Source organism: Centroberyx affinis, unplaced genomic scaffold, assembly GCF_046629955.1.
Source record: "Centroberyx affinis isolate AG114_WGS23_722 - 3 ecotype Tasmania unplaced genomic scaffold, CSIRO-AGI_Caff_v1 ptg005062l_1, whole genome shotgun sequence".
Lineage (NCBI taxonomy): Eukaryota > Metazoa > Chordata > Actinopteri > Beryciformes > Berycidae > Centroberyx > Centroberyx affinis.
The window spans coordinates 1-112,023 of NW_027282497.1; the positions used below are offsets into that span (position 1 = coordinate 1).

General features: G+C 40.2%; 13 protein-coding genes across 17 annotated transcripts; 5 read left to right on the forward strand and 8 right to left on the reverse strand.

The window, feature by feature from the left end:
- The first annotated feature begins 208 nt into the window (after positions 1–208).
- On the forward strand, positions 209–1,123 carry LOC139666566 (LETM1 domain-containing protein 1-like). Its single transcript, XM_071545835.1, has 4 exons — positions 209–309; positions 491–643; positions 790–886; positions 1,014–1,123. The coding sequence occupies exons 1-4, from the start codon at positions 292–294 to the stop codon at positions 1,088–1,090; spliced, it is 345 nt and encodes a 114-aa protein (XP_071401936.1). The 5' UTR covers positions 209–291; the 3' UTR covers positions 1,091–1,123.
- Positions 1,124–2,759: 1,636 nt separating this feature from the next.
- Positions 2,760–8,538, reverse strand: LOC139666567 (CD63 antigen-like). Its single transcript, XM_071545837.1, has 8 exons — positions 8,382–8,538; positions 7,470–7,555; positions 4,403–4,591; positions 4,192–4,266; positions 3,976–4,074; positions 3,586–3,729; positions 3,336–3,419; positions 2,760–3,204 (listed from the first exon to the last, which is right to left on the reverse strand). Exons 2-8 carry the CDS (start codon positions 7,533–7,535, stop codon positions 3,139–3,141), a joined length of 723 nt encoding a protein of 240 aa, XP_071401938.1. The 5' UTR covers positions 7,536–7,555; positions 8,382–8,538; the 3' UTR covers positions 2,760–3,138.
- Positions 8,539–11,879: 3,341 nt separating this feature from the next.
- nemp1 (nuclear envelope integral membrane protein 1) lies at positions 11,880–17,318 on the forward strand. Its single transcript, XM_071545888.1, has 9 exons — positions 11,880–12,000; positions 12,579–12,697; positions 13,128–13,347; positions 13,438–13,510; positions 13,600–13,693; positions 13,823–13,937; positions 14,939–15,164; positions 15,582–15,758; positions 16,591–17,318. The coding sequence occupies exons 1-9, from the start codon at positions 11,892–11,894 to the stop codon at positions 16,748–16,750; spliced, it is 1,293 nt and encodes a 430-aa protein (XP_071401989.1). The 5' UTR covers positions 11,880–11,891; the 3' UTR covers positions 16,751–17,318.
- A 2,357-nt stretch (positions 17,319–19,675) lies between these two features.
- ormdl2 (ORMDL sphingolipid biosynthesis regulator 2) lies at positions 19,676–23,743 on the reverse strand. Of its 2 annotated transcripts, none has more exons than XM_071545860.1 (4): positions 23,608–23,743; positions 22,222–22,395; positions 21,803–21,954; positions 19,676–20,594 (listed from the first exon to the last, which is right to left on the reverse strand). In XM_071545860.1, the coding sequence occupies exons 2-4, from the start codon at positions 22,393–22,395 to the stop codon at positions 20,459–20,461; spliced, it is 462 nt and encodes a 153-aa protein (XP_071401961.1). In that variant the 5' UTR covers positions 23,608–23,743; the 3' UTR covers positions 19,676–20,458. The 2 variants fall into 2 exon arrangements, with proteins under 2 accessions (XP_071401961.1, XP_071401962.1); XM_071545861.1 differs by lacking the exon at positions 23,608–23,743 and adding an exon at positions 23,492–23,511.
- Positions 23,744–26,528: 2,785 nt separating this feature from the next.
- Positions 26,529–28,050, reverse strand: LOC139666611 (interleukin-23 subunit alpha-like). The gene is made up of 4 exons (XM_071545899.1): positions 27,898–28,050; positions 27,192–27,293; positions 26,850–27,020; positions 26,529–26,714 (listed from the first exon to the last, which is right to left on the reverse strand). Exons 1-4 carry the CDS (start codon positions 28,048–28,050, stop codon positions 26,529–26,531), a joined length of 612 nt encoding a protein of 203 aa, XP_071402000.1.
- Positions 28,051–29,920: 1,870 nt separating this feature from the next.
- On the forward strand, positions 29,921–40,499 carry pan2 (poly(A) specific ribonuclease subunit PAN2). Of its 2 annotated transcripts, none has more exons than XM_071545826.1 (26): positions 29,921–29,977; positions 30,459–30,764; positions 30,876–31,045; positions 31,191–31,311; positions 31,498–31,575; positions 31,676–31,946; positions 32,204–32,549; positions 32,926–33,022; positions 33,314–33,433; positions 34,570–34,689; positions 34,814–34,942; positions 35,103–35,302; positions 35,574–35,722; positions 35,849–35,955; positions 36,316–36,414; positions 36,569–36,657; positions 36,792–36,936; positions 37,090–37,227; positions 37,375–37,434; positions 37,553–37,643; positions 37,732–37,889; positions 38,100–38,243; positions 39,120–39,299; positions 39,542–39,635; positions 39,837–40,040; positions 40,166–40,499. In XM_071545826.1, exons 2-26 carry the CDS (start codon positions 30,477–30,479, stop codon positions 40,198–40,200), a joined length of 3,633 nt encoding a protein of 1,210 aa, XP_071401927.1. In that variant the 5' UTR covers positions 29,921–29,977; positions 30,459–30,476; the 3' UTR covers positions 40,201–40,499. The 2 variants fall into 2 exon arrangements, with proteins under 2 accessions (XP_071401927.1, XP_071401928.1); XM_071545827.1 differs by having other exon boundaries at positions 39,837–40,028.
- A 3,591-nt stretch (positions 40,500–44,090) lies between these two features.
- spats2 (spermatogenesis associated serine rich 2) lies at positions 44,091–60,869 on the reverse strand. Of its 2 annotated transcripts, none has more exons than XM_071545865.1 (13): positions 60,765–60,869; positions 57,423–57,728; positions 56,083–56,162; positions 54,829–54,937; positions 52,781–52,830; positions 52,200–52,422; positions 51,827–52,012; positions 51,470–51,605; positions 50,281–50,339; positions 47,661–47,770; positions 47,189–47,291; positions 46,264–46,409; positions 44,091–46,115 (listed from the first exon to the last, which is right to left on the reverse strand). In XM_071545865.1, the coding sequence occupies exons 2-13, from the start codon at positions 57,445–57,447 to the stop codon at positions 45,846–45,848; spliced, it is 1,497 nt and encodes a 498-aa protein (XP_071401966.1). In that variant the 5' UTR covers positions 57,448–57,728; positions 60,765–60,869; the 3' UTR covers positions 44,091–45,845. The 2 variants fall into 2 exon arrangements, with proteins under 2 accessions (XP_071401966.1, XP_071401967.1); XM_071545866.1 differs by having other exon boundaries at positions 60,812–60,835.
- A 947-nt stretch (positions 60,870–61,816) lies between these two features.
- On the forward strand, positions 61,817–65,181 carry pym1 (PYM homolog 1, exon junction complex associated factor). Of its 2 annotated transcripts, none has more exons than XM_071545880.1 (3): positions 61,817–62,113; positions 63,328–63,421; positions 63,621–65,181. In XM_071545880.1, the coding sequence occupies exons 1-3, from the start codon at positions 62,074–62,076 to the stop codon at positions 64,120–64,122; spliced, it is 636 nt and encodes a 211-aa protein (XP_071401981.1). In that variant the 5' UTR covers positions 61,817–62,073; the 3' UTR covers positions 64,123–65,181. The 2 variants fall into 2 exon arrangements, with proteins under 2 accessions (XP_071401981.1, XP_071401979.1); XM_071545878.1 differs by having other exon boundaries at positions 61,817–62,104; positions 63,621–65,180.
- Positions 65,182–66,071: 890 nt separating this feature from the next.
- LOC139666607 (matrix metalloproteinase-19-like) lies at positions 66,072–69,293 on the forward strand. Its single transcript, XM_071545896.1, has 9 exons — positions 66,072–66,164; positions 66,902–66,990; positions 67,164–67,294; positions 67,428–67,640; positions 67,925–68,170; positions 68,259–68,360; positions 68,485–68,649; positions 68,830–68,957; positions 69,054–69,293. The coding sequence occupies exons 1-9, from the start codon at positions 66,072–66,074 to the stop codon at positions 69,291–69,293; spliced, it is 1,407 nt and encodes a 468-aa protein (XP_071401997.1).
- A 1,020-nt stretch (positions 69,294–70,313) lies between these two features.
- Positions 70,314–73,421, reverse strand: LOC139666605 (transmembrane protein 198-like). The gene is made up of 4 exons (XM_071545894.1): positions 73,268–73,421; positions 71,054–71,629; positions 70,697–70,827; positions 70,314–70,463 (listed from the first exon to the last, which is right to left on the reverse strand). Exons 1-4 carry the CDS (start codon positions 73,419–73,421, stop codon positions 70,314–70,316), a joined length of 1,011 nt encoding a protein of 336 aa, XP_071401995.1.
- Positions 73,422–88,439: 15,018 nt separating this feature from the next.
- Positions 88,440–90,099, reverse strand: LOC139666586 (thyrotropin-releasing hormone receptor-like). The gene is made up of 2 exons (XM_071545869.1): positions 89,320–90,099; positions 88,440–88,835 (listed from the first exon to the last, which is right to left on the reverse strand). Exons 1-2 carry the CDS (start codon positions 90,097–90,099, stop codon positions 88,440–88,442), a joined length of 1,176 nt encoding a protein of 391 aa, XP_071401970.1.
- Positions 90,100–91,621: 1,522 nt separating this feature from the next.
- Positions 91,622–95,000, reverse strand: ocstamp (osteoclast stimulatory transmembrane protein). The gene is made up of 3 exons (XM_071545828.1): positions 94,963–95,000; positions 93,340–94,369; positions 91,622–93,171 (listed from the first exon to the last, which is right to left on the reverse strand). Exons 1-3 carry the CDS (start codon positions 94,998–95,000, stop codon positions 92,821–92,823), a joined length of 1,419 nt encoding a protein of 472 aa, XP_071401929.1. The 3' UTR covers positions 91,622–92,820.
- A 2,357-nt stretch (positions 95,001–97,357) lies between these two features.
- slc13a3 (solute carrier family 13 member 3) lies at positions 97,358–108,435 on the reverse strand. The gene is made up of 13 exons (XM_071545807.1): positions 108,328–108,435; positions 106,246–106,511; positions 105,935–106,113; positions 105,312–105,372; positions 104,882–105,061; positions 104,629–104,754; positions 104,016–104,108; positions 103,806–103,910; positions 103,563–103,660; positions 102,063–102,175; positions 101,606–101,767; positions 97,647–97,784; positions 97,358–97,540 (listed from the first exon to the last, which is right to left on the reverse strand). The coding sequence occupies exons 1-13, from the start codon at positions 108,433–108,435 to the stop codon at positions 97,358–97,360; spliced, it is 1,812 nt and encodes a 603-aa protein (XP_071401908.1).
- Between the last annotated feature and the right edge of the window lie 3,588 nt (positions 108,436–112,023).

The window sequence follows — 112,023 nt, forward strand, 5'->3', positions numbered from 1 at the left end:
GTCACCTGCAGAGTTGCCTTAAGGACCTGTGCACTAAAGTAAGTGAATGTATCAAAACCTCTTGGTGAAAGGAGCGCACTGTGTATTTTGGTGAGGAGACGATGTTTGTCAGTATTGTTTTCCATATGCAAAATATGTTAATTCATGCAGGATGGATGCAGATGTTAATGACATCTTCCGTTAAGCTGTGTTGCTGCACATTTTCAGGTGCAAAGTGGAACACACCCTCAAGTGTCTGAAATTCATGCTGTTCGAGGCCTATTTTCTGGACCCCCGCTGGGTATAAAGAGGATGCATGTGGAACAAATGGTCAGTGAACCAACAGTGTCCCTCCTCACTCTACTCTACTCTACTAAGATCCTATATTAACAGAAGCAAACTTCTAGGACAAAATTCTGGTCATTTGTTTTCATGTTAAGTGCAAAAGCCATAGGGACTCTGGACAGCTGTAGAACATCACATCACTTTCTCTGTCCCGTCTTCCAACCAGAGACACATCTGCCCCCTGCTCTTCCTAACGCCTCGCCTCCCGGGTTTCCTGATCGGCAGCCGGCTCAGCAGCCACGCCCTGGAGCTGCTCCATCTGGACCGCGCCCTCAGCAGACTGGGTCCCCATCAGCTCAATGACTCCGAACTCAGACAGGTCAGTGACTCGGTACACGACTCGACCAATTTCATAGCCGCAGGACAAACCTGATTCATATCAGGCATCGTCTCTGTTCCTTGGCCAAGTAGTAAGCTGTGTGATTAATAACCGATTATCACTAAATTTGATTTTACACTCCTTAGGCTTGTTATATCAGAGGTCTCAACTCTGATAGTCTTGGCGTTAACCAGTGCCGTGAGTGGTTGTCCCAGTGGCTTCAGGTGTCCTCCTCATTGAAAGGTATCTTGAATTTGATTCATTTGTCTTCCTCCTTAACATAACTACTCTACACTGACTACACTGATAACACGCCTGTTTTGTCTCATACCTGCTGTTTTTATACCTCCTTTTATTTTTTTTTTTGCAGAATCAGAGGTGTCTCTGCTTTTGCACAGCATGGTATTGCTCTCCGCCAACTACCCCAAAGGTCCCAACCGCCACTGACAGGAAGCCTGCAGCGTTCTGCCACTTCCATTCACTGCCCCCCCCCCCCCCCCCCCCCCCTCTGCTGCGCTGAGTAACATAACTTCCTGAGAGTTGTCAACATCCCCTTTCTACCAAGAGAAAAACATTTTAAAGCCGCGCTGGGCAAGATATTTATGTAAAAATACACCCATCTTATCAGCCTAAAACTCCTGCAGTAGGGAAGAGCGTCTCATCCCCTCTAATTGTGGTGCCATAGATTTGCCTAATTTAAATTCTGACGTTGGGTATGGACACATAGTGGAAAATCTTCTCCACCGACATTAAGTGATTCATGGAAATGCAACAATACCAAGAAATCGGTTAACGTGACGTCAGTAAACTGCACACTCAATTCCTCCCTTCCTGTGGGTGAAGAAGTGACCATACCCAACACCAGAATCTAGTGCTAGACCTCAGTACGGAGGACTTGCATTGATTATGTGATGCACTGGACTATATTTATTGGTGATGCTGAGGGAATTCCATAGGCACCTGTTATATCTCAAGCTAGTCACTACTTTAAGGCACAGACTTGTGATCTGTTTATTTCTAAGCTAACACCTCATTACACAGACAAACGGGGAATATAAAATAGACTATTGTTTAAACAAGAGCTCAACAGCGCTTTCATGGTCTGTGAATGTTTACCTTGTGGAGTGATAAATATGAAAATTAGTTTGGCCCGAGACATTCCAATCTAAAAATACAGATGAGATGGCTTTTATTTGGGCTTTCTGTTCAACGTTGTTCAAGTCAAACATGACTATTTTGTTACATATTTTCTCATGCCTTTGTACCTCACTTAATGACTCCTGTCCTTCAAGCTCCTCACTAATGGTACTATGGATCTTAAGCAAAAATTGGAGATTGTACACATGCAAAAGGGGAACTTTGAGGAAAACTATCTCAAAGGAAGGACACGATTCTGAAAAGGAACAATCATCAAAAATCAATTGACCGGATAAGAACACCTTTTTAAGAAATGTTGATGGATGCTTAATATTGATAAAAAAAAGCCCAATGATTAGGCTACTAAATTACAAAGACATTCAAGCTTGCCTGTGTGTTCAAAAGCTGAACTTACTGGTGTAGATGAACATTATAGTAATTACTCTCAAAACTCTTTTGGGTGCGGCACAATTACAAGCCCTCTGAAGTACTGTGGACTGTCTGAAAAGAGTTGTGATGGCACTTTATTGGTTCAACTCTATTGTTTACTTGAAGTGTTTTGTTTTGTTTTTTGCTCTGGGGCTTAACATATAGTCCGTTTCTATTGGGCGGAACACACTTCTGCACTGTTCTTTGCCTACTTACAGGTAACGGTACAAAGAGGAACTGCACATCCCTTGTGCTGGTGGTCTGGGGTAGTAAATTATGAAATGGGAAATGTCATTTGTTTCCTGTGCCTTTCTCAAGGACTGGTACAATCCATTTGAAATATGAAGAATTGCAAATAAGTTGTATTCATATTCTGTATATGAAACTTTTTTTTTAAGACAAGTGTATTATTTTCTCAACAACTTTGGAATGTTGTGTTGCTGTGCCAATACTATGTACATTGTAAAGGAACTGCGTGTCTCTGAAATAAATAACTTTATGGTGCTTTTTTTTCCCCCCTGCTCATATTTACAGTTAAGGCAAATCTGGATGTAATTTAAAGAGTCTTTAATAAAAATAGAAACTGGGAACCAGCAAGACAAAAAAAAATCAGCATCAAAACAGATCCAAAGTCTATAACAGCATAAGCTAAGAAAAAGATGTTAGAATTCCTCACAACCAACAAGAAAACACATCACTGACAAAAAGTGGATGTTGATCTCTCCTATAGCTAAATCCATCGTTCTGCAGTCCTAAATACATATATCTAGGTAGTGATGTTGTTGGCTTATGACATTTTTTTTTTATAATCAATACAAAGAAAAATATATTGTTCTGTGAAATATGAGATGTAAATATTAAAAGTTTCTAAATGAAGCTCCCAATCAACATGACCTGAACAGCCAACTCCGACTCAGGTGTGAGAGGGATCACATGACTTCGTAGCCACTGCGAATGCCTCTCATCAGCATGCAGGCAAACACAATGCCCATTATCTGGAATGAAAACAAATGCACACAAAAAGCAATCAACATCAGTATTGTGTATTTGTTCTGAACTGTGAAGTACTTCACTCTGTCTTGTGGGATGTGTGTCGAATGTGCTTGTGTTTATTGATCATTCGTACCTGCAGGAAAGCAATGACGAGAGCTGCGACTATAATCCACTGAACATTCTTCTTCAGTAATGCCTCCAGAGCATTCTGACAGCCCTAAATCACAAACAGAAAAAGTTAGTTTCAACCTGCGCATTGCACTGGTTTAGTTGTCTTTTTATGAGATGTATCACTTAAAGCTAAAACATTTACTTCTTGTTAACAAAATATCTTGTTCATAGATTTCCTTTACAACGCAAACCATCAACCACTGAGAGTTTACCTCCTGGTGCACTTTGCTGGCATCTGTCATGGCCCTGACTCCACAGTCTGTAGTGACATTCACACAGCAGGAGTCCGGCACAGAGATCCCATCGGACTTGAAGTCTTTCCAGTCAGAGGTACCGTTCACACCACAGCATTTCAACTGTAAGGCAAATGGAAAGAGACACAAAACACTTGAAGCATGTAATCCCAGTAAATATAGAGGTGACGGCTGTAAGGTTTGCCAATAGGTATATGACCAATAATGTATGGATACAGCTTATGTCAATAGAGGGTGCAAAGATAAACATTATGTCATGCTATACCTACCGACCAACAGGATGCAGCAATGTTATGTGAAGGTGTAGTCAAACTAAGCAAATAATAAGAGAAGTTACACTATACTTACATCCTCCTGCAGTTTATCCACAGCCTTCATGAATTCATCCGTGCCATTGTTGTACTTGGAAATCATGTCACTGAGACTGTCCTGGACAATAACTGTGAGCTAGATGGAAGAAGACATGGAAAAACACGGAAAACAAATTAAGTCATGCCGGCTGGTTGCTGGTCTGCTGGTTGTTATATGCATATAATAAGCATGCATAAGAAATTTTATACTCACTTTGCCTCTGAAGATGTATCCAGCAATGGCTGCTCCAATCTCAACGATGATAACCAGGGAGAGAAGGATAGAAAACTGCAAGGAAACAGGAAATGAAATGCATTTAAATACATTATATTACATTTAAATACATCACTTTACATTAAGACATACAACTGATTTAACCTTTTTGTGTTTTGCGGCTAAACAGCTACCATGTTATATGAATTACCGTGGTGATCATGCAGTAGTTCTCCTTCCAGGCACCACAGCAGCCAAAGAAGGCAATGAAGAAGATCACGACACCCACTCCAATGATGACAAGCGGAACCGATGAGGCCGATGCATCGTGGATCATGAAGGTGCTGTGGACAGCCATCTGAACCAGGATTCCCACGATAATCAGTGCGAGGCCACATATCTGCAGGAAAGGGAGGGTGTTAGTTTATGGTGCAATTCATGCCTTCACTAAAAAGACAACTCATGTTCTTTTCATGCAATATTCAAATATTTGGCCTGAGTGTACAGAGGAAACGGTGTGGAAACTGTGTGATTATTTGGTCCCTGATAACACCCATAGGATGCATCAGCAAATTTTAGCAACCACTACTGCTAAACAGATGAAAATCATAGGGGAAATTGCAACCATTTTCCAACTGTTTACAATTCAGAGGAAAAATCATCTTTGTTAAGCATAAAACAAAGTGCTGGAGTTATTTTATGTTGATTTAAGATGATAAGAACATCAGTGATATTCATGTGTCACTTTTCTGGGTGGGGAGAGACAGAACAGTCTTTTTAGGTAGGATCCTTTAAGGTAGAGTGGCCAGTCCCCTTTTTAGCATTTTCTATTGTTTATTAAGACAGTAGGAAGGCAGAGAGGGAGACAGAGCGGGGGAGACACATCAAGAACCAAAATTGTACAACAGATAACAGAACATAATTGCATTATAATGTTATGCATTTAGCATCAAATGAGGGTCATGTCATCATAATATCCACATATTTTGGTAAAATAAATATACCTAAGGATTAGGGCTGCAATTAACAATTATTTTCATTGTTGATTAATCTGTAGATTATTTTCTTAATTAATCGATTAGTTGTTTGGTCTATAAAATGTCAGAAAATGGTGAAAAATGTGAATCAGTGTTTCCCGAAGCCCAAGATGACAATCAATTGTCTTGTTTTGTCCACAACCCAAAGATATTAAGTTTACTGTCATAGAGGAGTAAAGAAACCAGAAAATATTCACATTTAAGAAGCGTGAATCAGAGAATTTTGGTAAAAATTACTCAAACTGATTAATCGATTATCAAAATAATAGTTGGCGATTAATTTAATAGTTGACAACTAATCGATTAATCAATTAATCGTTGCAGCTCTATTAAGGATATCATGGAAGATGCTGTGAAAGGTCTGTCTTGAATCTACAGTATATTCTATATTCACTCCAAGCCAATTCACAACAACAGCCCTAAAAATATATGTTTTTCCTTAACATCCCAGCCATAGAATAGCAGTAAGCCGAAGCTGCTGTAAACAAATGAGCAAATGCCCCAGGAACAACAGTTTACCAACCTAACTGGTCTTACTACTCTTACATCCCTTATGTTCAATGGAGACTCACTTATCAAGATAGAGCACACAGTAGCACAAGCACTAGATGCACTGTTGAAATACCATGGAAATACTTTTGAAATAAAAAACAACTTCTGCTTCCTGAATAGTCACACTTGAAACAAGAAGCAAGAGTCTGAAGTATAATTAGTAACACTCTTCTAACCATAGTGAATCATGGGTTTATTGCCAAATCCTAAAAATCATATCCTAAAAAATTCATAGAAAGGCATTAGAGGACAGCAAACTTATTGTGTTATTTTGAAAACATAAGGAAACACTTTCCATCAGTGGAAACATTTGTTTTTTTCTTCCAGCAGTTTCACCACTTGCAGCCTAGAAAAAGGAAGTCTGAAGGAGTCAAACGGTACTCGTACCATCAGATGACCCATTAGCCGCCCTTGTACTTTATCCAACTCAGGACCTTTCCTTGTAGGTAACACCAATGTAAATATTTGAGCTAGAGTCTAATAGGTGGCTAGTGGTTGATGTAGGAAAACATTAAAGGCATAAGCAGGATAGCAAACAGAGCAAAGAGGATCACATAAATCTTTGAACAGAACAGAATAGAATAGAATAGAATAGAACAGAACAGAACAGAACAGAACAGAACAGAATAGAATAGAATAGAATAGAATAGAATAGAACAGAACAGAACAGAACAGAACAGAACAGAACAGAACAGAAACAGAACCAGAACAGAATAGAATATACAACCAGGTTGTGGTTGTAATTTTTTCTTCGGCTTCACCTCAAAATCATTGTAAACTAGCAAGTATTTTTTTCATTCTCCATTTCCTCCTCTGTGGGATGATTACTTGGATTTCACTCAAAGTTCACTGTACAGGCACCAATCTTTCCGGCTTTAATTGGCATTGTATCAGTGAAGGAAGAAGAAAAAACAAAACAAAACAAAGAGCGTTGATCTGGACAAGTCACATGATATCGTTACACTTTGAAATCTGGTCACAAGATTCACATTCCATCATCACCACCTCTCCCTCTTTCTCTCGCTCTCTCGTGTACACACACAGACACACACAGTCACACACACACACAGTGAAATTTAAACCCCCAAAACACTGCAAACAAGTTACATCCAGGAAATGTAAAGGTCATGTAATTTGACAGAGATGTGTGACTCTCTACCATGTTTTAATGTGTTACTTTTACTTTTACTACCTGGATATAAAAAAAAACCTGTGAGCAGTCTAAAACAGGAAGTTCTTATCTGTGAAAGGAGAGGGATGCATGTGGTGTGTGTGCGTGTGCTTATCAGCTGACATGATTACATATGGTAACCTACAGTTGGATTAAAAGAACACAATTCATTTTCAAAGTCACACGGTTGGCATAAAGGAGAAATGTCCCTGACAGCGGTGGATAGCCTATATTTCAGACTATCAAAAAGATAAGCTTATTTGTCTTGAACTCTCCACCATGAACACAAACAGAAAAGAGTAACTCATTAACTTATTATTTTTATGATAACATGCTTTTGCATATATTTGTTCGCACCTTGGCTGCTAAAATGACTTCACTTTCTCATTTTAGCCAACACAAAATGACCTCACCTCACCTCACATTAATAATCTGGTGAAGTAATATCCATATCTGTCATTCCATTGCCTTTTCACATAGAAATCTCAAATTAGGCTAAGTGTTATGCAGCTACTCACCCAGAAAATGAAGTTGAAGAAGAAAAGCAGAAACTTGACACATTTCATTCCCCCTTCTACACCCATGGTTGATGAAGATCGATGTCCTGGATCAGAAATAACCAAGCACAGTGTTTCATTTCAGGATGAACTACACCAGTTATTATTATTACACCAGTTGTAATATGGGCAGCATTTTCAGAAGAAAACTGATTTCAGCATGTGAAAGTCGCGCCTTATAAAAGGCCTCATGCCCCATCGCACTGCCTTGAGAAGTCAGCATCTGTGACAATCTGCACATTTTATTTTCCATTACGTAATTCCGTCATTGAGCAAACAAATATGCCGTTGGTTTACTTAATTTATCGTCCCTACGATCTCTCTTTATATCACTGCTAACTTGAGGGATTAGATAAAGTCATAAAAACCGTTGTCAGAATTTAGGGGACCAGTAACCTGCTGTGAATACTAAATGGGCCTATAAAAACGGGCAGGGTTACTCTCCAAATGAAATGATCACATAAGACCATGTCAAAATGTGTTAAAATCTGGGCCTATTCAACAGGTCAAATGCGCCATTAAGCTATGATCAAATGCGTTGTTTTGGTGAAGGAGAAGGTCCAACACTGCCGGACCGTTAATCACAACCAGGAACAATGCGAGCTTTGTCTCAGGCTAAATTAGATCAACGAGGTCGCTTTCTGTTATTAAATTTGTCACAGATTGACAACTAAGTTAGCCTAAGAAAAACACAACCAGTTACGCCATTTCAACTCAAACCGTTTCCTCAACTGTCTGAAATCCTAAAAATCATCTTTGTTGATATCATTTGTATGTGAAGAAATATAACTAACGTTAGCTAGCTCCAAATACATTCCGTCTCCACAAGGTTAATTAAAAGGTTAGATGTTTTAGCTATTTCTTGAGGCATACCTTTTTGAAGAAAACTCTTATAACTCCTGCTTTACGGGGCGAAGACGAAGACTGTTGAAATTTCAGAACAACTTCACAGTTAGTAGTACCTCCCTCTGCTCCTCTTCTTCCTCCTCCTGCTCAACTTGATGCTAGTTATGAGCGGATGACCAAGCTCAAAAAAACTTCACATCAGTCATGCTGCCTTCAAGGTCTCCTCGGTGACTCATACTTCCCAGTAGTGTCTCTTTTCCGAGGAACGTAGCTATGAGTAGTGATGGGAATTACGGCTCTTTTAAGGGAGCCGGATCTTGTGCTCCGCTCCTTTCCGTTATTTTTTTTAAAAAAAATTTAGGGGGCGGGGGTTACTAGGTTTATCTGCGAAATAATCACTAGGATAATGATAGGGTAAGATTTGGATCAGATTCAAACTTAGACATCCCACCAATATAATTGAATTTCGCATGTGTGGACTAGGTTTAGCACCACTAAATTAGGCTACTCGTATTGCCAGACCTAATGTCAATGATCTGCATTGTAAACATTACACAAGGTGACGCCATATCCCTCTGCTTTGTCAGTGAATTTACTACTTTGACTTTACCCTCTGTATGAAATGTGTTATGAAAAATAAAGTTGCCTTGCCTTGAATGCAATTCATGCAACACATAATATTAGAAAACTTCTATTGGCACTATAAAAAAACAAGTATCTAATGCATTTTTGTGCAAAACAGATTTTAGTTCAAATCAGATAGATACTCTGGCACGTCAGGTTAAGTGGATTTAGGGCAGGCAGTGAAGTTTGGGCACAACGATAAAAAGAACGGCTCTCATCTACGACTCGGTTCCCTTCGTTCGTGCCAAAGAGCCGTTGAAAAGAATCGGATCGTTCGCGAATGTAACATCACTAAGAGGAGCCGAAGCAGAAGTTAACCAAGACCGCCCGCTGGTTTACTAGCAGCTAGGATTTCCCATAGACACATCTTTTATCAAGTAACAATGCAGTAAATTGTGTCGAAATTCATTTTTGCGGCACCAACACTTACATAAGCGATTGAGAGACAAACACATTTTTGTAACTTTTGAGGGAAAAGGCTTGGGTACAATACCATGTGCTTATAAGTGCAGTTACAGAACTACATTTCTCATGAAATGGCCTCTCTTCACCATAAGGAATACCAAAATTATTGCTCCCTTTTTCTAGTGGTTGAGTATACACTAGTCAAACACCATATATTTGGCGGCCCATGGTGCTAATTGCCCCATGCAGCTTTAAACAAAGAGTAAAAATCAATAGGCTATTACCATCAATTACTGACATAGCTTAACGTCACAGCCCTAAACGTCACACCTCAGCAATATGGGCATAGAAAACTCCCACTTTCCCACCCATATTTCGGCTTTGTTGGGTTGTTCACATGCGCTCACTTGTAATTGCGATATTTCCAACAGCACTTGAAGGCAGCATAAAGCCTTGACCATATGACTCAAAAGTGTCACTCCCAATTCCCAAACAGACTTCTCCAATCTCTTACAACAGAACATTTTTCAATGAGCATGCAAATTCCATCAAATTCCCATGGATAATAAATGACATCACATCAATTGTTTCAGTAGCTGGCTTTTACTACAAGAAAACAATTTCCGCAAATATTTCCTCTTTCATACTCTGAGTCACTTCCCTCTGACCTTTTTTTGAGGAAGCATATAACCCATTTGGCAATATTTTCGAAAAATTCAAATGACCCTCTGACTACTCAGTTTCATATCTATATGCTACTACTGGAAATGTATTTGTCAATATTTCAAAAGCAAAGATGCTTTAAAAACATAGCTATTATAGCTCTATAACATAGCTATAAGCTGAGGTTTCAAGATAAATCATGATTTTAATTCTACAATGTGCTTTACTGTCATGCCAGCAATCATTTTGCAAAAGCACTGTGTGCACTTGTGGTCGTGGTTATGGTCATGGTGACAGTCACAAGTGTCTGTGAATGTTATAGATGTAAACATTCAATACTCAAAGCTCACACTGTCTTGTGTTTTATGGTGTGAACAATTCTGACATAGTTACAGACTCAATGATCGTCTGAGACTGAAAGACTGAAAGTGTATATGATAAGAATTTTCTGTTTCTAATATCTAGGTTATAAGCAGTGCGTTTCCCTCCCTGTGCATTTTCATTATAGATGATGTGGCCTGTGATATCAGAGGAGCTATACCTCTGACTCACATTACGGCTGCTGAGGGAGGAAGTGGATAAAATCATTGGCATCCATTGGTCTCATTGTAATCCGTAATATTAACATTCAACATGCATATCAAAAAACAAACGGCCACATCACTTAGCAGACCACGGGCCGCTGATAACATCGGGTTGACCCAGTTTATTGGTGAATTTGGCTTTGCAATCCAAACCATGTACAGGTCATGCAGGAACTGTGGCTGGCCCTCATAGAAGTAAGGGTATAAGATTTCCATTATCCTAGTTTGGTCAGCGGTGGAGGAGATGTTGTGGTGAGTGTAGCCTTGGCTGCTGAGTATACTTTGCCTCCTCCATTTTATAATATAGGCCCATGTATTTGGAAGAAAGACCCAGTTAAGGAGGTGGATAGGTTACTTTGTATGCCTGTATAATCTAAATAGTAGCTTACCTTTGACTACATTACTGGTACAAACTTTTCCTCAGATGTTTAAAAGATTTTACCTTCTGTAAGCAGGCAGAAAGGCCTTTTCATGTAGTTCAACCTATGGCCGGAGTAAGTATGTAGGCCTGTGTGTCAGGGGACTGTTTGAAAGGGAGGAAATGAGGTGAGAGTGCTATTTTGATGAAATAAGCCATTGTCCATGTCATTCAGACTGCATGAGAATGAGTCAATAAGTGGGTGTGTGACACTTAAGACTCTTCAGACTTTTATTTCAATCACAGCAGGTTTGGTCATCAAACTGCAGTGTATCACCTTCTGGATTTTTTTTTGTTTGAGCTCCACCCTCTACAGCATGGCTGCAAAATTTAGGGTCTGCAGACCAAATATGGAGACCCACAGAATTAATTTTGGCCCTCCGAATTGGATCCAAAGAATAACAAGATATTCCATCTATTTGTGTTTGGTCTATTTTGATGCAACATAATTATATTTTGAGTGATTTTGAAATAACTTGCTTATTAAGACGTAAGAGCTGGAACAAAGCTATAAGCTGCAACAAACAAACTTGATGCCTACTTGTTACATTTCTCAATAATCAATAATCAAACAGTGTCCAATCACATTTCATGCACCATCCTGCCATTTTTGGACCCATGTCAAAAAGCTTCTACACTTCATTGAAGAGTACTGAACGCTAGGGGCGCTACCAAGTAAGTATTTTAAAACATTTGACAACCTTTTAGTGATATTGAACGTACACCGACGGTGACGGCATCCCATGTGGTTTCGTGATTGGCTGGATAGTCTGCAACTCAACTCAGCAGACGAGGGAGGAAAGGCGGGACGAAACGTTAGGGGCGGGATCAGGTGCTATCATCATGGCGGGATGCATGAAAACGATAAGCGGCTTCATTGCCGAAAGTACAAAATTAACGGTTTCGCTGGTATTGCTTTTTTGTTTACTTCAACCCTCATGCCAAGCCACGGGTAAGATGCAACGTCATGCTGCAATAACGAAGATATGAGTTTATATGAGACGTATTTTAAACAAGTCAGTTACAGTATCATTAGGCTAACTCACGTTAGCTAATAATGTTGTTTGGCTCAGCTTAGATATTCGCTGCAGTGAAACTCAGCTGTTTTGAATATGGAGATAAGTAATGTTAACATAGTCGTAGTACTGCTTTCTGTGTCCTCATAACCCAGATAACCTACGCTTTCTTTCTTTGTATGAGACATAATTTATCAAGGTTGTCTTTAGAAATTATTTAACCGCTGCGAGTAACTTATGTTATGGCCAGAGCAACGTGTGCATTAAGTTGTAAAGTGAAAGGACCCCAGTGTGGCCCGAGGTGCTTTCTAACAGTATGTCTCAGGTCAGTTATGCTAACAGTTTGGCTCCTAGTTACTAGCATAATAGCAAAATAGCTGCAGTAAATGCCATTTCCTCTGACACTGGTCCTCAGTCGGTTCACTTCTCCAGTAAATAGACAGCCTCTACAGTATTGCGTGATATTACAGTCTTGATACCAGATGCATGTCCATGTTTCGGCTGTCACACCCAGGTTCCAAGCAAGTCATCAATCTGCAGGACGGGAAGGACTATGCAGAGTCAGGGTCCAAACACTTCTGCTACATCAACTCTGTTGTGCCTGGCTGGAGGCAAACCTGGACACGAATTCAGGTAGATCCGTGGTTCCTGTCCAGAAACCCACAGCAGGGGTCTTTCTGGGGGTTACAGGGGTCCCCAACCAAATGAGGAATAGTTCAATTGTATCAGCACAATGAGAGAATGTTTAAGGACTATTGTTTTCATCACAGGTTTCTGTCTCTTTACTGCTGTTATCTCTATTGAATCTAACAAAAACATTTTTCCTAGACTGTGTTTCTTGGGCCAAATCTTATCAAATGTGGGTCTGTGGTCTAAAATTTTGGAGCCTTTGAGTTGAATCTTTCAGGGAATATGCCATCAGTAGTTTTTTGTCCAGTATGTCCAATGACACTTTATTCCAACACTGCCATATAGCCAAACTCAGTTGTTTTTAACACTATATTATATTAAACTCTGTTGTGAAATATGGTTCAGGTCAATAATGATCAAGGATTTTTGATAGGTCAGAGTGTGGAGTTCAAAACAGCTCAAGGTGGAAATTGCAGAAGATGAGGAGAGGCTGCAGGAGCTGGAGCGCTTCAGTTTCTGGAGCCTGATCCAGGGTTTCATACGTGAGCGGTACAATGAAACCACTGTCAGCATCGGCCTATTCACCAAGAAGACGTGCTTCAAGATCGACCCCGCTGACGACAAAACTCAGTACACTGTGAAGCCCAGTCGCAGTAAGTAGAGAAAAACACCAAAGAAAACAAACATGTTTTTTGTGTCAGATATTCCATATCTAACACTGTGATGTCTATTTTTCCTTCCAGAGTTTGATATCTACCTGTTTATGGTATTCCTCAGTGGAGTGTTGTTGTTTGTCTTTGCAGACTCGCTCAGCAGGTAATTTATTCTAATGTTCAAAGTTTCCCTGTATTATGATTTAATGGGACAATGCTGTTATTGACTGTTTATTTTTCCCTGGCAAAAAGGAGTCAACTGTTCTACTACTCTGCTGGCATGAGCACAGGCATGATTGCCTCTCTCATCATCCTCATTTTCATTCTGGCACGCTTTCTGCCAAAGGTAAGAACAGGAGACTTCCGCTCATTTCCCAACAGCTAGTGTCCCTACATATTATAACGTATAACATAGGTTCAATCACCTTGATCTCATATTTAATCTTTCTATGCTATATGTGTCCTCTTCCCGCAGAAAAGCCCTTTCTATGTGTTGTTAATTGGTGGCTGGTCGTTCTCCGTTTACGCCATCCAGCTTGTCTTCAGGAACCTGCAGATGATTATGAGGGAACACTGGCACCTGGCTTTAGGTACAGACTCTTAATGAACACAACATACACACAGCTAGTGACTTGGAGTTAGACATAAGAGACCAAACCAAGACTTTATTCAGGATCTGTTCACTGCTCCTGGCTTGGTTAGTAAATGGCTTATTTGCCTTCCAGTGAGCCTATAATTACAGAAAAACATATGGGTTCACTCACAATGTGCATCTAAAAGTGGGAGTATTTGTTGTGTTCTTTTATCTTTCTATTTTACTTGATTTGATTATTTTAATGCAATGCATTTTGCTTGTTCTTTCATATGAATTTTATCTTTTTATCTGTCTTTTATCCACCTTCTATTGATGTAAAGCACTTTGAGCTGCATGTTGTGTATGAAAGGTGCTATAAAGGTTATAAAGATTATTATTATAATTATATATTATACTATTATTATAATTGTGCTGTGTTTTGCACCTCCAGACAAGTGCCTGGAGGTGTCTGTGTGGCGAAGTTTAACAACTTAAAATGTTGTTAAACTTCGCCACACAGGTCAGTAATCTCTTGACCACAACCCCAAGACACACAACAGGAGCATCCTTTCTTTCTATTTTTAATACATGTACATAGCCAATTATGCATGCTTGAATCTACAATACACAATGTGTCTATGAAGCTGTCTTTATGTACCCAGCCAGCACACATGGGAAACCATTACACCAGGTGCGCCCGAACATGAAAGGCCAAAATATGATAAAAAGATGGATGTTGGGCTGCAGGCCAGAAAAATGTGATTGGATTAGAAATTGAACCTCTTCGGTCTGGTTAATATGATTTGTAAGAATCAAGTTATCACAAATCACTCCACAAATGTACCAACATGGCATCAAACAGATCAAATAGAATATCATCAGTCTGGAACTTTTACGAGGGCTGAAAGTAATTTTGCCCCACAAATGCAGCAGTGGGCTTTACTTTGAGTAGCTTTGTACAAGATTATTTTGTTGTTTTTTTTAAAAATGTACATATTTTTTCTATGTGTTTCGCAGGTTATGTAGCAGTGGTGGGCTTCGTCAGTTTTGCTGTGTGTTACCGTCACGGTCCTCTGGTGGAAGAGAGGAGCATCAACATCCTGTCATGGACACTGCAGCTGTTTGGCCTGCTGCTGATTTATTCAGGGATTCAGATCCAGCAAGTGGCATTCGCCATCATCCTGGCAGCTTTCTTTTCCAAGAATTTGGAGTACCCAGTTTCCCTGGCACTTACTGCGTGGCGGTAAGTGTTTAAACCACTATCAGTAGATGTAGTACAGTGCTTTATTAAAGTGAAAATCCACCCTAAAACAGTTCATGTGGTATTCCTATTATCTTGGGCAGTATCTGTGTACATGAACAAGACTCTCCCAAAACTAGAAACAAGAAAGTTAAGACTCTAGTCTGTGATGCCACAACACTATTTGGTAATCTCAGATAAAATCTAAAACTCTACAAAACCAGCCTCCATTTCATTCTTAATGAAACATATTGCACATTTTGTAGAAGAGTTAAGCAAGAAGAAAAATAGCTTGAACTGCTGAAACTCATAGCGGTAATATTTTAAAGTCTGTGTAGTGGTATATTCTCCCTTTAGTGCCTGTGGTCTTATGCAATTTTTACAATACAGACTTAATTGAGCTATTGGTCTGTTGTGCAGGAAGATCAGACGATCTGTTCGCTGGAAGCCAGAGCCTCGTCGACTGCTGACTGAGGAGGAGTATCAGAAGCAGGCGGAGGAGGAGACGCGGCGAGCCCTGGAGGAGCTGCGGAAGTACTGTGCCAGCCCCGAGTTCAGCCCGTGGAAGGCCGTGTCCAGGCTTCAGTCCCCAAAAAGGTGCTAATCTATCAGAATAACCTGAGTTCATTCATGTAATTAAAGTGTAACACTGATGTGATTTGGATTTTGCCTCATTGCCAGCAGCGGTTCACAATAGTATAAAGGCACTGGTGATTTACATGTACAGTTACATTTAGGGCTGGGCAGTAATTCAGTCTTTCAATAGGTTCATATTGTAATGATATTGAGTTATTGTGATACACAATTCTGTCGTCTAAGTTAATGATAAAAGCAAATGCAAAATAAAATCTCACAAAATTCACTCTGGAGCAAATTAAGGAATTGTATTTGAAAATTAGTTTTTATCATACATCATATTGTCATGCAATTCAATGCTATGAACATCATTTGGATTATTTAACGTGATTTTGCATATATTGGCAGATATAATTATACATCAGTACTGAATTAATTTAATTAATTTACAATTATCGTGATATTGACTTTGTCCATATTTACCAGCCTTACTTACAACTAGACTTGTTATGTGTTGCTCCCACGCTCCTGTCTCCAGTTATATTTCTGATGGCATCAAAAACAATGCGGCCCTGTACAGAAAGTACATAATCACATCGAAATGCCAAAGCCGGATTTGAACCACTAGAGGGATCAACAATATGAATGTGTACAAAATAAGTTGTATATGCACACTAACGTCATGCTCATAAACGGTTGGTATCTTTTATTATAGCATGGCCAAATGTCGAGAACAATGGTTGTAGTGTACAGTTAAATATCAGGACATGGTTGTACATCACTAGATGGAGCTGTTCTGCATTTTGAAGTGTTGTTTAAAACTTGTTGCTGATACTGTTGCTGTGATCCACAGGTTTGCAGATTTCGTGGAGGGTTCACCCCACTTGATGCCAAACGAGGTGTCTGTCCACGCTCAGGAATATGGTTTTGGAGGATCCTTCTTTGAGGACGAATTTTTTGCCACCGACGAAGAAGACGAAGACGACATGAAGCCCGACGCGTACGGAGAGTGAGACATTCTGCAGTGGTGGAGATGTGCAAAAACGGACAGGACAGTTATCGTCTTGCAGAAAGGTGGTTGGAGAACGACGCTCCGTGGCTTCTGTCCAGCCGCCCAGACTGACATTGAGTGATTACTGTGGGGGCTGAGAAAACTTTGATCGTCACTTCATCAGTCGTGGGAGCCGCCGTGTGTTTTTAGCGTTCCACAATAACATTGTGTGACAGTCGCAGGCAGAATGGTCAGATTTGTTTGGCACTCTACGCAGCAATGTAATGTAGTTTTCAGAAATGTGCACTAAAGCCAGACTTCTGATCAGTTGTTTTTTGGTATCAGATGCTTCTGGCAGAACTCTGAGGCTACAAATATGGTTTTTAGCTTGAGATGCAGCTGTGACTGTGTGGAGGTGCGGGGAATTGAACTATTACTGTATGATGTTTCCTGGTAGTTTGTGTTTGAATGAGATGTTACAGCTTGGTACTTCTGTCTGAAGTCATAGCCCGGTAAAGTTTTTACATCTTAGTTTTCAAGATATTCTGTTTACAATCTTTGGGCTCAAAAGAACTTTTTAATTTACACCGAACTGCAATAAAAACATTCAAATTACACGTACATCATTGTAGTCACTTTTCTCACCTGAACTGGAGCATCAGAGATTATATCAGTGTGACAAAGGCTGGGAGAAACCAACTTGTGGAGAGAAAGTTTGGTAATGTTCAGTATTCCACTGATTAGTTTTAATTGTCCAAAATAATTTGAATAAAAATATTCAATTTAAATTCTATGACATGCATGAATAATATCATCTTTGTTTAAAGTTGATTGGGACTATAGGGAAGTAAAGTATTAATTTTATGTCCAGATGTTTTTTGCTGCAAAAGAGTTTACCTTTGGAACGATGAGTGAATTGGCCTTTCTTCATGCCTTTTCTAGTATTTGCAAAGAATAATTGAAGATATTTTGTCTTTCACTGTTGCTAGTTGCATCTAGTCATTAGCACACTGTATGCATGAACAAGTGGATTAGGTAGGAAGTAGGTTATATGCAGTATGTGAAGCTGTTGAACTTCCACTTTACAAACAGCAGAGGGCTGAATCGTATCACAGTTTGAGCACCAGGGTTGAGGTCAATTCATGAATGAACTCAATCCAATGGAGGAATTGGATTTGGACTAACCCTAACCTACAGGAAACATAATTGGAACTGAATTGGAATTTCAGGAAGGTGAATTTAAGTCAGTCAACTTCTGTGAAATTCCATGTTTTTTTTCTAACCACATCTGAGATTACACATAGTGTTATATATCATCAACACTGAATGTCATTAAATGTTAATGGTACCTTTCAGGTGACATTTAATGCAGAACATGTAATCATAATACATACATCATGCTTGAATGTATTTGATTTGTTGGAACTGTCTTGATTCATAATGTTTGATTATGTTTAGCAAGTCAAGACAAACTCTATTATAAGTGGAATTTCATGGAATTCAATTCTGTTTCTTGTCATTCCAATTCCAGGAACTTACCATGCTTTCTCAATTTAATTCATGAATGGCCCCAACCCTGGTGAGCACAGCACTTCTGCTTGATTTTGAATGCCCCAGTAAATTGTCTGAGTGTGGGTATTTGGGAAATGTCACTGTGGAAGCCAGCCTGATAAATGATGCCTTTTGTTTTCCCTGTCTGCCTCAGTCAATTACATAGAATCCTAAGTGAAAGTGCACTTTACTTTGAAAAGTACTGGCCCAATGAGTGATTTTTCTTGGTTTTCCTGCCTTTTGGCCCACTGTTATGTCCTTAAATTCCTGTAAATGAGGTTAGATTCTATGAAATGTCAGGGAGTTAACTGTCTGTGACAGACTAGAATTTTTTGACCTTTCTCATATCTGCAGTCCACACCCTTCCATTGAGACATTATCACTGAACATCTCACTATAGACGAGACGGTCAGTTTATGCTTCAAAAGTTGAAATCAATAGTAACTAATGCCTAGCATACCCTTCGACTGTATGTGCCACACTCAAACTGACAATCCTGTACAACGAAACGTGTTCACACAGTCTTTGCTCTTATGTATGTACATATACATACAGTATATAGTGCTGGGTTCACGTGATTAAGGTCAACTGAATTCACAGAAATGCGTGAAAAGTGGAAGCAGAACTGGGGAAAACTATATGTGGATGACTTAATTTCCCACTCAAGATAGATATCGTTCAATTATCTTAAATCAGGTGGCTTTCAATATAGGCGTTTGGTTTGTATTCACCCTTTTTCCCTACTCTCATCTCTCTCTAGTTTCGGTTAAGTCATATCTGATGTCTTGGGGACATTCTGACATTTAGCCTACCTGTCCCCCCCTTCCCACCACTGGCCTCTCGACATTAATCTTATTGTTTTATCTAGGCAGTATTTGAGGGCAGGAAACACTCTGAAACAGTGCTGCAAATGTTTTCACTCCATACATGGTGGAGGCGAGCCCCTATTCATTACACGGCAGGTTTCAAACAGCTGACACAACTGGGATTATTTGCATGTGCTTCCCAGGTACACGGATTGGCATGTTTAACAGCATAGTCAAATTGACATGTTGCTGCATTTCCTATGTACTACTTCCCCCAGACACGTCACCAGCAGGGACACCTCACTGCAATGCAAACATGAGCAGAACACATGCGGAAGGGGGGAATCCCTTGGATCTATGAGCATATCACAAAACATTGCGATGACCCCCCATAGAGGCTTCATGTAAAGTGCCTGGAGTTCCCCACAGCTCACAGACTGGCCCACATTTTATCAGTTAATTCGTACAAACCTCCACTGAAAGGATTTCTCCGTCTTTCACTTACTAAATAAAGATGACCACAGATAACCAGGCATTCACACCGTATCTCTTACATAACTCAATTTATCATGGAAAAAACATATCTCAACTGTAAAATCTAATTATATACCACATTATTTTGTGTAGTAAGGCAATTGGGGGATTGCAATATTTATTGTAGGCACATGAATGCACACTGCATGTAAATCTTCAGCAGGTTTGACAGGAAACACCAAAATTGGGAGATAAATATGACAGAAAATGGAAACTTGCAAGCATCACATAGAACATGATAATGCTTCATCTGCTGAGCAGCCAGCACCGCCACAATGAACACAATGAACTCATGTCATGGCACAAACCACAAACTCACATTTTTAAAGACTCACAGCAAGTTCAGCTTGGATCAGAAAAGCTGAGACAGAGGGTGATGCTATTTTCAAATTGCAGTTTTGTCGATCTGAAAGTAATCCATGAAATGAATCCCATTTTAAAGAAGTACTTTGCTCTTTCTAGAAAACAACATTTACAGTCTCATTTGAGAGAGAGAGAGAGAGAGAGAGAGAGAGAGAGAGAGAGAGTCAGTTAAGAGTCTGACCACTTGCAAACGTACATCAGGAATGTCAGTAAAGAAAAAGGAAGTAAAACAGTTCAGAACCTTCATAAACACATATCAGAGCAGCAGTGCATTCTGGGGTTTTTTTCTCTCAGGCCACAAGAGGCAGCATGAACTGTGCAATCTTCATATATTCCTCCATCACACAGTCTGTACAGTTAAGACACATTGAATCGCCTCTCCTCTCCTCTCCTCGACCCACTAGACCTAAGATGTGCAGTTCATTGAAACAGAATGCTAAAATCCAGTGTTGCTTTACATCCAGTGTTCGGCTGTGTCAGTATTTGTTGATCCCAAATATCCGTACTCCATGGAACTGAGGCAACTTTGGGAGGAGGACGCTAAGGAGGGAGCTTGTGTTGATTAGGAAATGAGTGGGATCATATTTTGTGTAGAAACTGGCAAGAATATACCTGGAGAGGGAGAGGGAAACGGTGGAGATTTAGCAACAGTACTGTCTAGGATTGGCATTTGTAACGTAGCTTCAAAATCAAAATGCACAGAAGAAACACAGAGCCTCATCAATATAAAGACAAAAGCGGAAGCACCGTATGGAGGGAATAGGAGACAGAATTGGTCTTGCCCTGTCTGCCTGTGTTTCTCACATCAAGTAATACAGAGCAAATGCTCACTGTAAGATTTTAATTTGCAGCATTTTTTGGCCGGCGTGATACAGTTTTAGGATTGTGTCAGTTGATGTGGTAAGTCTCTGATTTTACTGGTGACTTTAAGTATTAGGACAGAAGATCTAAATGAATAAATGAAAGTCGTGTTAAGTTAATATTTAGTCATGAAACCCTCAAATGTTTCATGTTTGTGTTCTATCTGGATCATCTACAATACAGACTTTAATTTGAAAGGGCTCAGGATGGATTTTTTTATTTGCAATGAACTGCAATAAAAACATTCAAACTGCATGCACGTCACTGAAGCTATCACATTATATTATTCATGACCAAACCAGCTGTAGGGCGGTTCCTACACTCAAGTGCTGTGGTAAAGCATTGGAATTATGTGCGTGTCCTAAGACAGCACAACATGCTACTCCTCCCTTCATCCTTACGTAAGCCTTCAGTGTGCCAATTGTCTGAACAAATTTCCTCATAGAGTAAAACATAACTCTGTGGATTAAATGACTCTCTTTATCTAGAGACATGATGACAGGAAGATATGCATGGTGAGGGATTTGCAAGAACTGCTACATGGCCTAGTGTCTGGACAACGGGTCAATCATATTATCATCTATGCATTTCACTCAGTAGTCCAATACTGCAAGGTACAATCAATCCCACAGCAAAAATCACAAGAGGCTGCATAAAGAGACTGGTAGAGGATATCAAAGAAGGGATTACGAATCTGTTGGTGGTGGCGAATCACAAACTTGAAAGTAGTTGCATGCATTTGCTCAATTATGTAAGTTGTCACTTATGCTCACGTGTATTTGGGATACGACCTGGCTTAGGCCTTGGGCTGAAATTATGCAAAAACAGTTTAAAAAAAGAGGCCTGAAGTTAATCAACAGCCTGAACTGTAGATGAGTCTACATCAAAAAAAGACCCACTATAGCCCACAGTCCTGACCCTGCAGAATAGTCTTCACTGTAAGCTGCAAACATACTTACAGAACGATGGGTGAGATGGTGAGGAACTTGCGAGAAGCTGTGAATTGGATGCCGTAGTCCATCTGTTCCCAGTGTGTGAGCAGACGAGCTTTACCTTGGTCTGGCGTCTCAAAAGGAGTTCCCTTTACTGTGTGTAGGAACAAGTACATCACCTGTGGAGGACCAACCACATACAGCAACCATTAGCCACAGGAGACAGGAGAAATGCCATCTAATTTGTCTGTGTAATAATACTGTAATTTGTGGAATAATATTGTAAATACGCAATGCATTTCTATCATTTCCTTAAGGGACTCAGCAGTCTAATGATCCTAAATAGTTCTGTTTTTCTTTTGTGAGAAGGCAGTGGGAAGGAAATGGTGCTCTACCAAACTCTTATTCAGCGCTACAGCTGGGGTTTGTACAACACTTCTACTGACCAGGTTGTGGATGACATTAGTGAGGGTCCAGACAAGAGGCACAGTGAAGAAGGGAATGCTGAGCAGGACGATGTGCAGCACAACGGTCAGCAGCAGGTAGGTGAGCCATATCCCTCTGCTGTTCATCACCCGTGTGTTGGGGTTCACCTCGCTGTGAGCTACGCCCACATTCATCTGGAGGGAAAACAGAAATAAACCTTAACATTTGGGGATGCTGAAATACGAGCCACTTGTCGTTTGAAAATGCTCGCATAGGCTTTTAACCCCATGTGACAGTAGGCATGCAACCTCTTTGAGAAGATATTAGCAGGCATCTTAAGTCTGCTGCACCAATATCCCACTCTCCAGGAAAAGACAAAATCTCCCCATGTTTTCACTGGAGTTTCTGAGGTTCATAGGCATGAAGGGGAAATCACTTAGTCATTTGATTCATCCACTGGCATGCATATAGTATTGTGATCAACATATTGCATTATGTCATGATGTCTAAAACAATTCAGCAACAAGGAAAGATAACTCTGCAATCACCTTAAAGTTTCATAATGTGTTGCCATTACCACACAATACTATGATAGTAGTAATAGGCAAAAATTAGAGGCAATGGAGCATTTATTTCAATTGTGGTGGCAATTGTCAGCAATTCCACTCAGGTGTCTAGAGTCAACTTGGGATATCTGCACTGGGGTAACAAAGATGATCCCTCCGTTAATGTGAAGAAGCAAAGAGCCGCTCACACTTCCAGACAGCATTCAATCAGGGCAAAAACTCTACACTGCACTATGAACAGGGGCAGGTGTAGGTAGTAAAGGTCTTGTATTGCCATGTTTCGCACCAATCAGAGCCACGGGAATGTGCATTTCACAGTAGTAGAACCAGAGATAAAATTAAAGTCTCTGGTACGAACACCCAACGCGTTTCCCTTTTTAATCAACAACTCTGGGGCAATGACGCCGCCCGACTGAATCACTCTGGGTCACAAAACATGCGCTACCTCTTACAAGTCAGCATACGACATCACTACGCTGCAACATTCACTGTTGGCGTAAGAGCAAATGGGAATAATGCAGTAACTTTAATATTAAAAAAGTGAAATGTGAACATATTCTATGAAGATTTTCGTGTAGTCGTTCGTCGTTAAAGTGCCTAAACTTGTCAACTTCGGTTTACAAGCGATTCGTGTTACGCTCACAAGCTAACGTTTAAGTTGCTACCCGCAGGTTGACATGCTAGCTATCTATTTCATTTCAATCGTGATGTAACGTTAGCAGACCTAAGTTCCTACGGAGAAGGTTACTTCCATTGAAACATGCGAATCGGTGGTCGTAGGTTGGTCCCTACAGCGATTCATACTTAATAAACTTTCCATTTCACCGCAGAAAACTTTACCTTCCTGTGTTGTAGCAGCTCACCAGGAAATTCCTTGTTTTTTAACCACGCCTTCGTTAGGTTTGGGTTGGTTCCTCTCGACTACATCTGAGATCTCTGTCAAGTAGTAGATTTCCATGGTCAAACCCCACAGTCTCCTGCTGTCATATCTTCTTCTGCAAAAAAGGGCTTCCCCCCCACCCCCCCGCCTCACGCCCATACGCACACGGATCATTTTGCATGTTTGGATTGTAATTTTCCCATTGAGCTCTGTAGGGAAATGAATAGGAAGTAGAGCTATCGTGACCAGTGATGTAGTGATAGATTAAATTGTGAGTAAACTATGATCATCCTAAAACAAACAACCACCAATATAAACCAAAATCAATTACATTTTCAGAAAAGTGTTAATTTATGCCCCCCCCCCCCTCTTGAATGACTCTTCATAAGTATCTTCTTATACATCAGTTGATACTTACTATGATGTACTATAAATTAACATCACAAAGATTTTTGTCAGTGTCTAAAGTTAAACTTAACTGCCACATCCTTGATCTTGATGGCACACAATGGTTAAAAAATGGTTTATGATGACCTAACACTGCCTTAGTGTATTTTTATATGCACAGTTAAATCATCTGAACCTGAAATGCAAAAGAACTGAAGAGAGAATCTGACAATAACACATCCAGTGATGTTTACAGATTGCAGAGTGCACATTAAAAACACTTTGATATATTAAGTGACTTTATTGAGTATAGTTTTGTGTATCAGAAAATCTGCATTGAAAAGGGGGGTGATCATGTACAAGTTCTTCAACTGTTCACCCAGTGTGGCTGAAAATACCCTCATATTAAAACAATCTGCACTTGAACATCACAGTTATGTGATTTCATATCCAAAATAATAACAGTATGGATCCAAAACAGCGTGTTGCTGTCCAGATACTTATGGTGGAGCTCAATAGTAGCCTACAAAAAGATGCTGTGTGCTTGAATGGCGTTTAAGCAAATTCATCTCCAAGTACAACAGACAAGTTTTCTCTGGTGTAATTGGCTGATTGGCTGATGTAAACAATGAAATCTAATGGTCCCCATGCACTCCATAGGAGGACCTCCAAGAATTAAAGAAATATAAGCATCTGTTGCAGATTGAACTGTGCTTCTTAGATTGCTGCGACTAAAGGGCCATGAAATGATTATTAGGCTATATTGCATGAAAAAGTAAAGTAGTCGCGTTAAAAGCACCAAGTTCCTCTTTACTCTTGAATATCAAAGCAGTGGTTACTGTGGGGCGAGAGCCGTGTGAAGGCCAGAATTTGGATGGGGCAGTTCACTAATATGAATACATGGGATGAGGGAGAAAACCCACAAATGTGTTTATTGACGGTTCAATGGATGGTATCCAAGTAGTAGGAGTGAGTTTATTTGTAGAGAAAGCATTAATGTGAAGTTTGTTTGCAGACTTGCTTTCATGTAATTTTTCCATTAATCCTGTGTTATTTCTTATGCTTTCTTTTACCTGATTTAATCTATTATCCTAATATTAGTGTTTTCTCTTGCTTGTGCTTCTTATTTCATCTCATAATGTATTATACTTTTTCTTGTTACTATATCTTCCTGTAAAGGACTTTGTAAACTCTGCTTTTAGATACATGCTATATAAATAAAGTTATGATAGTGATTATGTCAAATGATCTGCACCTGAAAAGGTTATCAAAATTAACCAATCCACACTTCAAAATGAAATACATCTAAATGCAAGATATAGGTCAACTAGCCAAACTCATGAAGGTGGTTGTATTCTTGTGGCTCATTTACAAACTTTACAACAAATTGAACATAGAAATCAAGAATCAGTGCAGGAATCAACTCGAACACAAATAAAACAAATGACTGCAGCACTTGGACACACTCCAGGAGCCAAAGAGACCAACAACAACACACCACCTCATAACTGTGTATGCCTTGAGGGCCAGATGACTTCAGCACCTGTACAGTTTCCCCTGCCCCAGTTGGGGTGTGCTTGATTTAGTTACCGCTGCAGCAGCAGTGGCCATGTGAGCAGGTGTCCCACTAGAGGATATAAACAGCCACTTTGGAGTTTTTAAGCTTAAAAAAAGGATTCCTTTGGGCGGTACATGATGAGGAAGGATGTCGTTATCTCTCCAAAAGAGATCTGGATAAATTCAATGAGTCAGAGAACTTACTTCCTTGTTGAGTAACACAAGGTACATTACACTAACAGCACTGTAAGTTCCCTTTTTCCTTGAAAAATGACACCTTCCCTTTTGTACTTTGAATTACTATTATGTCAACATTGCATGATCTAAGCTTGAAGGAACAACGTGAAGACATCTTCCATAATAGGGCATTGAGTGGGGAGAAATTCACAGGAACCTGTGGATCTCCGTAGAGCGGCAGGAATATTTTAGGAAAGCACAGCTTCCTTCTTGTGTCAGCACGCTGGTTGTAGTTCTGGAAATTCACTCACAGCAAAGAGGGTTTCCTCAATGGTGGTGACTTAATATTTTTTCCTTAATGAGGCATGAAATAATCTCCATCGTAATCAGTTTGTGTGGGAGGAGGAATTCAATTGCTTTGACATCATTTACAAACCACATATCATGCTGAAAATTATGTTTATTTTGCATCCAGTAAAAAGGACATAGAGATAAGTACAAAAACAGAATTTCATTTCAATAAATAGTAGTGATAAATAAATAGAATAAATATCATTTGAATAAATATGTTAGAAAATATTAGATGATTCCATTGAAAATACATTCCATGCACATACATAGAAACATGTTCCTTAGAGTCGAAACACTGTGACAGAGACGTTGTCATCCGACTGAATGTCGTAGCTATAGTTTGACCAATGTGATCAGGTAAAAGATGCTTGTACATCCACAGGCAGCCGACACTGAAACACCTGCAGCTCTACATGCATTTGTCAGCCGAGGCTCCTGTGTGGTGAGCCGGGTCCCCGAGGCCGAAGACGCGCGCGGTGAAGATGGAGAAGGAGAAGAGTCTGTCCATGGTGTATTGGCACAGCAGAGGCTTCTCCCAGTCGGACACCGGTTGACCGGGTGACACTGGTTTTGTCTGAGTGCTGATCTGGGACTCCTGTAGGACGAGAACGAGAATTAAACCTTAGTGAAATCAGTCAACATACAACACTGAAACTGCATGCACTTTTGAGGTTGTTCAGAAACTAAAAAATAAATCTGTCGCTGTCTAAACGTATGGAAAATTGCTTACCTCCTGGTGATTCAGCCCTCTCGACTTCACACATCTCTCCATGTCAGTATGGAGTCTGTGCAGCTCAGGCTTCACTGTATCGGCAAACTCCCGGCAGCTTTCAAATTCACGAACTGTCTCGATTGCAGAGTTGTAGCTCTTTAGCACAGCAAATATCTTCATGATACATGGCTGAGGAAGGAAGAAAAACAACAATCATCATCATGAAACCATCATTTCTTATTATTAGCAGCCTATTATATTTCTCACGAACCCCTATTTGCTTCAAATGTCATTAGTCTATGCTTTGCTGATGATGTGATTTGCATATGATGATTTTTTTGTGTAGCCTATATAACTTACCTCTGCGTTCTGTTTGAGACTGCCAGGATCACAGCTGTCTTTGGCCTCCATCCACTGCAGTGTGCGGGAGAAATCTGTCACATCTGTGGACCCGTTTCTCGCCTGCAGAGCGTTCAAGACAGACATGTTCAACCCACTGCCACCATGAAATGTTGCATTCATAACATTTTTTTTTCTAATCAATAAATGTTGCTAAACACAGCAAAATTGTGAGTGTGTTGATGCAGTATAAGTCCAGTTAATTTGACTCTTTTGATAGTTGAAGAGTCATATCAGAGAGTGGACAAATAACTCTTCAATCAATATTTGTCAACTCCAAAGTTGACAAAATTTGTGACAACAAAGTTATTGTTACTGAAAAAAACATTAGAAATGTTGCTGCGTATCATCAATCAAGATATAGGCTACTTCAGAATATGTCTACAGATATGCTTCAAGATGACAAAAATTGGCTGGAAATGTATTTGTATATATAGAAAAATGCCTATTCTATATATATAGATGACATTCATTCGAAATATAATTTGAGTGGCCAAAACATTGCAGATATATGGAAGAAAATGTATTTCCAGTGTCCAAAGATTAAATATTAAATTAAATATAGGCAATTTCGTATAAATACCTCTAAACTTATTCTTAAGTAAATGCGAAATATATGATTTAAAAAAATATATATATATATCTCAGAGACAATAAAAAGACTTACCTTGACTGATACAACTTTAGCAATTTTGTTAAGCTTCAGCGAGCTGCTCTGCACTTCAGCGCATGCGTCCTGGAGACTCTGCCCGGTTGGAGCGCTCAATGCGGGAGTGAGAAGCAGCAAAATAGCAGCGATGGTTGGTAAATCAAGGTACATGGTTGCTCGATGTTTGCTTTTTTTTTTTTAATTGTCCAGTGTCCTGCGATGCTCTTGACTGCTCCTGTGTCGTCTGTGATCTGAGTCCTGCACGGCGGGAGTTTATACAGGCAGCATCGGGCCGTGAGTCACTGGAGGACTTTCCTGCAGGTGAGGACGTCATGCAAATGAGCTGTTGCATCAATCTAGGCACAGGTAGGACAGGGTATCAATTTAACTACAATCTAATTAGAGTTGTTTGCCTTTGGGATTCCCTTACGAAAAAAAAAATATAGGCCTATATATCGTAAAAAGTTTAGAAAGACACCATAGAAATACCACAGCTAATCTATAAGTAGGCTATGTATAGGAATATTAGCCTGTAGTGGCACCACATAAGATAATAAATACCATAAAGTCACTATAAACTCACTGTAGCACAATCACACTACAAATCCCTAGAGGAAGATTATAGTGATTTGTCATTACAGGCTGTGTGTTGTGAACTTCATCATGTCTTTATGGCTTTGTGTGTGTGTGTGTGTGTGTGTGTGTGGGGGGGGGGGTGTATTTCGGTTCATAGCGTTTGAAGACTTGAATTGTAATAATCATTTTAAATGTATCATAGTCTGCTTTTGCAAAAGTTAAAGGACCACGCTGGTCTGGAATAATTACAGTAGTAGGTTGGGTGAAATCTAAGGCATGGAGTGTTCTTTGTTATTCATGATTCATGATTGTTATTCATGATGAACGCGATTATTTATATTTGTATGTTCTTCTAGCCTACTTAAAAAAAAAGAAAAGAAAATCAGGTCTTAATGTGATTTTAAATAGTGCTTTAAAAGGTGACCTATTTTAGAGCCCATCTAGCTTTAACATGGATGGGGAACCTGATTTATAGTTTAAATTATTTATGCCTATTTAATTCCTCAGAACTCTACCTTGTCATATTAACAGTGATACTACCCCAAATTTCTTCTAATCCAGTTTCACATCTATGGTTCGAGGAAGTGAGATTAACCTTCACATTGAAGGGTGACAAAAGGGGTGAGTTGGGTTGGACAAAATTTCCACCTGTGCCCCTGTTTCCTAAAAGAGAAAAACCAATACATTACAATAGACCCTAGCCTACAATAGACATCTCGTATACTTTTTAATAAAAAGCTATTGTGCCACACGAAAACGATAGGGGAAGCATATGGTATTTTCGTGATTCCCATACCTTCCCGATCACAGCGAAACCTATAGGCTACTCTCCTGTTAACTATGTTACCTTTTTGTCTTTCACAAGTTGGGAAGAATGCAAAAGTATCTTACTAAACACAAAATGACTGTGAGTTTTTTTTTTGTCAGTGTGCGGGTTACTTCCTTCAAACCACTGCTTATAATGCAGGCAATTGTTTGTGCTAATTGTGATAATAAGCAAACAGGCAAGAAGTCAATTTATCGATATTAATCTACTGTGCAGTGTCTTTCTCCTTTGAACTTTATCGGTATAAAATAGCTAAGCCTAACAGCAGTTTTAGTTAGCCCACAAGAGTAAGCTATAAACGAAATAATACCAATCAATCAATCGATCAACCAACCAATCAATCAATCAATCAATCGATCGATCGATCGATTGATTCATATAGGCTACTAAACAACTTCTCGATCAACCAACCAACCAACCAACCAACCAATCAATCAATCAATCAATCAATCAATCAATCAATCAATTAATCAATCAATCAATCAATCAATCGATTCATATAGGCTACTAAACAACTTCTAATTCAGCCCCACAGCACCTCTGTGGACTGTACAGACCGATACAGACGCAACAACACACCTGAACGCTGGTTCTCTTGAATACAACACTATTTGCTCCGGAAATGCTTTTTTTTTGTTATTGTTGTGAATGGAAGGAACATGAATTCTTGTCTGATACATAGTTTTTCATGAATAGGTGAGTGTAAACATTATAATACTACTCCAGGTTTTTTAGTGAGTGAAGTGTAATGGCCCTCACTCTCCAATAATATAGGTATTTCGGCTGTAATATGCAGCTAGCATGCATGTGTAGCTTGCAGTAGCCCAGTTAGCCACAATGCCTGCTGGTTAACACAATGCTGCTAGCGGCAGCTAACAGTTAATGTTGGCCGACTTTTTAAAACAGTCCCGATGCGGAGGCGCTGCTGCTGTGGGGTAGCCCACATTTCTATAGTTTAGAAGTGAATAATGTTGGAGGCATTTGGTAGTTAGCCCCTGGGTTAGCTAGACATGCTAAAGCTAAAGCTAAATGAAGATTAGCTGCATTTCTTAACCAGGTGAGGCGCTGCCGCTGCGCGTGGACCGCTGCACTGCTGTATCAGATTGGTTTATCGATTTAAAAGATCAGGGTTATATTATTCTGCACTGATTTCTGTGTCCACATGTTTTCTTCATAGGTTGATTTAGCTGTACTCATGATGAACTTTGAAGGTCTTGATCCAGGGATGGGTGAGTACTCGCCCACCCTTCATGGGACCCTGGATGCAGGGATGGAGCCCTCCATGGACCCCCGCCTTAATCCCAGTTTGCTGCAGGGTGTGGAGCTTGACCCAGAGGGGCTTGCTGTGACAGTGCCCGAGTCTGTGCACCTCTTAGAGGGCATGTTTTCAGAGCTGCACAGTGTTGCTGCAGAAGTTGGCATTCCAGTTACTGCAACACATTTTGATCTGCAGGAGGAAATGCTTTGGATGGGAAACCACAGAGTAAGAGCCTTGATTATGATAGACTATTGATTGTTACACTACATGTGAAAATGCAGAAATGCTTATTTTTGTCGTATTCCACTGATTATCCTGTCTGCTAACTTTGTTTAGGGTCATGCAAGTTCCTTCTTCGGACCCACAATGGGCCGCTATTCTTCTTTTCAAGTGCATGCAACTGATGACATCCGCCACATTCAGAGTTTGGAAACAGGCGTGCTGTTCCTGTCTAAGAGTAACCTCAGATGCTACACTCGTGGGGGCCTCGTCATGTTTGATTACCCGTGAGTTGCAAATATTGATGGGGAGAGTGTTCTGTTCCTGTGCTTAGATTGACATCAATCTATGGCCTTTAAATAATTTAGTCCTTTCATTGAAATCATAGGTTTTCAAATGTATAATTATTTAAAAACAATGTGTGTATTCCAGGATGGATGAAGGAGCTGATATGCATAGTCTCCTTATGACTGACAACAACACATTGCTCATGGGTGGACTACAGAACTATGCAGTTGAAGTTGACTTGAATACTGTTCAAGAAACTCAAAAGGTGAGACACTGGGATGAAATGTATCCACTGCCACATCTAACTATGCGTATTTCACAGTACTACATGACACATTTTCCAAATTAAATCAATTCCAATTTACAGAACACTTGACTATCATTTGCGTGACCTTAAAGCTAAAATGGCAAGCGAGTGACCTTTTGCTTGCCTGTTGTGTGTACTTGATAGTTCACAGTCGAGTTACCTGGAGTGGCAATCATGCGGCAATCCAATCGTTTCTTCTTCTGTGGGCACACGTCTGGAAAGGTAAGGACGGCTCGATCCAGTCAGTTTGTGAAAGATGTTCGGCTGGTTTTCACCTCACATTAAACCTTATGACTCATGTTGCACCTTCTGTTGAAACCAGATAACCCTTCGTGACTTGCGCTCCTTCAAGATGGAACATGAGTTTGACGCGTTCTCCGGCAGCCTGTCAGACTTCGATGTCCATGGAAACCTTTTAGCTGCGTGTGGGTTCTCCAGTCGAGGACTGAATGGTTTGGCGTGCGACCGTTTCCTCATGGTGTATGACCTCCGCATGATGCGAGCGGTAACTCCGCTCCAGGTGCACGTGGATCCCCTCTTCTTACGCTTCATTCCTACCTACACATCGCGCCTGGCTATCATCTCTCAGACAGGTATCAACTGGCGAATGACGGGTTTCCTTCATGCAGCTTTTAGTGGAAATTCTGGAGCTTGTCTGTGTGCAACGTTATACTTTTTTTTGGTCATTGAATGTGACACTTTCTTATTTTTATGGTAACAATAACATTTGTATTTTAGCATCACACTCAAATACTGTAATGACCGCAGTTGAAATGTTTCACCTTGTAATGCATGTATAGCCTCTGTCTGGACTGTTAATATAATTGTCCTCCTCTTATTGCTTTACCAGGTCAGTGCCAGTTCTGCGAGCCCACCGGTCTTGCCAATGTCGCAGATATTTTTCACGTGAACACCGTGGGCCAGCTGCTCATGAGTTTCGACGTGTCGTCCAGCAAACAAGCCTTGGCCTTCGGGGACTCCGGGGGGTGCGTGCACCTGTGGTCTGACGCTCCAGAGGTTTCGTTCAATGACTACTCTCGGGAGACAGAGTTTGCCCTGCCTTGCCTGGTGGACACGCTGCCTCAGCTGGACTGGAGCCATGACCTGCTGCCCCTGTCTCTCATCCCCATGCCGCTGACCAGCACAGAGCCGCTGCTGTCCGACTGGCCCACTGCGCTGGCTACTCCCAGTCCCAGGTAACACACTGGATTTCAGTCTGTTATGTCCTTAGGTAATTTCTGCATGGTTGGTAGTGACAACACCAAATGAAAGTGAAAACATTGATTTATAAATTTATAGTGTGTTAAGTATGGTAATATAGTAATTATATATAGTATTAATGGCCACAGTGGCTAGAAACACCAATCACCAGCCACTTTTGCCAGCCAACTAGATTTTTTTAGCATATAATAGGACCACCAAATGATGGTTAATTATCTGCCTAAGTGGCTGATTATCAGCTACAGCATTTGGCTGGTGTTTCCCAGTATTTCTCAACCTGCTAACATTTAATGAAAGTGTTACATACAGACTGTAGTTTGTTTGTGTGAAAATACTCTTCTTTTCCTATAGGCGAGCACCTCCTGTGGACCCGGAGATCCTGCGCGCAATGAAAACCGTTGGGTTCATTGGTTATGCAGCAAATCCTCGCACTCGCCCTCGAAACCAGGCAAGTCAAAAACCTGCAATGTAGATCTTTAGCCACTTTACAATAGCCTTGTGCATATTCTCCTATTTGGTAAGGTGGAATAGGTGAGAAACACCATATAAATACATGGATTTCTGCAAACAAAAAGCATGTTTTCACAACAGCCATAGTGTTGTGTCATTTCCACTGTATTTGAGTTAAGATATTGCTTGACTGGAATTTGGAAAATATGTACATGTTTGCTTTGGAAGTGTTCTGTGTCAAGTTCACAGATTTCAGTGATCCAATATCACTTTTTTTTCTTGGTCTCAGGTTCCTTACAAGATTAAAGAGGTGGAGCTTGATTATGACAATTACAACCAGGTTCCTGAATCACCAATCGGCCGCGATGAAGAGCCACACCTCTACATGGTAGCCAAGAAGTACAGAAAGGTTTGACTTGCCATATTTCATTATCATTTCTGCCTGATAAAATGATGGTTGATATTTCATAATCTTGATTGATTGCTGTTATTGCATGTGTAGGGAATGTCCTAATATTTATGTAAGGAATATGAGTCTTTATGATATAATATGAGAAAGTAGAATAACGATATATTCTTTGGTGTTATGATATCATGAAGTTAGATCATGTTAGTGTTAAAATAAATACCTATACAAACATACAAATACAAACCCTAAGTTTGTGCGTATTGTAACTATCTAACATGTGGGATGGCTATTTGGTGTTAACAGACTAACAGTTTGTAAATACAATACATATCAACAATTCAACATTAGTAAACAGTTTACATTCACTTCATTGTGTATATATATATATATATATATATATATATGTTATTTTCCTAATGCTGTTGCTATGCTATATGCCCAGTTGTTACAGTCTTACTTGGAGTCCTTTGTCGCGTTGTGAGCGGTTCAAAGCTTGCGGTTTCAAACTCTGGTTTTCCAGGGAAAAGGATTTCTCTGTCTGGATCGGTGATCCAGCTGTGTTTCTCTCTGTTGCCCACATCTGTTGCATGTGGAAGAAAAGGGAGAGAGCTGTGTGTGCTCCTCAGCACGTCGTAGGCTTCTGGTGTAGGCCTCTGGTTCTGTCCTGGTTCTGGTCACTCTGCTTTCTTAGCAGAGGAAAGTTCCTTTCACATCTGCAGTTTGCTTCTGCAGGGAAGAGAGGGTAGGCTGCGTGTATTCACTCTGTTTTGGAGTAGGCAGGAGACAGTACAGGCCTTGGGCCTGCAGGAGAAGGGACACCAGTCCTTCTGTGCAGCCACCAAGAGAGAGCTCAAGAGAGCTTGAGAGACAGAGAAGTAAGAGAGAGAACAATGGCAGCACTTGGTTTTTTAGAAAGGTGATTTCACACCTAGGTGTGAAATGTGTGAAATGACTGGCAGCCTATCAGGGCATGGTTTTTGGTGTTCAGGGAGGTTACCATAGGAAACAGTTGCCGTTCTTTACATAGGGAACTGTAGTTTTCAGGACAGCTGAGGGATTGTACCTACACATGACAAAAATAAGGTTTGATTCCGGCAGTATGTGATGAGGACTTGTTTCTGCTGGATACCCATCAGGTCACAATTAAATACTCCAAGCTGGGACTAGAGGACTTTGACTTCAAACATTACAACAGAACCTTGTTCGCCGGCCTGGAGCCTCACATCCCCAATGCCTACTGTAACTGCATGATCCAGGTATGACATTATGAAAGTTTTAGTGTAATTTTACTACGATTTGTTTTTATTTCTAACTCATTATTTCTGAGAAGCCATTTCTAAGCAGAGTTGTCCCTCCCTTGTTTATCTGTTGGTGTGTTAGGTATTATATTTCCTGGAGCCAATCCGCTGCCTAGTGCAGAACCATTTGTGCCAGAAGGAGTTCTGTTTGGCCTGTGAGCTCGGCTTCCTCTTCCACATGTTGGACCTGTCACGAGGAGATCCATGTCAGGTAGGTATCAATACTGTTTCACTGGATACCAGCGGGCCAATCCCTCTGGAAATGCAGAGACATAATAAATCAATCAGCGTCACGTTCTTGCTGCATAATGTCTACCCCGCAGTTTCCCTGAGCTTTTTAATTACAGCCTCTCCTGTCTCCTCTTCCCTAGGCCAGTAACTTCTTGCGAGCGTTCCGCACCATCCCGGAGGCGTCTGCGCTCGGCCTGATCCTGGCAGACTCAGACGAGCAAACCGGGAAGGCCAGACTGGGCCGCTTAATCCAGAGCTGGAACCGCTTCATCCTCACCCAGCTGCACCAGGAGACACAGGAGCAGGAGGGCCCACAGGCCTACAGGGGAGCCAGCAGCAGGTCAGAGCAGCCAGCAGAAAGAGACATTTAATGCCCAACGCCCATTTAGTGTATCGCCAAATCTTTTCTCAGAGCAAAGCTTAACTTACAGGTTGGCTAGCTCGCAGTCGGCAGTTGTTCTGGGCATGAAAGCTTGATGAGCCGTGTAATGGAAAACACATAAGGAGGATTGAAAGAAAATGCTTTTGCTGAAGTAATTGTAGGGATGTGTAATTGTTTAGATGGTTGGAGGCTCTGGCAGGGCAACTGAGTTTTGTCGCATTTGTTGCAGTGCTCTGGGCTCCTCTGGCGAGTCTGTCATCGGAAGGCTGTTTGGATGTGAAGTTGAGAACAGCAGCCTGTGTCGCTGTGGCAAGGAGACAGTCCGGTCCTCGCTCACCCTGCTCTTCACCATGCACTATCCTGAGCAGAACTCGCATGGTGAGTTTTCCTCAAATAGCTCTCTCACTGCTGTGGATAACCTGGGGCTTGGAGTCTGCAGGAACAGAATGTGAACTACTCATGTACAGGTTGGCAGTACATTAATTTCACTTTATGACTTGTCAGATAAGACGATAAAGGAGTATGACTTTGCGGAGATCCTGAAGAAGAGCATCTGTCTGGAGCAGAGCACTCAGGCGTGGTGTGAAAACTGTGAGAAGTACCAGCCGACAGTGAGTTACCGCTCCCATTCAGCGCCATAACAGCAGCTGATTACAGTTCTATTCAATAACAAACTAGAAGGGCACTCGGAGAGCGCAGACCTCCGCCAAGGTTCGTGCTATTATTGCTTGTTCGTGAGTCGGATCCGGATCCGCTCCAAACTTTAATGGGTTCTTCCGTGGCCCATGCTACACCCTTCCACGAAGTTTCATGAAAATCGGGCCAGTAGTTTTTCCGTAATCCTGCTAACAGACAAACAAACAAACAAACAAACGGCACCGAAAACATAACCTCCTTGGCGGTTACCAGAGGAGGTAATCAGAACTTAGTCCAGTCTACAGTGTGTGTTTTTTTTGTGTATACCGCTATAGGTGCAGACACGCAACATCCGATGCCTACCAGACGTTCTGGTCATCAACTGTGAAGTGAACAGCGCTAAAGAGGCTGAATTCTGGAAGGTTCAGGCAGAGGTGAGAGTCGGCTGTGAAAGGCTGCTTTAACGGCTCATTGTTTTAGTTTTATTTTCCATCATGACAAGGTTCAAGTGCACCCTTTTATTACATTAATGGTTCGTTGGCTGTTGGTTACATGCATGTTATGATTGTTATTCTGCTCTCTTCACAGTACGCCTTCAATAAGGCCATGCAGAAAGAGGCGATGGAACCGCCGAAGCCCAAAGAGCCTCCACCTTTGCCGACTGAGTGGTGCCTGGAGTAAGGATGTTTTTCAATATCAGCTTTGATCGATTTGTATCAGTTGACTGTGACTCGACAACACTTGCGACTTCACACACTGAAACATTGAAGGAAAGACCTACATTATTTTTTTACTCTTCGTCCTTGCGTAGCGGGGAGGAGTCATGCAACATGGAGGGCTTCACCTTTGACACGAAGGCGGAGGATCTGCGACACGTCTGGATCCCCCTCACTCTCAAGATGTCCATCAGCAAGAGCCAGGGGCTGGAGATCAGCAGCTGGCCAGAAGGAGAGGAGGTGAGGGAGGAAGATCTGAAGGCTGCATGTCTGCAAAAATAATGACTTCATGTTTAAATTTAGTTTTGGAACTGAATGCAAGGTGCTGACGTTTAACTAACCATCTGAGATTTCTTGGTTAAACTTCTGACGCCCTGCACCATCTCCTCCTAGTTAAGTTCTGCTGAAGAGGCTGAAGGCGCTTCCCTCTATGACTTGGTGGTCACTGTGCCTCACATACTGGATGCTCGCACAGGAGGAAACCTGGTGGCACACATTAAAGTGGGAGAGACCTATCACCAAAGAAAAGAGGTGAGTGAATCTTATAGATTAGACATGCAGCTTGAGAGACTTAAAGTAAGTCATAAACAGTCATGTTGAAGTTGATATAGTATTGGACCAAATGAATTCTGTGTTTGAATACTGATGTTCTAAGAGATGTGTTTTTGTTCATTTCAGGGCGTCACACACCAGCAGTGGTACCTTTTCAATGATTTCTTGATTGAGCCAATTGACAAGGTACATTTTTGGTCACCCATTTAATCTCATATGCTAATGAAATGTCATTTTTGCAGCAGTATTTTAAAGAGACTGACAAGAATAAAGGTAATCATTTTTAAAATGTTGTTTTTCACAGACCGAAGCTGCGCAGTTTGATGTGAACTGGAAAGTGCCTGCCATTCTGTATTACGCCAAGAGGAACTACCACTCCAAATACGACCTCCGCAGTAAGTCTGAGGACAGAATTTGGAAACGTTTCTACTTCTCGGCCAGAAGAACCTTCACTCACCCACTCATGCTTTGCTCTTGTCCCAGTTAAAAATCCCATAGAGGCGAGTGTGCTGCTGACGGAGGCCTCGCTGGCTCGGAAGCAGAGGAAGAGCCACGCCACCTTCATCCCCCTCATGGTCAGCGAGATGCCCCAGGCGGGTGACTTGGTGGGACTGGACGCCGAGTTTGTCACACTCAACCAGGTGAGTCTGGCATATAATGCTATTGCAGTACACCTCACTTGGTCACAGATAGGTTTTACAGTATTTTTACTTCTGTCTAAATGAATAAAAACCCTGACGGTGAATGGACTGCCCATTTTCCTTTGGAAAAAAATAGTTTTAAATGTGTTGGGTTCTGCCAATAGAAGCGTGGTCTTAATTGACTTGTGTTGTGAATCTGTGTGTCTGCAGGAAGAGGCAGAACTGCGCAGTGATGGCACCAAGTCGACCATCAAGCCCAGTCAGATGTCTGTAGCCAGGATCACCTGTGTGCGCGGTCAGGGTCCCAATGAGGGGGTGCCCTTCATCGACGACTACATCTCTACCCAGGAGCAGGTGAGGCACTGCAAAGCACTGCAACACTAAGATGGTCTGTCATTTACCACCTGAATGGAGCAGTGACTGGGAACAAGTAATTATCAGGCAAAATCATTCACTTTTTGGCAAAAGGATGTTTTTTATTTTTTTTTACAGAAATAGTATATTGTGGAGACGGAGTACAACAGAGTGACATATTATGCATTGATGACAGTTTTGTTCAGATCACCACTTCCCATCATATTGCTTTCAGTCTTTTCATCTCTTTAGTGTGCATTTTGATAATGCTGATAATGTGCTGAATCAAAACCAAAGCAGTCTGAAACCAAAAGATGTCAGTTTTACATTCAACAGGCACTTGGTGAGTCAAGATGGACAAAGAGATAACCGGTTATAAGTTAATCCAAGAACACAATATTTGGTAGGCCTCCAGTAAGTAGAAGCTGTGAAACCCTTTGCAGGTCTAGTTTTAAATGAAGAGCACATCATTCATGTTGGAGACATTTAAAATCAGCAAAGTGAAGGTGCAGCATGTCGCTGTTTGCTTACAGTTGCATCGCTAGACGATCCAAACAAAAAGCATCGCAGGAACATTATCCCAATCATCTTTAGGTTTTTAAGTGTGCGAGGACCTGTGAGGACCCATGCATTTTATAATGGGTACACTGATCCCAAATAAAGTCCTGCAGAGACTTTTTTTGAAGTCTACTTTTTGTGTAGGCCTACTAGTTTCTGGTGACTTGATAGGAAGGTCATTTTTTTCACCAATTATCATGAAAGCTGAAAGGCCAAATCTGGACTCTCTGAAGAGGTATGTTGCTTTTTTCATACTGACTCATAAGGAGCTGATGCCCTGCTTTTATCCCTGACGCCTCTGGATGTTTGCTTCTGCAGGTGGTTGACTATTTGACACAATACTCTGGCATCAAACCAGGAGACCTGGATGCTAAGATTTCTTCTAAGCACTTGACCACTTTGAAGTCCACGTACCTGAAGCTGCGCTTCCTTATTGACACCGGAGTGCGCTTTGTTGGCCACGGTTTACAGAAGGATTTCCGGGTTATTAATTTACTGGTATGTTAATTCACAATAATTATAAGTCAGCTTTACTTTATAGCCTGCTATTTGTAAGCTTTATAGTCTGTATACTTTATAATGCATGGTAGTTACATCATAGTTCAGGAAATGTACCATTCCCCAGCTGTGTAAAATCAATGGGGCTGTAGCATTAGTAAACATCCTCACTAGGTTTTCTCTTTCATTTGTGATATATTTAGAGCTGTGATGACTTAAGCATATTTTTTTTTCTGGCACAGGTTCTGAAAGACCAAGTCATCGACACTGTGTACCTGTTTCATATGCCTCGCAAGAGAATGATTTCTCTGAGATTCCTTGCCTGGTACTTTTTAGGTAAGTCTGAAATGTTCCCCATGCATATTTCAGATGATTATGTTTTGGCACTGAGGCATTCAGGTGCTAATCCTTGGCATTTCCATCACCTCCCAGTGTTCACATTGCAAGACAACGCTGACTGGCCAAAATGTTGCCTCATTAATCATCATGACTAAGCTTTGCTGATTGTTTTCTTCACTGTGCGGCTGCTGTTCGCAGACCTCAACATCCAGGGGGAGACCCACGACAGCATCGAGGACGCGCGCACCGCTCTGCAGCTCTACAGGAAGTACCTGGAGCTGAGCCGCGGAGGTGGGACTGATGAAGTGAGGAAGGTTCTGAAGGGACTCTACGAAAAAGGCCGCAAGCTGGACTGGAAAGTCCCAGACTCGGACGCAGGAGATGGTCAAGGTAGCCCAAAAAGTACGAAAATGACATTGCATTAGATGTAGGCTAAGTTTAATGGTGTGACAACAACTTTTGGAGTAAACAACATCCTTCACAGCCATCTGTCCAAGCTGATTGTGTTGCTCTCTTCTCTTCTACAGGTACTGCCGTCTTTCCCTCTGTGATGGGGCTGTGAGCAGCACTTTGGGATGTCCTGCTGGAAGGATTTCATTTGAAGTTGCCACATCCCGCATAGACGTTCTCATTCAGCTACAGTGTCACATTTTGTAAGAAGGCTCATTTTTTACAGTGTTTATGGAAGTCGCTCTTGCCAAAACAGCGCACTTTAGCTGAGAGCCAATTACATTTTGAATCAAGGACTGAACTTTTTTTTTTAATTTGTAGTGTTTATGAATTAAACATGATGTTGCCAGATTGGCAAAAATATATGAATTTGTATTTTACCATGATTTTTTTTTAATACAGAATGTTTCTTGGGGCATGTAAATAAAGTTTACTTGAGCACCATGAAATACATTCATTATTTTGTGTCATATCATAGATCAAGTAAATATGTTTGATGTGAGTAAAATATCAATATTCCAGCTCATCCATTAAATTACTGTTAACAATCTATGTTTACAGGGCTAGATGCATTTTAAATAAACACAATAGGTACTTAATGGAACTGATTACGTTTGAGATCAGAAACTAGAATAAAGCAATGTATATTTTATGTGAACAGTCTAGTGGTCTAGTCTAGTCAAGTGGTTTCTAGCAGATGACCACAGACGGCAACCTAGATCTACTGCAAAACTGTATAAAGGTTGTGATAAAATAATTAGCCAAGTTTGACTGAGGCAATGGGTTCCATCTTGACAGTGACTGAGACGCTCAAAACTTCCAAGAGGTTTTCAGTTTGTATGTTTGCCAACTTTGTCACTGTTTAATAATTTCCCTGACAGATCTGACGCCAGTGTTTATTCCTGACAGATTGGGGCCATTCTCAAGCGGTTTCATTATTTGACCCTTAAAAGGACCCAAATGGCACAGGCAGTAAACTGTACAGTCAAGATAAGTTGGGATAACACTTCTTACATCTCACTTTCTACAAAGCCTCTTGATTTGAGTGTTGAGGTACAGTCTTAAGCTGCTTTCTTTATTTGTGCTGCCAAACACACTCAGGTCCCTGCCTTTGAATGACAGTTTGGTTTGCTACTCAAAGCTTGTGCCTTACTGTCTCCTGTCAGCTAATTATAATGGGTATTTATAAATTTAAGCTGCCCAGCTTCTTTGGAAATGTGCTTTTTTTTTCTTTTATCATTTTGGCACTTTCAACATGAAATGTATTCAGTGGCTCCAGAGAAGTTGTTATCACCTCTCATGGATGACAGTAATAGTCTATCCAGCTGTGAATTCCCCCTGTGATTCTGTATTACTTGATGTCTTTTGGTTTTGTACACATTATTGTACAGGAACCTCGTCTGCATTTTGGCATCTTTTCCAAGTAACTTGCATAGGAAGACCCCTGAGTGGCTTTTTCACTTATTCTCTCCTCAGAAATGTCACAAAGTATTCAACCCCCCTTGACTTCCCCCTTGCATTTTGTGGTGTTACAGCCTGCATTTAGAATTGATTAAATTGGGGGTTTTTTTAGCCACTGATCTGCACACAATAACCCATAATGTCAAAATAGATTTTTTGATTTACAACTTAATTTAAAATGAAAAGCTGAAATGATTTGAGTCAATAAGTATTCAACCACTTTGCAGTGAAACTCCAAACTGAGTGAAGGTGCATCCTGATTCCTTTGAACATCCTTGAGTTTGGACTCCACCTGCTTGACATCCAAGCAGGGTTTCTGTGTATTCCATATGTTGGTAAATGCTTTGAAACAAACCCAGAGAAAATAAGTCCCACAACACTTTCTCCAGAATATTTCTAACCTTGCCATGCCAAAATCACCCCTAAAGTCAGACAGATGGAGCTTTTACTCTACATTATATTCTTTTAATGAGCATTATACCTTGTTTGAGAATTAGTATGGATTCCTTCATGCAGTGATAAAACTCTTCTATTGAAGCGTGCCTCGGATATCTTTTCGCTGACAGTATTCATGTTCATGTGAATTGTGAAGGCTGTTGCAGTCGGGCCTCATTATGTGACGATGAATCAGTCAGTCCCAGGCTGTTTTAGAAGATGAAAACTTCTGCCTGTGCCATTTTCCCACATAATTAAAATAAAGTGGTCTGAAAAGCATCTTACAAGGTATTCATTCCCACTATTACTGAAGGGTTATGGAGTTTTGTAAGCACTTATGTAAGTGTAATATTGCCCTCTGCTGGCTGTACTTGGTATGTGAAGGTACAGTGTCAACCAGACTGATGCAGTAGTCCGTCTGGTATTGTCATCAGAGAAAAAACACACACACACACACCATGGGACTCAAGGGCTTACAAAAACACTCCTTAAACACTTTCCACACAGGCCTTTAAATAATTTGCTCTGACCTAGTTTATCCTCATGTAACTGTATTTAAGCCATCTGTGTTTATTTTGCATTATTGGATTTTATTTGTTTGCAAAGCACTGTGTAACACTGTTTTGGTAAGTGTAGTGTAATTAAAGTGTATTATAATTATGTGTGAGATTAAAAATGAGCAGTAACCGGCAGTATGGAGATTTGAAGGCAGGAACTACGTGGATGAATCAGCTCCCCCCTGCAGCTGTACACGTCGATACTCCAGGAGCTATTTGATCATTTCAAATGCTTCCACTATCAGCCAAGTTGGGATTCAGCCTTAGTTACAGTTGTGCAGTCCAAATATTGAGGAAAAAGTGGTGCGTTTACTCTGCTACTGGTGCAGTCTGAAGAGACACAGACATTTAGCATCAGCTTCTGTCTTGGGACATTGCAACACGGCCAACAGCAAATTGAAGCTTCATGGGACTGTAAGGTCTCCAACAGCTGCCATTAAGAAGTCAAAAAATGAACCTTTAATGGCTCTTATCTGGAAAAGTAACAACAGACACAAACTGAGTTGCATCAGCCACTGGCTTGCTTTCATACAGTCTGATGACTTGGACATTACATTTGTGAATAGAACTAAAAAAAAAACAAACATACCACAATCAAAGTATTGCAAACTGTTTTATTCGTAGTAAATGAAAAGTGTGCCATTCAGTGAGTGGGAGAAAGAAAGGGCAGGGGAATGTGGGGCAGGGTAGATGTCTTTGGTCCATACTCTGGCGGAGGGATGTCAATGAATTGGTGGGAGACAAGAGAAGGCACTTAAGTTTACAGTTGTCTCAGACATTTTGAAAAGAAGGACATACGGTCTATTGGAAGAGTGAATCAACTAGATCCAAAGAAACCATATGCCTAACATGAATATCACATACAAAATGCCCCATGAGAGCACAAAATTATATAGCTACATATACGTATATACAGTAAGGAATCAGAAAAGAAAGTGGGGTGGGGAGGAGACAAGGTGAAGTGTTACTCTAGATTATCCCCTTTGGAAAACAATCACGAGAATTTAATTCTTTACAGGCCAAGGAAAGAAAAAAAAAAGGCAGCAACTTAAACAGGACGAAATTATTTCTTTGGCGATAACCTAATATTCCTACAGTTTGGAATGTAAAAAAACCCTGTTTGGTTGAAGTCAGACCGAGACAGAAACAGAATCCCCAATGAGAAAGCTTCTGGCTTTGAGTCTTGATCAAATAAGTCCAGGTGGAACTGAATATGAATTGCTTGCCCCTCCAGCAAAAAACATTCAATCAATTGTAACTGGAACTTAGGCCACTTTACACAAGCAGAGGAGAAACAATTCGTACAATTTCCCCAACAGCTTCAGTCAACAAAAACATCTTTGTGTTACAACCAATTCCTCATGTATGCAAGCACAGAAGCCAATAGATACCAATTTATCTGACTTACAATATGTACTTGCAGTATATTTAGACTGCAACCAAGTAAGTCCTATAATAGTCTACAAAATTCAGCAGCATTATTGCTGGAATAAAGATGTTTACCCCCCCCCCCCCCCAAAAAAAAAATAAAATAAAAAAAAATCTACTCACAAACACATAAGTGTTTGGGTCTCAAAACTAACACTACCAGCTTACTTCCAACCAGGAAACCCACGAGAAAACAAAACGGGGGCAGAGCGTAAACACATACCAAGTTTTTTCAATTAATTTTTTCCCCATAGTCGTCTTGCTCTTGAGGGACGACGACACGGTACGAAGAAGATGCGGCAATAATGTAATGATTGGTTTTACGCTATAGCCTTGCAGCTCCACATACACACCTATATTAACTACAAGGAGATGAGGAATCACCAGGGGTCCCTGTCCCTAAATAAGAGCCTCCTGCAAGAAACAGACTGCGAACAGGCCATGTCAAAAGGTTCAGCAATGAGGTTTTCGCCAGCTTTTTGTTCACATATTGTGGACACTACAAAAGAGACTTAACCCCAACAACAGCCTCCATGCATCAAGACTTGGCAGCCATAGAAAAGAACTGTGAATCTATGGAACCTACCAAAGCATTCATCAGTTTGATAAATTTTACTTTTACAGGTTAGGATAAAGTGAAAAGTGAACATATATACGGGGGAACAAAGATCCTACGCCTTACCACTCAGCAATGTGTGTATGTCACACGTCTGCTCTACAAGTACCATCTGTTTAGAAAGCCGTCATGATGCCGACAGCCATGTTTCTAGAAAGGCAAATGTGAAGTCTCTCTGTGACTAAAGGCAAGCATTTTATTTATATGCCGTTTATGTGCATATAACAACAACAACAGAAGAACACAAAGAATGAACTGGGCGTATGGCAAAATCCATCTGTCTAGATTTCCAAGACAAACAAAGAAACATGTGGACAGTGTTTCCTTTCTCACGAGCCTTAATAAGCAATGTCAATTAACAATATTCTACAAAAAAGTAATGAGCCCTCTCTTAATTATACAATAATGGACAACAAGCGAAGAAAAGCTGCAACCACAATAACCCCATTGACCTGTGGGAGGGCAATACGTCACCGTCTTAGGTAATATTTGAAGAGTCAAATTCTGTGGCCACAGAGTTACTCCCAAACGCACCTAATTCCAAGGGTTATGATGAGTTCAACTGTTTGCAGCAGCCATATGAAAAGCTCTGATTTATAGTTTGATATGTCTACTTAAGGATAGTCTGTAGTGTTGATTGCATGTCTGTTCTCTCGATGACAAAAATCCCCTTTAATGCAAATAACTACCGGTGCACTTTCAATGTAGGTTCTAAGGTGAGGGAACTGAAATGAATCTGGGAGACAAATAAAGAAATTGCATTCGAGGTGCGAATCAGAGAGCTGAAACAAACCAGAGCAGAAATAGAAAGTACCAAGAAATTCAACTTCAATAGTGCACAAACTGATTCCGGTAATCACGTCAACAGCCTCTGAACAAAAATCAACCCCAGACTCATTAACTGGTTTCTCTGAAGCAGTCCAAAAAAAATTAATAAACAGAGACTGACAACAGCATAGCGATGAGATCTCTCAAAAGGGGGCTAAAGATAGAAGCTGCTACCTTAAGAGGAATGGGAGAAATGCATCTAAATAGCTAATGCAAAAGGAAGAGAAAGCACAGAACAGTGAGAGCTTTTCAAGTTTGGAGGATGAATGGATCAATGTAGAGGTGGCACTACAGCTCAACTGACAAAAATATGTAAACTTGTATTCTATTCTTCATTGAAAGGAGTTAGTAGGGAGGGAAAGAGTATAGGGCACTGGGAGGGGAGTGCGAGGGTTAGTAGATGGGTTTGACAGAGCGACGGAGTTTCCGATGTCAAGGGCAGTGTGTCCGCGGAGGCCTTTGGGGCAGCCCGTTGTGAGAGGGTCGGTCTGGGCGGTTGTAGGAGGAGGATGTAGAGGAATGGGGGGGACCTCTCGAGCTGTTGGAGTACTGTGAAGCGGGACCGTCGCCCTGACTCCCGTGACCCTGGTAACGGTAATTGCCGCGGGACGGGTTCCTGTCATGGTAGGAACCGCCATTATACCGCTGACCACCGGAGTGATAACCCTGTCCTTGGAAAGTACGCCGGTTGCCTTGGAAAATCTGAAGGGAGGATTAAAATTAGTCAGTCAGCCCTAAAAAAAATGGCCACACCCATGATAAAAAAACATCTATATCTCTGAACTGTGAAACCATTTTATGGTTTGAATGTTCGACAAGCTACACGTGTACGACTGCTTCTCGGACTGACCTGTTTGGTTGGCGGAGGGCGGGTTTCGTTGCCGATGTTTTGGGACTGGGGGGGAGGTGGGGTTTCCAACAGCCCTGGGCTGGTGACAGAGGAGGAAGTGGAGCTGCAGCGAGAGCGATTTGAGTAGCCCGTCCGTGGGTGGTACACTGTAAAGCATATGACAACAGTACAACCGGTTTAGATTCATGAGAATTCTCAATATTATAACCAAACATCTTTATGCCCCAGTGGCAACATTGAGTACCTTAGTCTAAAACCATGTGGTAGCAATTCATTACTACAGGGTGCCTTGGGTACATCTGTCATATTGAACATATGATGTTATTATCATAAACAAAACAACTAATGTAATGTAGGTATCCTAGTTCATGTATCCTAAGAGTATGTATCCTAATTTAGCACATTTCATTTATTCAATTTGCTGAATTAGCATCACTCAAGTCAGGCTATGTGTGGCCTGTGGTCTAAAACAAAAAAAAAAAAAAAAAAGTCTCCAAAAATGATTAATGTGTACAAGGTGGCAAACTCTAGGGTCTTTTTCCAAAAGTGTCTGCCTATTTCCTTCATGAAAAGTTGGCAGACAACCTGACCTTTTGGTGAGTGAGATAATTAGCTTTCGCCACTTGACTGTTGTGTAACGAGGGGTGCTCATTATAATAACTTGCTTATTAGTCACCGTCAGTGTACTTCCAACTCCCTGACAAATTGCTTTTCTTGCTGGCATGCTCAGTCGTGACACGATAAATTGTAGCCAATAATTGATATGCTTGCTCTCTTGTGTTTGGGGATGGGATGGAGGAGGATGGGAGGAGGTGGGCAATTTCCCCTGATCAGAAGTAGCAGTGTTGGGATGAGGGGCATTTTTCAGAAGCTTTAACACCAATGACAAAGACAGAGAGAGAAGTTAATCAACAGGATTCTGTACCTGATCCAAAACCTGTGATGCTCGTCTTCAACGGTTCAAGATCAAATGTAAATCTCACAGCTTTCCCAAGGTCTTCATCATATTTCCGTTCGCTCACAAAGTGCTGAAAAAGAAAGATATAATCAATGATCATTATCACAAGCCTTCACCAAAATGCAATAGGTAAATGTATCTCATAAAAACATAATTTGTAATTTCTTTCAATGCTACTGTTGGCTCACCTTAGAATCTGCTAGCTAGCTAGACATTAGTTTATAACATGCTTTTAAATGTGGCCAAAAGTTCCCTGCATGCTTGGAAAATCTTAAAATGTGTGCCTCTAAGGTTAGAAATGACTGACTGCCTGTCTGTCTTGAGCAGGCTGCTGGTTGTCTTTTTAGCTTGACAATTAACATCCATCTTACATTTAGTCAACTGGGACAAAAAAGTACTGGGTCAGATATTCTGAGAAGCATTAGTGTTGTGAATGTACCTTAATGTCCGCGCGCAGTTCAGACAGCTGGTCCTCAGACATGGATGCTGATTTGTCTGTCAGTCGCCTGAGCTCCTCTGCTCTCTTCTGTCGGCAATCCAAAATGGCCACTGAAACACAGTTGCAAAATGTGAGGTTTTACAGATTTGAAATTGTATTCGAATCAGACAACACACAAAAAGCTGACGCAGACCTACAATACGTTTCATAATGTTAGGACAACACATTTTTTCCATATTTTGGCACCGTTTCTTATTTCTTTGGATTTAAATGACATTGATTTTTGCACACTCTGTCACTTTTAGGAAACAAACAACAAGAGCTACAACCTATGTTGTAAAATAAAGTAATCATTTACTATGCAGTTAAAAAAAACTTAAAGTGCGATGACTTTCACAAGTCTACCAGCTTACAAGTGATGTTTACACCACACTCTTGATATCTCCGATGTTCCTCACAGCCTTCTTTCATTTTGATGTATTCCTTTGAGAATTCAGCTATGGGCTATACTTGGCTTGAAAACACTCTGGTGAAGTACAAAGTACGGCTCCCTAAACAGCTACAGGTAAACAAGGGATTTCAAGCCAGCTTCAAATCACGTTGTTCTGCAAACAGCCTTGGAAGAGTACTGAAAATTAGATGAATGTGCTAAAATTTAGGCATGTAGGTAATTGACTCAGACTTATAGGTCACTGCACATTGAGCATGTTTCAGTACAAAATTACTATGCAACTGAATAGAATTTGAAGCTGTCCAAAATAACTTTGGCATACTGAAATAAAGGGACCATGTTCAAAGAGTCTATAGTTGGCAAAATAATGAACAAAGCTGACAATTTGACGTTCTATGCACTCTAGGACATATTTTTTGATGAAGTGTTGCAATTTACTTTTTTGGTGTACCCACTTGCCCTTAACCTGCCTGTAGTTTACTACTTCAATTGATTTCCTCTGTTTAATGACTTCCGACACCCCCCAAAGTAGGGCTGGGCGATATGGTTGAAATCAATATCACGATAATCATAAGGATTTTTCTATATCAATATATATCACGATATGGTTCATGTATGCAAAATCATGTTAAATAATCAAATTAATGTTCATCTCATTGAACCAAATGGTAATGTTAGCTGTGATGTCAAACAAAACAAAAATATTCAAATAATATTCCTACCATACCTCATTTTATGAGAGTTTTTAAGTAAAATTTGCTTGTCATCATCAATTTAGACAGCAGAAATGTGTGTCACGATATTAAAATATCTTCATATCATCACGATATGATTCCACTGAAAGACGATAAACGATAATATTGTATTATCGCCCAGCCCTACCCCAAAGAAAGGGCCTGAACTTGTTGCTTTCAGTCAAAGGTAGGCATATTACTAGTTTGCCCCTTACTCAAAACGCAGCATGCCTTGTGGCTGCATTGCATTATGGACTATTGGGGCTACTGTCGGGGAGAAACTGACATCTCTGCCTCTTCTAGAATCGATTTCTCGCTCTATTATTGTTGAACATTGGTGCAAAATGGTGAGAGAATAGAAATAAGCCTTGACCTTTGATTCTGAGGGGCTGACACCAAAACATTTTTGCATTTTTCTGTCTGCACTCGAAGACATCTAGATGTGATGTCACTTTGTCTACATTTGACCAGTTATCCACAGGAATAAAAAAAATATACCACCCAACAACAAAATGGGCCCAGAAATACAAGGTACATTGCTAAATGCCAGTGTTTAAGTTGGATTTTTCCTTTAATTTTGTAGCCATTAAGTCATTTCACATACAAAATAATAAGACTATGGAGCAAAGGCATAAAACATAATTTTGGAACTTAATATATGTTACTTGGCATCAACTACCTTACCAGCTAAATACCACAGTGAGGATCAAAGACCCCAGCATATCCTGGATTCTACATATCAATATTCTGAACATCCTCTGAATATTGGTACCAGACAAATAGTGTAGATAAATCACTCTTCAGCTTCAGAGATTTATTTGTGTATCAGTTACTAAATCTTCCTTCCCAGAGAGAAAAAGGTAAAAAAAACAAAACCAAAAAAGGAAATCCATCAGTTAACACAGATATAAAGCAGGGGAAGAGATTACTGGAAGAGACCGGCAAATTTGGAGGAATGCTGGCTTTTGTAATGTCAAAGAAGTACTAGAGAGTTCCCTCTCTTTCCTCCCAATTCCCCACACACCTTGCACAAAGACAGCATTGAGTCTCCCTTGACACCTGACACTATTCACTTTTTCCAGACCTAGAACACACAACACTCTACACTGGGAGGACAGAATAAGGGAGAATGGCCTACTTGTACAAATATGTAGTCTTGCTCTGTCATGTTACACATACACACACGCACACGCAGGTATGCTCTAGGTATAGCAGGACCCTAAGGGCACCACAGCAGTTTTTAAGAACACTTGTTCTTGCTGTTCCACAACGGTCCTTTTTATTACCCTTCCGGAAATGATTTAGGTCAGATTCTCCAAGGCCCTGAGTCAGGTGATCAGATTATGTTTAGTATACTAGTGGCTCCTGGGTGGCATGAGTCAAGCAGGGGAGTTTGATTGAGTCCAAATAGGCTACTTGAAAATGTTGTACTTACTGGCCTCGGCTTTGACTTTGTCCATTTCTGCCAGCAGAGTCACTTCTCTGTCCATTAGACTAGAAGGAAAGAGAGGAAAGAAAACAGAGGGGGGTTGTTTTTCTTTACTTCTCAAGATAAGATATATTGTGCACTTTGACTTTGCACTGTGACAACAAAACAATCAAAAGAGATGACTGCTAAAGAATTTGGGGTGAGCAATATAGCAGCTGCACTGAATGACCATGTAAAACATCACATGCAATACAACAGGCATAATGCTACGCTGGAGCTAAAATATAGAACAGTCTGTTTCGTAAGATATGCAAACCTCTATCTCAGTGTCATCATGTAGAGCAAAGGTAAAATAAATGCCCTTTGATTCACTGATAGGACATTGGAACCTTTAAAATACATTTCCCACACTGCTTTGGTAAACTTGCAACAAACTGATGTGCAAACATAATGGGACACAAAAGTGCTCCAATATACGTCACCGTGCTCCAATATACGTCACCAATCAACATGCATCAAATATTTTATCACCCAAAACAGAATTCAAATATTTAATGACCAGAGGCAGATTTGAAAAAATAATACAACAAACTAGAAATAACCGCCTCGCAGTTGTATGCCTCCGCCAACAAGTCAAGGTGCAGTTACATGTCTGTCCAGACTCATAAAATATATGTAGTGAAGACTATGAAGGAATTTAATAAAAGGTGTTAAGTGTATTTTTTGGCGAAATGGGAGTTATCACTATATTGACATGAATGATTCCAGTGAATAATTTCCAGTGAGAAACATGCTGTCTTCACTTAGAGACTATTTTTACAGAGGAGTACAGAGAACTGATAGAGAGCTTCGTCACATGGTGCAACGACAATCACCTGAAGCTCAATATCAGCAAAACCAATGAGCTTGTGGTGGACTACCAGAGGAACAGGAGGCCCCCTGTCCTGGTTGCCGTCTTTTGTGAGGTCACAGTGACCTTGACCACCAAATTCTAATCAGTTCATCCTTGAGTCCAAGTGGACATTTGTGCCAAATTTGAAGAAATTCCCTCAAGGCGTTCCTGAGATATCGCGTTCATGAGAATGGGACGGACGGACAGACGGACAACCCGAAAACATAATGCCTCCGGCCACAGCTGTCGCCAGCACGGAGGCATAAAAAACAAACAACAACACACAAATTGATGTTTAATTACCAGCTCTGGAGCTCAGCAAATGTCTGCTTCATCCTCTTGATTGAAGAGTCCATCTCATCCTTGACCACCATCCTGTAGCGAGTCAGAGAGGCGGTGCATCTCTGCAGGTCTTTCACAGAGCGGTCAATGTTGGGAGCTGAGGGGTAGACATGATTAGAGATTTACTAAAGCATACATGGCTGAAGGTTAGTAACTATTTCAGTGGAGAAGTCCAGTGACAGATAGTTTGTCCCAGGTTAAGTTTTACCTGTGCCTGGGTGGTGGCTCACAGTACGTTATCAAAAATAACAGTCAGCATTCTTATTTCAAACTACAGGCACAACTACATATTCTGGACAAGAGGTATAGGTGTCTAACCCATCTTCTTGATTCCTGAAGATCCATGATGGCTGTCATCACTGCCGAGTGGTAAGGAGGATGTGGAGGGATGGGAGTTTGAGCTTGGCCTGTGTCGGTTCTTACCGCCTCTGGGACCCTGGTGATTCCTCCTTCCTTGTTGAGAGATGGGACTCGGGGCACTACTTTGACTTTCTGCTTCTGCACCTGTGAGGAGACAGATTACCATGTACCATCTACCCACACTAAAGCAGCTAGACTCCTCAACTTAACCTGATTTGACAAGACTGGGATTGTACTCAAACTTAACTTTTCAGTCCTTCCTCAATTCCTTCGGCTCTTGCTATAACTGTCTTAATCACTAAACACTTTGAGGGTGAAGAGTTGCGGTTACCAGTAGTTTCTGATGTTGCAGGTTCAGAGTCCAGCTCGGCTGCATCCAGAGAGGCAGAGTCCAACTGTTCGCTCAGAGAATCCAGTGACTCTCCGTCCATTACTGACCCATTGGCATGGAAACCATTCACCTCATCCTTGCTCGCCACAGGTGATGTGGCCTCAGGTGGAGCAGGTTCTGCTGCGGGCTCTGGCTGGGGCTTGGGCTTCTTTTTCTTCTTGGGCTGAAAATGGGGTTATCAAAGTCAAACTACTTTCTTCAATAGCCTCTCTTTACTTATGTATATCCTGTTCTCTGCTGTGGCAAGGACCCAAGTTCCCACATAGGGACACTTAAAGTTTCATTTAATCTAAAACTGAAATAAAACATGGCCATTCAAATGTTTTGACACTTATACCACAACAGTATTACATAAGTAAAAAGGTGTTTAACCATAGTTTCCAATGAATGAAAAGGCAATCTGAAAATCAATGTAAAAAAAAAGTACAGCCAAGTTTTAAATGATTTAAAATTTAGGTTGACATCAATATGCTTCCTCCACCTGGAGAGAATAGAGAGACAGGTTCCTTAGTTTGCATTACCTTCTTTTTTCCAGTAACATTCCACTCCTTCAGGATCTCAACTGCACTGCCTGAGGTGTAAAGCAAACAATGATGAAGAGCGTACTCAATGACAGACAACATATTTCTGGTGGTGACTAGTCAAAGCCTTGCTTGTGCTGCACAGGATTTAAAAGCTTTGAACACCTTTCTCATTATTTGACTTCCCTAAGGCATTGTTTACCTAACCCAAAATTAAAGAATAGAGCAGTCTGACGTATGGGGACAGCCTTCGTTCTATAATTAAACCCTTGAAAACGAAAGGCTCATGAATGACGCCATTCAGTCGTCTGAATGATGCAAAGCATGGCATGTATGGAAAAAAAAAAAGTTCAGGGTCACGAAAACCACAGGTTATGAGGAGCTGCATGCCAAGAACACAGATTTGACTTGAATGCGGCAAACCAGCAACAGGGTTCATTCAGTGACTTTCAAGTCATTGTTTGGTGGCATTCAAAGACTCAAAATTGGCATGTTTTTGGGTAAGAGATAGGGATGTGCGCGATTAGTCGACTAGTCGTTTAAACGTTTCTACCCTCACTAATCGGCACCAGAAATACTAGTCGGTTAAACTAATTATTAATAATGTACGCCGCTTAACTGATGCGTCTAAGATGTTACGCAGCCACCTGCCACTAGCTGGGACTGCAGCCCCAGCAGGCGGTTATGCCCGGACGTAAAGGTGGAAAGTGGGACCGGACAGAGATGACATCTCCAGCGCGGTTTGGCAGTATTTTGATCTAGAAAAAGAAAATAAGTTTGTAAACCTGTATCTCACCTAACGAAGATCCACTTGTGTGGTGGTGCGGGAAGACGCGACGCTTTCCAAAACTATGCCGGCTTCAAGTCACTATCTCTGTGTGCCTGCAACATCTGTTCCAGCTGAGAGTTTTTTCAGCTGCTGGACTTATTGTTAATAGACTGAGGTCTCGCCTTTCACCCGAACATGTTGACATGTTGATTTCGCTGAACAAAAATGTTTCGTCAGTCGAGTAAGTAGGCCTACCACGTTGTGTGTGTGTGTGTGTGTGTGTGTGTGTGTACCTGCTGTTTGAAGCTGATTACCAACAGCACGCCGTTGTTGAAAAGCCTAATAATCTAATGTCACGTCAATCAGTAGGCCTAATTGTTATTTTTTTGTAGGCCTATTATTGGTAGTTTTTCTGATGACAGATTATTATTTTTTTATATTTTTTATTATTATTTTAAATGTTATTTGTTAACTTTTATTTAGTGAGTTGTCATGTCGTTTGTAATGTACAACGTTCATAATAAACGGCGCAAAGTGCCACAGTTATTGAAGAATATTAACGGTTTCAAATGGCTCTTAAATACATGCAATATTTTTTCGGACAACGTTTCAACCTTATAGATTAAATTGTTAATTTTGGACTGTTTTCTGAGTGTTTTCTTACTTTTAGACTAGTCGACTAGTCTACATTTAAATTTTCGTTAAATCGACAGGGAAATTAGTCGTTAGGAACATCCCTAGTAAGAGATGACACTGCTCAGAATTAGACATCATAGAGGCCTCATGTATTACGCATGATCTTGTTAAAACCGAGAACTCGTGGTGAAATTCTTAATTTTAAAACTGCTATATCAACACAAATATCCATCAGAGGGTTTTCCTGTTGATCCTAGGACAGAGAGAAATTATGAATTTGGGTGCTATATTTTAATATAAAAAAATCAAGTTCTTTCAAGGCTATCCACTCATTTTTAAAAACTTTGAAAGGTCTTATTTTATTTTTCTCACATCCAAAAACTTTTTCAAGGCCCGTGGGAACACTGTGGCAAGGTACTCTGGGTAAAAAACAGCAGGATTGTGGTAAAAGTAGGGTATTTCTTGAAGTAGGCAAATCATGTGCATCACATAATACTAGCAGACATGATATAGGCTACCACTGTCAGATAATTTTTACGTCATTTTTGTCTGCACAGTCCAATTATCACTGTGATCAAGGCAATGCCGTACTATAGGGAGATTTTGCCCATTCTTGAGGTCAAACGTTGTGACATCCCCATACCTTCTAAGAAAGCTTGGACGGCCTTGTCGACGCAGTTCTCAAAATGCTGTAACACCAGAACAATCTCATTGTTGCTTTTGTTGGGGACAACTGCCCTGACAGCACTGATCTGGAAAAAAAATAAAGAAAGCGTAAGAGGAACAGGTTTCTACATAAATGTCACTGATACAGCATCGTCTCAAATAACACTGAGATATTTCAACATTTAAAATAGCACTTGGCTTAAGGACACAATACTGTAAGTCAATATTGTCTTCTTGCCTATATACTATAAAGCTGAATATACACAGCCAATAACAATGTTTTTTGTAGAGCCCGTTTCAGTTTTTGCAAACAGAGGAAGACACAGCTGCATACCAGCAGCTCCACTGCATAAAAAGAGCATATAGATTTGATAATTAGAATAAAAACCTTTTGACAGCATAGGTTTCCTGTCACTCTTGCCTGGACAGCTGTTCATAACTCAGATCACCATTTTCCATTACAGAAAACAATCTACTTTCAATGTATCCTTTACTTTCAATGTAAATGTGCTTAAGAACATGGGAAAACAAACACATTAACAAAAACAAAAAGGCCTGCTGTGAAAATGTTATGACACCATGGTAAACGTCTGAGGTGTCCCATTTTTCTCAAGTTGTTCCATTATTGCTTAACAGACTTTAAAGAGGACGAGGCTCTTCCTCAGACTGCATTACGGTATACAATGGCGCCAAGTCACTCTTCATGAATGTGGTCCTTTTCATGGGATTTCATGGTTATCGAAAAGTATTAAGCTATTAAACATCTAAATAATTGGAAAAGATGGTATATGGACACTGATGTATCAAGTTAAGAATAACCCAAGATTAGCACTCACAACATTGCATTCTGCTTCAACAGTATTATGGCTGCGGCTCAAACTCTGACAACCTACCCTCTCATGTTTACCGATGCCGAAAACCGTCTCACTGGGAAATTGCTTAGGCTAAGTGCTGTGAAGTGTCCACACCTAACGAAACTAAATTTCAAGGCTCGGGAGCGAGTCAAACTACCCAACTGCTCAGAGTAGGCCTACGCCTTCCAATAGAGCTCAAGTTGTGTTATACACTGGAGCTCATGAATAGTGCCAAATGCTACCCCATTTGAGAACACTGGAGGCAGATTAGGAGTCCATGATAGTGCTCAAATTTTTTTTTTTCTTTCCACCTTAAGCCTTCCCTGAGAAATAGCACGCTCTCTGTGCAAGTATTGTGTAGTCTATTTACTTCTTACCTTCTCCTTCATCCTCTCAAATGTTCCACCCTGGGACATGACCATTTTTGAGTGAGTGTCAAACACCACCCCAGAGGCATCTGGGGAAAAAGAACAACAAAAAGGACACTCCATTTTCTGTTGGGCCTCGAGTCCTATTTGCAAACCACTGTGGCACATCATTTGCAAAACAAAACACCCACCACACATCATCACTTCAGGACACTGGCTGGCAATTTCCTGGACAGAGTAGTTTTCAACAGACTAAGCCTGCGATTCTAAATCATTTTACAATGGCAGATCTACTCTTGTGAAACTATTTGTCTTTATCTCCAAAGTCTACATTTGAATAGGCATGTTTCATGTAAGCATATTTGTCTAAATCACTAAATCAAAGAAACCTCTCAACACTGGTTGATAAATAATTTGAAAATAGCTTACATATGTTTGCTGTAGGGATGTTCATATTTGATAAAACATTATACATGGTGGGGAGATAAAGAGGCTAGGGATCACCATGCATTGTGCTGTGGAGGTGGTAGGAGGCTGCACACTAACAAGGAATTTGGACACAGCCACTTCAGCTATCACCAGGCGTAGAGAGCACTTATGAAAACAAACACAAGTTGATCTATGTCATGAATTGACAGACATTTGGCCTAGACCCATGTCTGACCAAATGGCATGGGATATAGGCTAGACAATACATCTGTCCCCAAACAGTCTGGGATATGCATCAAATATGAACCAGTAGCAACCCCAATAGAGCCTACAAAATTGTGAGTCTTTCAAAAAGAACTCAGCAAATCTAGGGTTTATGCATCAGAGGAAGCAGAATAGCAGTTCATTCAAGACATGTTCAGTGAGATCAGAAACAGCTGAGTTACAGTAAAAAAACAAAACGTGGCATTCTTAACAAATTGCTAGAGGAAATTTATTTTTCGAGAATGACAAACAACCCCTACAGCTGAAAATGAAGAGGTGGAGTAGAGTCCAAAGTTAATTAATGGCCATTTTTAAAGACAGACATAAAATGCTGGGCCCTTGTAAAGGTGGCTTTTCCATGAATCCATGAATGTAGGTTAATGTCACTGTAAATGTCCAAGTAAAACTCATAATTTTCTTTTATTAGTATTGAGGTCTATTAGGCCATGCTTGCAATTTTCAGACTATTCCATTAGATTCCATGTGAAAACAGCCATGCACACATTCATTTGTGAAATAATTTAACACTATGATCTACTTGAAAGTTAGACCTCTTGCTGGCCAAACACAATATCTACTCAAATATTCTGAAATCAATGGCAAAATCTGTGCGTGTGTGTTTACAAAAACAAAATCTTGATAAAGCAAATACATACCCCTTTGGCTGTTTTTCTTTGCCATGTTGTCTGTTGCTACTCCACACAGAAGTATCTGATAAATGCTTCGTTGTATAGCTCTTCAAGTCAGTAATGATCACTAACCTTTCAAATACTCAGTTTAAACCGGTATAAAGACTCTAAGTGTAGTAATTTTCCCTCTGAGTTTTCTCTCTTAGACCAGATGCCAACAAAGCTCACAGCTGGCAGAAGGAGGGGTTGGAACAAGGGAGGTCAGATCAGGCTTCCACCACTTAGGCCAAGATTCAAGTTTTCTTCTTGGTTCTCCGCAAAAATGATCCAATTCTGGGAGGGAAAGAAGAGGAAAAAAGTAGGCTGTGTTAGGAGAATTAGTGATGAGAAAAGGCTTCAAGTCTAGACCACAATGTTTTGAGTGTCAAAGTGTGGGTATATAAACTGTACAGTCAGAGTTATTGGTATTAGTCATGCTGTATAAAGCAGAAATGTAGAGATGCCATTTGTCTACCTTCTTAAAATGTGAAAATAGAAATGATGCACATGAACTGAAATCCATTTCCTAAAATATGAATGAAAAACAGATTTCTATAAATTACTGTCTGTCTGGCACATCATTCTGGACAATCTGCACTTAATTTTGTCCTTGGCAGCAACAACGCATTTTAGTTTGGGAAAAAAAAAGTGGGCCTACATACTAACACATCTTTGAAGGGTATTCCTTTTTTCTCAGTTCCTAAAGTCTGTAGGAGTGGTGGGTGATAATGTTTTGAGGGCTACATGGAGAATTGAAGTCTGAAGAAGAGCAGTGTGCTCAAAACGTCATTGTAGTGCCAATAAAGCAACAAAAAGGGAGCTACAGTGTGCGGACTTTCCTTGCTAGATATACATGGAGAATTCACCATGCTATCACAGACTAGAAACTTGTTATGACTGTGATGGTTATTGCAAATCCAAACATTTGAAGCTCTGATAGAGTATTGAAATAGACTTGACCAAGAACCACCTCAAATAAGTTGAATTTTCATATACTAGAGAGACTCAATTTGCAGCAACGGATAGTAATCTATAAGATCTAATCAAGTAATAACTGATATCGTAGAAATGTCTCTGGAGGGGACAATAAAGGTAGGGGTATCTCCAATTGTCCAATGTGCATTTAGACATTGTTTGGAAGTTTTTTCCAAACTCTTGCATCATAAAGTCTCTGATCAATTGAATCAGTGAAACCATATGGAATCCAGCTATTTTGAAATCTGAGTAGGCTACTACAAATGAACGGCCAAAATACTTCTCGAAACGTAATAATGTCGGGATTCCCACATGACTAGCCAGCTAAACAGGTAAAACTTTCTGGACATGCCTCATTCATTCTCTCTCCTTGGATACAGCTTGCTTGCAACCATACAAGCAGGCAGCATATTTATCCTGCTGTAGCCATCTACCCTCACAGGTTATTTCTTGACAAGCAGTAGTGCATCAGAATAGATTTCTCCTGACATGACTTTCAATTGAAAAATCTATTGACAGATAAAACAGAACTTGTATTTTGAAAAGTCGGCATTCTGTAGCTGGAAAAGTAACATTTGCAAGTTTATGATAAAAATTTGGTTTGTCCTGGGTATGGTGGGATTGCCTAAATGGCTCTAGGCAATACTGCTATAAAAAGGGCCTTAATCAGATGGGTACAACTTCTTATGGAGGTTGGCATCATCCTGTTAGGATCTACTGCACCATCAATACTCTGCTGGTACAGCTGCCTTATCCAAATCCACTTTAATTATGCCCCTGCTAGTCTTTAAAAAGCTTGAACACCACCTTCGGCAAACTGGACTCATTTTTATGGGCCAGCTGTTTCCCCCTTTAGGTTTCTCTTTCTGACCCAGGTGCTGGAGAAAAGGAAACTTAAAACTATACAAACCCACACCCTTTTGATTAGGTCTTCGCATGCCACAGCCCTGCACTGCGTTCCACCACACCTTTGCACACGTCAAACTCACATACGCACAGTCAACAAGTGACACTGGACTGGCCAATCATGCAAGGATTAAGATGCATTATGTTTATCAAGAGGGATGGTGCTTGAATCTTCAAGTAGGCCAGGTGCACTTGGTGTTGATTGATGCAAACTACCGGATAAATGCCAGGCAAGCACTCAAACAAAATAGCTGACTAAAAAGTTTTGGTGTAAATTGAACAGGTCTACTTGACAGAAAATGGAAAAGAGGTCACAGAAGGGGTGGCATGTGTGACATAACCAGGTGAAAACCTAGATGCTCCCTTGTCACTGACCCACAAAAAAAGTAACTGGTTACAATCAATCTCAATCCTCAGCCAAGGCTGCAGGCTGATTACCAATAATCATGGAGGTCAAATTTCAGTCTAGTTGGAGAGATGTTTGTTATCATCACTACCTCTTGCACGCCGACATACTTGAAGCGAGCAGCAAAGTATTTCACATTTTAGTCTCTGTTCATACTCTTTAACTTTAGCTATATTACTTGCTCTAGATTTGAAAACTAAACGGTTCAAACAAGTAACGTTAAGCTGTAAGAGATAGTGATCCTTGACATCACTAGCCGTTGCTTAGCTAGCATCACCATAGTACACTCATTCAACTCCAGTGTTATTAGGCTCTTTACAAAAACCATATTAGACTTGGGATTTTAATGTTAGACAGCTGTTGGTGCAAAAAACAAAAAAAACCCAAAATGGCCAACGTTACATATAATTTCAGAAATAGTTAGGTAACGTAGCATTATGGGATTTACGACGCACTGGTCATAAAACAGCTGACGATAGCTAGCTATCTTAACTATTACCTAAACACCGCTGTTAACGTTACTTAACATTAGCTACGAAATATAATAAACGTAAAATGTTTATCTGACATATTTTAACTTCATAGGGCCAAGTAAATGCAACTTCCACAATGAGGGTCTCGCTTCCCGTCTTTCATTGCCAAGCAACTCATTTCGCGTATTTGGCTGTGGTCCGGACTGGGTTACGTTAGCTTGCTAACGTTACCTATCAGGGTAGCCTTGCAGTGCCAAACGTTATTGATAACGTTAATTTGGTATTAACGTTATATTTTCACAACATCAATGGCAACGACTTAACGCTCTATACAATATCAACGTCTACTTTTTAACTGTTGAGTACAGCCATAGCTATCTAGTAGCCAGCAGATTTCTTAGCATTTATTAATCAATGCCCTGTTGTAACGCTAGCCAGTCGTTTAACGTACCGTTGGCTACTAATCTCTGACGTTAGATAGCCCAGCTACCAAGCTAGCATAAACGCATCTGCCTTTTGGGTCGATAATTAGTTCTGCATGTTGGTAACGAAACAGTATTTAATACGTACTTCGTGCTGGCGATTAAATTGAACGGTAGATTCTGGAAACGGGTTACCTCAGCTCCTACCGCCAGTCGTCTTTTCAGGGAGTGATGTTATAGCGCTAAATCGTCTGCTGTGGGCATATTTTCCTCAATCAGACTCCTTGGGGTTGCCAGGTTAGATTGAAAGCACCCCCTTTTAATACGTTTGAAAATGTAAAAGTTTTCAAAAGGATAAGCTACTGGTAATTTTGCTAATTCGTCAAAATTGTATTTCAAGAGCAGACTCAGTTGTTAATGATGTTTTGACCTCTATATCAATCTAAGTTAGAACCATGGCAATACCATAAGTATTAAGAAAGATAGTGAAGAAAAGCTATAGCTTGTCAGAGACTGCTTCACTGTTGGGACCATTAGCATCATCACACAGCATCTTCAATCAACCAAAAACCCACACCTTAAACATTTAAGAATTCCTCATTCAAACCTGATTCAAACCAATGCATAGGCTAGCCTACTACTAGCTGCAAGCACCGAAGAATGCTAACATTTCCAACAATCTCTTTTTATACTAGGCTATGTAGACACCCAAAATGAATAAAAATGACACACTAAACTTCAAATAGTTAAATTTGATTCTAATTTCTAACACTCTGATACAATTTGAAAACCACTTTTTACAATCTCTTTTCAATATATACCGCTACACTTTATACCTTTTTGTAAAGCACACCTATCGTCTTCATTAAGGACAATTTAGGACATTTAATATACTTGTAATTATTTTACGGTGTAGACCATTACAAAGTAGAACAGTCTAAATAATGAAGTCTGCTGATGAAAAATGGCTAGCTGCATGTCTGACAGTCACTGTTTCCAATTCACACCGAAACGAATGATATCCACCACTGTGCGTGATAAAATGTGCAAAAATGAAAAGAATAATAGCCTATGTCAAAAGACAAGGGCTGGTTGATTTGTTTCCACTTCAGAAAACCCTGAAATCAATTTTTAAAGTACCGGTTGACAATCCTAACCTGGCAACCCATGTTCCACGTCGTCATTTCCGAAGTCCAGGAATCTGGTTTGCACGTTTTGTTACGTGGGGTCGCCCTATTATTTACTGAGTGGTCTATAACTGATAGTTTGACATACTGATAGCTGGCCGTAGGTGTTGCGATGACAGCTCTCACCTCGAGGGAAGCAATATTTCAACAGCAACAGCTCAAAGAAGTGTAGTTTGCTACTGTGTGGGACCGAGGCGAGAGGAAGTGTGACAAATCAGGTTAGAGTCAACGACGTAAGTCTGGCTGAGCGGAGCAGCACGTTACACCAAAATGGCAACCCCCTATGTTACGGACGAATCTGGTAAGGCTGGTGCATGTGTCAGACCTTTGTTGTTTCAATAGATTTCTCCATGAAACATACTGTAAATCGACTTCAGTATTTTAGTCAACAGTGATATGGTTAACAACCTTGTGGAATAAGACCCTCTGTACTCTAGCTAATGCTAACCTTAGCTATAATGACCAGTGTCAGCTAGCGTTATCGCTGTAAGGTGGCTAACACAGTAGTTACCATTAGCTAGTAACATTAGCTATCCCACATCCTTAAAGCTATCTCTATGAAAAGTAATGTGTGAGATGGCTACTGCTAGGTGGAAATTTCTGTTTGTTACTTCATAACTTTGGCTACTGGCGAAACTAATGTTAGGGTAACCAGCGGTATGTTGCCTGTACGATAACGTTACATTGCCGTATCTCTGCTGTAAACTACACTGCACTTTGCCCCTGTGGCTAAATGTGCTTTAGCGGGTTTTTACCCCCAAACTTTGACTGACTGTGATCCAGGGCGTGGAACTATGTGTATTTGTACTGTATGTGAGTGTAAGAGAGAGGGTGTGGAGGTTACCATACACTACTCGGTGAACTCCTTACAGACCAGAAATGAACCTGAAGTGATAAGGATGAGCTGCAGGTTGACCTGAAAATGACAACCCCGAGGCCCCTCAGTAGTTTCCAGTACTTCCTGATATTTTGTTCAATGTTTTCATCTTCCCAGGTAATAATAACACGTCAACCAGAAAGGATAATTTCAGCAAATAGTGCTAGAATAGTGCAACAAAGTCTTTCTGGTTGTAAAATCTGAATTACTGGAGGCTTAAAACAATTCTAGACTTAAGTGTTGGAAGTTTTTCAAGACCCAGCTTTGGCATTTATTCTCGGTAATCCACTCCATGACATTGCTATGGCAAGATACACAACAATTTAGGCTAAATCAGCTGAATGACTACCACTGAAAACTGTACAGACTCAGTGTGTGCAGTTACTTGATGAGTAAGTGAGTCTCTCATTTGAACGCATTCAACAGTCAAACCCTTGCCACTTATGTCTTAGTTTGACAAACCTCCAAAGGGATCCAACTGTATTGTTCTGCCCACCTGTCTTCTATATCCTGCTACAGCCAAAGCCAGACTCTAATGAATGGAATAAATTACAAATGCCCCTGTTTAACCTTGTTTTAATAATTTACAGGTGTATGCATGTAAGAATATCAGTCCTTTCTAAAATGTTGCAACTGTTGCTTTGCAGGTAAATACATTGCTGCCACCCAGCGACCTGATGGAACATGGAGGAAGCCGAGGCGGGTAAAGGACGGTTATGTCCCCCAGGAAGAAGTCCCAGTGTAAGTGCAGTTCTCTCTGACATACAGTTGTAGACTGTACACCATAAATCATTCATGGTGAAATCAATGGGAAAATGTAAAAAGAAACAGTACTTCCTTTATAGTTAGGCTAGTAGGCTACTGTGATACAAAGGATGTTTTTCAACTTGCATTCATTCAATCCAGTTTCGTTTTGTGTCTCTGTCTCTTGCCATTTCAGCTATGAGAACAAGTATGTGAAGTTTTTCAAGAGCAAGCCGGACCTGCCGCCTGGCATGAGCCCAGCTGATGGAGCACAGACAAAGCAGCAGCAAAAGATCCCCGGCTGTGCGGACAGCGATACAGCCGGTCTGTCGAAGACTGCGAAACGCAACATGAAACGTAAAGAAAAGCGAAAGCAGAACCACCAAGGCCAGGACGAGAATGTGGATGTGGAGTCGGTAAGGGATGCTGTTGAGAACGTGTCCATTTCAGAGGGCGGTGAGTCTCCACACAACGCAGTGGTACCAGTCTCCGCTTCGGCTCCTGACGATGCCTCAGCAGCAGCAGCTGAAAGGGCCAAGAAGATCAAAAACATCAAAAAGAAGCTGCGACAAGTTGAGGAATTGCAGCAGAAAATGGACTCGGGGGAAATCAAACAGCCAACTAAGGATCAGTTGGAAAAGCTTGGCCGGGTGAAGGCTTTACAAGATGAGTTACAGCAGCTTGAGCTCGAGTCTTGAAGCAAGTTTGCTAAAAAAGGACAGCAGATTAGTTGGACAAACTGTTTGAAAATACAAACTAGACACACTGAAAGACAGGGAAGGGACTTTTGCAGCTTTGTGATCTTAGCTTCCCTTGAACAAATTCTGCCTATTTGGTACTGAACATGAACTCTAGCTTTGGAAGTGAACACACTCCCGACGCCTCTCCAGCAGAGACGGACAGGATATCTACTGTATGTAGCTGGCACAACATCCCCAGAACTGACAAGCTGTTACCTGTTTTCTCAGTTCAGATCTGTGTAAAGATTTTTAGGACTCCTGCTCATATGCCTGTATTGGCCAGGCCATTCATTAATCATGGTGTTTTAAATGAAAACATTGTGACATTGTTTAGTGCATGTCTTTTCTTTCCCTTTTGTACCTTTCATAGTATCAGATATTACTTAGCCATATAAACTGAAAAACAAAACTTTTCAGTTTATGAGAATTATAGTTTGTTGACCTATCTGCTTTCGAAATGAACCATTTTTGTCAATGATTGGATGGCCTCTTGAATTCACACTAATGTTGAGGCACTCTGGGCTTTACAGTCATTGTATTAATTAAAACTCCATGCTATGTCAAAATGTTTCATTATCTCATATTGCTTTTAGTATAACTCATTCAATAGATTCAGCAAGTACTTGAGGTTTGTTTCATGAATAACTGACAGTCAAATAAGTTGGGAAGGAAGGATATAGATTCTGTCTTAGAAACAGAACATTTTAGAAAAAGAAATTCAATTTTACTTTAGTCTTTATTTTTAAAAGCAAATTGTACACTTTTTAATAGCCTAAATCGTTTAATCTTGCATTGTCTAATGTTAACCAGGAAAGTATGCATTTTCTGCTTAGTCACCAATGAAGTATTCCCCTGAAATGAAAAAAGGCAGTTCTTGTTTGGACAGTTTGTAGATGCAGAATGCCCTCTGCTGGTGAGAAAGCCACTCTAACTTTGTCTTTTTTCTGACAGTTGTCTCAGTTCTTTGGCATTAAAATAGTACCAGCGGTGGGATACAGTAACGGTAATTGTTTTGAGCCTGTGTGTGCCGAGTCTCTTTCCCATCTGTCCCGTCACTTTCCATAGACTTTATTCCACAGGTTACATTACGACAGAAAAGGAGGGAATCTCTGCCCACAACCAGAAGACAATTTGTAGCAATGGTTACATTTATGCCACATTGTTTTGTCTGAACGGGATCTTTGGTCGTACACATTGTAATTAATGGTTGTCTCAGATCGGAAGTGCGGTTAGTTGTTTTGTTCATCGGATAGTTGTAGTAACCATAAATTAAAGTAAAAGAATGTTAAGATTTTTCATATGGAGGAATTTTGTAGATGTTGCACAAACAAGAATATTTATTGAGCAACACCAGTGATATTTTTGGTACAACTGTGACCTTACACTTCAAAGCATGTCTTCTGGGAAGTAATTTACTTACAAAGAATTGCAGCTTAATGAAATATTAAGGAAACTAATTTTCACCATAATGAAATATTGAGGGATTGAATTTCCCTCTTACATGACTATGGTTCAACTGTTAATTAATTCTTTTAATAGAGGCAGTGGGCAGACCATCTGTTCTTTAACAGTTACACAGAGGTGATAAATATTTTTATTTACTTCCTTTGACGTAACAAACATCACTCGGACGCTATTCTTATACACTCAGAGACAAATGGCTATAAATGATAGCTTCAGTAGGCGTGCTCATGCTGTCAATGTCTGAAATATGGATTGGTTTTTATAATCCACACAACACATTCTTGTAAAGGTTTATTGTGTGGTTTTGAGGCAGGTCCTATGCAGACACTGGATGACGGTATAAAAACCAAATGCTAAACTGAAACTTTGAGGAGTTTATCAATGTGTTGGATTGAGTTACCAGTGTTTTCCTCACATTAATGGAAAACTACCTGTACTTAAAAATGGAATATAAAATGGAATATATGTTGCTTGTTGTGTTGCTGACAACAGTTTCATCCATCGCCCAGAGCACAGAAGAATTCATGGAAGCTGTGGTAAGAAAACACTGCCGAATGTCATATCAAAGGCTGAGTTTTTAAGAAGCAATTTAAGAAGCTTATACTATAGATCACAACATAAAGCTCTTTGCAGGCTAAGTTTCACTTTTCATCGTAGAGAAAGTAATAGTTACTAAGCAATGCACATAGTTTCAGCTGATCCTCCAGACAGTTTTAATATTACCAAGGGTTTCAGGACAACTGGACTTGTGACTGTTGCAGCTTCTAGACTAAATAGACTATTCAAGTCAAACTTAAATATTTTTACAAAACCGATTTGAATAAATGAGCAAAAAAGTTTTTTTTTTTTTTTTTTCAATTCTTAACCATTACTAATCACTGTGACATTACTCAATTTATTAGGATGGCTCTTTGGTGAATTAAAAAAAAAAAATGTGATTTTGGCTGGAATTATTTATCAGGGTAGTTGGGAACAGGTTGCTCCAGAAGAGATAAATTGTGGGTTCACTCAGTTAATAACACAATAAATGCTGCCCAGGAGGGCTTAAGAATCCTTTGATTCAGGGCTCCTAAAATGTTTGGACCCTGAGTTGCAGGACTTACCTAGTGATAGCACTTATAGAGATAGTTCAATGGTGTACATAACCATGCTACTTTAAAATCAAATGCAAGTACCTTTGGATGTGCTTTGTATGTCTTGGTTACTGATCAGTAAGATAGCTTTCTACAAACCTCAATGCAATCGTTAAAATGAGCCTTCTCTCTCTCTTTAGGCCTATTTTAGGAACTATGGCTACTTGAACATTCCTCTGGACAGCAAGGACCAAAACTATCCACCTGAGGAAATAGTGGAAGCTCTAAGGTGACTATCTTTCATCCATTTCCCCATCTGTGAAGGCTGACTGGCATTTTTTTCTTAATTCTTAATTTATCTTGCCAATATGGATCACAGTATCTATTCGTATTACTCAGTGTGTTATATTCATTTAGATCAATACTAATGCCATAATCTTTTGTCTTACCTTTGTATATCAGAGTCTTTCAGAGGGCCACTGACTTACCGATATCAGGAAAACTAAATGCAGCCACGCTGGCAATGATGAACAAACCTCGATGTGGTCTAGAGGACTCTTTCAATAACAAAGCTCTCAAATATCGAGTGATGGGTGGGTAATGGTATTCATTTTGCAAATTCAGATTCTGATTGTTAACGCAGTACGGGGCTGATGAACTGTGTTTTAGGTTTAGGTTTATATGGTCTATAAAAACATCTAATAAAAATGTTGCCCCATTAAACAGGTTACTGGCGTAAGAAGATGCTGACCTACCACATCTATAATTACACCCCTCATCTGGGACAGGCAAAGACCCGTTCGGCCATCCACAGTGCTTTTAGGTACTGGAGTGACGTGTCGCCTTTAAGGTTCAGGGAGCTGCATCGGGGAAGAGCAGACATCAAAATCTCCTTTCACAGAAAAGATAAGACATGTCCAGTGCCCTTTGATGGGCGAGGTAGGAGCATTTCTTTAAAATAAAACTGTCCAACTGTAAAATTTGAAAAAAACATGGGAAGTCTCAAAGAAATTGCCAAAACACCTTTGATCTCCAGGGTTCATAGTTCTCTGTTGTCATTTTACAAGCATCCTTTCTCAAGCTACATAGCACTGTATGATTTCTTTCATGTATACTCAGTAGAGCTCTTGAACCTTTCTGTACTGCGACACTTGTGAAGGATGGTAGATGCTGGATGCCTGTTCTTTTTCAGCAGTCGATAAGGACTCTTGCTTTATCATTAGGGCGTGTTCTGGCCCACGCTGATGCCCCTGAGTCAGGCATTGTGCATTTTGACGGAGATGAGCTGTGGACAGAAGGGAAAGACTACGGCTCCAACCTGATGATCGTAGCAGCCCATGAGATTGGCCATGCTCTCGGCCTGGGCCACTCACAGTACTACAGTGCACTGATGGGACCTGTGTACAATGGATACCGCTCCAACTTCAAGCTACATCCAGATGACATACGAGGCATCCAGGCTTTATATGGTGATGCCAGAATAATATCAGAGTGTCAGAATAGGTGTGCTTTTATTACATTTTTTGCAATATGTTGTAAATCTGTGCCCCCTTTCAGGAAAGCCGGGGAAAACTCCCCCATCCAGAAATCCAAGCCAGCCAGTGCCAGAGGGAATTACTCCAGATCCTTGCAAGGCTACTATGGATGCAGTTATGTTAGGTCAGAGTGGCCTTACAACTGAGATAATAATCATAAAGTCCCTATATTTTCATAAAAGTGCAACATTGTTTAATAATTTTTCACCTACAGTACAATGTCTCTACAAATATTTGCTTGCCTGCAGGTCCGTTGCGTAAGACTTATGTTTTCAGTGGTCAGTATGTGTGGACCATGTCCAGCAGCGGCTCCAACACTCCCAGCCTGATCTCTAGACTGTGGAAGGACCTGCCAGGGAATCTCAATGCAGCTGTTCACTCTCAGCGGACTGGCAAGTCCTACTTCCTGAAAGGTAATTAATATCTTAGAGTTTCACATAGAGGTGCAATGTACAGTGCTGACTGCATTTTGTTTCAAATGTATGCACTGACTCAACTTACTATGTTCTAGTAACTATATTCAGTGCCATTAAGGATTTTGTTATTGAAGTGTTTCTAACATACTTCTATTCTTTCCAACTGCTCTTTCACAGGAGACAAAGTATGGAGATACACAGGCTTCAGACTTGACCACGGCTTCCCCAAACCCTTGACCAATATTCCTGCCAAAATTGATTCAGCCTTGTACTTAAATAAGAACAAGAAATTGATCTTCATCAAAGTACGTACTAAAGATAATATTTACTATTTTGTGCCATCTATTCTTTTTGTGAATACCTCATCCACTTGCCAGTGAATAATTTACTCCTTGTTTTAGGGCTCTGGATACTGGCAGTGGGATGAAATCGGACCAACACACTTCAGTTCATACCCCAAGCCTATTGGGCAACTCTTCTATGGGGCACCCAGCAATCCTGATGCTGCTTTGACATGGACAGATGGTCATATATACATGTTTAAAGGCAGCCAGTACTGGCGTGTAAACCAACACCACCAAGCAGTGGAGAAGGCCTATCCTCTGAACACTGGAGCACACTGGATGCTATGTGACGACTAGGCCACCAGAGGCCACCAGGGATGGATGATTCAAAACAAAAATCTGTATTAGCAGAGAGAGATGCTTATTTATTTGGACTCTAGCAAATGAAAAGAAAATCTGCACATATGAATCCCTTGCATGAGGAAAGAGAGCATTATTATTATTATTGTTATTATAAGTTCCTGCACAAAGTCTGCATGAAATCAACAGAATAAAGATTTGCATTTTGTTGATGGAAAATTGAGAATGATCATTGGATGTTTTATTTTTTGTGGCAATATATTTGAAAACTATTTCAAAAAGCATTTGCACATGAATAATGGAATAAGACAAACTTGGATGAGATTGTTGTAGTAAACTCATAAGGCATCTATGTTGCATTCCTGAAATGATCATTACAGTACATATGTTGTCAATTGTGAGGACTACTGAACACTATTAAAGGATGTTTGTACATTTAACTGATATTAATGTATGATAATATTCCAAAAAACAGTTTACTACCAAACAGTCCAATCACTGTCAAATCTTTGGTCAGTTTACTGGCATTCTAGCATTCTTCTTTTCCCATAAAGTCACCTCTTTATGGTCTATGTATCACAGACTAGACCTAGACAACAGGATGTAAAAGTAAAGAGTATTTGGAGAATAAAACATTATATACATATTATACCTATAAGTGAAACAAAACAGCTTTACTGTGAAATGCACAGTGTCTACGAGCTAAACTAAATGAGGAATACAATGATCATGTGTCAGTGTAGTGACTGTGTATGCTGATGTTGTGTTATCTTGTCATCGCTCAGATGGTGATCGCAGGGTTTGTTTGATCTCCAAGAGTCTCAGATCACACTCTGTGCATGTCGATGATGAGCTGAAGCAGAGCCAGTTTTAGTGAATCCATCCAACCAGTCAGACTGTTTCCAGGGAAGTTAAGATTTGAAAGGACTGTTTGATTCTCAGGTACAGTGACGGATTCCTCAGTGAGCCACAAATGAGATGTCTACTGTGGAGCCAGCTGTTTGATGTTCTGTTCCTTCAGACCCTGAAGACGGGCGAGGCAGCAGTCAGCGGCACCATGGAGCCCGTCTCAAAGTCAAAGTCAATTATAGTATGTGTGATAGTGCTGACGCTGCTGGTGGAGGAGCCTGTTCCCATCTGCCGCTCTTGAAGGCTCTGGAGATAACTCTGAAAGGCAAACAGGAGAGAGAAACATTGTTATCGCACTGACCATCTCATTAGACATCATGAAAACAAATACACAGTGAGGCTGTTTGTACCTTTTCTATCATCATTAAATCAAAGGAAACTGAGGAGATTTAACATCAGGGCTAGAATTTGTGTTTGCTTCTCTGAAAAACGGAAAGCGGAATGAGAAGCTCATGCTGGTCTTGTTGTATATTTTGATATCAACTACTGACCGGGGCGAGGACATCCCCAGCGTAGCGCTTCAGGGGCGGAGGCCTGCGCCGGCGGCGTGACTCAGGTCGTCTCCTGGACTCTCTGTATCTGTGCTGCATCTTGGCTTGTTTCCGCTGTTTCTTATGTGTAACTGGGGAGCATCCACAGACATGGGGAAAGAGACAGAAAAAGGAAAGGTTTGGTATGGTTTGGAAATTTGGCCTGATTATACAACCTTACAGAAGGTGTTGAGCTGTGGAAGGGAAGAGAGCCTGAGCTTGAATGCATCAAAAAGTACCAGACATGATACATTTTGGAAGAACTGCTTTACTATAACATTTTGAATTGAATCTGTGGGCATTTTGTGTGTCACTCACCTTCTGTGTGTGACACTCCCTTGGCAGTGAACTTCCACTGCACCAACACACCCATCAGACTCAAAACAGGACAGATCCCAGTGATCGCCCAGTTGAACCAGCAGAGCGGACGAGGCCCGACTTGACAGAGGATGTCATACACATGACCTGCCAGCGCGAACGTCCCCACCAGGTAATCCACGCAAAGCATCACCGTAGTCGCCCCAAACACAGCCGTGGAGACGACAGTGAACAGCTTCTGCCACTGAAGTGTGAAAACGGCGGTGACGACGCTGGCTGCCAGCACGACGCTGAGAGGCACCCACACCGGAGTAAGGCTGTAAAACTGTCCGATCACCACCAGGCCGGCCAGGGTGAGCAGGCACCCCAGCTGCAGGCCCGTGAGGAAGAGTCCCATGGTGTACACCAGCATAGTCATCAGACCGCACAGCACACCCACGCCCAGGCCGATCCCCGCCTTGGTCTCCATCCCCAGCTGGCTGTCCAGCACAGGCTCCTTGTGGTACAGCAGGAAGACTGCCGCTGATCCCAGCATGAAGCCAGAGAGGAACATGACCATCTTGAAGCAGCGGTATCCTGAGGAGTGTGATAAAAAAAAATTATCATGAAATCTACTCTATTCATGTAACATTCATCAAACATGTGTTGTCTCTAATCCAAAATGATTTAAATGCACAAAATGTCCCAAGTCTACTTCACAGTGAAACCTACAGCCAGTGGCATGTTGTGAAAAGGGCAAAATTACAGTGTCTGCTTTTTATTTATATCTCTCATATATTAAAACATATAAGAGAAATGTCAGTTATTGTGGCCAGCAGTCCCCTGATTACAGCTGAGCATAAGTATATGTACAAATTAATGTACGTACAAGTTAATATTTGATCTCTAGGCCTTTATATATAGCAGCTGCATGAGGTTTGTGAACCAACAACACCACAAGATTGATGGTATCTTTGTTTAAGGGGGTCTGCTGAGGACAAAATGTGGTTTCTTGGATAACAATGCATCTCAATACTAGTTTAGGAGTGTGACACCGCTGAGGCTCTGTATAATAGGAGTGGTGGTTGTATAGTGTAGTAGCTCAGGAACTGGACACTCAAAACAATACTGTAGGACAAAGTACGCCCTTCAACTGAAATCTCATTGAGATCTATTGAGATACATGAGGCTACAATGAAAGTTGCCTTGACTGTATCAAAGGAAGATGGTGGTGGGTTACAGTCTACGCACTGTTAATGTGTGTCAATGTGAGTAGTATGTGATCAAATAGTTACATTACTGAAATTTATTTAGAATTAATTTGTTCCAATTCTTATGCCCAGCTGAAATTGGCAAAAAGAACCAAATTTCACACAACTCCGACAATACCTTCGCCACTGACTGTACATAGAAATTGCTGTTTTTCTCCTGCTTAGCAAGCATTTACATTTTCAAAATCCCTTGAAGGCAACAACATGCTTATTTAATCATTGATCATTACAGGGAGCACGGAACTTGGCAATGTGTGTGTTTGCATAAAGTTGCATGTGCCAGGGAGCAAGGCCACGGGACACACAATTTGTGTTCACTGGATGTGTGTGCACATATTTTCTCAGTGACAGCAAACACAGAAATAGAGCTATGTTGAATCCTTTTACTCAGTATTGCTTTCCTTGGAAAAAGTAACTCATGTATTATTCTGATCAACCCCTAATGTATTGCCACAGCAGCTCTATAAACAGCGGTTGCCAGGAATTAAAAAATACCTGATATTTACATGCTTTTTTTGTTCTGTTTGATTTTGGTTTCGATGGAAAGGCTATTTATTCATAGCTGACATCAAAATTCTCGTTTGTCAGGTTCAATAGCTTGAAACCAGTGAGATGTCAGTGCAACAGGTGGCTCCTCATATACACTGCCTCTGCTGAATTGAGAGAGACGGACTCCCCATCTGCCTCCCCCAGCTTGGGGCTTATCCACACTAAACCCCTGGCAGCCTCCAGACACCTGGCCATCACAGCTTTAAGCCCGCTATGGACTCAAGTGAGCTAATGAAATACTTTAAGGATGAAAACATTGTGGGCAAGGACAGATTATGTTCAAATAGTGAGAGTAAATGAGGAGTATGGCGTTTTAAAATGCAATAGCTGTAGTTCTATATCCCAAATTGTGTACATTTACATTTAAGTCTCTGTATTATGTTTCATATTCATGCCTATTATCATGAGTACTTACCGAAAAAACAGTAGATGAGTCCAAATGAAAGGCATATAGAGCAGACAGTGGATGGGATGACTTCATATTTCTTTTTAATCTCCAGCACACATATGTCCACTTCAGCTAAGCTGGGGCCTGGCTCATCAGTAACATAGAGCCAAGTGTCTGCCATCTTGGAGGAGTATTACTATTGTTGTTCACTTGAGGCTGGAGAGGAATGCACTTTGTTCATTGAAAGGGGGGGAAGCTGGAATGTATCTAGCATCCAGGGAAAGAGGAAGCTCCTGAATGAAGAGTGCGTACTAATCCATTTCCTGTCTTGCACCTGCACAAAGAGGAAAACACTGTCAGCTCTGTGGCAAGAACAAATAAGATTTCATCCCTTGGTTTTTCCTGGCTGGGTCCCAGCGTTATGAATCATCTGGTCACATAACAAGGATAGACTCCACGTCAAAACATTACGTTTGTTCAGGATATAGTTGATCAATCTCATTTTAAACATCTGAGGCATCCCATGTCATTATGCATTCAAATGAATACGCCCTCCAGAGTCTGTTATTTAAGAGCATGTGTGAGAATATACGTCTCTCTCCCTTTCCCATGTGCAATTCCTGGTTCAGGAAGCAGAAAAGGAAACTGGGAATCCCCTCTGAGTTTTGGGTGTCTCTCTCCTGGCCCTTTTGTTTAAGCACAGGATACAGATGAGGAAATGACCTGGTGGCTTGGTGCCATCGTCATACAAACTTATTGTTTTGCGCATGTGGTTAAGTAATCTGTTTACCGAACAGTGCTATACAAACAAACACCCCAACAAAAATACAGGACGTTCTAAGATCTAAAAAAGGAAGTACTAGATTTGCATCACATACAAAAGGTTAACTGTGCCTTAAAAACTGATTCAAGGAGGAAAGGATTATTATTGAGGACAGATAAATAAATCTAAATAAATCTAAATAAATCTAAACCATTTTATGCTTTAACTCAAGACGACTGAAAATCCTTTACTGTGCTGCATAAAGGCATAAATCATGTTTACACACTCTCTTTATCTTGCCTTGGAGTACGACTGTCCAACTAGAGTGTGTGTTATTCGAAGGACCTTATAAGCTGTTCAGGCAGATCCCATGGTCAGCAGATGGACTTAGAGGAGCTTTAGCAGGTTAGTGAGCCGCATGTCCTGCTGCCTTTTTTTGTGAATTCTGCTGTGAGAGTACAGACTCCAAAGACACTTACGCTTTCTAAAGGATCTCACTTACATCATTTGCAAAATAAACATTTATTTTAACTCAAAGTTCTGTGGAGAATGACAGGCTACTAAAATATTTTTTTTTTTTACCAGTTTGATATGTATTAATAGATTCCATTTCTTGAAAAACATTATTTACCCATTTCATTCTGCAACATGTGGTGGTTTCATCATCTACAAGACCATATTTTATCAAATCCTATAAATGATATGAAATAAATAACCATGCGTAAGCTCAATAGTATTCCACACAGACAAATGAAAACATCCCGACTTGGAAGAAATTATGAAACTGTAGCCTACCTGGAATGAGGCATTTCTTCACACAGTAAAAGTGAGCTTCTTCAGAGAAAGAAAAGTACTCTTCATTGATAATTTGTCACATTCCAGCAAACCCAACAGGGAGCACGCTCTCAGAAGTTGTCCCCGTGTTTGTGTGCTTCCCTCTGTGAGACTCAGTGACCGACGCAGTAAGTCCATCATCTGTGCTCCTGCAAACAGCTGACAGCGCCTGACTGTGTGAGAGAGGGACCATCTGCCCCAAGCGACAGCACCAGGCTGCTGCCAAGTCCAAGGCCAGCTGAGAGTAGAGCTCTCACTGCTCATGGTCACACTCTGTTGCCACTTCTGAGCTTTATTTTGACTGCTCAGCAGATTCTGAAGTAGTGTTTACTCAAGTTAAAATAGGCTGGGGGAAAAAGGCTATTACTTTGGATGTTGATTTCACTTCTAAAATAAATTTACATATGGGACTTTCCTGAAGAATCTAAATTCATCCATTCTTTATTGGATAGGCAAAATAAGCTTGACTAGATTATGTAGTTGGCCTTTAAAGCATAAATCCAGCTATTTTTGACCTGGACCCTATTTTCCCCATCTTGTTTCATCATACCGATTGATTCTAATCAAAATTTTGTCAGCTGCTTTACTATAGAGCTACTGTTCCAATACAGTCCTACAGGGCTAATGGACACTCCAAAAATCAACCCCAAAGGCATCCAAAGCATTTCTTTTTCAACACATTGATTGCTCATTTTGTGATGACACAAGTTGGTAAAAAGATGTAAATGAAAATTATTATTATTAAATTATTATAAAAAATTGTATGCTACCTTGGCCATTGCTCTAGCACTTGTTTACTCTTTGCCAGCCAGCTGCGGCTGCCTGTCTACATCAAGTCATGAATAAACTGGAAATTAAATATATACATGTTTCATTACAGAGTGAGCAGCAATAAGTAGAAAAAGACATTCTTACTGTGCTTTTGGGATTGATTTTTGGAGTGTCGATTTACTCTATAGGACTGTACTGGACAGCTGCGCAACATATGATGAAAATGATGGATGGACTGGAGTTATGCTTTAACACAATTCCCTGGTGGCTAAAGGGAGAGCAGTTAAAGCTACATGTGGCAAAACTGCATGTTGGAAGCTCCAAATGGCAGCGAGAGATAACTTTGAAAAATTTGAATTTTATATGAAAGGACACCAAAGGGGCGAGAGAGGCAAAAGGTCTAACATTGGTGAGTCCAGCTTCCTCTCCATGGAGCGCTTGCTGGTGTTTAGAAGACAGTTATATGGTTTCAATTCATCGCTTTCTGTGGGCAGAGAAGTGAATATACCAAAAATCTGGCTTGGTGCATCTTTAAGTGAGGATAAGGCTTGTCTGCTTTGAGACATTTTACGTTTTCCCTCCACATGGTGTCTCTGTAATCACATGGACTTACTGCAAGATGAAGATGGGAGTTAATACTGAACCAAGAGGAAGAAGTCTTCAGTGATAGAGTCTAGGATATTTATATTTACATTTTGGGCAATTAGGAAATGCTCTTATCCAGAGTGACTTCCAGTGTGTGAGCAGGTAGCGGTTGAGGCTGTCTTGCTGATGAACACACTGGCTGTTGAGGGGATCAAACCTGTGACCCTTCACTTACAGTACAGTCTATCTAACCATTAGCCCACCCTGCCACCTTTAGAGACCTCAGATGACTGACTCTGATGGAAAATGGCCTACTCAGCAATTTAAAACCACAATGCATCAGCAAACAACAGACATAAATATGCAAAAGGTAGGACATTGCTCCGTGCTCAGGAAAGAAAATCATCATAAGGACAGAAGTACAAGATTAGACACAAACACACAACAAGCAGACAGAGAGACAGACAAAAAGACACAGACAGACACACACACACAAATCAAAGACAGCACCTGACAACAGACAGTTGTCAGGTGCCAGAGGCATAAAAGTCTACTATAATAAACCTTAGAAATTAACCCAACCTGTTATAGTTAAAAGGGATTATAGAGAGCAAACTGAAATGAAACTGAAAGTCACCTGATAAAGGCTAGAGTGCAACAGTTTGCAAGCAGAGCTGTACATTACATTGTCAACAGAGCATGCCAGACTTCACATCAAGGCAAGGGTTAAATGATGGCACCAACACAACAACAAATGTCAGGGGGAAAGAGCAGATTAACAATGACAGCGGCTGATCGCCACACAGACTGCAGCGACTCTGGGCTGCAGTAATGTTGGAATAAGCAGCAAAATGGAGCTGTCAAGCAGAATTAAGTTCCTCTGGTGAGAGGCAGAAGAAAGACGTCACAGCTTGTGGGTCTTTCGTTAGTCAAGTGTTTGTCATTGTCTTCTTGCAGTGGATCAAAGGACAACATGCTTTAAAAGTGCTTATATTTTGGAAGGCTTATTTCATTTTTTTTCTTTTAACCAGTAGCCTAGTGTTTTGAAATATTTTTTTTCATAATAACATTCTTTCAGTGCTTTATCTCAAAGACAAAGAAATGCCATAAATTGCCACTATAAATTTGTATGTATTTGTCATCGGTGCTGAAGGTGCGAAGGCAGCAATGGGAGATGTGTGAGTTTCCTCAAAAGGGAATTATTGACACAGTGAAGATTAAACTGACTGGGAAAGTCTAATCTGTGGGCAAAGGGAAAATGGCTGTCCTTGTTGCACGGTGTGATGCATGCTGACCATATTTCTCCACTTCAAAAATCACACAGTAATAAACAGCCAGGGAATGTGAATGTAATAGACTGTTGCAGGCTATGGAGCATGATGAAAACTACTCATCTGAAAATGATTGAGATGAAATGTAGGCTAGTTCCCTTCTATTGTCATCAGCTTGAAGGAATGAGAGGAAAGTCCTCACCTCCGGAGATGTATAAATTATATGTTTATAACACACTATGGCCCTGTTGCTCCCTGAAATATCAAAACTCGTATGTAATCAATTCCTAAGACCTTTCTGTGTGGGCGTCTTTATGGTTTTTTTTGATTGGAAAGCAGGGAGTATTGACCATGACTGACCATTTCACTCCTAGAAATGAAATGTGTTTTTCACCTGAGTGGTTTGAAGACCCAGTAAAGGGAAGCTATATTGACTCTATGAATTAAAAATGGCTCTGGTCAAAGTCAACAGAGAATAAATTTAGTTGGATGATTCAGATGTCTCGCCTTAAGTTTCTGGGGCAAAATAACATATTAATCTAACTATCTAATGTGCTGGGATGGTCCCCCTCCCCTTTTAAAATTAATAAGTACCCTATAGGCATCACATATTGAATACCACATACAGAGGAAATAGAATAAATCACATTCTCATTGCTATAATGGAGAAATCAGTAGTTATATTTAATTACACCAGATAATTTCAAATAGAACAATAGTGATTGTGGTAAATGCATATTCAATGCCTTGCTTTTATGGTGACATAACTTTCTAAAAGCATCAAATATAGGCTACAGTTCATTTTTAACTACTGATCAAAATGTTTGTCAATTCAAAACGCAAAACAATTAGATGTGTCTTATTTATCAGGCAGCAGCAACACAGTAAAGCCCTTGGGTGCTGTCTAAACCCTGTTTGGACATTTTATTTTTTGGCCTACTTTTAACCGAAATGTAGCAATGCTGTATATTATGCACTATATTAAGACTGACTCGGGTGCCTCCAGGCTGAGTTTGAAACAACAGTCCCAGACAGGTAGCATTTTGTCTGTAGCTGTAACAGGAGACCAGACATAACTGAGCTTGAGACAGAGAAACTGTAATATATTTCCTGTAAAAAGGGAAGAAATATATCTTGGTTACTATCCTTAGGATTGTAAGCTATTGTTAGAGATATTTGATTTATAGATATATCTTTTTGAAGTATGCCTTATTGTTCATTAGAAGTAAGTCCTCCCCGCAACTACAGTATATGATACTGTGCTTTTTGCAGTTAAACATCACAATCCATTATCTGATTGATTCAATTTGAAAGATTATGACAAGCACTTTTGGATTTTACATTTCAAATGTTATAGAAAATGTAACTCATTGTAATCAAATACCCTAAAAGTTTCTTATTCTCCATGTCATCTTTGCTGTAAATACATTTATCACGCAAATTGTTTGCAAAATTGGAGATATTAGTAATACTCACGCTTTTCCCCAGAAAGGATACAGTCGATGAATGTTCATTTAAAGGTGATGATATGAATAACAATAAATGCACACTCTGGCTGAATTCATTTCACATTAATCAGATAAAATTAGAGAGTTGATAGATACTGTACATTATAAAATATACAGCTTTCACGCAGTTAGTGACTCTATCACTGTGATAAAGCTATGGATAGTCAGGTTTCAGGTTTCTACTTAAGACAGAGGATGAAGTGTGCATGGTCACTCTGTTAAAGAATTATCAATCTATATCATCAATGTTGCAAAAACTATGATTCAAAGAGCAGCACTACCACATTCCTTTGCCTCTAAGGTATAATGCTGCAGGAACATATTGCATATTCATTTCATACTTACATGCAATTAGGTGGAAATGTAGAAAAATATGCAGAACATACTCCTCACTTTTCAGGCTGTCTGGGCAACAAAGTTTTTATCCAATTTCATTAATACCTTTTTTTTTTTTTATACATTTTGGTTTTAATGTGTCATTAATATTTAGTATGACAGTAAATGTATCCTCTTAGACAATAATATTGACTAAAAACTAACCGAGCACACAGTGGGGCCTCAGAAAAGTTCAAAGTACATTGTGATAACCACTAATCAATCTCAAATGTTTGCTGTAGGTTTACGATGTAATGTTAAAAGCTTTGCACATCTATTGAAGCATCCATTCACACATATGCGCAATCATGACTCATGTTTTTATACTACATCCACATCTATAACTGGACTCAAATACAGATCTTCAAGTGAAATATTATATGCCTGGATTACGTCGTTCTCAGCAAAGGTATATTTGTGTGATATTTGCATAGCCTATGTATGTAATAGAGCAGATACATATACTGTATGCAAAAAGCATGACTATAAACTGCTTAGTGCATTTCAAAAATATTTAATTACAGCATGAGGAACAAACAGATGTTTCAGCATCAAGCTTTCATCAGTGTATGAGGACTTTAATCCAAAATGAGTCAACACATTCAAAGAGCACAACTTCAAACTGTTATGAACACAGGTGGGACCCAAACGCAGGACACGGACAGGTTGGTGCTGGTAAGGAAAAGGTTTTATTGAAGAGGATGATCTGGATGAGGGGCTGATGGCAGGGAATGGGAATCCGGTGGCAGCAGGGGTGAGTGATGGTAAGGAGGAGCGGGGCTTGGTGTGAGCGTGGGATGAGGGGAAGCGTGGCAGGCAGGGGTATCTTGGAGGCTAGGAGGTTGCTATCAGGCAGGCAGGGAGACAAGCAGGAAGACAGGCAGACGGGTGATGACCCTGGGACACAAGAGAGGCTGGTTAGTAACATGAAACACGAAGAGACAAAATCACTAGGAGTTGGCCTTGAAGCGTATCTACCACAGTGGTTGAAACAACAATCTGGCGAAGAATGGTTGAAGAGCCGGGGTAGATATACTGCAGGCAGATAGGTGCAGACAGGTGTGCAGGATGAGCAGAGCCGGGAGCCAGGAGAACGAGGAAGGGAGACCACGCCCACGCCAATACACACACAAACAAAACGTAGACAGGGGAGCACTGGGAACACAGGGAATCTTCTGGGGGTACGGCCACGGCAGTAACACAAACCTTGCCTGGTCTTTGGTGATAAAACAGGCGTGCAGCAGTGACAAACTGTCACAGATCCTCTCAGTAAAGATGGGTGGCGATAACATGGGGCTGAAATGTTAATGGAACGGACACAAACACACTTAACACATATAAACATGCACACGCACACACACCCAACACAATCACACACCCATGCACTCCGCATACACCATCACTTCATTCTATGGCACAGGATAAAAGCCCAGGCCCAGCACTATGTCACCCTCAGACCGTCTCATAGCAACCTCTCCTCTACTCCTACATCAAATGAGCATTGTAATGCTAATAAACCCTGATACCAAATGTGCGTATAAGAAAACAGCAACACTGGGAAAGAAATCTTCTTGTATCAGAAAAATGCTATTTTGATTTGAAACAGTGTATATCTTCACACAACCTTCACCATCATATATGTGGCATTGAGATGGATATTTCCCTTGGTGGGTGAAGGGCTCAGGACTTTGGAGTTTGGTTGGCTGTCAGGAAGAGAGTATTAGCCCATAATACATAGTCATAAATACAGTGCAGAGAAGATCAGGTTTTACAACTCTTACCAAATTGAAAATTCAGAGGAGTAACTGAGGCCTTTGCTATTGATTCCTATGGTTATACACAACTTCCGATATCCGTGCCTCAGCAGTTGGTGAAACCTGAGAGCTGAATAGACTGAGTTTTATCAAGAAACTTTATCAAGAAACTTGCTACCTGGACTGTGATCACAAAATAAAGTAACTAACAATTAATTTAACTTTGGTTGAACATTGTTCTGAGTTAGAGCAATGTGGAAATCACACAGTTGTTGGTGAATGGACTCTGACAAAACACTCCGCTGCTTGCAGGATCGATCCTTTCGGCGGGGCATTCGCAGATATGTGCTCAGGTGGTGCGTCGCCTGTCACAAATTTAATCTATCTTCTCCACAAAAGCACCTTTCGCTCTGTCCCCTCGGTAGAAATTCTCTTCGAAAGAATAGGCAAGGATCTCATCAGGCCATCAGACTGCAGTGCATGGGGACTTCACTTCATTAGTCTTGGCTGATTATGCATTATGTCTCGTCTTGTCTAATGAAGGTCTTGTACTATTAGCTGGCTGCTGTGTCCTGTCCTGCCCTGTTCTGTCCTGTTCTGTCCTGTTCTGTCCTGTGGCCTTTGTGTCCTGTCAACTTCTGTCTTGTCCTATGTAATGTGTGTCCTGTACCATTCGGTAGCTATTGTCTTGTCATGCCTCATTTTTGTATGCATTTAGTACAAACGATTTTTTTGTGGATTGGCAACATATTTATACTTACTTACTACTTTTTCAAGATTGCATGTCTGACACAACAATGCACCATTTGACAGTATGAATGTCAATGACTTCTGAATCCTACTTTCAATGTCTCATAATTTCTTAGATTTTTTAGCAAAATGTATTCATGGAATAATCAATAGATTCAATATTGGATGCCTTGAATACATTGCATACTGGGATTTATACTAAGAATAACTTTATACTTACCTACTGTACATGGCCAAGGTCTTGTTATGTGTATGTTGCATCCCTGAAAAGTGGTGATAATATAATGAATTAGTGGATTCTGTGCTGTTTCCTTAATAGCTTTATTTTGAAAAGAAGAATAAAAGAAAATACATCCATACATCCATTCATTTTCTAGCCACTTATGCAAGTCAGGGTCGCAGTGGCAGCAGGGTGAGTGGAGCAGCGTGGATGTTCTTGTCCCCAGCAACTTCCTCCAGGAGGATCTGCAGGCGCTCCCAGGGAGCTGGGAGATGTAGTCCCTCCAGTGTGTCCCGGCTCTGCCCCGGGGTCGGTCCTGCTTGGTACACCTCCAAAGAGAAGCGCCCGGAGGGGGACATCCTGACCAGGTGCTTGAACCACCTCATCTGGCTCCTCTCAATGTGACCCTGACCTGGACAAGCTGCTAGAAAACTGATGGATGGATGGATGCATTTTCTTTTATTATTCTATTCAAAATAAAGCTATTAAGGAAACAGCATAGAATCCACTCAAACAGTATGATAACTACTACTTGTACTATTCAAGGTATATTCTGCTAAAACCCATCTACAACTTATGCTATGACCCTCTTTTGTGTCGTAACCAAATCACTGTGCTATGTTATTTCAGTGAAGGAGACTGAAGAATAGGCTAATTCATATTCAAGCGTAGGGAGGATTAATAAACAAGAAATAATAAACAGACTCTTCAGCTCGGGGTAATGGGCTTCCTGAAATCGACACAAAACACTCTGGTGGGCCTTTGATTATTTTTGTTGATACTGAGGAGATAAGAGCTCTTGACAGATGCGATGGATAAATTAGCCCTTCCCACAGAAGAATGGCTCTTAGTGCTCTCCATTATCAAAAGGTATTCACATAATTGAATGATTATATTACACTAGCTGCCACCCATCTTGCAGACTGTGATTTATTTATGATCTTTATATCAAGCTGAAAATGGTGTAGCGGCTTATGAGATTCATCTGAGAATTCACTAGCATTTGCATGATTTTTCAGATGAAGATATCTAAATTGCCAATAAAAAAGCAACATTTTACCTTTCAATATGATAATTCTACCATAAAAACAATGTGTTTGCAGATAGGAGTTGTAGGTTATCACAAATCCAAAGCTGTAAACTTTGGATTTGCTTAAAACCATGACTTAATAATAATAGGCCTATTACATACATCAAGACTTTTCAGTGGCTGTAAAATATACTACACTACAGTTTTGACACTGCTATTATGGACTGAACAAGGTAGAAAGTGGGGTGATCAAACCTTTTCCACTCTGAATGACCCCACATTTTTTGTCCTGCCCATGGACAATAAGCAATACAATCATAGCCATGAGCCTCATCATGACCTGTGACGCATCTGTCTAGCAGCTGCAACTGTTTGATAATTAAAGCCTAGAAGTTTCAAGTCCCAGCTCCGGTTGCAAGTGCAAGACAAGGACGTGTGTGTTTTGTATTGTGAATGAAGGGTGAGAATCCACTCGGTAATAGAAGGGTGCTTATGTAAGGTGTGGGTCGGGCTGAATAATACAAGGAAGCTGTTTCAAAATGTATGCATTGATGAATATATAATGTTCAATGTCATCTATAAAGCACAGTAAAAGGTGATTCTGTGGTTGGGATTTTAAATGGAACAGTCTATTGCTGCTTATTAACATCTAGTACACATTCAAACTTTGTAGCTGAGATATCATTCGTCTGTGTCTGATTTTTCAGACGCTCTCACTCTAAGAATTCTTCAGTAGTGTTAAAAACAGTCTTAAGAGATTTGACTTGATTTGTGGCAAATGTTTTGTGGGTTCTCAGAGCTACAGTATGTACAGAGAGAATATCATTCTCTTTATTTCACCCTCTGCATTTCATCTTTTCCACCCCATCTACAGTAGAATTTATAATGTGCACCGTTAAGTGTTCTTTTTTTTCTGTAAAAGCAGACTTTATTCTTCTTTCACTGACATGTCAATTCTAAATGAAACCCTGACATGAAGTATACTGCATATAAATTGGGGTGAACTGGTTGAAACCCTTGAGGTGGCTGTATTTCAGTATTATCTTATACTCCCTGAGCAAAAGACTCTTTGCTTAGAGTTCTGTGGTTACAAGTGACCTCGCAAAGGACACTAGTTCATCAATTTTGTAAAAGGTTAAGTACAAAAAGAATCAGCACCTACTAGAGTAGATGAGGAAAAAGATGGATTGAAAACCCCAATCATACCAAAACACACCACTCTCACCAGCTGAGTGAGAGAATAAACCACACTGAAACTGAGAAATCTCTTCAGTCTTGGACCTGAATCTTGGGAAAAGCAGCCAGAGGAAAATCAAGTATTGTTAGCAGATTGTGTGGACATGAGTATAAATATTCATTGGCAGGGCATCACAAAATGTGAATGAATGATTGTCATTTCTGCACTGTTTATGAATTGCTATATTAAGTGGCTTCGTGATAGGATTGTGAATACTTTCAGACATCTTGCTGGCTGTATTCTGAAGGACAGTGTATAAATCTGTTCTGACAAGTCCTTGTTTAGAACCGCTTAACAAGCAAAGCAATCACAATGACAAGATGACATTTAATGAGTGGGGATGAGAGCGTAGTGGGGTAGTAGGCTGTTTTCTTCAACACACTTCTGCTTTACATGAACCATACCGAATCTGATCCAGCAAGCAGTGGAAGGTGGGGAGACTTAAAATGACACAATTACTAGCAGATGAAAGCCTCATAGGGGAGAGCGGGGTAAGATGAGCCACACCTGTAGCCTAGCAACGATAAACAATATGTGACCAGGCATTTAGGAAGAGACTTCATAAAACTGATTTTTGCAACAAAAAGTACAGTGAGATTTTTTTCAAAAGGGTGGCTATGGGGTAAGTTGAGCCAAGGGCCAAGGGGTAAACTGAACCAGTTGTTCAGCTTACCCCCTTGTTGATTTCTGATATTAACAATAGTATTTTAATGAATAACTGTGCAATGTATGTATTTATTTATATATTTATATATTTTGTATCTTGAACAATATAGAGCAGTGTTTTCCTCAAGGACCCCCTGCCCTGCAACTTTTAGCTCCAGCTCCACTCTTGCACAACTGAACTCAATTAAGGTGTCATGAGAATGTGTGGCCTTTAATTGAATCAGGTGTGCAACAGTAGAGTTGGATTTTGTATTTCCCTGCAGCCTGTATATTGAATAGATGTGGCTTCACAGTCAGTTGTGCAAGAATCAAGTAGACAGACGAGATTGGAAATATTCCATTAGCGTCTCTGTTACATTTTGTTCTCATGTACATAAGTCTAGTTTGTGTTACCTATGTGTGATTTTAACATGTTTAATTCCAACAAGTAATCACTATAGCCTTCATTAGGGCTCTGTTCAATAAAATATGTTAAGTCATGGAATATTGAGTTCTTGGGGAATATTGAAATGGATGTTAAATAGCCTAGAGTGTACACAAATCCTATTTGTTGCACATTCACCTTTAATTTGCAGCAATGTCAATTTTAATCTTTTATTTTCAAGACTTTTCAAGTAATGTTACTTGTAAGGTCAAGTAATGTCACATGTAACTCAGCTTGGTTTGCAAAATGATATGCAAGAACATTTTACTACTGTTCCAGTTAGTTCACTATCAATGAGAAAAAGTATTGAAAAAATAGTTTTAATAAAGATGTTTTAAAGTTTTCATTTGACATAGAAATAGTTTATTTTTATTTTATCCAGACTCCCACATGAATAATTCAGTGGCTTATTTTGCCCCCAAGCGGCTCAACTTACCCACTTGGATCAGCGTACCCCCACCCTGGGGCAAATTGAGCCAAGGGACCACTTTATTTTAAGAAGTTGTATTTTCATTCTTCTTTCGTTTAGTTGCATTCTTACCAGTTCATTTGAAAGTCAACATCCTGAAATATGAGTGGAAGCGTTTTTGTTCTCTCAGTTTTCCTTGCCAAGATAACTTTTTGAGTAAAAACTGGTTCATCTTACCTTGCTCTCCCCTATCTCTAAAACGTCAACTATTCAGGAATTAAGACAAACAACATTATTTTCTGATGAATGACCATTCTTTTTAGAGAAAAGACAATGGATTTTGAGTGACTTTAAAGACTCCTAAGGGCATGAAACTTAGTCCAACCCATAGATGACTTTGTTAGCTTTGAATTTCAATTAAAAAAGATTCTCATCGTGCAGTAATGACATAGTAGTTATCGAAAGATGATAATCAACAAACCCAAAGAGGTCGGTACTAACATTGTTCTTTAAAAGGAAATATAATTGCCTGATTTCTCAGTAATGTCAAAAATATATTATCAATCCTTGTGGCTCATTTTAATTTCACACAAACAAAAGTTTCACAAATAATGAGAATTTGCCAAATGTGACATTTTTGAGGCTTGTGAAAGGATTTATTTGAAGTCCAAATATTCAAATAGCTGTTCAGAAATTACAAAAGCCTGTTTACAAAACATGTTACTACATTGCACAGAACAAAACAGCAGAAGCCACCTGTTGAAACATGAGCAATATACAAAAATGGACCAAAATATAAATAGATTCTGATAGGGATTTATACCTAGATCCTAGGATGAACTTGAATACATCATCAGTCATGTTTCATGTTTCACTGGATGTTTGGAAGTTATATAGAGCTGAATAAGTGAGTTGCAGGAATATGGCCGATGAAATGACAGCACTAAGACAACAGAGGCTCAAAAGTTTATTGACAAGAAACAGCATCACAAAAAGTTGCCACACTTATTTCACATGTTTTAGTAATGTACTTTGTTGCACAGATCTACTGGCTAACAATGATTTTTTTTATCTATTCTCAACAATTTCATCCACTGGCCTAATTTGCAGATATTTGGAAGTGAAATTGATTTATAGCTGTCAGAGCCTCGTCTGATTCTCCAGAGACTCATCATCATCACTAAATGCTCATCGTAAGCTCCTGCCTCCCAGTTTGGAAATTATCACATTGGTTGAGTTATACCTTAAAGGGTGGAGCAAAATAACATGTTTTTTTCTGGCTAATTAAGCTTATAGATTGAACCCACATGAAAAAGCAAGAGGTAAGAGAGGAGGAAGCTAACATTATGAAGGCTACTGCTCTTACTGAAAAATTAAATCCAGCCATATACTACACCAAGTTATCTAGGTTAGCTAGTTAGCTTAGCTGAGCTTCCAAGTTCAGTATCTAAGATTGTGTTTGTAGCCCCAAAACACTCCAACCATAAGCACCAAATTATTCCCGCTATAATAATATTCCATTATGTAGCTCTTAACGGTTGTGGCCCTAAACGTTTATGCCACGGCCGACTTTGGCTATCCAGATAAGCTAGTTAGCTAGCCTGCTAACCCTCCAAGAGCATGAGTCCAAGGGTCAGAAATGAATGAAAAGAATTCATCGCATTAATATTGTTTATTTATACTTTATTTATTTATGTTTTATATTCATATAGTTTGCCAGTTAGCTTACTTGTGCTCCAAAGAACTGTGGTTCTTTGGCTCCGCCCATTTAGGTTTAACTCAACCAATGAGATTATTTGTATAACTAATACTCGTTGGGACGGAGCTCCTCATTTAGAGCTGGGCTCTGTGTGTCTGACAGTCTGTGAGGATGTATGCACAGGATTAGCCTCAATCAGCCGTTAGATGGTGTTGAGACTGGACATGCGAGCATGTGTATATTTATTATTACCAATTATGCATGGATGCCCCCTGAGCCCCAGCACCTAAAAAGCGCTAATGCACTTGTTGAAACCAAGAGCTGCTTTGTCCCTCAGGTAGGAAATTGATGTCTTAATTAGTTTACTTGTTGTTGTACATTACTAATATTTGCTCCTTAAGAGTGGTTAGCAAAGGCTGGGGACAGCATCACAAGGCAACACTCACAACACACACCCAAAGAATCAGTGCTCAGCAAATGAGGTATCATAAAAGTCCATCTTTCTCACTCATAATCACCACGTTGTTTTTGTTCATGTGCACTGAAGTTGCAATTACAATATTTCAGCACTTGAAAGAACCATTCATTTTGTGATTTTGTTATCTACATAAGCATACAGGTGAACATGAAGCACTTTATGATGCCAGTATGCTCCATTAAGTAGCTAAACATGTGCACCAAACCCTGGTGTTATGCATTGTATTTACAACATAGTTACAAGATTGACACCAAAGTACCACAACTGCTACAGCACAAATAAAACAACGGGAATATAGAATTGACTTCAATAAATACTTCCCCACTGGGCATAAATAACAGAAATCTTAAAAACCACTGAAGGAAAGCCTTTTGACAAATTGTTTATCACCCACAAAGCTTATCCTAAATGAACTGTGGCCTTTATCAGGTAATGCTGAATGTGCTTGTGTCATCATCCGTTAAGTTGAACCTCCTGTTAGCGTGACTCACATCCTCCTGCTCGGTGACCGGCTCGTTGCTCTCGTGGGACAAATCCTTGATGGCACTGTAATACATCGGTGCATTGTACTTGGCCGCCTTCTCCTGGCTCCGGCCCTCGCACTTGCAGAGCTGTTTGAAGGCGATGCGGAACTTCTGGGACATGAGGTTGTAAATGATGGGGTTGATGGCGCTGTTGATGTAGATGCACATCCGGCAGAAGAGCAGGAACCAGGTGTTGTGGTAAGGTGGGTCCATAAAGGAGTTGACCACCACCAGTGTTCGGTAAGGCATCCAGAGCAAGGCGAAGAGGATCACCACCACGGCTAGCATCTTTGTTACCTGAAGTTATGACACACACACACACAGAGAGAGAGAGAGAGAGAGAGAGAGAGAGAGAGAGAGAGAGAGGAGAGAGAGAGAGAGAGAGAGCAGGCAGATAAATATGCAATTTTCTGACAACAATTATGTAGAATAGAACAATAATTGTATTAATGGACCAGCTGTGTGCCATTAGTCACTGAAAATCTTATTTAACATTGAATTTTAGCACATCAAGACACATTTGAGATGATGAGGTGGATAATAGATTTGGAAAATCTTACCCCTAACAAATGTGTTCAGTTACCAGAAATATTGTTGCAAGGAGACTGGTTGAAAAAGAGGTTATTTAATCGGAGATAATCATTAATATTACATTATTATCTGACAAAGGTGGGTAATGATCCTTTTTGGATTGAATTTCTCCAGAACTCCTTTCATTTTCATTTATCTTTTGGAGTGTGGTGTCTATTCTAGTGTTTCTAGTGTCTAGTGTTTCCAGTACCTGTTTTCTTGCTGAGACCGCACCCTTGTTGGCCTTGACCGTGCTGTTGCAGTGGCCCTGGTGCACCGACCCCCCGGCTCTCTCGCTGAGGTGCGACGGAAGGGGGCTCATGAACAAAATCCTTGCAATAAGCCCGTACAGCACAGTGGCCACAATGAGGGGGATTACATAAAACAAAGTGAAGTCCATAAAATAGATTGGCATGTAGAGGCTCCTGGAGACGCGGTAGCCGCAGGTGACCACCACGCCGTTGGTGTACACGGTTTCATCTGTGTCCACTAAAAAGAACCACATGATGCAGTAGAGTGAGGTGAAGATCCAGACGCAGGCGATGATTCTCTTGGCCCGGGAAACGGTGCATATGAACTGTGCCTTGATGGAGTGGCAAATAGCAATATATCGTTCAATGGTGAATGCCGTGATGGAGCAGGATGACACGTTGATGCCGAGGTACTGAAGATAAGTGATGCACAGGCATCCTGAATAACCATAAATCCAGAAGGCTACAACATCAGAGATATTGGGCAAGCCTGCAGCCAGAAGGACAATGAGGTCTGCTATAGCCAGACTGACAAGGTAACAGTTAGTCGGGGTCACCATGTGCTTAGTGCGCAGCACAACTAACACCACCATGACATTTCCAGCAATTCCAACTCCACAGATGAGCATTGTCAAAAATATAGTTATGACCTGCTCTTCAAGAGGGGTCAGTGGCATTTCCGTCAAATTAACAACCTGGGTGAAATTGACATTCTGAATGATGGTTGTGTTGTTCTCCATTGTATTTCAGTCCTGTGGCCGCACTTCAATTGATCTTCAGGGGCATGAAACAAGAATCCTGGAAAAATGAGACAGAAATATGGATCTGTAGCTGCCCAAGGTATTTCAGAAGTGATATAACAAGGCCCTTAAGACTGAGCAGAAATAAATTACTCCTAAACTTACAATTGATTTAGGGCAAGAAAATAAAAGTGTGGAGGATAAATAAATATTTTAGAAATATTGTACAAAAGAAATCGACAGCTTACCATAATTTTGCAAAAGGCAGTGTTCACTCCGACAAGGTACCAAACCTCCTTACAGCAGCAGTATGCAGAGCCAGGTGGAATCAACCAGGAAACAGGGATGACTGCTCAGTCCTCCTCCAGCACCGCTCTAGTTATCCACATCTGTCTGTCTGGCTCTATGTCTCTCTCTCTCCTCTCTCTCTCTCTCTCTCTCTCCCTCTATCTCTCTCTCTCTCTCTCCCTCTCTCTTCCCCACTGTACCCCTCCCTCTCACATCACATCTCACACCACTATATAATACAATACTAGGCATTGCCTTGTAGAACCACCTACTTCAAAATCGATTCCTCCTCCCCATCCAACCATATAGCATGTCATGTCAATTACTGTGGCCATAAACCCTGCAATTATTGTAATAACAGAGGAGGCAGCCTATAATTCAACACATCATCCATTTCAATGATTGAGTATTGAACAGAACTGACACTAATTACCATGTAGACCACTTTTTTTCTGCCACCAATGGGCATGTTTAAGTTAATCCTTCATCCTGTGTGAAAGGACAAATTAACTGCTCTGGATTCTTTGGTTTCACACTGATTCAGGGGATGTGGAATTGCCAAATCAAACTTATGAGAGGTATTTCTGTCTCAGGAGGGATAAACAGGAACACACCTCCAAAAATGCAGGCTTCTTGCTATTCCTGTGAGGCAGAGGAATTGCATGGTTGCTCATTTGGGAGACGAGAGCCTTCACAGCTCCTGGCTGTCTGATGGTGTGGCTGATGCCCGCTGATACTGTTAAAAGTCTTGTGCTCGTTATAGCCAACCACATCGAATAACATTAAAGCCTTGTTCTCCTCTTAGCCAACCTGATCATCCAGAAAATCTAATGTGACTGTCTCTCCAAACCAACAGAACAGATGAAGCACTTGAAGCCCCACTGGAGAGCTCTTTAACCCTCAGCGGACAGAGCAGTCAGTATGAATGCTAATGCGGACAGATGCTTGTGTTTTGATGGCAAAGCGGTTTTCAATCAGAGAACGGTCAATGCCATTCTACCATGCCTCATTAATACAGTTTTCTAATGAACTGTAGATAAGATTTTTTGTCCCTGTTAAAGAAAATCAATAAGCAATACTTATCCAGGGAAATATCTGTACACCATCGCTGTCTGAGCTACAGTTAGAGGAACACATGAAACTGTTAGTTGACTGTATCGCAATACATTTTATTGTTATCTTACTTTCTTTTCTAATACACTAATAGAATTTGAATCAATATATACATCACCGGTTCTGCTTCTACAGCTGTGCAACAGACTTGACAAACTGATTTATGAGGAAACAAAGTGAGTAGATAACTGAACAATCACATGTTTTGATTTTGATTTACACTGTAATTACAATCTTTCAATTCATTGCATTTCAATTTTGCAATTCAATGCATTTCAAATGAGGATGTGCCTAATCTACTGCTGATAGATTGCATAGTTTGATGTTGAGGTACAGAGACGTCACACACACAGTATTCAATTTAACAGAAAATATATGAATAATTTATAATTTCTGGACCAACAACAACAAAGTGTATCATCTTCGCACAGACACAGGTGAATTTTGAGGCAAATTGAGTGGACAAAATGTCTGCATTAAAAATAGATGACGAAGAGGTATTCTATTAATATTCTGGGATGAGGTCTTAAAATACACTTCTGAAGCCCCGCGGGGATTTGAAACAAGAGTCTGCTGATGAAACACAAAGGACTTTTCAGAAGAAAGAAGTTAATTTTGTGGAAAGGATGAATTGATTGAAATGGGCTGCTGAGATATTGGATGGGTGCATGAAACAGCTTCATTTCATCTATTAAAGTTATTTAGGCCATTAACAATATTCACAGAATTTGTAAGAACCAAGCTCTTGCTGCTCATTTCCTGACAGAAACTGATACTCTGTGTCCTCATCTGTCCATAACACCCTAGTGGCACCTAGTGGGGATGAACTGTACAAACAACAAGTGACCCATAGGTTATTTGCCACAGATGAGGAAAAAAGCACTTGAAACTAGAAAACCCTAGTTGATTTTGAGTACAGCTATGTATAAAAAGTGTGCCTGGTGAAGCTTGTGTTAAAAAAAACCCTTAATGAACAGCCTTGTTTCTGTCACACAAGCAAGCTAGCTGCACATTGAACAGATGTGGTGCCAGATCTGTAAAAACCACATGGCGTGAGTGTGTTGATGAAAGGCAGAGTGGGCCAACAAGTGGTGCTGTCCTTCTAGGGGAAAGGTGCTGCAACAGTGACTCACACACAGGATGCTCTGCCTTCAGCTGCTTCTTTTCTGCCTTCAGCTGCTTCTTTTCTAAAGTTGAAATCCACAATAAAGACACTGACGGCTGTGATACAAACCTAAAGAGGGGCTTAAAGTAAAATTAAAACATTATCATAAAGATTAAACTGAAATTAGGCAAAAATTGTACTCTGCAGTAACAAGTTCACCCCCGGGCAACGTTGACAGAAAAAATCTCTTGTTCTTTTCCGTTCTGCTTCACTTGTATTTTCTTCAACAAGAAAGCAATTCTCTTCTCCTCCTGTTTTTTGAAAAATGACGCAGACACTTTCCTGCGCATCCGTCTGGCGTAGACCTCCAGAAACACCAAAGCGTAGCTCAGCAGCCAGAGGGATCCCAGCAGGACCGTCACTCCCAGGTTCGGAGCTGAAGTCGTCACTTCACAGAGCGACGGCTCGGGGCTGAAGGTCCACTCGTAATCCCTGTGGAAGTTTGTAAGCTCTTGTTTGACACAGGATTGTGGGATAATGCAAAATGCAGGCGGGAACCACTGAACCTATCAGGAGGAGACAAAAGAATGAAGACATGAATACCCCTGAAAGTGTGTTGACATCTGCATGTGTGATTGTGCGATACTGTGAACAAATACTGCAGGTAGCCTATTATAGTTTATTCTTCTCATAGGATGCTTATTATCACTCAAACAATCAGTGTGTTTTCTTACCTTAAAATTCACACTGATGCTGGCAGAGGTAGGTGGAATATCCAGCAGCCACGGCACACTCAACTGAACTAGATGATACACAACGTGATCTAAAGCAACTAGAAAGGTTATTGCAGTGAAATACAATGTTACTACAACTAGTGATATGAAGCAAGAGGTACATTCCTGATTTGTTATGATACAAGTGGAAGGAATCATATTTTCAGCTGACGTTCGATTTCCAACGTCAGCTGCTTTTTGTAGCTCTTTGGAGAGATGCACATTGTCAAATTGAACTGAGGTCAGATAAGATTTCAAGTAGCGCGCAGATTCAATGATTAGTAAGGTCACAAAAATAGCAGCGAGAATCCGGTTTGACAGCAATTTGTACTCCTTTAGCAGATTCCTGGCATGTGAGAAGTGGATCTCTATCTGCCCACTCATATCAGTGAACCTGCGTTTGACCTCTGACACGTCGATATGCGTAAAATGATCGAACTTCCTTAAAGTAGTGACAATACTCAAGTCTTCCTTTTTCACTTTGATGGTTTCCTCCACCAGGTCTTGCTTTGCCCTGTTCAAAGGTTCAGACGAGTTTAACAAACTCCTGGCGAAACCCTCGGAGGTGCACTTCAGAATACGCACAACTGCTCCTACGTTCATTGAGATGTTAGGGACGACGTTCAGCACTAAAATCAAGACGGAGGTTGAGATGATCAGTTTGCGTCCCTGCTTGCTACAGACAGTGGGCAGAGTCATGGTCAGGACGCAGCGCAGAGGGTGACAGAGGAACGAGAAAAACAAGACGGCCACGCTGTAGATGCACACCGTCTTAACGGATGCTTCGTGGTCGTATCTCAGAGTCTTTGACAGCCAGTGGTGAAGCAGGCCGCCGGTCACCATGGCGATCGTGAAGCACAGAGACAGCAGAGTGAGGATGTCTTTGCCAGCCGGTGTAGGGGCAGAGTAAACATCCCAGAGATAAGGCAGGATGGATTTTAGGGCCTGAATACAAGGTCCTTTCCTGATCCTGAGAGGAAAGGAGCTTGACCTATAGGTTAATACAGCAAACATGAGTCTATAGGCAAATTAGAGGTCAAGCTACCTACAGTATATACAGCAGCTTGACCTAGGTTAACTCTTCAAAATATCCAACTCCGACAGAACAGGATAAAACTGTAAAAACATCATTTTCACATGCAGATAATTAAACCACAATAATAATGTGAAACAGATTTGAACTCAGCATTTTTCAAATTGTGAAGAAGCTGCAGTACAGAAAAATGTCCTGTACAGATTTTGACATTCAAGTTGTATAATTTCAAGTACTACCACAGTAATAGCATGCTTCATTTTACTGCATAATACTTTTAATTTCATTTATTAATATAGAGAATGGCATATAGAGAATGAATTTAAGAATGATATGGTTAACTATATATGGTTAACTAGATAGATAGATAGATAGGTAGACAGACAGGGAGATAGATACTATAACACTCAGGAAAGACATTGCCATTTGCCTGGGAAACTGTATCCTCTCAGTATGATTTTGATCAGAGTCATTATTTCATTTCAGGAAATCATTAGACCATGCAGCCTCCATCAAAGGTGCTGGAAATAAAAGAAAATAATGTTTCCTACCTGAGAGGGATGACAAAGTTCTCTGGAATGAGCTTCATTGTGTTTGTGAAAGTATAAGTTGGATGAACAGGTCTGAGAACTGCTGGAAGACTCTGAGGGAAAAAAAGGGGAACATGCTGAACAGTCACCGTCATGTTGGTATTTGTGGTTCGCCTTCCTGTTCCCACGTGGAAATAAAAGGTTCTTTTCCCTGTCACCATACATGACACACAGCATCATATGGACAGGCATGACACAGCACAGTGTGACTCGGGTGACTTTGCTGCAACATTACACAGGGAAGTTGAAAGAGTTACATGCAATTTTAGAGTGGTGTTACATATGTAAATGATGTGTAATCTGTAATGTGTATGTATGTTTTAATCAAGAAGCAGATTGTGATGGATGTCAGTGTGATCAGAGTGTTTACTTCAATGTTTTATTTAAATGTGAGAGTGACAAGACAGCTCTTCACACATCACTGTCTTACCTAACCACAATTGTGCATTCTGCATTCAGGCTCGTTACAGAACATTTCCTGTTATCTCATACACACTCATATTGGTTGTGGCATAAACATGCAGAAACTGACAGTTTCACATTACCAACTAACACCCCCCCCCCCCCCCCCAAAAAAAAAAAGAAGAAAAAAAACCCTTTACTTTTTGAAACGTAGGTAAGAATTAAGGTTAGTACTAAAGAAGTACTAAAGAATATTACACATTCATAGGGCACTTTCCAAGAAATATTTTTCAGGCATATCAGCCATCTCTCTCACACACACGCACGTCCGCAGTATCTTGTTTGTCATGTGCAGTGGTGTAAAGATATTGGGATGTGAAAATGCATTATGTCACCAGAGGGAAGCAGTATGCAGTGAAGGGTTACAGCTGCGGTTATGATCAATGCAAAGGCATTCATGTGAATTAGATATGCTGTAACAACTGGTTAATAAATATTTTTGTCTTGTTTATATTGTCTCTGGCTTCTCAAAAGGAAAATATATCATAAATGCACATTTTGTTCAAATCATAGTGTTTACTTTATAATCTCCAACATTATCAAACAAGCTGGTTTTGGGTGAGTTCTCCATTTTACAGCTTTACACTTACACACTGTGGGACCTCTGGCTCCGACCCCACTAACACTGAATAACCATCACGGTCTTGCACAAGTTAACCATTGTGGCCAGACTTGTGACTTCAGAGAGTTTACGACGCCAAACAAACATCATGAGGAATTTAAAACCCACGCTCTCACTCTTCAAACAGGGGCTGCATGTTGGGGTGGAGGTACTAGCATTGCTGTGTGGCATAATTTAACATAAGATGAAATGTGTTAAAATGACAGCAGACTGAGGTGTACTGGATTTCTAGACAGTCTTTTCAGTCTTTTCAGTGCAGCTGTCTGACAATGAACAGCTACAACTAATATAAACCTGAGGACTGAAAGTTGAATTTGGTTGCTGGTTGCTATTTTACTGTAGTATCAGTGTCCTCAATGATGAAAAACAGGATCAAACTGTTATAAAGAAGCTGATATAAATTCCTTTTCTTAACACTGATTGTAATTGACTTCTTACTTTATGCACTTCCAGTACTGAAAGGCAAATACAGACACCACAAATGATCATAGTGCAAACTCAAACAATTTATTTCAGAGGTAACAAGTGTTAAATAATGCAAATCAGTTTGTAATTAACTTACACATTCATTGGGCAAGATTCATACGCTAAAGTAGAAAAGATTCAGATTAATTGTTTACATGTTATATCATTATGATTGCTGAAAAAAAAAAAATCCCATTCAAACCGAGGCTTTGGCAACTAAACGTGTGCCATATAATATAAGAATGAGTAACAAGATCTCTCAGTGATTTCAACAAAAACAATAAAACATCTTTAAGGAATTATTCACAAAGGTGTGTAATATCTAAGGACAGTCAGCTCTCATTGCACCAGCAGATGTCAGCACAGTCTTAACAGGAGTTCCCGAACAGAAAGCCTCCTCGCCACCACCAGAGGTCAAGCTGTTGCACTTCACAGTAGGGTTAAATGTTCCTCCAGTCCGGTTTTTACAAAGCCAGTCAGTAAAATGTAGCCCCATCATGTTTTTAAACTCTGCATTCTTGAAGCGTCAGGAGTAAAGCCAAGGCTCTGCCAAAACTAATAGTTCACAGCATGAGTCAGAAGGCAGATGGGTTGCAATCTTCTCAGCACTTGAGAGTCAAAAAAAAAGAGAGTCGAGTGTAATAAACTTATTAAATGCATGACAACAGGTAACAGCTCAAGCTCCCAGAATGCTCTAACATATGATATAGACATCTACAGACATTCACTTTTGTCCCTGTTTAGTGTTAACTCTTCATACAATACGCTGATACTTTCTCTATCATCATTTTGAGATTGAGTGAGTAATCAGAGAGTAGAGTTGAGCGCTGGGACAGACGGGATGTGCACGTCAATCACAGCGCTGGACACGTTGGAGGGGTGAGCCCAGTCTGGATAGGAGTCCAGGTTGAACATGGCGATGCCCCATGTGTTCATGGCCAGAGAAACTGACAGGACACCCAGGATGTTCATGACAAAGCCAGTTTTCACCTGAGAAGACACAGAGCGAAAAGATGGGAATAGGTAGACTATTATACTGCAATTTGTAACATACTTCAGTGTCAGTCCTTCTCGTGTGTCGATGGAAGGACCTTACCATGTCTTTCACCATGAGATGCCCGGATGCGAAGGCGATGGAGTTGGGTGGCGTGGACACTGGCAGCATGAAGGCAAACGAACATCCAATTGTTGCCGGCATCATGAAATAGAGCGGGTTCACTGAAACGTGCATAGCCTACAGAGACAAACGAAAACAGAAAAACGTTTTTTTAAGATATGATATAATTAATACCATAGACATAGAAGTGTGCACTGTATAGACGTATATTATGGTGTTCCGGGACCTCATAATTTACAAATTAAGCACTGGGTCCCGGAACACCAAGGGGTGTCTCGATATGTTCCGGGACTTTTTCCCTCCACACCCACTCACCAGAACACCGACCCCTTGGTGTTCCGGGACCTCATAATTTACAAATTCAGCACTGATGACAGAGTCTCTGGGAAGGCTGGAAAGTGAATAGGCAACGACTTGCCACTCTGAATAAAGAATCCCGTTTGCTATCCAGTTTTTATCTTTGAATGAGAACTTAGAATACACTCACCAAATCTCCTATACATCTTCTAAAGGGGTTTCTAAGTGGGTAATCATACACAATATTGCAGCATAGGCACTGATACAAGGTACAAAAACCTCAGATAATGATTACTGACAACAGCAGTTAATGTCCAACAGGCACCCAAACATAGGCTATACAACATTTATTACAAGAGTTTAACAAGCTTACTAAGCCTTTCACTAACCAGAAGGTCATACAAAGTAAATCTCAGTGTATAGGGCAGAGACAAATCCAGTTCCCAATCCGGTTCCTTATGACTTTGTAGTGTCTGTCTCCTTGTTTGTCTACATGACTGTCATCTTCACCAACACATTATATTTCACACATATATTCTGATGTGATGATTATGGAAGTCCATATCTGACATTATTCAATTGAAATCACTAAATTGCAATTTAATTTCCCATATATACATATGTGCACAATGTGTGACAAAATAACAATTAAAATTCAATAATCCAATTTTCATTTGCATTTCATGTTGTAAAATACTGCCAAAACTAAAATTAAAATGAAAACACCATTGACATGTAGTTTTTGATGTACTCCAAAGCGTAACCCTGCCATATTTAAAAATAATTCACATTTGCCATTTAATTTCCTTATCCTATTATTTAGGACAAAAATGAAATGAAACTCAGTGTGTCAATTCCAATATCTCATTCATAATGTCAACATAAATAAATATATATCATTAAATATATAATTAAATGATTAAATGTACCCATGCATATTCATCAAGTTAGTGGGTAAAGAGATCCTGCTGCGTTCTCCTCCAACAGGCTAAGAGCTAACATCAGCTAACATGAACGTGGTTTACGCAGTCGACAACAGCAAGTTAGTCTCTGAATCTATAGTTAGCTATCTAACATTAGCTACCTCTCCAAATTTAAGAAAGAGCAGATGAATATTAATAATTACGCACAAAAAAAATGCCAGTGATAATAAAATAAGCAAACATTCAGTAACAATTCAGTGTAAATCAAATTAATTCAAGTGTTCCGTTAAATTACAGCATTCTTCTTCCCCATCTAGACCACACCCGCACCATGAGAACGTTTTGGTTTTTGTAAAGCCAGAATGAAAACCTGCAGACTCTCGGCCCTCCAGGGCACACAGGTGAATACTGTGTGCCATAACTTTACAGTATTCTTCTTCTTCCCCATCTAGACCACACCTGCACCATGAGAACGTTTTGGTCTGTGTGGGCGTTCTGCACACCAACAGACGCTCATCTAACCTGGAAGAGACCTTTTCCCACGGTGCTGCCGAGAGCATAAGGAGCCTAACTCAGGTCAGGCAGTCAAACACATGTCTCTCTTAGTCTGTTTGATTAACAGCTGGCCTCTCGCCTATGGGCGAAATGCCATTCAGTCACACACACTGATAAATGCCACAGAGCCACTCTCCGCTGATTTACAGATCTGTGTCTTCTGCTGTCCTGCAGACCTTAACGGTTGGTGACGTTATGGTGGTATTGAAGTGACGTCAGTGGCATACGTAGTGGAATAGGAGATTTAACCGATAACCGCGTCGCGCTAGCTGACCATTGCTCCCACACACAGATCACTCTCCGCCGTTAATTTACAGAAATCCACGTCTTGTGCCGCCCTACCAACTTTAACGACAGGTAACTTTATCACCTGTGGTATTTAAGTTACGTTAGCCGTGGCGACACTGATCCATTGTGTCTGTCGTCTCAAGGAGGTTCCGTCTCGGTTTATTTCAATTCATTTTCAATAAGAGCTGTCCGTTGTCCGGCAGGACTGATGACGGTCCATCGGTCCCTCAGTCAGATTTCCATTCGTTTTGACGGACAGAAAGTTCAACCCAGTTGAACTTTTTCTGGACAGACGGATTCGTCACCATGTGTTGACAATCAGAGGCGTTCCTAGGTTTGTTTTGGAAAAAATAGTGGCGATCACAGACACAACGGTACAACCAAAACAAAGGTAAAACCTGGTATAACGTTGGGATGACTGGAGGTTTTCCAGGTCAGTTTCTTATTTAATAGTGTACTGTGTAGTCTGTTTCTTCTTGTTTCTATGAAGTAGCTCCCTTATGAGTGAAGCTAGGCTACTGTATTTCTGCCTCTCCCACCATGTTGACGTTCCCAAACAGCCCAACGGACAGAAATCTATTCGTCAATAACCGACGGATCAGTGTGGCCGCAGCTAGTGGAATTCAACACACGCGCCGTGGGCCTGTACAGGATCTGTACTTGTTAAATACAGCAGGATTATGCTTTGGAGTACATAAAAAATATGTCAATGGAGTTTTCATTTTAATTTTAATTTTGGAAGTAATAATGCATTTTCCAACATGGAAAACTGGATGATTAAATTTTAATTGTTATTTTGTCATTCATTATGGGCACATATTTGGGAAATGAAAGCAATTCGATTTAATGATTGCAATTGAATAATGTCAGATTTGGGCCTCCACAGGTGACAAGTGAAACTTGAACTGTACTATAAGGCATTCAAAGTGCATTATAATCACATCAGGAAATGACGTTACATTATAATACATCATGAATCTGTAATATTCACCTCCAAGACAAGTCAAATTTTTTTATTATTATTAAAATGTATTATTTTTTTCCCATGACATTTGCATTAAATACTCGATTTTATCAAAAGAGAAAAGTCATTCTAAATTTGTACAGTTATTAAATAATGTAAATGTTTGATCTAATAACAGGGTTGAACTAAAGTGATTAACTTTTACAAAAGGTTAATCAATACAATAATAATACAATTCAACCTTTCCTCCAGACAAAGCTGATATCAAGCCTCTTCAGTACCGCTCAATAACATTTTAGTTGGATGAGCTCAAGCACAGTGTAAATACATAGTTAATTTATTAATACCTTTTGAGTCTATTTCCCAATGTATCCAAACCACACAAACAAATAAATAAATACATGAATAAATGATCACCCTCCAGCCATGAGATGTAAAGATGGAAACAGTGCAGTTTATGGAAGTTTCTCTGACATCTATGCCACCGTGCAGTTGAGAGAGATGCAGGCCATAGTGTATTAAACTACTCCAAGTTTATATAACTCAAGATACAGTCGTGCCAAATTCATTATACAAATAAAGTTATTAAAGCTGCACTATAGGCACCTTTGCACGTTGGTGACTCCAAAGAAATAACCATTTGAAAAATGTTATCTTCAGTAATGTGATGTCAGTAAACTGCACACAGCATGCTCATGTACTTGTCTGTGATTTGGCTGATATAATGGGTGTCATGTACTGATTTGATCAGAATCCAATCATAATGCATTTCTGGTGCTTACGATGCCTTATGAGTGACACTTTAGGTACTGTAAAGTGCTTCAGTACCATATCACCAGCAGACTGCAGACTGCTGAAAACAGTCTGACCCTATAGCCATCCTGTGTTGGAAACAAACTGCATGCTCTTACCAGCTCAGCGATGACAGGCAAAAATATGATGATTGTGGCAGTGTTGCTGGCGAATTCAGTGAAACAGGCCAGGAAGGCTGTAATCAACATCACAGCTGCACCAGGAGGGACCTGGGCCAGAGGCTGGAGGTGGCCTCCGATCCAGGAGGCAAGTCCAGACTCCTGCAGCATGCCACAGGATCAGGTCAAAGGTCACACAGCAAATCACAATATAATAAAGCAAAGTAGAGAACAGTCCAAAACAGCACAGAGCAGAACACAAACCAAACCATCACAAAATCCAAACAAACACAGGAGAACATGCAAACTCCACTAATTGGAGTTAATTCCAACAAAAGTCATTATCAAACAACTGAATTGTAATAACCACAGAAACTGTAATTTTACGGGAACTGTTCTATGACAGTAATTAGTGTTTTGTTTTAATCTCTAAACAAGCCAATCTAAACAAATTTACCTCACACCCTTTGGCCATAGCGAAGCCTCCGCCGAGCAACAGAATGATATTCCATGGGACACAATCCTGGGCTTTCTTCCAAGATAAGAGAGGAACATAAGGAGTATTTGAAGCTGAGGAGAAACGTTTGCAGACAGATGTTTTGCATCATTATTGGACACTGAATTAACCATCTATGTAAAATCAGTGGTGGAAGAAGACACACCTTTACTCAAATGAAAGGAAAAACACCTGAACAAAACAGTACTTAAAAAAAGTAAAAGTCTTCAATTCATGTATTAAATATTAAATAGAATTAGATACTTATAAGTATCAAAAATAAAAGTGTAATTCCCTATAAAGCCCTGGTGTTTCAGTCCTGGGAAGTGTTTATAATCATCATTTATCTTAAGATAAGGGATTGATGGTAGAGTTCTAGCTGGTTCAATGTCAAAAAGTCTGTTATTTTTATGAACGTGATCGTTTTATATGCACAATGTTTTGTTTCAAAGTACTTAGAGACTGCAGATATTAGATGTAGCTGAATGACAGGTAAGATATTTGCTTTGAAATGTACTGGAGCAAAAGCATTACTCAAGTAAACTACAGGTAGTTCAAAACTGCACTTCAGTATAAACTTTGTTTCTTTCACTTTCGGCATATAGGTGCATTTGGTTTACAGCCACACAGAACTGTAAACCTTAAATAGCTAGTTTCATTTTCAAATCATTAGATAGAATTTGGACAAACGTTAACCTTAAAATTCACATACATTGTCTGAGAGGAAAAATGAACTCACTGACTTGTTTATTTTTTTTTCTCTTGCATCCAAGTCCAGTGGTTTGTTTGACCAGCTGAACATAGCATACACAGTCACACACACTGTCACCAACACACACAAACACACACGTGCGCACAGAGACATGCACAAACACAAGCAAAAACCCCCAAGTGTGGCAACATAGTTCTGAGAGATTAATATAATCACAGAAACAGAGAGACCACAGTCTCGCCTCCCGCCGCTAAACTACTCAGACTCCCTAATCTGCATCATTAACATTCCTCAGCTTACTTTCAATACTTTGCAATAACCGCCATACAAGTTCTGCACTAAATGTCTTTTAATTTTTCATACTACTTGGTCATCAATATTAACTTTTGACTGTCTAGATTTGATTCGAAAACACAATGAAAAAGATACTGCTAACTGTTTCCCTTATTATAGCTCATTGTTGGATGATATGCTTACTTTGTTCCATTTTTCCAGCTCTTTGTAACTTTGTTAAGAAAGCTGCCATACAAACATAATTAATAATAATAATTAAATTTGTATAGCACTAAAGGTGCCATGCAAATCTAATTATTACAGTAATTCATAATAATTGAATAATTAGAATTAGATGATTAATCAGAATTTAGATCAGTACTGTGTCTCGTAAACCAGTTTATTCTCCTAGACGTGTGGTGTTTGAGAGTTCAGAGTTCATAGTGTTTGTCAAGTCTGACGTTTCCCCGACTGACCTTGAGGGTTGAACCACCAGCTAAGAGACGGTTTCTGGGACGGGAAGAAGAACAGTATTGAGACAATGATCACACCAGTGACTGCATCGGAGACGTACCTGCAGGACGACGAGAGGAGGTGGGAGAGACTTAATAGGTAACTAAATATATAGGTTTTGTACTAAATTTCAAGCAGTATGCGTATGATAAGAAGCAAAGTACAGACAAACTATTACATGTTTCAATTAAGCATGCCTTTCTTACCCTTTGTCAAAAAACACAGACCAGCCAGTGACAAATTTGGGATCTCTTGTGAACAGGAGAATGGCAAACAATACAAAAAAGAAAGAGATCGCTCCCTCTGCAAAACTGAAATGAAGCATGTAAAATAAGTGTTAGTGAAAGGCTCTGCGATGCAAACGTATTCATTCACCCTCTATTGCTTGAGATTTGAAGACATACAGGAGTCCTCACTTTATGGGCCCCAGCTTTCTGTAGTCTTCATCTATCACAGCCTTGGCTCTGGCTTCTGCTTGTGCTCTTTGGTCCTGCTTCTTGATACACAGTCTGCAGGAAATAAATAAGGTGATACAGGTACAGTCGTACATTGATACAGTATGGAAACTGTGTGACAAGAATTTCAAAAAGAAAATGAGAGAACCTTCATCTCTAGTATTGCTCCATATTTCATATTTCAAAATGAAAATTAGAATCATGACTCTGCTGCCCTACAAATTACAAACAGCAGTGAAACTGAGAAATTTGACAAATTTAAAGTTATCTCCTGCCCTGACAAAAGTATTGTTGGTACAGAAGTGGATTGTATATCATTTAAAAGCCTTTATGGGTATAATTTTTCTTGATATTAAATTCTAACCCCAGTCAGGACCTTTGGCCTTTAAAACACACAAAAATGTGTTACTGCTGGTTGCCTTTGTAGAGCAGTATACTATTGGTAATGGATATCAACAGAAATGTTGTAAATGTACTCAATACCATTAATGCATTAAGATCTACTGTCTGATACAGTATGTGATCAATAACACCTATGTAATCTACAGCGAGTAAATGTCTGACACCGCCATACCGTGTGTTCAATCCCCCATAGAGAAACGCGATCCATATCCATCCCAAGAACAGGAAGAGAAGCATGAGTGGGAAGGCGAACGCAAACCAAGAACCAAAATTGATAACGTCACAGTCTGGAAAATAGCTGCAAAAGAAGAGTAGTGTTTATGCAGTGGAAACACAACTTTGCCAGTTAAGTTATCCAAGGTGCTGTCTGTGCTATTTCGGAATATGTTGGACAATGATGAAAAAAAGTCTTGTAAAAACGATACCTCTTGAGCTGTCCAATGAGGATGAGGTTTGGTGCGGTGCCTGTCAGAGTGGCGGTCCCTCCAATACTGGCTGCATAAGGGATGCAGATCAAGAATCCCTTCCACACCTTCATCTGATACTCCGACTCTGACCGGATTTCCTCGGCTGTCCTCCCTTCGCTCGGCTCCGTCCCATCCATCCTTTTGAATTTTTGAAGACATTTGTTTATCTATTTGTTCATTTAACAGGGACAGTGCGCAATTACATGAACTCCGCCAGAGTTGGCAAACTGCTAATTGTCATCTGTAGAGTTTAAGATGTGAAGGTGTTAAACACGCTTTTAACAACACCATCAACATACCATCTGAGTTAGCCTTTGAGGTGTGAGGTGTCACATATGATTTGGTCAAGCGTTGAGTCAAATTTCGAACTTATTTACGTTCTTCTTACCCGTCTATTGATAGTATTTGTTTTTCTGAGGGCAGTGAATGCATCTTTACAGTAGATTGACCTGAAAGAAATTGAAGCAAAAAGGTTGTCAGGTTTACACGCAGCTTTAAATTCAAAAAGAGAGGTGATGTTTGTATTGCATAAACATGAGACAAATTCTGAGTTTCAGCTTTCTTAGGGGACTGCTGGCAGACCTTTGGTATTTAATATATGACTTGAAAGCAATCTAACATCATCAATCAATTACCACTTGAGTATTGACTTTGCATCCAAGAGCTAAATGTGTTGGAACAAGTTGTGGTACAAAGTTCACATCCATGGATTCATCCATGAATCATGGATTACATATTAAATGCTCATGCAGACAAGGTTAGAACAACTATCTTTGGTGGACATTTTTGTAAACAGTAGGTGTGGATACAATTTTAAAGTAAAGTCATCCTGGCTTAGTACACTTTGAACCTTTGACTTGAGTAATTACACTGAGTTTTAGAGGTGATTGTATTAATGGCGTGAGTAGGAGTTCAGACTAAATGTGGGACAGTGCCTCAGTGTGAGATCGCAGTCTTAGCCTTGCTTGATTCCTTGTTAGATATAATTTCTAAGCAACAAACACGAGTTACCATTTATTATATCATTCTCAGGATCCTCAGTGGATTTGCAATTCTTTTTCAGGGTCTCCAGGTCGCCAAACAGACTCTCCAGGATGGCATTAGCGATAGGAAGCATCATGGCAGTGGTGGCAGTGTTGCTAAGCCACATGGACAGGAAGGACGAGGTCATCATCATTCCCAATATAAGCCTGGGAACATAATGCAATACACAATCTTGAATGAGCGTTATTATGATTGCTGACAGGGAAGATTTACTTTTTTGAATTAAGGAGCATTCTTGCTCAAACGGCCCTCCAATAGAGTTGAAGGTGTTTCCTCACCACGCTGGCTTTACTCCAACAATTTTAAGGACCTTCAGGGCAATTCTGCGGTGCAGGCCCCATTCCTCAATAGCTGATGCCATCACAAGACCGCTGAGGAAGAGAAAATTGGTATCGAGGAAGTACTGCGGGCAGACCTTTTTGGATGGAAGAATTCCCATTGTCGGAAAGAGGCAGACTGGAAGCATTGCAGTGACAGCCAGAGGAAGGGCCTCTGTGCACCAAAACATAGCCATCAGCAGCACCACATAAAGACATTTTCCCTCCTAAAAGATAAGCAACACATGGTTGTAAATGTTCTGCCTACTTCGACAGCAAATGGAATCACAGAAAAAATGAAATTGATTAAATAAGAGCAATGGATCATTTATGGGCAATGGATTATATTTGTCTGTGGATGTCAGTGAAGGGAATGTAGCATTTCCTTTTAGTAAGATCAAAAACGAGAGAGAGAGAGAGACAGACAGACAGACAGGCAGACAGACAGAGTGCATGCATGTGTGGTTGTGTAGGTATATATGCATTTCCATGCATCCATGTGTTTGAGTATAAAATAAATGCATGAAGAACAGTGAACAGAGTACATGTTATATACAGTATATACTGTATGTAGTGGCAAATGTTTGGTGGTTGGTTTAATGATTGGTTTAATTTGAGCTATGTGTTTCATTTAGATTTAATCAGTGTTTCAGTATAACTGAGACATTGCCTGAAGTTGCTCAGGCTCGTGTTGCAAATTTTAGTGGCTGTTATGCAAAAAGTGGAGCAGCCATACTCAGTGGGTTGGCGCTGTACAACAACGTCACCCCCTTGGTTCCCTGTGACCGTCTGAACTTAATCATCTAAACTTTTTTTAAAGGTGGCAAAGAGCCAGGTTGCTAAATACTTTGTACATAAAAAAAGGTATTGGCACGATTAACAAGTTATCAAAAATTAGGTTTTACTTGGATATGATACAGCGATGGCAATACTGTTTATTTTGTTCACTAAGTTTTTCATCTGTGCCTGTGGCTACACTTCTGCTGATGGCTCATAAGTCCTTATAAGATGCGAAGAGGTTCTTATGTGGTAAAAACTAGAAACAAAAATATGTATAAGCTGCACATTTAAAACAGCATTTGTAGCCTTCATCTTTCAGCTGCATGTTTCCGACCCTGTAGGTATACACACGAGAGAAGTTTTCTTGTGGAAGACAACATACTAATTTTTACATGTGTAGCTACTGTCTTCAGCATCAAACCGCTGGAGGCTTAAATACCTGTCCATGCATCATGATCTTCTAGGCCTATAATATCAGGGTTCCCATAATCACAGCACAAAGTACAATTCTGAAAATATTTCAATTGAATTTGCAATAGCCTATTTTAAATAATTTGTCAGTGTGTCTTGCACTCTGTAATCAGAGCTGCAGGCTCAGACCTATGAAGCTGTGTTTCTGACACCTATGGCCCACTGCCCATAATTAGCACATTGACAGACGGTATGATGAACTACATCCAAGGATTCAGTAAGATATGAGTAATTTCAAAGTCATTATCACACACCTTCATATCTGTTTAGCTGGTTGCAATGTAGTAGTGAACCCGCTTCAATTAAACTTACACTTCTGATGCTTAGTTTTGCCAAGTTTTGTAGTCTAAGCAATATCAACATAAGGTAAAATCTAGCAACCAGTATTAAAGTTTGATGGTCTCATGATTGAATAACTTAAGAATTAACTTGAGAAGGATGTTGAGTTAATAGAATAGAAGTTGTGTCAAAGTTCACGCTAATATGCAGGACAGTCAACTTTTTTTTTTTTTTTTTTTAAGCTATTCTTGTTTGTTTGTTTGTTTGTTTGGACATCCCATACTTCTAATTATAAAAAGATTTGAAACTCAAAAATATGAATATGCATATTAATCTTTATTCAATCAAACAAACGTGCATGATTTGCCTATGCATGAAGACTAAATGGGGTTTACTGAGTTTAAGCTGCATTTTTGTGGAGTTGTCCACGGAGTATAGTGCAGGAAAAGTTGTGCTGAAGCAAGCGCACTGCTGTGAAGGAGACGCCTTGCATCATAAAGTGAAAACACTTACCTTTTCTGGTATAGCAAAAAGTAAAGGCAGAAATATGAGTGGAGTGAGAAGGAGAATCAGCTGTTTGCGGACGCACCACAGCTTCTTAGACAGAACTGATATTTCCATCTCCAAATGAGCTTTATTTCGTTTAGGGAGCAGCTGTAAAGTGGCTGTGTGGCGCCTGTTTGGCAGCACGTTGAAGACTGTGTTTGGGGACTCTTAGGGAAGATTAACTATACGCTTACAGGTTAACTCCTCACATGTAGGTGTCAGTTTGTTAGGGGGGCTGGTCGGACTTGGAAGGAGACAGCGAAGACTCAGTGAAGAGGCAGGTAGAAAGGGATGCATCTTTGGAGGCAAAGGAGGTGGGAAATGGCACATGATGCACTTTACCTATACAGCACACTGCGAGCAGACTGACAGCTAGACGGGCTGCTGCGCACCAGCCAGACCCTCAACCTCCTCTTACAGTTCATAGAGGCTTGTGACGGATGAAATTGCTGTTTTGTGGTTCACCTTTTCTAGTCTGTGGCTGCCCACTGGCTCAGAGCTTCTGCTGCACTCTTGACATTTCTCATAAAGCTGTGGTTTAACCCTGATGGAAAAGACATAAAGTAATGCTATAATAAATTTTAGAGGGATTCATAGCAAAACTCTAAATCCCCGTAGTAATATTATAGCGATACCACAGGACGATAAGGTCACTTTAAACTCAATATTGGGCACCACAGACAGTGTAAGTCACTAAAGGAATATTATAGGAAACTTATAGCGATAGCATTGGAGATGAAAATAAATAAATAAATAAATAAATACCCCAAAGTACAATAAGGTCACTATAAACTCAATATTGATTACCACAAACACTATACATTTCTATCGGAATATTATAGTGGTAAAATAGGAGATAAAAATAACATCAAGTACCACAAGCCCCTCACTCACACGTCATGGAGAAGAATATCTAACCAAAGATCATTGATCAAGAAGATCAATAACTTTGTAGACTAGAGCCAATGGACCTTAAAGTCAATACAGGGATGCCCTCTGGTGTCCGAATCTGTCTGGACTGTCAGTAGCCTACTGACCCTGACTACAGGAGTGGGAATTTGGCCCATAGGAACCCATACTAAAAAACAAAAAAAACAAAACACGTTTTACATGTACTTCACAATATGTTTATAGATATGTTTTAAAATATACACAAACTTTTTTGGACACTGGGAATATGCATATGTGTGTGGTGTCATTTATACATTTTCTTTGCCAATTTTTGTATATATATATGTACCAACATATTCTGAAGTGTATGTGAAATATATTATTAAAATGTATTATTTGTGGCTCTCCTGAGCAGCTCGATGAAGAGTGTCACTGTGGAGCCAGATCAGGTTTCACTGGTTAACCCAACCCACAGGTTGAGTTAAGAGACAAGATCTATACCACAAGATGAAAGCAAGACAAGACAGTCAGCGGCCACTGGCAATGTTTGATGGTAGTTTGAACTCTGTTGGTTAATCAGAAAACGAACAGCTTTTTTTGCACCTCTACCAATCAGCAACACACATCAAAAATAGTGCCATGCCAGTTCTTTATCTTTTCTTAGAATATGGCTTTATTGGCTGAAACTATACAAAAACAATGAATAAAAAACTTTATTTATACAGTATAGCATCATTGCTACAGAGAAATATGTATAGCTAATTCTTCTTCTATTCCTCAAGTGATCTGTGTCATTGCACAGCTCTCTACTCTTCTTGGGTTATCAAGTCAGTGTCGTACGTCAGTCTATTTCTAACAGATCACGCTGAATAAGAAAATACAGGTTTGTACACATAAGGGATGTAGAGAAATTTCCATGAATGTAGAAGTCATGTTGCAATGTCAGTGATACTGTTTGTTCTACAACTTATATTATGCAACAAACACTTAAAAAAAAAAAGACAGAAAAGGTGATGCAAAAAAATTAGACATGTTTATTACAATATAAGACAAGAGCTTTGGCACTGACCCCGTTGCAGGAAATTATTTACAGGGAATACAACCCTATAAATAAATGCAATTGCAAAGATCCTCATGGGGAGCCTTCACTTAGGTGGTGGAGGGGAGAAGCGGCACACACACTGAAATGACAGCAAGGATATCAGGTAGGCAAGTTTAAAAACCACCCGCCAAGCAAGATCACTGGCTGACAGAAACCAGAAAAGAGCGTGAGAAAGTAAAAGGTGTTGTCTTCCTGCTTGAACTTGTGGTTAGAGCTTCACAATCCACCTGTACATGCTCCAGCGTCTATGTTAGCCATGTGTGTGTGTGTGTGTGTGTGTGTGTGTGTGAGAGAGAGAGAGAGAGAGAGAGAGAGAGAGAGAGAGAGAGAGAGAGAGAGTGAGAGAGAGAGGAGGACAGAAAGAGAGAGAATACAATTGTTTTTATTAAAATGGTTGTGGGCATTTTGTGTGCTCAGTGTGTGTGTCCATTGGGGAGAGTGTTTTTTTTGGTCCACTTCAGAGCATCTTGTTTGCTGTAAGACACTGAGAGTGTGTGTCTGTAGGACGGGAGCAGAAGGCAAAGCAATAAAACATGTATTTGATGGTAACAAGTATTAACATGTGCACAGTATAAAATGTGCACTCAATGATACATAATCATGTAATTGATCTATTAATCAGTTCTGAATGTCATTGTCTTTTTTTTTTTAAGAGATTGTCTTGATAACTGATCCCTAAGTTTTTACCTAAAGTATACTGTACCTTCTCAAAAGTCTGATTCAACTAAATATATCTGTATTTAACTAAATATAAGGCTAAATAAACTATATATGTAAATGCAATCAATTCATGGAGTTTTGATCAACAGAGATCAGGAGCTATAGCAATATTTTGCATATTTAGCCCTAATGACAACACAACAAAACACTTGATGGTGAGACATACATAGATAGATAGATGGATAGATAGATAGATAGATAGATAGATAGATAGATAGATAGATAGATAGATAAGTTTGAGATAAATATGGAGTTATACAATACAATAAAATATACTTTATTGTCCCTGTGGGGACATTTGTCTTGGACTCAAATGCTGCACACATATAACTGCCTCCATAGTAGTAATAATAAAAAACGAACAACGTATAACAAAGCAACACATACTGTAGCAAATCACAACCACAAATTACACTGCACATTACGCATATTGCACATATTACACATATTGCACATATTTCACAACCAGTGATAAGAACACCATGAAGCTATCGCACAACCCCTGCAGCCTCAAGCAACATTATTTAAAATTTTAATTGAGGTGGGCACAAACAAGTTTTTAAAATGCTTGAGTTTACATTGGGGTACTCTATATCGTCTGCCAGAGGGTAAGAGCTCATAATCGGCGTGGAGAATATGAGATGGGTCAGACAATATTCTCTGTGCTTGCCTGAGAACAGACTGCTCATATTGACTGGAGGGACTGGTGTTTATTCCTCCCCATAACCTTCAAGCAAGCTTAGACTTCAACTGTACAGTGAAATTTCCATAGCATGCTGACATCCCATACCTGACTACGCTCTCTACAGCCTGGTAACTTTACAGTTACATTTCATACTGCCAAATGTTCAGTTATATGTGTTCTTAAAACCCAGAGATTTAATGAAGACTTTTCATGAACCAAACATGAATAAAATGGTTACTTAAAAAAAAAAAATTGTCACATGCAT

Bases quoted from the DNA above. Each gene is read 5' to 3' on its own strand.
- LOC139666607 (XM_071545896.1), top strand. From the start codon at position 66,072: ATGGAATATAAAATGGAATATATGTTGCTTGTTGTGTTGCTGACAACA. The intron at 67,641-67,924 runs GTAGGAGCATTT...CTTTATCATTAG, and splicing joins AGTGCCCTTTGATGGGCGAG to GGCGTGTTCTGGCCCACGCT. The intron at 68,958-69,053 runs GTACGTACTAAA...TCCTTGTTTTAG, and splicing joins AGAAATTGATCTTCATCAAA to GGCTCTGGATACTGGCAGTG.
- spats2 (XM_071545865.1), bottom strand. From the start codon at position 57,447: ATGGCAAAGAAAAACAGCCAAAGGG. The intron at 47,292-47,660 runs GTACATTCACAA...TTTCTTTTTCAG, and splicing joins AACTGCGCGCGGACATTAAG to CACTTTGTGAGCGAACGGAA. The intron at 46,410-47,188 runs GTACAGAATCCT...TATGCTTTACAG, and splicing joins CATCACAGGTTTTGGATCAG to TGTACCACCCACGGACGGGC.
- ocstamp (XM_071545828.1), bottom strand. From the start codon at position 95,000: ATGAAGCTCATTCCAGAGAACTTTGTCATCCCTCTCAG. The intron at 94,370-94,962 runs GTAGGAAACATT...ATTAACCTATAG, and splicing joins AACTTTGTCATCCCTCTCAG to GTCAAGCTCCTTTCCTCTCA. The intron at 93,172-93,339 runs GTAAGAAAACAC...TCCTCCTGATAG, and splicing joins GCATCAGTGTGAATTTTAAG to GTTCAGTGGTTCCCGCCTGC.
- LOC139666567 (XM_071545837.1), bottom strand. From the start codon at position 7,535: ATGGGTGTAGAAGGGGGAATGAAATGTGTCAAGTTTCTGCTTTTCTTC. The intron at 4,592-7,469 runs GTGAGTAGCTGC...CCTTTCCTGCAG, and splicing joins TCTTCAACTTCATTTTCTGG to ATATGTGGCCTCGCACTGAT. The intron at 3,205-3,335 runs GTACGAATGATC...TTTTCATTCCAG, and splicing joins TCGTCATTGCTTTCCTGCAG to ATAATGGGCATTGTGTTTGC.
- nemp1 (XM_071545888.1), top strand. From the start codon at position 11,892: ATGGCGGGATGCATGAAAACGATAAGCGGCTTCATTGCCGAAAGTACA. The intron at 12,001-12,578 runs GTAAGATGCAAC...TGTCACACCCAG, and splicing joins ACCCTCATGCCAAGCCACGG to GTTCCAAGCAAGTCATCAAT. The intron at 13,938-14,938 runs GTACAGACTCTT...TGTGTTTCGCAG, and splicing joins ACACTGGCACCTGGCTTTAG to GTTATGTAGCAGTGGTGGGC.
- LOC139666566 (XM_071545835.1), top strand. The intron at 644-789 runs GTCAGTGACTCG...TACACTCCTTAG, and splicing joins ATGACTCCGAACTCAGACAG to GCTTGTTATATCAGAGGTCT. The intron at 887-1,013 runs GTATCTTGAATT...TTTTTTTTGCAG, and splicing joins GGTGTCCTCCTCATTGAAAG to AATCAGAGGTGTCTCTGCTT.
- pan2 (XM_071545826.1), top strand. From the start codon at position 30,477: ATGATGAACTTTGAAGGTCTTGATCCAGGGATGGGTGAGTACTCGCCC. The intron at 31,046-31,190 runs GTGAGTTGCAAA...TGTGTATTCCAG, and splicing joins CTCGTCATGTTTGATTACCC to GATGGATGAAGGAGCTGATA. The intron at 38,244-39,119 runs GTGAGGCACTGC...TTGCTTCTGCAG, and splicing joins ACATCTCTACCCAGGAGCAG to GTGGTTGACTATTTGACACA.
- LOC139666611 (XM_071545899.1), bottom strand. From the start codon at position 28,050: ATGTACCTTGATTTACCAACCATCGCTGCTATTTTGCTGCTTCTCACT. The intron at 27,021-27,191 runs GTAAGTTATATA...TTCCTTCCTCAG, and splicing joins GTCTCAAACAGAACGCAGAG to CCATGTATCATGAAGATATT. The intron at 26,715-26,849 runs GTAAGCAATTTT...CTCGTCCTACAG, and splicing joins GAGGGCTGAATCACCAGGAG to GAGTCCCAGATCAGCACTCA.
- LOC139666605 (XM_071545894.1), bottom strand. From the start codon at position 73,421: ATGGCAGACACTTGGCTCTATGTTACTGATGAGCCAGGCCCCAGCTTA. The intron at 70,828-71,053 runs GTGAGTGACACA...GATGCTCCCCAG, and splicing joins GGGAGTGTCACACACAGAAG to TTACACATAAGAAACAGCGG. The intron at 70,464-70,696 runs GTCAGTAGTTGA...TTTGCCTTTCAG, and splicing joins CTGGGGATGTCCTCGCCCCG to AGTTATCTCCAGAGCCTTCA.
- pym1 (XM_071545880.1), top strand. From the start codon at position 62,074: ATGGCAACCCCCTATGTTACGGACGAATCTGGTAAGGCTG. The intron at 62,114-63,327 runs GTGCATGTGTCA...GTTGCTTTGCAG, and splicing joins GGACGAATCTGGTAAGGCTG to GTAAATACATTGCTGCCACC. The intron at 63,422-63,620 runs GTAAGTGCAGTT...TTGCCATTTCAG, and splicing joins CCCCAGGAAGAAGTCCCAGT to CTATGAGAACAAGTATGTGA.
- ormdl2 (XM_071545860.1), bottom strand. From the start codon at position 22,395: ATGAATGTGGGCGTAGCTCACAGCGAGGTGAACCCCAACACACGGGTG. The intron at 21,955-22,221 runs GTCAGTAGAAGT...GGTCCTCCACAG, and splicing joins CTAATGTCATCCACAACCTG to GTGATGTACTTGTTCCTACA. The intron at 20,595-21,802 runs GTAAGTATGTTT...CTCCCTCTCCAG, and splicing joins ACCATCTCACCCATCGTTCT to GTATATTCTTGCCAGTTTCT.
- slc13a3 (XM_071545807.1), bottom strand. From the start codon at position 108,435: ATGGAAATATCAGTTCTGTCTAAGAAGCTGTGGTGCGTCCGCAAACAG. The intron at 105,062-105,311 runs GTAAGAAGAACG...AAAATTCAAAAG, and splicing joins CAAATACTATCAATAGACGG to GATGGATGGGACGGAGCCGA. The intron at 101,768-102,062 runs GTAAATTTGTTT...GGCATGCTGCAG, and splicing joins CTATGGCCAAAGGGTGTGAG to GAGTCTGGACTTGCCTCCTG.
- LOC139666586 (XM_071545869.1), bottom strand. From the start codon at position 90,099: ATGGAGAACAACACAACCATCATTCAGAATGTCAATTTCACCCAGGTT. The intron at 88,836-89,319 runs GTACTGGAAACA...TCATAACTTCAG, and splicing joins CGGTCTCAGCAAGAAAACAG to GTAACAAAGATGCTAGCCGT.